Genomic DNA, 127779 nt, shown 5'->3' on the forward strand with positions numbered 1-127779 from the left:
AGACAGACATGGCCCGTAAGCAAATGGTGGTTTATAAAGGTAAAAAACAGGAAGCCCCATTAGGATGAGGTGATCAATTTTAATTGGGCATGTTAATTAGGTGAGCCAAAAAGGGGTCTTTGATTGTTGGAATTCAATACTTGGGTAGCTGGACCTTGGTGGTCAGCCTCAGGAGGAGGAAGTGGCCAAGTAAGGGAATGGACCTTGGGGGCTAGCTTTAGGATGTAATCTAAAGGTTTGTAGCAAGGCAGAGGGAATGGGGGAGAAGGCAAGGCCTGCCAGAGCCCTGTTTGCCATGCTAGCCATGCTCCAGCTGGCCCGAGTCCCTCCACTTTCTTTCATGCAGCTTTCTGGGTCTGGCTTCTTTCACATACCTCAGTGTTTGGGGGTCACCCATGTCACAACACGTGCTATTCTCTTTTATTATTCAAAGGTTCTCTACAACCTGGATCGTCCAGACTGTGTCTCTGTTCACTCATTTCCAGCTTTTGGCTCTTGAAAACAAGACAGTTTCCATTAAGTTTTTAAAGCACTAAGAATTGCTAAGAAAAGTCACAGGAACATTAAGTTGTCTTAGAGAATTGCTTATTAAAATAGAAAAACATGGGGAACACAAAGGAAATTAATTTCCCATCAAGATATAACACACCACTGACGTTCTCTGCTTCTTTTTCAAACATCTATGCCTATAATAAGACCAAACCACGCATACTGTTGGCTAGGTTATTTTAAGTAATGCTGTATGAAAAACCTGTGTATAATAGTAACATTTTATTGATGTACTGTAGCTCACCGTCTCCCAGTTAGCAGACACTCAGCTGTGCCGTTATAAACAACATTGACTATTTCTATGCCGCAAAAGCCATCTCCAAACTGAAATCATGAAGCATTTTACTTCAACTGTCTTTCAATTATTTTATGTGAGTTTTGTTACTATTCCACTGTATAATCTTTTCTATTGTTGTGTGTGTGTGTGTGTGTGTGTGTGTGTGTGTGTGTGTGTGTGTTGCCTGTGTGTATGTCTGTGAACCATGTGCACACTGTGCCTGAGGAGGCCAGAAAAAGATGTTGGATTCTCAGGAACTGGAGTTACATATGGTTGTGAGACACCATGTGGTTGTTGGAAATCAAGCCCAGGTCCTCTGGAAAAGCAGCCAGCGCTCTTGATTTCTGAAGTATCTCACCAGCCTCTTAATGGTCAACTTTCAAGATTTATTTATTTGTATGTGCATGTGTGTGTGTGTGTGCATGTGTGTGTACATGCCTATGCCTCTTCTATCACTCTCTACCTTGCAGGCAGGGCCTCTCCTTGAACCAAGAGCCTGTGTTTTCTGGGCCTGGCTGGCAGTCACCAATCCTCAGAAATCCTTTTGTCTCTACCTACTCAGAGCTGGAGCTACAGGAATGTGCAGGACTGATTCCTGGATTTGTTATGTGTGTGTTGGGATCTGAACTCTGGACCTCATGCTTGTATGGCAAGCAGTGTTAACCACTAAGTCATTTCTCTAGCCCCAATATTAAACTTTTTATTCCATCATGCACAAATTTGGTTTGGTTGGGCTGGGAAGTTCAAACCCAGGGCCTTGCACCTTCTAGTAAGTACCAGGCCAATGCAGGATGTTTTTCATCATGCTCTCTCTCCAAAGCTATTCTACTACACTGGCTTGAAAAACCATTTCTTCTTCACATCACGGATTAATGCTGAACAAGACATTTTTTTGATTTTTTTTTTCTAACATTTTGTTTCATCCATCCGCTATTACAGGCCAACACCACTGTTTCAGTGATTGTAGCTGAGGTGTGAGCTGCTAGTACACATCAGCGATCCTCCTTTGGCATTATCACTTCCGACAGTCCAGTCCCCAAAACACTCCAAGATGTTCAGTTCTAGTTGTATGTATGTTCTGGAAAATGGGGACAGCATCCATGTACCTTAAGAGTAAAATCACATCCTGAGTTTACCCGCAGGACTTGGCGAAAGCAATGCTCTTGTGACCTATTTGTAATACACACAATAAATCTCCTCTCTTCCCTCTTTCCCTTGCCTTCTAATCCCTTATCTGACCACTACAGTCTATTCAAACAAGCCTGCTGAGCTTCTCCATAGTCCGGTGAAAATGAACTATGAGGCAGTATGTTCTAATAGTTAGATGGATCTTAAAACCATAGTGTATCCCAACAGTATCATTAAAACTTATAATAGTAGATATTGCTGTAATATAGATTGTAAAAGTTCCCCCAAAGGCACATATTTGAAAAGCTTGATCCTAAGCTTCTGGGGCTACTGATAGATACTGGGATTTTTGAATGGTGTGGGCCTCGTGGGAGGAAATTTTGTCAGTGGGAGCATTCCCCACCCCCAAATGATTCTAGGACCTTAGTCCCTTCTCTTTGACTCTCAGCCACTCTAAGGCTCACACCACCAGGAACTTCCAAACAAGAGGGCGACGGACTGAGATCCCCAAGAACTCTGCACAGCTGCAGATACCCGTCACCACAGAGTCACAGACTTAAAACAGCACAGATGTGTTCTCCTACGGAGGTCAGAAGTCCGAAATGAGTTTCACTGCACTAAAGCGATGGCATTATCATGGCTGAATTCTTCTAGGGCCTCCAGGAGAGACTCCATGTCATTAACCTTTCTTTCCCTCCTTCCCTTTTTTCCTTCCTCTCTTCCTTCTCCCTCCCTTCCTCTTTTTCGTTCTTTCTTTCACTGTTTTTTTGTTTGAGATAATGTCTTACCATGTTTCCTTGGCTGTCCTGGAACTAGATACGTAGACCAAGCTGGCCTCAAACTCACAGAGATCCACCTGCCTCCAAGTGCTGGGATGAAAGGCATACACCACCTGAGGAGGCCCACAAAGGTTTCCTAGTGAGATCTGAGCTTGCTTTACCCAGCAGAGCTGCATTAGAGGATTGCTTGACCATGTGCATGGTTTCTAGGTGATTGGAAGGGTCTGAACTTGCCTGAGCTAGGGGTAGGTCTTTTGCTCCATCCCTCGGCATCCCTATAAATAGTCCTTTAGAAGAGACAGAAGGGGCCTGTGGATTAGGATCCAGGCCCTCCAGAGGCTATCCTGTGTTTCTATCTGTTTCTCTCCCCTCTATCCTTCTATCTAAATCTCTTATCCCTCTCTTCTCAAGAGTACTCTGGGGTAAAATGTTGGAGCCGGCCTCCCAGTTGGCCTCCCACAACCACCATGCCCAGCTTTCTTGTACTCTTGTTTCTTGATTTGAATCATTCCCACCTCTTGCTTCAGCTACCTTTTCTCCATCTTCCTTTGTCCCTCTTGCCTCCATTACTGATCCTGTTAATTACGTTCTACTGACATTCTAAATGAGTGAACTCTTTCTACCTGGCTCCAGCAACAGTTTTAACATCCACATTCCAGCAAAAGATATTAGGGGAAACTGGGCTTCTTTTTATGATGCATCTCAAAACCCTCCTAGCATCAATTCATCACACAATCTTAGAGCCTACTTCACATGTTCGGGTATTTCCTTTGTACTCTCTGAGCTGTAAGTAACTTGTCAACACAAAGGGATCCAAGGAATGAAAGATATTTTCTCTGTGCATTGAAGATACAGCTATTCCACTGTCATCCATCTATATTAGTAGTTCTCAATCTGTGCATTGAGACCCCTTTGGGGTCAAATGACCCTTTCATAGGATTCAAATTTTAGATACCCTACATATCATATATTTACATTGTGATTTATAACAGTACCAAGATTACAGTTATGAAGTAGCAGCAAAATAATTATGGTTGGGGGTCACCACAACGTAAGGAACTGTATTAAAGGGTCTCAGTGTTAGGGAGACTGAGAACCACTGATCTAAACTATGGCTGGTAAGAATCTGACTTCAGTTCACTTACAAGTATCAGGCATTTCACTGTATGGATTTAAAGTCGAGAAAAAGAGAAAGAGAGAGAGAGAGAGAGAGAGAGAGAGAGAGAGAGAGAGAGAGAGAGCACATGCACACATGTGCTTCTGTGTGTGGAGGCCAGATGTCAACCTCAACCTCAAGTTGCTCAGGAGCCATCCACCTTGTTTTTTGAAACAAGGTCTTTGAGTAGAACTCAGAGCTTGCCGATTAGGCCAGACTGATGGGCCAGCAAGCCCCAAGGGCCATGCTAGCTTTATTGCCCCCCCCCCACTCCCGCCAGCGCTGACTGGGATTACATGCAAACACCTGCATGCTTGGCTTTTTACATGGTGTTGGGAATAGAACTCAGGCCCTCATATATATATGTACGGTATACATTTCCTGACTGAGCTATCTCTCCTGCCCAAGGTTTCTATCTTTATGCTCTGTATTTTTGTAGAACTCTGTCTAGATATAGATTTCTTCTTATGAATCATACTTTTTAAATCAGTGGTTTGTGTCTTTTTCAGTGCCATAGAACACAGCCATTTTCATGCCTAACTTTCCCTCTCCAAGCCCCTAGTCTTTCTTTCTGAAACACTGATTGGAGAGATAAGTGGAGAGATAGTATACACATATGTGTAATCATATAACTTTATTAGATCTTATCCTGTTGTTTTCCTGGACCTGAACATTTTGTGAAGATTAATTTTGATGGCCAATGTGCTTGAATTTAGAATCACCTGAGCGACACATCTTTAGGTATGTTGGTGAGATTCCAGAGAGAGTTCCCTGAAGAGGGAGGATGTAGACAGCGCTGTCTCATGGGCTGGGCACACTCATGGCTTGGGCACACTCATTTTCCCATCTGCCTGCTTCCTAACTGCAGGTTCGGTGTGACAAGCCACCTCAACCACTTGCCACCATGCCTTGCCCTCCATGATGGACTGCATCTAACTCTGAGCTAAAATAAATTCTTCCCCCTTAGGCTGCCTTAGGTCAGGTATTTGATCACCACGACTGGGAAAGCAAGAACATGCCTTCTGATTCTGATTTGTTTGTGATGCTGGCAATCAAACTCAGGGCCTTGCACGTGTATGGCAACCATTCTACCATGGAGGTTCACTCCCAACTCTTAATTTCTTTTTACATTTGTGTGTCGTGGCTGTGTGTGCTAGTGTATATACGTGTTCACGTGTGTATATGTAGGCATACATGTTTGCTGCTGCTTGGGAAAACCAAAAGGTGACCCCTGCCCTCTTCCTCAGTTGCTCGCCACTTTATTTACTGAGGCAGGGCCTGGGTCTATTTATCTATTTTATTTCATGTGTGTATGCTTTGCCAGCATATATGTGTATGCCTGGTACGTACAGGGGTTAGTAGTGGGTGTCGGTCTCCAGGAACTAGAGTTTCTGGTGTTTGTGAGCCACCCTTAGGGTGCTGGGAATTGAACCCAGGTCGTTTGCAAGAGGAACAAGTGCTGTCCACTGACTGCTGAACCATCTCACCAGGCCCGAGGCAGAGGTCTTTTGCTGAACCTGGAATTTGCCAGTTCCAGCTCGTGCTGGTCTACCTAGCAGGTTTGCCCCAGGGATTCCCTGTTCTTCCCCCTGAGTGCAAGGACTGCAATTGGGTTACTCTGCCTGCTTTTGTGTGGGTGCTGGGATCAAAACTCTCTTCATTTTGGGAGATGTCTTGCCAACCCTCCCTAATTTATGACTTAAAAAAAACTTTTAGAACTACATTTTAAGATACTCCCTTGGACCTATCACCTAGTTTTATCTCATTTTTCCAACAGATAAATTTCACATGCTATTTAATCCATTAATTGAGTTTCTACTTATATATTTAAAGTTTTTAGATGTAATGCCTCCTCCCCAACTTCCTAGTTCCTTTTGGTAATCTCTATATCAATATCAGTTCCATAACCTCTCCTAATTCTCTATTATTATTTTAGTGACGTTTACATTGTATGCATGTATGTGTGTGTTCATATGCATGTGTCTGTAGTTAGGCATATGTGTTTACACATGTGGAGAGCAAAGGTCAGCTTTGGATGCCTTTTTCTATTGTTCTCCACATTAGTTTTGAGCCAGGGCCAAGACGAGCAGCTGATCAGTGAGTTACACAGAGCCTTCTCTCTCTGCCACTCCATTGCACCACCACATCCAACTTTCTACATGGGCGCTGGGGATCTGAACTCCGGACCTTTACTGACTGGGCCATCTCCCAAGACTCTTATTTCTTTAGAACTATTGTATATACTTATCTTGGCTCCCACACTAGCCATTGCTAGGCCTGCATCATGCTAGCCAAACATTCTCTGCAGCTTGCTCTTTGTGCTGATTTTTGCTTGTCATGACTTACTTCCTCCTCTGTTTTCTGGTCTGGGGTTATAAAATCTAGTTCTTTGAATTTTATATGTGTGAATTCTTAGAAAGCTGGTGCATTCGTCGACTAGGGCGTCCACTGCAAATTACATCTGGGTAACTTCAGAGTTTGGGAAGGCCAAATGCTGAAGTCATACTGCCAGCAGGGACATGCTTGCCCTGCAAGCCTATGGGGAAAATTCCCCTTACTTCTTCCAGTTTCTGGTTGCCATGGCATCGTTAAAATTGTGACACTGAGGCCGGGCGGTGGTGGCACACGCCTTTAATCCCAGCACTCGGGAGGCACAGGCAGGCGGATCTCTGTGAGTTCCAGGCCAGCCTGGGCTACCAAGTGAGTTCCAGGAAAGGCGCAAAGCTACACAGAGAAACCCTGTCTCGAAAAACCAAAAAAAAAAAAAAAAAAAAAAAAATTGTGACACTGTGAGCCAAATCTTCACATGGCTCTCTTTCCTGCGTGTGTGCTTCTCGGTGCCCTCTCACTTTCTTCTTCCATGTATAGTTTTGTGTTCCTGAGGATGAAACACAGGGTCTTGGACATCTTTAGCACACTAGATAAGAGCCAACCACTGAACTATACTTCCCAGTTCTCCTCTCCCCTTCTTACATGGGGAAGACACCAGCCATTGCCTTTAGGTCTTTCTCTACATCCAGAATGATTTCACCTCAGGATTCCTAATTACCAGTATCTATCTAATTACATTTGAAAAAAAAAAAGCGCTATTTTCAAATCAGGTGAGAGTTGGAGCTTTTAAGTAGACAATGTTTAACTTATGCCTAGAATTAAATTGTGTTTGGTCAATGAAAATGAGTTCTTGCTTTTGGAAACTGGAGGAACTGCCTATTTGAGACTGTTTGGATCTAAAATTTCTACCTGAAGCTTTTTTCCCATGGAAGGTCAACTCGAATGGGGGTTATTGAGAATCCCCAAGTCCCTGCTGTCTTTGCCCTCCTCTGAGGAGCATAGTTGGCAGTTTCTGGGAGGGAGACTCCTCGTTGTGTTCCTACCCAAAGTGCCACTTTTTGAGGGGACTGTGTCTTCATTAAGTGTCCTAACAGTCTAATCTTCACAGCCATGTTAGGCTTCAGTACTGAAGAATCCTTCTGATTGTTAACTTCCTGGGTTTGGAGCATCAGTGACTCTCCTCGGTCCCACCAGCTCAGTCATGCATATCGAAAGGCGTTTATACACCATTGAGAGACACCAAATGCAATTTGAACAAACAAGAGACACATCATTGTCTTGGGTAGCTCATCATAATGAAAATGTTAACTCTTCATAAGTTAATTTATGAGGTAGCCTCAATGCCAATGCATCATTTGGAAATTTACGAGACAAACTAGTTCTAAGTTCATGTGGAAAAATAGAAAACTCCCAACGTGCTCAGATTCACCATTTCGGGTGTGTAAACACACTTTAGATGCTATGAAAATGCCTTTTCACTCATATACAGGAGACATGTGAACAGAATGGGATAGAAACCCTGGCTATATTCTAAAATGCACACAGGAGCATTACAACATGACAAGGTGATATCTTGCACTGATGTGGGAAAGGTGGACTGGATGGTGTTTGTGTGGGGACAACTAAACCATTTGCCACCACTACTGTGAGATGCCTGAGGTAACTACCTATAAAGAGGAAGGGTTGACAGACAAGGTGGCTCAGGCCCAGTACTCAGAAAAGTAGGGAAAAAGAGGGTTGTAAGTTCAAAGCCAGCCTCAGTACATACCAAGATGCTGTCTCAAAAAACAAAGATAACTTTTTTTTTTTCATTTTTCGAGGCAGGGTTTCTCTGTGTAGTTTTGGTGACTGTCCTAGATCTCAACTTGTAGACCAGGCTGGCCTCGAACTCACAGAGATCCACCTGGCTCTGCCTCCTGAGTGCTGGGATCAAAGGCGTGCACCACCACCACCCGGCTCAAAGATAACTTTTAAATGTCTACTAAGTTTCATTTCCAGCTCAAATTGTTGGACCAGCAGCAATTGCAGGACATAAGAAAACTTTAGAATTCAGAGTCCCAGGCTGTGCTTAGACATACAGCCTTATATCTGTGTGTATGTGTGTGTGTGTGTGTGTGTGTGTGTGTGTGTGTGTGTGTGTGAGAGAGAGAGAGAGAGAGAGAGAGAGAGAGAGAGAGAGAGAGAGAGAGAGAGAGAAAACATGTGTGAATGTGTGTGTGTGTTCCTATGGGTATGCATATGTGTGTGCATGCATGTGCAGGCCACAGGTCAACCTAGGGTATCATTCCTCAGGAGTTATCTACCTTCTTTTTTGAGACAGGGTTTCTATTGGTCCAGGCCTCACCAAGTAGACTAGACTGGCTGGAGAGGGAGCCCAGGCTTCGCCTGCCTCTACTTTCTCAAAGCTAGGACTACTCTTTACCATGTCATCGTCACCCACATCCATGATTTCTGTCAGTGTCTACTGTTTCTGCTATACATTCTGTAAGTTTGGACATCAGTATAATGACATGTATCTACTATGACACAGTGGCACCCATCTGCATTATTACTAGTGACATGCAGCCGATCCCAACAGCCTAAGAATCCTCAGCTGACTGCTTAACCACAGCTCTCCATCCTTATGCTGTCTACATGGATTTACCTTTTCTACAGTGTGTCATACAAGATAAAACCTTCCCAGACTTTTTTCACACCCGTGTGGACGTGAGGTTCCCAAACAGGTTTTATTTGTGGATTAATCATTCAGTTATTCTTTGTCAATGATACCACATTGTTTTCACATCTCATTATTTATTTACTAATCCACCTACTGAAGAAAGTATTGGTGACGTCCAGTTTTGGAGAAAATGGATAGCAATTCTGTAAGAGTCCACGTGTACATTTTTGTTACTTACTTGGGTAAATATTTTGGAGTGTTGTCTTAGTTACTGTTCTATATTGTGAAGAGGCACCATGACCAAGGCAACTTATAAAGAGAGGCATTTAATTGGAGGCTTGCTTACCATTTCAGAGCATTAGCCCATGATCATCGTGGCATGGCGGCAGGCAGGCAGGCATGGTGCTGACGCAGTAGCTGAGAGCTGATACCTGATCTGAAAGTTGATCAGGCAGAGAGAGGGTGAGACTAGGCCTGGCATGGGCTTTTGAAACCTCAGAGCCCCACCCCCAGTGACACATCTTCTCCAACAAGGTCAAGCCTCTAATCCTTCCTAAACAGTCCACCAACTGGGAACCAAACATTCAAATGGGAGCCTATGGGGGCCTTTCTTATTCAAACCACCACAGGTGTTGTGTTTAACTGTGTCATAAGCCTACATTTATCTTCCTAAGAAGTTGTCAACCTGCCTTTCAAAGCAGCTGTCAGAACACTCCACAGCCTCAGCATCTGGTGGTGTCAGTGCTGTAGTCCCTAGATGGTCTAACAGGAGCAAGGCACTTTCTCCTCGTAATGTGAATTTTCCAAACAGCACCTGATGCCAAATACCTCTTTAAAAATTTATTTATTTATTTATTTCTGTGTGTGTTTGTGTGTGTGTGTGTGTGTGTGTAAGGTGTAAGATATGTGATTAGATTTGTTTTTTGTGGTGGGAATCCAGCTGTTCCAGCACACTTGTTGAGAAGGAATCTTTACTCCATTGAATTGCCTGGAATTTGCGTGAATTGACATCTAGGCGCTGTATTCTGTTGTACTGATTTGTTTGTATTTTCACCAATACCATACTATATTGATTACTGAGCTTTATAGTAAGTATTAACACTATAACTGTCTTTAACCTCAATACTGAGCTGGTTATTTGAAGGCGTTTGGCTCTCCATTCAAATAGAAAAGCATTTTGTCCATATCCACCAAATAAATATCCTGGTATTTGGGGGACTAAAGAGATGTCTCAGTGGTTAAGAGCACTGGCTACTCTTCCAAAGGACCCAGATTCAGTTCTCAGAACTCACATGGCAGCTCACACATGTCTGTAATTCTAGTTTCAGGGGATCTGACACCCTCACACAGACATACATGCAGGCAGAACACTAATGTACATACACTAAAATAAATAAGTGAATGAATAAATGAATGAATGAATGAATGAATAAATACATAAATAAAAATACTGATATTTGAATGCCAGTTGTGTGACCCTATGGATCAATTGGGAAGGCCTGCCGTATTGAAAATATCGACCCAGCACTTGGCAGGCAGAGGCAGGCGGATCTCTGTGAGTTCGAGGCCAGCCATCTGTTAAGATGTTGGCTACCTTGATCTTGCACATGTCTGCAATTCCAACACTCAGGAGGTGAAGGCAGGAGGGTTCATCCTTGGCTACATGGTAAGCACAAAGCCATCCTGGACATAAGGAAATGAGACCCTTCTGAAAAAAAATCTTCATATATGTTCAGGGGCTTTATTTTTGTCAGTCACCAGCAGCTCTTCTTGGTTCTTAGAATTCCCATCTTTTTCTTTTTATCACGCACCTGTTCTTAGGTGTTGTCCTGCTCTTCTCATTGGAGCTTTTAGGATACTAAGAGCACTTGTCTGAAGTCCCTAACTGGTCATCCCATCGATGGTGTCACATCGGCGGCGAATCTGAAACTCATTTGGTACAGGCACTGTCTCTTCAGTCTGTGCCTTCTGCCTTTTCACATGACTTAGGATGTTTTTGTTGTCGCCAAATGTCAAGGATTCTGCACTGGGCATAAAGAGCTGAGGTCAGGGTGGCTTTGGGGATGTGCTGGCAAGGTGCGGAGGAAAGGAGCGTTGGGGAGCGCTGAGGTTAGTCTTGCCAAGTCTCTGATGTCCGTGGCACTCAGCAGGGGGCATCACGAGTGCTTCTTGGTGCCCTACATCAGTCTTAAGGAGGACAAGCTAACTGGGAGGGGCTGAAGTTGGGTCTTTCCCTTCCCCGATGTTGGTAGGGTTCTGTTACACCCCAATAAACTTAGCCTTCGAGGAAGTTTCTCTTGATGGGAAGCCTTCTTTGGAAGACCTGGTGGGCTTCAAAATGGCTTAATGGACACTTCTTGTCCCCTGCCAGAAGTGGGTGGAGCTTTTTCTCCAATACTTGCTGTGAAAAGCTGCAAGAGTCTCCCAGAGGGAGCCTCACAACACTGAAATCCTAAAACCATCCTCCTTGGGGACTTTCATTCTCAGAACTGTCCCAAAGAGCCCCCAGAGTTTGTTGGCTCAGGGTAGGTTGTTCCTACCTGGTATTGGTTTCTGTGGTGGGTTCGACACAGCTACCAGCTAGGTTTGAGAGGGGGCACCAACAGAAGGAATTGTTTTGCTGAATAGGGGGCGAGGGTAGGAAGGTAGGGCTTCACAGGGGTTCCAGGTGTCTCTTCCTCCTGGCGTTCAGACCCTGTGTAATTCCCTCCCCACGGGTGTGGATTGGATTGGACAAATAGAAAGATGGCAAAGCAATGGGATTAGCCACCTCTGAGATTCGGTAGAAAAAGCCTGGAGCTTTTATCTTGCTAAGAGGGTCTGTCTCTCTTATTTTATGACCTTGTCTTGACAGAAAGAGGAAGCCCCCCCTGGCAAGGACCTGAAGGAGGTATCTGGTCCCCAGCCAGTTAAGAACAGTTGCCCTTAGTCCAGTGACCAAGAGAAGCTGGATTCTTCCATCTGCCATACTTCCCAGCTGAAGCTTCTGATTGGATGGCACACCTTGGCCAACCAACCTCATTCTCAACATGCGGAAACTGTGAAACCAAATATGCATTGTAGCTAGGGATGGTGGCCCATGCCTTTAATGCCAGCACTCAGGAGGCTGAGGTGGGGGAATCTCTGTGAATTTGAGGACAGCCTGGTCTACATGGCAAGTTCCAGGACAGTTGGAGTAACACGGTGAGACCTTGTCTCAAAAACACAAACAAAAACCCAGATATGCGTTGTTTTACCCAACTATATTTTGGATCTGTTATTTTTATTTTATTTTATTTTGGACCTGCTCTTTTCATTTTATTTTATTACCATTTTTTCATTTATTTTACATACTGACCACAGTTTCCCCTCCCTCCTCTCCTCCCATCCCCTACCCCCACCCCACCCCTACTCCCTGGAGCTACTTCTTATGAGGCCATAGATAATTCATCTGGAAAGTGAGGGAAAGAGAATGGGTCTAATTTCTGGCAGGAGCAGCCAGTAGCTAGAGGTGTCAATATTCCAGAGGGAGAAAGAGATTTGGGAGGCTGAGAGAGGAACCAACAAGCATTTACTCTGGCATCGTGGACTCCAATCCCCTGACACTGTAAGCCCAATTACATGCTTTCTCTTATAAGTTGCCTTGGTCATGCTGTTTCAGAGGGCTGGAGTCCACATTTAAAAAAAAAAAAAGAGTAGAGAGCTTTTCCCTCTTCCTTGAAGAGTGTTGGTGCACTCTTATAATCTCAGCATTGGGCATGGAGACAGGGAGGTCCCTGGGGCTTGCTGCCTAGGCAGCCTAGCCTACTCGGTGAGCTCCAGGCCTGTGAGAGACCCTGCTTCCCCCAACAGAGGTGTAGAGTGCCTAAAAAACTACAGCCCAAGTGTCTTCTGCCATCCACAGTCCACACACACACACACACACACACACACACACACACACACACACACACCTGTATACACACGTGCAACGTCATACACATGTGCACCCCCACACACAAACATGTGTGTGCACGTATCCATCAGAAAACTTCTACAAAAGCATGTTCTCTGTTTGATTCAGTCTATTGGTTCCAAGTTCTTTCTTTGTGTTTGACGCCCAAACCCTGGCCACAGTGATGTATTGCTTTGACCTACTTTGCCTGACTGGGTCTTTGCTGCATACAGCATTCTTCTTAAGAAAGTGGGAAGGCACCTAGGCAGATTCAGGGGAGCTTTTTTTCCACTGGGCCATGTTCCAAAATAATGGCATTTCTGAATCTGAAAGCCAAATGCCAGGTCTTGGAGTATCTGTGTTGGCCCTTGGCCCAGGTCAATATTTTACTCTGCCAAGTGTCCCGATCACCGCTGCAATGTCAGCAACATGCCAGAAGAAGCTGCTAATTACTGTGACCACCCAGAGCATCCTTCCCACGAGTCTAGACACTTCACAGTGGGATTTATGACACCTGGGCTCTTCGCAAAGAAGAGCCATTCCAGGCAGGACCACTGCACTGTTTGAGCTGCTTCCTTTCTTTCCAAGTTTGCCACATAGATTGCCAACCGTGCCCCTGCTACCTCTTAGGTGCTTGTATGGTGAGAGCCTCCCATTTATTAGATAGCCTTACTGCTATAACTTTAAGTACAATGGGTCCCCAAGGACTTGTAATCAGATGCTAACATAATGATTTATAATGTAATTAAATTTTAGATGAGTTACAAGACAACTTCTGGAAGCCCGGGGACAATGTGATTCCCTAGTGTTTTTTGTCCAACAGACGTGCCACAGAGAGAGTTTATAGAATGCCTCCTGTCAGTTCATGCAGAGTAGAAGAGAATGTCCTCATGTTTCAGATCCTGACTGGGATGCCATAGGAAAATAGCTGTGCAATTCTGACTCAGATCTGGTGGTCGCCAATGATGACATCTCTGAAGAGTCCATTCTTACACTGGATTGTGAAGTTATTACTCTATCTTAGCTCTGCACCAGAAGGAAAACAGAATTGCACGTGTGTGTGTATGATAAACTATTTTGTTGTATGCATTGCCACAAATTCCACTGGGTCCCTCATTTTGAGCCCCACATTGTGCAGTTCTTTTTGAAAGGATTGTTTAACTTAATGCTTATCATTCCCATTTTGCAAGCTTGGAAAAGTTCTGTGTTTATCTCAGGTTCATCAAGCCAGTGACTGTCAGATTTCAGATTTAAACCTTGTAATCCGTTTTTACAATTGCAGTAGAGTACATGGATCTAGCGGGACTGTATCCAGCAGTTTTTCATTGGTGCAAAAAATTCTGCCCTGCGTCAAGAGGGACTGGGTTGGTGCCCCAGACAGCTGAATAGATGGATGAAACCAAGGAGGAGGACAGGAGCAGGTATGAAATAAACAGACGCGTGAAGGAGCTGGATGGAGTGGTGGATGGAATGGGTGAGTGGGCACAGTGAAGGAGCTGGTGGGACAGCGAGTGAATGGGTGGCAGAGTGAGTCTTCAGTGAGTGGATGCTTGCTTGAGTCGGAGAGAGACAGTCTGAGTATGTCTGGGTGGACTAGTGAGGGGATTCGAGTGCCTGGGTGAGTATGAGTACTCACAAAATGACTGAAGTGAATGAATGAAGGTGTAGCGAGCCTGCGCTACCTGAGGTCTAGGCGCCTGGCGGCTGTGGTGGGCTGCAGGGCCGCTACTCCACACACTACGGTAGGGAGGGCTGCTCCACCCGAGTCCACACGGACCTCCTCCCAGCCCTCCCCCTGCTTCTCATCTCCTCCCCCTCCACCTCCTCCTGGTCCTCCTCCGCAGCCGCCAGCCTCGACCCCAGTCCCGGGCGAGCCAGCCTGGACGCTGCGCCGCCGCGGGCCGCGATGCGCAGAGGGTCCGCGCCGCCCCGGGGCCGCCGCGCCGCACCATGAAGCTCCGCAGTAAGGCGGCAGCGCTGCTTCTGCTGGCGCTGGCCGTGCTGCTGCTGGCGCTGCTGTCCTTGCGCGCCCGCCGCGACCTGGAGCCCCCCGGGTTCCCCGCGCGCCCCGAGGCTGCCCCTCAGCGCCGCCACGCGCCGGTCCCCACGCGCCCTCCGGAGCCCCACGCCTTCCCCGGGGTCGCCGGCCGACGCTCCCCTAGGCGCCGGCCACCGCGTCCGCGCCCCCGAGCCGGCCGCCCGCGCGCCGCCAGCCGCGAGAAGTTGGCGAGGTGAGTCGTGGCAGCCTGGATCCCTCCCATCTGGGGACGTGCGTCTCGCTACCCGCACCGGTGCCAAGTTCAAGGGCGGCTTGGGGCTGGATGGATGGATGGAGAGGCAGATTTCAAGTTTCACCCACTCTCTACCTCTTCCCACCCCGCGAGACACGCAGACCACCCTGGTGACACCCATGCAGCTCCATGAAAAAGTGTCAGAGAAAGTGGCTTGTAGATTACGGGTCGCAAGTGTCAGGGCAAGGCGTCTGGTTGCGTTCTTGCAAACATGTGCTCTTTGTTTAATTTTTCAAAAGCCATCGCCAGGCAACTGGAGCTCATTCTCTTGTTTCACGGGAGAATTCAGATCTTGATGGGAGTTGGAAAAGTTGGATGTTGAGCCAGGACTGGCTTGCGTTCCGTGCAAGCTCCGGTACCCGCGTGCTGCCCGCGAGCCGGCATCTGGCTCAAGTTGATTAGAAAGAAGTTTTGTTCTTGGAGGGAGTGGTGCGTGGCTCGGGGGAGAGGCAGACTTGGGGTTTCCTGGTCTCTGTTGGAGCTGCAGGACCGCCAAAGGCTCCCACTGGGAAACCATCTTAACCTTCGACCCTGCCCTCTCCCTACACGAGGCGGTCCACGCGGCTGCCTTTCATCGCAGCTTTTTATCTTTGGTCCTGGCGTTACCGGATGCCCGCAGGTTAGGGATTCGCGTTCATCTCCTTTGTTGTGGAGACGGTTTTGAACAGTCCCGAGTCTTGTAGTTCGTCTGTTTCCTCTGCTCCTTCAGGGCTGCTGTTTCTAACTGCCTTGCAACGACCACATTTGCTGGCTCCTTAATTACTTGAAACAAGTTGAAGAATTCTTTTTTACCATAATGACGAAGTCTGAGCGCTTAAAAAAAAACAACTGTAGTTAAGAGAAACACGAAACCTTAAGAAGTAGCTGGGTCAGCTTTTCTCTCTCTACTTGCAATATATGCACATGGATATATATGTCCGGGGAGAAAATACCCCAGCAATCTAAGTCTTTTTTTTTATTACTTTGTTTATTTTGTGTATGCATGTTGAGGGAGGCATGTGTGGAGGTCAGAAGTCGGTTTTATCTTTCCACTCGATATGTGCCCGGGAATGAATTCAGGTCTTCTGGCTTGGCAGTAGACACCTTACCCACTGAGGCATCTTGCCACCTCCAATTGGAGACTTTAAAGTTCTTAGAACTCTTTACAAGTTCTGAGTATGCACTTTTAAAAATCAGGCTATTTCTGTTGTATAATTAGCAGGGTTTTTTCCCCCTCCAGTTTGCTGAGGTTTCTTATTTACAGTAGATTATTTCAGAGTTAAGCTACAAGTTCATTATGATGTCTAAGATCACAAAAGCTGGCATCACTTAACACAAACCAACAGTGTCAACAACACCATGTAAAAATAGCTATTAATAATTACACACGCACACACACACACACACACACACACACACACACACACACACACTGCAGTCCTTACAGTAACCCTTTGACAGTGGTCCGTAAACTTCCCGGTATTAGAACTGATGTACAGCATCATGAAAACTTGTTTCAAATGTAGATTCTTCTACCTCAGTCAGCCCTACAGAATCCTAAAACATGGGCAGTAATGAGTGTTTTTAATGTGTGTTTTTGCCTTCCTGCTTTACACTCTGTGTGTACATACGTGTTTGTGCATGTGAAGACTAGAGGTTGACATCCAGCGTCTCTCTATCTTATTTTTTTTCCCCCTTGAGACATGGTCTCTCACTGAACCTGGAGCTTGCAGATTTGGCTGCTAGCAAACCCTAGGGATCCCCCTGTCTCCACCTCCCCAGAGCTGCAATTACAGAAGTCGGGGATCTGAACTTTGAAGTCTTCCTGCTTAGGCCCGCCTGTTCTTCATCAACGAAGCCATCTCCTATCCCTCGGCTTGGCTTTGAGTACATGTCATTGTGGCTGGCCGAGCTGCTCCACGATGCACCCATTAGTATTATCTGAGTTTTACAGACTCTGAATGAGAAGAGCTCTTTGTGCAGGGCTTACAGGTAAGAGCTCGAGGAGGCTGAAGACCCAGGCAGCCTGGGACTGGACAGAACCTGCTGTCAGGCAACCGTCCTGCCTGCAATTCATCACTGCGCTGAGGTTTTTCTAAAGAAGCATCATGGATTCTTGGATGTGCCTCATTCTTCAAGGTGTTAGGGACATTGGGGCAGCATCCTCTTGTCTCCATCTGAACAAATTGGCTCTGACTCACAGGAGATCGTGAATAGAATCCCAATGGACGCCAGAGAGAAGCTGTATTGCCTCAGGCAACAGGATCCTGGAAGCCATTTTTCTTCTGAACATATCTCTTAGATGATCATGGAAATGATGCCCAGCACCGGAGGAATGAAGAACTAATTCACAAACTCTGGAAAGAGTGGGGGAAAAAAAAATACCACCAGGCATCTCAGATTCAGATGCATAAACAGTCAACATTTTCTGGGGGCGTTTTCTTTCTTTTGCTACCCTCCCCGCCACCAAGGGTGACTCAAGGTTTGAGGTGAAAAGGGAGCAGGAGGGCAAGATCCCCTCCTCCCCCCACCTCCCCCCACCCCACCCCACCCGGACTCTTTTATTGCTTTTTAAATTCTGCCTGGGTGAAATTTTTGTGGTTGAGAAGGAATTTCATTTAGGGAGGGAAGAGAAAGCCTTGTGGCTTCATCTTTTTACGTGGCCAGAATCCAGAGGAGATAGAGGCTACGTGATCTCATTTCTCCCTCGTGGTGAGGGTTAGATGTGTGGTTGTAGTTAGCAGAGAGCTCGAGGGTAGATGGGACCCAGCCGGCCACCTGCTGGCCACGCCGCCGAGCCTAGGCTGGCCTCCCGAGGGCCCTGCTGTAAGTGAAGCTCTGCCACGTCAGTCAGTGTGGGGAGCTAAGCCCTTCCTTCTCCTTTCACATCTTGTTTTCATTTTCAGCACGTTTTCCATGGGCTTGCCTGGGGAGCAGGCAGACCCTACAATTTTAGAACTAGCCATTTGTATGCAATCTGTCCTGTGGCGACTTCCTTCAACATCAACACGAGGCTGTGAGGGAAGGTCTGAGCTTTCAGGTCATGAATGCGATCATGGGTGGACACCGTCCTGGAGGTAGCCACCACTGTAGAGCCCAACAAAAAAATGAAATTCTTCTGTTTTGGTTTCTGGATGGTTTAGGCCTGGCTGGCTTCCACAAAGAATTTGAGGTGACCACAGTAAAAGATACGTATGCAAGCGAGTCATTAAAATAGTTGTAGAAGAAGGGCATGGAGGGGAGTAATAAGTACTGTTTGCTAACAATCGAGACCACTATTACTGAAGGATTAGGTGCTAAATTTAGCTGTAAGCTTCCTGGCAGCCAAATAAAAAGGGAACATGGTGAGCTGCCCAATCTTCAGTGAATGATAAGAGAAGTTTGCTAAGAGGTTTGTTTTTTTTTTTAAAAAAAAAAGAAGCTAAATTCTAAAATAAGAGTTTTACTTTGGAATAGATTTCAGACTTTAGAAGACTGCATTTCCATTTTGCTTCAGAAAACTCTTTGAGCTATGTGTGGGAAAAGGAGTTTAATGTAACTGGGGATCCGCATTATAAAAAAGAATAGGGCTGAAGTGATGGTTCGCTGAGTGAAGTGCTTGGTATGCGGGTGTGGGCACCTGAGTTTGGATCTCCAGAACTCAGGTCCAGCTGGACATGGTAACATCTACAGCCCCAGCTCTCCTATGTTGGGGTGGGAGGCTGAGAAAGGAGAATCCCCCAGAAACTTAAGGGCTAGCTAGCCTAGCATATACACCGTTCTCAGACACGGTGGGAGACAAGGACACTCCTAAGGATGTCCTTTAACCCCCACACATGTGATGTAGCACACGGACGGCAGTGCGCACGCACACACACACACACACACACACACACACACACACACACACGCACGCATATGCTCACACACCAATGTTAAAAAGGGAAAAGAAGATGCACATGGCCTGTGGAATTCAGCAGATTGGGTGCTGGTCCCAAGCCGTTTTCATCTTATTTTCTTCATCTACAAAAAAATTAGCAGATCGATCCAAAGTTTCCTGAGGTCTCTTCCAGCTCTAATGTGATGATCCTTTGATGAGCACATGAGGATTGCAACCATGACTGTCACGTGCTGTCACTTCGAGGGTCAGCTCCACATTCCCTGCACTGTCTCACTGATTGCTCAGACTCAGACCCCTCCTGAACTCTGTTCTTCCTCTTCTGGGATAGCCTGTTTTCTCTTACAATATGGCTTCTTTCAGAAAAAAAAAATTTCTACGTATGTTTCTTTTGTGTGTGTATGTGCTTGAGCTTGTCACCCGGTGTACGTGTGGTGGTCAGAGGACAACTTGTAGGAGTTGGCTCTCTCCTTCCTTCTACCATGTCGGTTCTGAGGTTGGACACAAGCCCTCAGGTTTAGCCGCAAGCTCCTTGCCCACTGAATCTTCTCATCAGCCCCTAAAATGTGGTTTCTGAAAAAGACTTCAGGTCTCTCCTGGTCCCATGGTCTGCCTCTGTCAATATACTCCACAGTTGTTCGGCAAATGTGTCTGGCGCATAGACTGCCAGGCATTTGCTGTGTGGTGGAGGATGGAGTCTCCGCCCTCCTGGGATTCGAAGGGAGAGGAGACAATGGAGAAGCTGCTGGCTGCACTTGGCCGCCTCCCCAGCCACCCCAGTGAGAGGAAGCACATCCTTGCTCCTCACCAGTTTCCTGCGGTTTCCTTTGATCTCCGAGATGAGTCTCCTCAGAGGGCTCATGCCTGAACAAAGGTCTCAATAAACAGGGATGATGTCATGTAGCAGAATCTGTCTGTTGCCCTCTCAGAATTAGATGGTGGCCTTAGAGGACAGTCATGATGTCAAGGACTTGAGCAACATCTATGTCGTTGTGTGGCTGTCAGTCTCGATTCCCTTCACAGCTCATTTTTTAATCGTGTGTGTATACACATATGAGTGTGTGTGTGTGTGTGTGTGTGTGTGTGTGTGTGTGTGTGTTTTCACATGCATGTGGTCTAGAGCACATGTGGTAGGCAGTCCAAGGACAGTTTTCCAGACTCTGTTCTTTCCTCCCACCATGTAGGTCCCAGGAATTGAACTCAATTTGTCAGGCTCAGTGGCAAGTGCCTTTACCAGATGTGACATCTTGTGGAGCCTAGAGCTCAGTTTTGTTGTCTGGCACACGCCCACTCCCACTCAAATTAGTTCTCCTAGATCTGCCACAAAACATACTTCCACCGTCTCCACCATCTCCCTGGGTACTGCTGTCGGCCATCCTTGGACCACTCACTGCAGAAGCCTACTCTGGTGTGAGCGGTTCTACTCTAGTGCCCCCTATAGTTCATTTTCCATGCAGCTGTTGAAATAATCTTGAACAAGTTAGACCGAAGCAGGTCACTATGCAGGCTTAAAGCTGTCCAGTGTGTGCGTGTCCCATCACACTAAGAATACAATTCTTGGGTGGGAGAGGAGATTGGTCAGCCTGTAAAAGCATGTTCCTTGTAAGGCTGATGACCTAAGTTAGATCTCCAGGATCTGCATAAAATGGAGTCCCAGCTCTCCCGGGATGAGATGAGAGGTGGAAACAGAATTGCCCAGAAGCTTGAGGGCTAGCTAACCTGGACTGTTGCAGCACACCATCAGAAACAGGAGAGACCCTGCCTCAGCAAGGTGGAAACCCCCAATGTTGTCTCTGACCCCCACACATGTGCATGTCCCCACATAATAATTAAACTTTAAATTTTAATTCTCCATGTGGTCTTTGAGCCCTTACTATCTCACACCAGTTCAGTCCCCTGCCTTCATCTCTCTCTATCTTCCCTTCAGTCACTGGGCCGCCGTTCCTGTCCACATCCTCATGTAGCAAGGGACTTCACTTCTTTTGGGTCTATGTTCCAACGTCTTATTCTCAAAGAAGCCTTCCAAGCTGTGCATATCCGGATACTTCCCACCCTCTAGATCTCCTCGCTCATCCTGGTCAATGGTTTGTTTTTGTTGCAGTCAAAGCTGTGTGAGCACTGTGTTTGATTTACCTCTCCCATCTCAGGTGCACAGCCTGTGCCATTAATCAGTTATCCCTGACAGCTAAGGCAGAGATGACTGCATGGTGGATACTCGGTGAATATTTATGGACTGAACTAGAGAACAGAGACAGGGTCCACCTTGTTCCAGCCAGTACCCAACTTCTGCAACTTGTAAGATCTTCCACTGCTGGGGTTCAACTGTGTTGATGAAGTCACGTTGAGACATTATTATTAATGTTCATTTCGAGTCCCCGTTCTAGGGTCCCATTCAGCAGACCTTGCTATATGTTGTCGCCTTTTCAGGATGGACACTGCAGTAGTCTCTTAGACTGCCTGTTTCTGACAGGTTTTGGAGACTTGCCTTTGGGTTCTGCCATAGGTGTTTAAAGATCTGGCTGGTTAGGGAGAACACTGGTGGGTTATTTGGGAAGGTCTCTTTAGCAGAATATTTGAGATATTTTACTCACCATAGTCCTAGGTTATAGAGCTCTAGAAGGAAAACCCTCTCTACCATAGCACTTCTCATGTGCTCTGTCTATAAGGTTCACAACGGGCTGAGCGTGGTGGTGCACACCTTTATTCCCAGCACTGAGGAGGCAGAGGCAGGCGGAGCTCTAGGAGTTGAAGGGCAACCTTTTCTATGTAAACGGATCTAGGCCAGCCAAGGCTACAACAACAACAAAGAGATTCTCAGCTACTGATTTGGTCCTGGCCACCTGGCTGAGGTGGCACCTGCCGGGTTTCTGCTCTGGGCTGTTGCCCTGCCCTGTCTCCCTTCCTGTTCTGCACACAGGAAGGGAACACGACCCACAGTTGAGGTGTGGGGAGTTTGATCAATGTTGACACAGCTTACTGGAAGCCCTCCTCCTGTGGGGACACTGGTGTCTCTTCAGTCCTCACTCGTCACTTCCTCCCTTGTTTCTGTCAGTCTGGACACAAGAAACTCCATGCTTTGGGTTGCGCCTCCATAGGGCTGTTCTGTTGCTAAAAACTGTTCCCACTTGGGCTGCCAGGGGCTCCTCCTGTCCTTGACCGCATGTCCCCTAATGAATTTTTGGTTTGGCTTTGTGTCGGGTGATCGATCAAGCCTGGGATCTCATGCTGAATGGGCAAGCACTCTCCCACTGAGCCACACACACAAGCCTGGTTTTATCTGTAGTGTTGTTGGGGGTTGGGTCCGTCTTTACTCTCTGGCACTGTGAAATGCTCAGGGCTCATCCTGTACAGTCATGCTATCAACCTTTTCTTCAAGGGACCCTGGTAACGTGTGTGTGTGTGTGTGTGTGTGTGTGTCTGTCTGTCTGTCTGTCTGTCTGTCTCAGGGGAGGGGGAGGGGCAGGAGTAGTACTTGTAACTAAGAGCTGGGCACTGGACATGCTTGCTGCTCCTGGGATGTTATTTCTTATAAGCCTTCAAAGCTGACCGAGCAAAATGTATATGTATGTGCATATACACCCCTGCGTATTTGCACACCTCTTGAATCTTTTTGTATATGATCTCCAGTGTCTACATTTAGCTAAACATGGGTTCCCGCTGATGTCTCCAGCTCTAACTTGGGTGAATCATCCTTGCCTCCTTCCCTCCCATATGCAGGAGAGGGGTGCTTTAATTTCCCAGGAGCTCCAGCAGACTTTCTCTCTCATCCCATTGCCTTTGCTTGATTTAACTGCCTGTAATTTGGAGGAAGGGAGTAGGAAGGAATGGAGGGTCAGATTCAGGTCAGATCAGCCAATGGATGTAAGCTAAGTGAGTCTGATCCCTTGAGACTACTCACACTCCCTGGGGGAGCGGGTATGGTAGATGTTGTGCTTGGCATCTGTCTTAGGGTTTCTATTTCCGTGAAGAGACACCCTGACCATAGCAACTCTTATAAAGGAAAACATTTAATTGGGGCTGGCTTACAGTTTGGAGATTTAGTCCATTATCTTCATGGCAAGAAGCGTGGCGGCATTACAGGCAGACATGGTTCTGGAGAGGTGGCTGAGAGTTCTACATCTGGATCCACAGGCAGCAGGAAGAGAATGAGTTACACTAGGCCTGGCTTGAGTTTCTGAAACCTCAAAGCTCCCTGCTCCCCCCCACCCAACATTTCCTTCAACAATGTCACACCTACTTCAACAAGACCACACATCCCAATAGTGCCCATCCATATGAGCCTATGGGGCCATTTTCATTCAAACTACCACAGCATCTGACTTCCATTTCCTCAGTCACTTCACAATTATTGTGTGAACCACAGCCCCAAGGGACAGATGGTTTAAGCCCAGATGACAGCCTATAGTTGAAGTTTTCCTGTGTCCGCAGGACTGGTGGGTGAGAGAGATTTGTCCTGACCATGGGCCAGGTGGGACACAGGAAAACTTCAACTACAACAGCCCATTTTTTCTGAGTTGTAAGCTTTGTGTATCTAGGACCAAGCACACCGATCCATTCATTTCTCTAGCTGCAGTTAATTTGCCCAAAAGGATCAACTTATAACACGGGACAGAAGACTCTGTCTTCTAGATATAAGCAGTGGAATTGCCCCCTCGGCTCCTGAGGAAACAGGATGAGAGCGTCAAGGGGCTCTATTACAATCACCTTTCTCATTGTTGTGACCAACTGCCTGGCACAAGCAGCCTGAGTGAGGAAGTGAGTGTTCCATGTGGCTCACGGTGTGAGGGTCCAAACCATCAAGGCGGGGAAGGCATTATGGCAGGGGCCGGAGACAGATGATCGCATAGCAGCCATAGTCAGGAAGCAGAGAGCTGAACCCTGGTGCTCGGCTCACTTTCTCCTTTTCGTTCAGTCCAGGACTCCAGACAGTGGAATGGCGCCTCCCACACTTAGGGTAGGTGAGTCTTTGCCCTTCAATTAGCCTAGAAACTCTATGACAGCGATACACGGATGTTTGTTCCGTGGTGATCCTAGCTCCTGTCGTGTTGACGATCAATATTAACCGTCATAGGTTAATATCGAGTACTTTCAGAACATTGTTGAGTCCCAGAATCAGCAGATGGGTCCTTCTAGCCTCGGATCCTCCTGTTACACAGGCTGGAGTTGCAGTTTCTCTTATTTGGATCTGGAGTCATCTAGCTGAACTAGATTTTCTCAATCAAAACCACGGAGCCATCGATGGAGACAAAGGGGAGTGGTTTCCGGGGTACACAGGAAGTAAGCCTCTGCTGCACCACAGCAGCCACTTTGTAGACTTGACTGCATACTAAGCTTAGGCGATTTACAGGTGGGTAACCTCTGACCCGGTGAGAAATCCGGACTGCATTGAGAGAGTATGGAAACCCGCATGGGTGGAAAAGCGAGGCAACACAGCAGCGCAGAGGCACCGGATCGGATCGGGGTGAGGAGGCAGGCCCCAACTTTGGTTCCAAGGTCAGCTCTGTTTTCCACCCGCAGCTTCCAGAACCCAGTAAATCCCCCCTGTTCTCTGAATCTACCTTAGCTTGCCTTGTCTGACACTTACCCCAAAGCAAACAACTTACTCGGATCGCAGCACCTGTCCTTAGCACCATTACTAAATTCACTTAACATTGGGCAAATTAATTCCTCCACACGCGTACACAGGCAAGATTCTTTGCAAGAAAATTTGATAACAGTTTTATTTTTCTAAAGAACACTTCATGTTTTCATCTACCATCTAATAAATGGGACAGAATTTGACAGTACCTGTATTTCATCCCTGTAAAAATTAAAAGAGAATTTTATTGATGATAAAGTTCATTTCATATTTCTCCAGAATATTTCCCAGCATTTACCTAAGTTCAGATTATGAAGTTCTGAAAACTACTCCCTGGAAAATAGGAGTTTTCTTGACTTGATTCCTTATTGGTTACTTTTCTTGTTGCAGGGACAAAATATTTAAAAAGGAGCCTTAAGTAAGTCCGGGCTAATTTTGGCTCACAGTGTGAGGGCACAGTTCATCGGTCGTGAGGCGGCTGGTCACATTGCATCTGCAGTAAGGAAGCAGATAGATGCTGGTGCTCAGCTTGCCTTCTCCTTTTTATTCAGTCCAGGACCTCAGCCCAAGGGACAATGTCCCCTACACTCATAGGTAGGTCGGTCTTTCCACTTCAGTTAAACCTTTCTGGTAATACCCTCATAGACACACCCACATGTATGTATCCAGTCAAGCTGCCAGGGAAGAGCATCTTTATTGAGAGCCCCTGATTTTGTGATGGCAGAGTGGCTTTGGTGTGTTCAAATGTGACGTTTACTTGATACCATGACTGTGAATACATGAAATATTGTAATCTAGCAGAAATGCATACTGTATAATATGGGACCCACCTCTTCCATAAGACATAAAGAATGCATAATCAAAAATACAACTTCTGAATCTGCGAATTTGGAAACTGAGGTCCGGAGAAGTCAAACAAGGATGGATGTAAAGCATCTGGTACAGGGATAACTCACAGCCCTCCTCAGAGTATTTTGTTGTCCTTGGGCACTTTTACTGCCCACCACTTGTTAGCTGGGACCTAATCCATAACTGGACCCAGATGCCTCGTGTGTGATTTTGAATACATCAGTCTTCAGGAATCCTTGGCCTTCTCACAAGCTCACTGGTGGGATGAAATGAGGCAAGTGAAGTGCCGGTGTGAGGCATGGAGCACCGGCATGGGGCATGAAGTGCCAGCATAGGTCATGCAGCAGAACCGTGAGTGCTAGTGAGGGTTCAGGGGCACATCTATCCGAGCAGGCTCTTTTGGAGGGGAGGATCTTTTGAGGACACTGAGATTTGCCTTCCACGCATGTGAGTGGACACAAGGCCCTGTCTCCTGACTAATGGCTGGTAGAGTGGAGGAGACAGAACCCCCTATCCCGACTCCTGGAGGGTTTCAGATCTGGTGTCCTAATGTCTACTAGATGCCAACTAGCACCCTCATGTCTCTTCAGGGACACAGAACCAGTTGTTTTAGTCTTAAGAAGGCAGAGTGTGGGCCACATATTCCCTGAGAATTAAGCAGCATACAGAACTTTGTCCATGGCATATCTCCTCAGGGCCCATGGCTGTGGTGGGACACAAGCCTTTGTGTTCTATTTTCTTCCTCCCATTTTTTTTTCTGAGAATTTCAAGGTCTTAACATTGTCAGACTAGTGACCCCAAAGTCATACACATTCAAGTAATTGACTTTTTATCGACAGAGAGTGGGTTAATGGAAACCCGGGTCATTGTCTGAGAATTTTACGAAATCTGCCCACTCTTTAATTTGATTTGCAACATTTAGAGCTTATATGCTTTTTGCTGAACTGCCTCCCAGCCTGGTTTGGGCACAAATACAACATATTTAGAGAGACACAAGGATATCTGGTAAAGATAATATTTAATTATAACTATGATGATAATGACTACTTCATCCTTACTTTATGCACAGTACTGAGCCAGGTATTCTGGCACATGCCTGTAATCCCAGCACTAGTGTGTATGTGTGTGTGTATGTGTGTGTGTGTGTGTGTGTGTGTGTGAGAGAGAGAGAGAGAGAGAGAGAGAGAGAGAGAGAGAGAGAGAGAGAGAAAGAGAGAAAGAGAGAGAGAGAGAACACCAGTCATGAACGGTACTATTCTAGTTAGCTTTCTCCTGCACGATAAAACACTGGCCAAAGCAAGGGAGGAAAGGGGTTATTTAGTTTACAGGCCATAGTCCACCATCAAGGGAAGCCAAGGCGGGAACCTGGAGGGAGGAACTCATGCAGAGGCCAAGGAGAAATGCTGCTGACTGGCTTACACGGCATAGTTTGCTTGGCCTACCCTCTTGTACAACCCAAGGCCACCGGCCCAGGGGTGGCCCCACCACAGTGGGCAGCGACTGGGCCCTCCTACATCCATCGTTAGTCGAGAAAGTGCCCCCACAGTCATGCCGGTGGGTCAGTCCGAGAGAGCCAATTCCTCAGTCGAGAGTCCCTCTCCCCAGGGTTGACATCTGAAGCTAACTATGGCAGGTGCGAAGCGTGTTGTGAGGTCTCTTTATTTAATCTCCACTGTCACCTGACGGGTCACTCCTATCACTGGGTCGGCCAGAACATCTCCCCTAGCAAGCAGTAGGTGTCCAGCCCACCCACAGTATCGCTTCGTCAGGGACAGAAAATGACTGACCCCAGCCCCGAGACTTCAAAGGAGACAAGGGCCCAGTTACAGGTGTGATCAGGACCATCTTGCCCCTGTCCTCAAGCGTAGTGTGAGTGACATTTTCAGGTGCTTTCTCTCTGTGGAACCTTTGCCAGTGAAAGGACCAGGCAGATGCCATAACAGGCTGCTCAGTCTTCTCTCAGAGATCAGGCCTCAGTTTCAGTTTCCTGAGACTTGAGCAAGCAGTCTTTGCAAGGGCCATGAACAAAAGACATAGTCCTTGCAGTAGCTCCCTTTCTGCACGTACTCTGACTGCTCAGGGTTCAGCCAGTTGTTTACTGTCTGGGACCCCTCGCCAGCTTAGAGCTTTGTGCATGGGTCAATGTAAACGTGCTAGGCCAGCCAGCCACAATGGCAGCTCAAGGACAGAGCCTGGGACTTGTTCAGGCCTGCCCAAAATGATAACTGTAACCCCCAACCAGTGAATTCAAAGGTTACACAGCCTCACCCAATCATATGACACCAAGGCTTGTACCACCCTGTTTACGGTTTCCCCCTTTAAAAACCCCTCACCCTGAGAGCTCAGGGCCATCCTCCTTCACCTGGCTAGCCAGTGTGTTGGACTAGGACCAAGCCTGGGCTTGTAATAAACCCCTATGTGTTTTGCATCAGATATTGGATCTGTGGTGGTCTTGCTTGGGGGTCTCGTGACACGGCCACAACACCAGCAGATCTGGGCTTGTGCCTTTGGGTCACAGGTACCTGCACCCCCTGATGGCCACACCTGTGCCTGCAGCTGTGAGGCTATGAGGCTTTGGTCCAAACCTCAGGGACTGAGAACTGAAGAGCAGCTCCCCTAAAGTATAATTGAGGTACTCTTACCTGAAACTCCTGAGAAAGGCAAAGGCCAGCAGACATCCAGTATCACCAGTGTGTCCATATTACAGATAGGAAGTCCCAGGGTGGAGACGGTGAAAGCTTTTGCTCTAGATAGTACAGCCAAACGATAGACCTAGAAATTGTACCTTGCCTGTGGGCCTCAAAGAGTAAAACCGCAAACCACATGCTGTTCTTGGGAACAAATCCCAAACTCCGAACCCTTTATCACTATTGAGAATCCCTTTGGAAAAGATCTCTTTGATACAGTGTTGTCTTTTTCTTTAAATTGAAATGTATAACTTATATAAAGCCAGTTATAAAACTCTCCCTTTCCAGCTTAAAAGAAAATGTAGGACCAGTGAAACAGATGAGTGGATAAAGGTGCTTTTTCCTCTAACCTCCATGTGTGGGCTGTGGTATACATGTGCCTACACACACACACACACACACACACACACACACACACACACACACACACACACGATAAGTTTAAATTTTGTTATAAATAAAAACGTGAGTATATTCACATCCTCACGTATATTGTATATGGTTCTTTTTAAAAATTTTATTATTTATTTTTATTTTATGTGCATTGGTGTTTTGCCATGAGTGTCAGGTCCCCTGGAATTGGAATTATAGACAGTTGTGAGCTGCCCTGTGGGTGCTGGGAATTGAACCCAGGTCCTCTGGAAAAGCAGTCAGTGTTCTTAACCCTTGAGCCGTCTCTCAAGCCCTGTATATAGTTCTTAAAAACCAAAATACTGACAGTGGTTACAAAGCTGATTACAAGTGCTCCCCCGGTGCTGGTCTGTTTTCAGAGCTTTCTGTAATGAATATGTGTGTTACTGTTATGTGATACTCTTTGGGGGAGATGTGAACAAATGTCTGCTCACCCCAGATAGGGAATGATGACAGAACACAGTAAGGATACTACTGAAGTCCACCTTGGGGCATGGGGGACTCAAAGACAGATGTATTACTAAACGCCCACTTCAGCATCGTGACAACCCTCAAAAGTTAGAACCCTGGAATTCACTGCACAGCTTGCAGGCAGCTTGACAGGTAGGAGAGCCCCTGCTTCTCAGGAGTCCCGACTGCTCAGGTCACCTTGGGGGAGGAGGCGCCTTGTTAATCTGCTAAGTTTCAGGGACTTCCTGAGAGTGAACTGTTTACATACTTAGTGGGGTTTTTTAAATTAAATTTTTTAATGTGTATGGGTGTTTTTTCTGCGTGTATGTCTGTGCATGTGTGCATGCATAGTGCCTGCACAGGCCAGAAGGGGGCGTCATCTCGTGGGGCTGGAGTTACAGTGGTTGTGAGCTGCCATGTGAGTGCTGGGAACCAAACTTTAGTCCTCTACAAAAGCAGCTAGTGCTCTGAACCCCTGAGCCATCTCTTCAGCCCCCACATTTTGGATCTTCACAGCCTCCCTCCAGGATAGAAAGTTTCAGCTTGGAGGAAATCACTACTCAACAGTTACTTACATAATTTGCCAAAAAAAAGGACAAAAGGCACCCCCAAACTAAAAGTTTATAAATGACCATAAATATGAACATCTGGTCATTGACCTGAGGCGTTGGAGGGTGGGAAGTTCCTGGAGAGGCCATTTCTCCTTCACCTCCCTCTCGAGGTGGGAACTCTTACTCTTTTTCAGGGGCTGAGATAAAATTTTCTGATTCTAATGACCTCTGATTCTCCTCCCTCCCACATCAAGGGCCATTTGTTTCAAGCTCACTCTGCTGGTTCATATTTTAAGGATCCCAACAACATCCTACTTTGAAAAGAAGAGAGGGTGGAGAGATCGAATGTCCTGTGTCAGGAACAATCCCAAGGCAAAAGGTGAAGTGAGTGTCAGTCAAGGCACCAGCACAGAATTTTGAAATAGAAAGAAAAAAAGAAAGAAACACAAAACGAAAGACGTTAGGTAATGGTAGAGCATTGGTTAGGTGTGTTGTGGGAATCATGCCCCACACAGGGGCACCCGAGAAGGCCGTGAGTCCCGGACTGGAGTCCAGCCTACCCCAGGAGCCCTGATGGAAGCTTTCTCAGTCACAGAGTACTCCTTCTAACTCACTTATGTAGCAGGATTAGCACAATGATCCGAAGCATGGCCTCCGCCACCTGGACCTGCAGACTGTTAGTTCATCGTTTAGAAAGGTCTTCACACATTCAGCCAGCTAAGGAGCTCAAGAAGACATTAGACTTGGGGGAGGCCTAAGTCTGAGGGTTGGCATCCTTACAAGAAGAAGAAAGGACAAGTGACGTGCATAGGCTGGGTGCACTGCTACATGCCTGTAATCCCAACACCCAGGAAGCTGGGACAGGAGGATTACAGGTTTGGAGACAGCCTGGGCTGCATAGCAAGTCTATCTCAAAAGGCAATAAACAAATTAGTTAAAATAAAATTAAAAGGGAGAAGAAGAATTGAGGGAGGGAAGAGACTTAAGACCGAAGAGCTGTATGGGGCAATGTACCAGGCACAGTGACAGTTGGAGTGTCATGGCTACACGGTCAGGAACTCTGAGCATTGCGGGGACCCGGAAGCTAGAGAGAGCCTGTGGAGGAGTCTTCCCCTTGCCCTTTGGAGGAAGCTTGGCCCTACCCATACCTTGACGAGAGAATGATTTCTGTTGGGTTAAACCACCAAGAAGCGTGAAGGGGAGCCTGGCCTCTTAAGTGTGTTCCCTGGTTCTGGTTCCTTCCTGTGACACTCACTAATCACACAGCATGTGCATGTGTGTGCAGAAATGTCAGAAAGCAAATGGCACACACATCCCCACACGGACATGGCTACACACTTCAGACATCAGACACCTACACTGCATTAGCCCTAGACTTTGTTTAGGAACTCAGCCATGTTTTGGATACCACGGACCAAATTTAAAAATGTACTGTTCATAATTAATGCGTTTATCAAATAATTTTATTAAGCCCCCCCCCCCCCCACGGCAGGTTTTTGGCATGCCTTTGACATTATTCATATTATACCACGACTCCAAGGCAAGCTGTCAGCTTGGCTGTCTTGAGAGATTAATGATACTTGATTTGACTCCAAACCACGGGTCATTAAAAGTGATTTAAGTGTAAGTGAAGTTCTCGGTGTTGTGTCTGCCTTCCAAGTGAAAGATCTGATCACAGCTTCATTGGGTGAGTGTTTTGTGTTCATTCATGTTCCTGAAGCGTGTGGATTAGGGCTGAGGAGACAGCTCCATCAGTAAAGTCCTAGCTGCATAAGGAAGAAAACCCAAGGTCCATCCCCAGCGGCCATGTGAAAAACACACACTTGAAATCCCAGCACTGGGGAGGGAGAGACAGGTAGATCCCTGGGGTTTGTTTGCTGGCCAGCCTGGCTGAATTGGCAAGCTCCATGTTCCAGTGAGAGACCCTATTTCAAAGAACACAGTGGCTCCTAAGGAAGAATGACATTTTGAGGTGGTCCTTTGGCCTCTCCACACACATGCACACGAATGCATGTGCGTTCACACACACATGTACACATACACAACTAAAATTTGTGAGTGACAGTCACTGCCAACACGTGATTTGGATAGAATTCCACATCAGCTGATTGCCTTTCCAGGGGCTGTGTGTGTGTGTCTCCATTTCTTCACCCGCCCTTCTGGCTCCTTCACATCCCTTCTCTCACATTCAGATAGCCAAATGGGTTCAGTGAAGCACGCAGTAGAGAAACACTTCTCAAGCCCTCTTGCCTACGGTGAGCGAGCCGTTGTCTTCTGCAGGGCGCTTCTGCGGTTCCTTCCCCGAGGAAGGCTCCTTGCTGGCAGTCTGGGGCTGTGTGTTAAAGAAGTGTGATCTTGCTTGCTGCCTCCCCGTATCCCAGCATCAGGCTTGCCTGAGTTAATTCTGCTTGTCAGTTAAGGGGAACTCTGGTAAGAGAGGTGACATTAGGGAAGAGGGGCCGAGCAGAACCAATTACCCGCTTTAATAATTCAGTGTGTTTCTTAGTAAGAGGCTGCAGAGTAAATAGCACTACACATAAATGCCGTTTTCCATTATTTATACACTCCAGAAATGGAAGTTTAATTAAGTCACACACTTGAGACTTTGAAGCGATTAAGGAGCCGCTTGTCTCAGACAGCAGGCAGGGGAGGTGTGGGAGCCTCGGCTCCCTCCTGAGCTGCCTCTGGGGTTCTAAGGATCGTTTTTCATGTGAGTGTGGGGAGGCTGGAGCCTGGATAATGGGGGCAGCGATTTCCAGGCTCACTCATGCCACAAATGTTATTGCTGCACCACCATGGCCTGCTTTAAGTTTTTTTCTACAAAAATCTATGTGATAAATTTGAGTGCATCTGTGTATTAATAACAGCAGTGCTATAATTTAATCCCGGTACTTTCAGACGCATGTATATTGTCATGATTTTTAGTGTATTTATTAAATTGTGCAACCGTCACCCCTGTTTAATTAAAGAACATATTCACCACCCCGAAGGAAACTGTATCCACTCGGTTAACCTCGTAGTTGGCTGTTTTCTGTTTCCACACATGTTCTAGCACGTATCAGTACTCTTTCCTTTTTATTGCAAAATAATATTTCGTTGTGTAGCTCACCACATTTTACTGAAGCATTCGTCTCTTGAAGAATATTTAGGGTGGGCTTGGTGACCATGCTTATTGCTGGTGTGGACATTTGTGTCTGGATTTTGTGTAGACAGATGTTTTCGATGTACATAGCTCTGAGTGAAACCGCTGAGTCGGGCGCTGCACTCTGTATTTAGCATTTTCAGGGACTGCCAGTTTTCCAGCGTGTCTATCATAGTTTCTGAAGCCGCCAGCTGTGCTGGAGGGCTCCAGTTCTCTAAGTACCTTTATTTATTTTTGTGATGCTAGGGATCAAATCCAACACTCTGCACAAGTCAGATTAGCAACGTACCACTGAACCATAGCTAGAGACAGGGTTTCTCTGTGTAGTCCAGACTGGCTTGAACTCACTGTACCACCAAGGCTGGTCTCAGACTCATGATGCTCCTGCCTCAGCCTCCTGGATTTGTCTTTCTCTCTCTGTTTCTCTGTCTGTCGTCTGTCTCTCCCCTTTCAAAATACCCCCCACAATGCTGGGCATTGGTGGTGTGGGAGGCAGAGTCAGGGATTGCTGTGAGTTTGAGGCCAGCCTGGTCTACAGAGTGAGTTCCAGGACAGCCAGGGCTACACAGAGAAACCCTGTCTTAAAAAAAAAAAAAATTCCCCCATGCCAGTACGAGGAATGGTTGTAATCACACAGGTAGATGATGGCTGGCGGAGAACAAACTGCTGTTGTTGGTTTTTGACCTGGTCCTCTTCCTTCCCGAGGTTCTGCTGAGGTTCTTCTGTCTACTGAAGGGGGAGTAAGCAATATTAGAATAGCGTTCAAGGCGTATCAGCACGAGACTGAGACTTTGTCATTGACCTTGCTAGAAAAGGGCTGGGAATGGGAAGCCTGTGCCATGGTGACTTGGCACAGCACCATCCTTCACCCCCAGTGAACTGGGAAGCAGTTGTGTAAGCCAACAGCTCCATGATCCCATTTCACAAGTGGCTCAAGGTAGCTCAGTCCTGTTTGTTTTGTTTTCCCAAGAAGGCCTTGGATAGGTTTGAGAAGCTAGCAACACTGAGACTGATAAGATGGTCCGTATAAACCAGCACTTCCATTTCTAAGAAAGCAGTCTAAGGATATAGTGCAGAAGAAGGAAAAGCTACTTACTGGCTGCAGCTGCTTGCTGCAAGCGTTTGAACTAATCGAAGAATTAGAAAGAACCAATGATAAAAATGATTATGGGTAATGGTGTTTCCTTGCGTGGAATAGTAGCTAGCCATTAAAAACAACGGTTATGCAGGCTTAAAAAAAGGACAAGAAAAATGAAAGAATCAAATAAAAAATAGCAATTAAAATTATATGCATGCTGGGTGTGGTACCACATGCTCTACTCCAGGTTCTTAGGTGGCCAGAGGCAGGTGGATCTTTGTGAGTGTGAGGCTAGCCTGATCTACATAGTAATTTCCAGGCCAGACAGGGCTACAAAGTAAGACCCTGTCTTAAATGTGTATGTATAAACACAGACACACACACACACACACACACACACACACCTACACACACACACACACACACACGAATGCTATCAAGCAGCTGTAAAAAAGAAAAAAGTATGTATTCAATTGAATAAATACCTGATTACAACATGAAAAATGCAAGTAAAAAATGCAAGAAGAGGGTTGGGAATTTAGCTCAGTGGTAGAGCGCTTGCCTACCAAGCGCACGGCCCTGGGTTCGATCCTCAGCTCCAAAAAGAAAAAAAAAAAAAAGAAAAAAAAAATGCAAGAAGTTTCATCTGACAACTTTAATATTTTATATAATTTTTAACATTTTAATTACTTATTTGGGAGGCACAGTGCATGTCCGTCATCGTGTATGTGTGAAGGTCAGGAGATAACTTGAAGGAGTCCATTTTTCCTTCTACTGTGTGGGTCTCAGGGATCAAATTTAGGTCATCAGACTTGAACCCTCTTGCCAGCTCAAGTATTTTAATATACTGTGTTTTATGGTTTTCGGCTTCAAAGGTACACTATTTTCATCATTTTCCTAAGGATAAATGTTTGTTTATTTATACTGTCTTCTGTAATATATAATGTTGAATATGTGGTATAAATGAGAATGAAATACGTAATCATCAGCTTTGGTAAACTTGAGAGAAGACACTCAGATCCATGATAGAAAAGAAAAATGCCAACACTCCTGGCCTTTCTCCCATGAAGAAGGGCAGCCAGGCAAAGTGCTAGGAAAGACATTACAGGCTGGAGAACAGAATTATTGTTGAGTGTCTCAGGGAGAAGAAGATAAAGATGAGTATATGGAGGGCACAGAGCTGGAGGGTCAGGAGGCTGGAGGCTCCTACTGAGTCGGGGCTGAGTCCCCAACACTGATGTTGGGCACCTGACTAGGCAGAAACACTGTGATCTGGAACTAAGCTCCACTGGGTGAGGAGTGACCTGGAAGTAGATGAGTGATCCCAAGAGGAGAGGGGAAATGCAGGAGAGCTTCTCAGTGTCCCACCTACTGGATGCAGGCACATGCCTGTGTCTGGTGATGGCCATGAGGAGCCAGGAGCATCCTGCTTCCTCTCCTGGGTGGGACATGCACCATGAGAGAGTGGTGCCCTCCCAAGACATCATTGATTTCATCGAGCAAGAGCTGTGTGGTAGGCAGATGTTCCCAGCATATGGACAAAGGTAAAATGTCATTGAAAGCATCCTGGCCTGGCTGAGGGCTGAACCATGGGGTGGGATGTTTTTGTGTGATGCATGTGTGTTGGTAAGCAGCCTCCATGAGTTCCCCAAGACTGTGGCATTAGAATGTGTGTGTGTGTGTGTGTGTTTACCTGATAACAAACAGCAGATGAGTATGCTTGCCAGTCTCCTACTGTCTGTGGTATAGGCAATTTCTTCCAGTTACACCCAGAGGCATGATGGGAGGTGTGGGTCAGGGTTGGGGAGAGGGTGACCAGGAAAGGTGATTCAGTGGATATTTCAGAGGATGAATGGAGGCAGAGTTCGGTAGCCATGTCCTGCAGTCCCAGCAATTGGGCATCAGATGATCAGGAGTTCAAGACTAGTCTTAGCTACATAATGAGCTCTGGGCCAGCCTGTGCAATGAGATCTTAACTCAAAAAACCAAACAAAAACAACAACAAAGACTGGCTGGAGACATAGCTCAGTTGGTTAAAGTGCTTGCCTTATAAGCAGGAGGACCTGGGTTCAAACCCCAGGACAGGCATGGCGATGCAGTTCACCTGTAACTTCAGCCCAGGGAGGCAGATCCTTGAGCTCTTGGCCAGTCAGCCCAGCCTAATAGGTGAGACCCAGGCTAGTGATCACTCCTGTCTTAGAGGAACAGCATTGAAGATGTCCCCTGGCCTCCACACACACCACTCACACATGTGTGCATGTACCTGCAAACGATGCACCTTTGTGCATGGGCACTTGTGCAAACAACCACCTACATACAACATAAATTCCAAACGGCAAATGTCTACTCCAGTTGCTTTTTATAAAACAAACCAGAGCCTAGTTACCACCCTACATCTGGCCAAGCCCAGAGCCCTGAGGGGTTAAGAAGTTCCAGTTTCCTGGACAGAGCTCCTCAGATCCTTGCAGACTGGGGGGGACATTTGAGAGGTGCTGGGTGTGCTGTAGGTAGGGGCTGGTGAAAGGCACACCATCGCAGCACCCCCATGCTTCGTTATTCATGTGGACAACACACCAGTGCTGCCCAGGATCCAGAGCCTGAGGTTTGTAATGTAATGTGAGAGGGAGAAGTGGGGCCAGCAAAGGTCTCGTTAAATCCCGACCACTGGCGCTGGACCTGGCACCAGAAGTGGCTTTTCATTACCTGTTACCAGATACCATGAATTATGCATGCCTGGTCCTTGTTTTCTGCACTGCACAGGCCAAAAACACTGGAGCCTCCCGAGGAGGGAAGAGGTGGTTTGCTCTGCCTTGGGAAGTGGGAGTTTTGCCTTCCCTTCTTCCCTTCTTTTGGATTTGATGCTGCGGGGGGGGGGGGGGGGGGGGGGGGGGGGGGGGGGGGGGGGGGGGGGGAGCGGGGGTGAGAGCCAGAGCCTCAGCATGCAGCCCAGTACTCTACCACTGAGTACATCCCTGCTCTAACACACTCTTCTTGGTGGAAAAAGTATTTGTCCATCAGTTTGGAAGGCACACACACAAATGCAGATAATAAAATGAATTTCCATATACTCAACACTCAGCTTAAGAATTGTAACTTTCAGGACTGGAGAGATGGCTCCACCTTTGAGAGTGTGGGTATGCTGCTCTTGCAGGGGACCAGAGTTCAGTTCATTGACACCCATACCAGGTGACTCACAACTGCCTGCAACCCCAGCTCCAGAGTCTCAACACTCTGTTCTGGCCTTTGCTGGCATGTACTCACACACACCACACACACACACACACACACACACACACACACACTCACACATTAACATAAATAAAAATAAATTTCATCTGTGGAAGAAAAGAAATATAACTTTTAGTCAGCCTCCAGAAATAACTACCATCCTGTATTAGATTACCTTCATTCTTGTTGGTATAATGTACTTTTATTCCATATATATCTGCAAATAAGATACACTCTTTCTTTCTTTTATTTAAGGGCAATATGGTTTATTTTAAAACAAAAACAGATAAACAAACAAAATGGTACCACACTGATCATGGTGATTAGCCTACACATGATCATGGTTTTTTCTCTTGGGTATTAACATTGCAGTTTTTAGACACTGAAAGGTTTCAATAGGACCAAGAACATGAGAGAATGAAGATCCTGTGTGAAAATGGACATAATCCCCAGAATTCATTTTACGTCCCAGAAATCAGTGGCGTTCTGCAATGACAGCACTCTGTCTTGTGTTGAAATCTAAATGTGGTTACTCTATTGCAGTCCTTACGAACTTCCTCATTTCCTCTTAGACCTGATGTTGGAGCACACCGGTCCGATTTATTCTTTTTCATGGCAATATGGTATTCCACACTCTCACCATGGCAAATATCTTGGTGTTTTTTTCTTTGCATGGTCATTAGTTTATTTTTTTAAACAGAACTGTTCTGCATGCTCTTGCAAGGGATTGTGAAAACATGCAAGAGTTTCTGCAGGTTTTTCATGTAGGAATCCGTGTGGAAGGACAGGGTGTGTGCCCATCTCCATACCTGCTAACTTGTCAATTATCTCTTTAGAGTTTGGGCCAATGTCCACTGTTGGGTACCCAACAGAGCTGTCTGTTCCCTGCTCCCATCCACGGGGGAGCTCATCAGGGACATCCTTTTGTTTATCTTATCATCTTTCCTAGTCAACAAAGATTTAAATCATTCATTTAAATTTGTATATCCCAGCTCAGACTCACTGTCCATGTGTGAAGATGAGCATGATGGACTCCTTCTGTTTAGGAGGGGGGAAGATATTCATATTTTTAGTTCTGAGAATGGAATGGACAGTCTCTTGCACACTAGGCAGGTGTCTTACCAGCGCACTATATTCCTGCCCCACTTACCATTACCTCTGTAACACACCCATGTTCCCAATTGCATGGCATACTTTAGCCAGCTGTTCACATTGGGTCTTATTGCATTTTTGGTAAGTGTGTGTGTGTGTGTGTGTGTGTGTGTGTGTGTGTGTGTGTGTGTGTGTGTACATGAGTGTTCATGAGTGTGTGTGCATATGTGTGCATCATGACACATATGTGGTGATACGAGGGCAGCTTGCAGGAGTTTAGGAGTTGGTTCACTCCTTGCATCATGTGGTTCCAGGGGCACAAACTGGGGTTCTTGGCTGTGGGCTACAAGAAACTTCTGCTGAAAGAAACATCTCAGAGGCCCCAGAGTTATGGGTCCTGTAGCTGATGCCTTCCTTAACCACGTTTAGATCATCATCTTAGTGTTGTTCACGTGGCTTTTCCTTCCATCCACATAAGTTAGCTAATGGGGAATTGGTTTTAATAGTGGGCATGACACCACCATGAAGTATAGCTAGGAAGACCAGCAGGCATGGGGGTCCCGAGGGGCGGGGTCCTTGTCGTTTCCAGGCTCGTCCTGATTTAGTTTTTCCTCTGCCACAGTCCCCTAGAGATGCTCTGATGAATTTCTTGTCGGGGAGGCCTGTCTTATTTGCCAGGTGTCACACTGCAGTCACCCAGCACTGATGGGCTCCCACCCTGTCGGCAACCCTTTCCCATTGTCTGTCACAACCCTTTTCACTTTTTAAAAACGTTATTTTTATTATATGTGCGTTGGTGTTTTGCCTGCATGTATGTCTGTGTGAGGGGGTCAGATCTTGGAGTTGCAGACAGTTGTGAGCTGCCATGGGGGTGCTGGGAGAATTCCATCTCTCCAGCCCCAACTTTTTGACTTTTTCTGCACAATACTTAGGGGTTGTCCCTTCCCCAGTGTGTGTTCATGTGTGCATGTGACATGTGTGTGTGCGTGGAGGCCAGAAGACAATCGTGGGTGTTATTGCTCAGGCTCCATCCAACTTTTTTTTTTTTCCCAAGACTGTCCCTTGCTCATCTGGAGCTCAACAAATGGGCCAGGCTGGCTGCTGTTGAGCCCCAGGGACCACCTGTCTTGCCTCCCCAGTGCTGGGATTACAAGGGGGCATCACTGCCTGGCTTTCGTTTTTTGCACGGGTTCTGGGGATCCAATCAAGGTCCTCATGCTTTCGGAGCAAGCACGTCACAAACTGGGCCCTGCCACCTTTTTAGTGTTATTTCTCTTCTTCCCTTGCCCTCTGCAGGAGGTGACTCCTGCATCTTTGCTTTGTTCACCTCTATTCTAGAATGTTCTCTCACATGTACTAGGCCTTTCAGTAAAGATTCGTCCATAAAGGAATGGGCGGTGGCTAGTAAAGAGAGAAGAATGTTTTGGAGAGGAAGTAAGGAATGAGTGAATTGAATGAGTGCTCAAGTGTCAAGTTCTAGTGTCTTAGTCAGGGCTTTCTATTGCTACAACAAAACACCAGGACCAAAAAGCGAGTTGGGGAGGGAAGGGTTTATTTGGCTCACACTTCAGCATTGCTGTTCATCACTGAAGGAAGTCAGGACAGGGACTCCAACAGGGCAGGAACCTGGAGGCAGGAGCTGATGCAGAGATCATGGAGGGGAGCTGCTTACTGGCTTGCTTCCCATGCCTTGCTCAGCCTGCTTTCTTACAGAACCCGGGACCACCAGGCCAGGGGTGGCACCACCCACCATGGGCTGGGCCCTCCCCCATTGGTCATTAGTTGAGAAAATGCCTTACATCTGGATCTCATGGAGGCATTTCCTCAACTGAAGCTCCTTCCTCTCTGAGGACTCTAGCTTGTGTCAAGTGGACACAACAAAACCAACCAGTACACCTAGAAAAACATTGCATGGACTGATACAGAACCATGAATGGAAACAGAAGTGTGACTGAGTGACCATGCATTCAGGTAAGCGGTATTGGTGGCCGTTGAGATGTAATTAGGATTCCTAATTGGCAGCTTGTGCTTGATCTTGAAGGCAGGCAAGCCTCACACGATTCTGATTGGAAAACTAGCAAGACTGACATCTTGGAACCCCAACCCCAACCCCACCCCTCCCCCCTCCAACCCCCCACCCCTGCACCAATGGGGACTGCGCATTAGGTTGGGGACTAAAGGTAAAGCTGAGATGGACAGACCTCCTAGAGGGCTGTCACGGTGCTAGGGGAGAGAAGTCAGTGGCCACATCTGAAGAGAACAGGGGGAATGAAGAGAAGTGGCCGATCCACAAAGACACCATCTTTCCTCGTGACTCCCGAAGTTAGTGAAATCCAAGAACCGGCTGCATCTAGCCTGGGCTGAGCCACCAGGCCATGCTTCTGCCAAGCTTGCTCTTAAGTAATCAAACTGGGACATGGTCCAGGATGCTCCACCCACAACTTCAACTTCCCTCTTGGTGAAAGCAATCTGGAACGAGCCTGTGAGTTCGCCAGAGGGGTGGGGGGTGGGGTGGGGCAGCCTGCAGAGTGAACTGGAAGGTTTTTGGAAGGAAGGTGGCATTTGACATCCAAGTTCCCCTGCTCTCCAAATCTTTTGTGCGAGTAAATTGCTTTCATTTGTCTCAGGGCACCTTTTTCAGCCTAACCTCTTCCAGCTTGCCTGCAAATGTTTCTCAGTGGAGCTTTTGAGGCTTGGCTTCATCTCCCTGGCTGGGACCAATCTTTATTCCTAGGAAATAGCTGGATGATGATCCTAGACTCTTGGACCCCATTTCTCCTCCCAGCTGTTCATTTAGTATTGGATACCTTGATGTTCGCAGGTTTGCCCGCCTCCCCGCTTCCTGCTTCTTATTAGGAGGAGTCTCGTACCCACCACCTCACCGCTCCTTGGCCAGACAGTCAGGATTAACACCTGTTCCTTCAAGACTGCCCTGGGACACAGTGAGCGTGGGGACAAGTAGGCTGTTCCTTTCCCTCACCGCCTGCGATTGCACGGCCTTCCTCCCATCCAACAGTCACGCATTCCACCGCAACCTAAAAACCTCCAGATGACGGGAGTATCATATTTCGAGGTTCACATGGGAAAGCCACAACTCACCCTTCTCCTGTTCAAGTTGCATCGAATCTAATTTCCATGGCCCTGTGCTAGTGGGAACCCCACAGCCCCCAGTCAGCTGTCGGAGTTTGGAAATGATATTTCCAAACACAGCCCTGTAGGCAGCCAGCAGGCACTAGACAGCTGAGTGCTGGCAGAAAAAGTCCCAGACACCTATAGCCATCCAAACAGTGACTCATCTCATGATGGCCAGGATAAATATGGGAATAAATGGTATTTTTCTACAAGCAGGAATTGTCGAAATGCTTATCACTTTATAAAATATAACAGATTGTGCCTGTTCATGTTTTGAAATGTTCCAACCATTCCGTGGTTTTTTTTTTTTTTTTTTTTTTTTTTAAGTTCAGCTTGTTTTTCTTCTTTCTAGGAGGCCTGGGGAAGTTAGGAGTTTGCACTCGGTGCCGCCCGAGCTCTGGATTCACCTGGCTGTGGTGGCCTGTGGCGATCGGTTGGAGGAGACGCTGGTCATGCTCAAATCAGCCGTGCTCTTCAGCCACAGGAAGATGTGTTTCCACATCTTCACGGAAGACGCTCTGAAGCCCGAGTTTGATAAACAGGTGAAGCAGGGTGAACTGCTGTGGCACAGTGTTTACTACGGGAGGGCCATTAGGGCCACACTGGAGGAGCTGGCAGAGCAGATCACAGCTGGGGCTGGCTGCGTGCTCAGTGGGAGGCCCTTGGATCCTTGGCCGGGAGGAGGGTGCCTTTGCTTTCGTTCCTGTGATTCAGAGATGGGCTGGAGAGATGGCTCAGTTTCTAGACTCTTGCTGAGCAAGCGTGAGAACCTCTGTTTGGGTCTCCATAGCCCACGGTAGCATGTGTCTGTAATCCCAGCACTCCTAAGGTGAGGTGGGAAGTAGAGACAGGAGAATCTACAGACGCGCTCGTGGGCCGGCTAACGTGGCTTGTGCAGCTGCAAACAACAGACCCTGCCTCAAACAGGATGCAAGAGGAGGACCAGCAACCAAGGTTGTCCAACAACCTCCGTAGGTGCTCCCTGGCATGAGTGTGTACCCAAATCCACACACACACACACACACACACACACACACACACACACACACACACACCAACACACACAAGAATTCTTAAAATTGAGCCAGTCATGTCCTCCTCTTAGACATATTGGGAGCATGTGACCATGTGACGTGGCGCTCAGTCTGTGCTGCGTTATTAGAACTGTCCACCTTCCTGGGGCAAATAGCTTATTTTTACGTATTGATGAGAAAAATTTAAATAACAAGTAGCAGGTTCAATGAAAAAACTCCAAATTATGTAGAGGATAAAAGGCAGAGTCCCTACTACTCTCCAGTCTCATATAAAAAATGTCAGAGTTAATGATTTGGTGGAGATGTTTTCGTTTTCACCCAGAGGCAAGTGTATGTTTCTGTATGTAGACACACATGTCTGTTCACACACACACACACACACACACACACACACACACACACACACACACACACGTACATATATAGATCAGGGCTGTGCTCTTCTGGATTCTCTGCTGTGAGGCCATGTCACTCTTGATCTGGGCCAGTGCTCTGCCACCCTCACCTCCTTTGGCAACCGTGGAGATTTTGTGATGCAGCTGGGTCTCCGTTTACTTGGCTCTTCCCTTTCTGAGTTTCGACCCATCCAGAGGAGCTACAGAAAGGCCAGTTCCCTCAGCGGAGGTCCTGCCCGACCTCGGCAGGCCAAGCTTTGTTTGCCTTGGATGTTTTATCTTGTACCGAGGTCTTGGATTCTGGCAGAGAGGGAACCTGCTTTGTTTTGTTTCTGCTGACTGAGTCAACAGTGCTGCGTCCTGTCATCAGGCTAGCGGAGCTTGTGAGGAATGCCAAGAACAATGTATCGGGCAGAGAAAGACTAACAACAGAAGACTAGAGAATGTGTTATGTTTCCGAAGGGAACAGTCGCCTCCAGATGCCACCAAGAGAAGCCAGGAACGTGTAGTTTCAGAGCTTTGGAGTGAGTTGGAACAATGCCTCGTGGAATCCCTCAGGGGACAAGGGAATGGAAAGCCAGGAACACTCCAGTTAGCTGCTCTTAAGCAGCGCTGTAAGGGAAAGGACAGTGACAATATAAAGATCATGGTAGTTATGTCAGCTGATGATTTGTGATCTCTTCTCATTAATCCTCACAACTCTCTGCAGAAAGTAACCCCAATTTAGTTGTTTTTATTACTGTAATAAAATACCTGAGGCTAGGCAACATTCTAAAGAAAAGTTCATTTAACTCACAGCTCTGGAGGTTCAAGGGTATGGTCCCAGTATCATCTTAGTTGTTGTGAGGATCTTGAGACTGATGAGCTGGGGCAGATGGTGCCTTACCACAGCAGAACATGTGTAGAAAAAAGACATCACATTGCCAGACAGGAATCCAGAGAGAAGCCAGGGTGTGGTGAGATTTGATCTTTTATAACAACAGTCTTGTAAGAATGAGCTCAAGAGCCCTCCAAAAACTACCTGAATCCTTTTGGGACATGCTGCAGTGACCTAAGATACTTCCTTTAAATATTGTCACACTGAGGACTGGGCTCCTGACACATGAACTTGTTGAGTGTAAGCTCAAAGTGTAGCAGACTGAGAAAACCAAGACTCAGAGAGTTCTATTGGTTTGCTCACTAAATGTCAGGTTAAACTCAACTGCTTCACATCTCTGTGGCATTTACCACAATTCATACAGCTTCCTGAACCAGTAGACAAAGGATTCACATTCAGAACTTGTTTCGCTATTTACTTGTTCCAGGGTCTTGGGCTAGTCTTTTGGCCTTTGAAGGTATTCCCTTCCCCATCTGAAACTTGGGGCTAACAGACTATTGTTAGAAAAATGATGTTCAGGATAGGTCAAGTTATCTGTAGTGATGGCTCCTGTGGAGCTCAAGACTTTGCATGCCAGCTACTTCTCTGGATCTAGATCAGGAGCTCAGTGACAGTGTTCATTCACATAGCTACACCTGCTGGAGCATTGTTGGCCAGTCAGGGTTCCCGGGATGCTACTTTAGGAAGGAGACGGCTGGAACATCAGGATTACACCTTTTGCTCCTTCTGTGACACTGACAGAGATCTCTTCAACTGTCCAGAAGCAGCCACAGGCCATCCAACTGCAGGGGCCTCAGAACTGTTCATGCACAAGAATGGAGGAAAACTGGCCATGGATCGACATTAGTCGCATCACACAGAGTCCATCTGACATCTGCATGCTGGATGCTGAGCATGGGGCTGCACATTAGGCTAGAAATTTTGTGGGGGGGAAGGGAGATGTGTATGACCATATCTGTATGGCCAACTGTACCTTCCAGAGTGTTCACGTCCTCAGAACATTCCTCCTGTACTGGCCTGGAGCAGATCTGTGTACCAGTAGCATCCGGTGGAGTGGAAGGGACCATCCCTGGGAGGAGACTGTAAAAGGCATTTCACTGTCTCTCTTGGGTTACGGACTCTAGGTGAAGCCTTCTGCTGTGTCTGAGTAGTCCATGGAGATTTTCACATGATAAGGTATGAAGTCTTCTTGCCAGTTGTGGTGGTTTGAAAGAAAACGGCCCCCAAAGGGAGTGGCACTTTTAGGAAGTGTAGCCTTGTTGTTGTAAGTGTGGTCTTGTTGGAGGAAGTGTGTCACTGCAGGGGGCGGCCTTTGAGGTCTCTTTTCTCGAGCTTCACTCAGTGTGACAGTCAGTCGACTTCCTGCTGCCTTCTGGTCAATATGTAGCCAGCACCACCTCTGCCTGCACGCCGCCATGCTCCCTGTCATGACAATAATGGACTGAGCCACTGAAACTGTAAGCCACCACCTCAATTAAATGTTTTCTTTGTAAGAGTTGCCACGGTCATGGTGTCTCTTCACAGCGATAAAAAAAAAATTTCCTAACTAAGACACTCATGCTCATATATGAGCTAGGAGGCAGATCCTCCAGTCTCAGCCTTCAGAGAATCCCCATTAAACCTTCAGATTAGCATATCTCACCCCCAATTTCAGGAGAGGCCCAGAACCAGACCATCTCAGCTCACAGATTTCTGACCTTAAGAACATTTTTGAGTGGACTGGAGAGATGGCTCAGAAGTTAAAAGCACTGGCTGCTCTTCCAGAGGTCCTGAGTTCAATTCCCAGCAACCACCTGGTGGCTCACAACAATCTCTAGTGGGATCTGATGCCATCTTCTGGCATAAAGGTGTACCTGCAGATAGAGTACTGATATACATTAAAAAAAAAAAAAAAATCTTAAAAAACAAAAAGAACACTTGCTTACCAGCCAGGTGGTAGTAGTGCACACCTTTAATCTCAGTACTTGGGAGGCAAAGCCAAACTGATTTCTGTGAGTTCGAGGATAGCCTGGTCTATGGTCTATAGAGAGAGTTCTAGGACAGCCAGGGCTACACAGAGAAACCCTGTCTCGAAAAAAAACAAAGCACTTACTTTTGAAAAAAAAAACAAAAACACTTGCTTCTCTTTCAGAGAACCCAAGTTTGGTTCCTAGCATCCACATGGTGAACCACAACCATATGTAACTCCAATTTTGGGGGATTCAATCCCTTTTTCTGTACTCACAGGTACCAGGCATGTATGTGGTACATATATATATACATGCAAGCAAAAAATAAATAAATAAATAAATAAATAAAATAAAACAAAAGATTTGAGCCTGTTTTCTTGGCACAGGCCTATAATCTCAGCTCCATGGGAGACTGAGGCAGGAGAATCACGAGTCCATGCCCTGCCTGGACTACACAGTGAGTTTAAGGCCAACCTGGGCAACCTAGTGAGACTGACTCAGAACAAAAAGTATGAAGGGGACTGGGGATGCAACTCTGGCAGAGCATTGTCTAGTGTGCATGAGGTCCTGGGTGTGTTCCTCTATGCTCTGCATACAGACACCACACACACACACACACACACACACACACACACACACACACACACACACACACACAGGGAAGGAGAAATATAAGGAGGTTGGCAGGATGGCTTAGCAGGTAAGGGTGTTAGCCACCAAGCTTTACAGCCCGAGTTCAGTCTCTGAGACTCACATGACAGGAGGAGGGAACTGGCTCTGCAAGTTATCCTCTGACCTCCACACACGTGAGGTGGCATGCATGTGCACAGACATATAAGTAAATAAATAAATAAACAGTTGTAATAAAAAGTTTTTAAAAACTATTTGAGATAAACATTTATGGTCTTAAGCTATTACTTTCTGGGTCATTTGTTACAAGGTAATAGTTAATACTACTTCTGTGCACACACACATATATGTAGCTACACATTCAGATGAGGAACAGTGACAGGTGTAATGATGTGACATCTAAGGCTAGGTCATGAAAAGAAGATAGCTTTTGTTTGACTTTTTGGGGTGAACTGTACCTAGAAGTTGCCACCATGCCCAAAGAAGTTCAAGTGGTCTGTGTGAGGAGACCCTCAGTAGAGGCCAGCAGAGAGAGGAGTGAGGCCTCAGCCAACGGACTGCCTTGGGCACCAGGTATGTGGACGAAGTTGCCTCCGGATGGATGTTCGTACCTGGTCTTCAAGGCTTCTTGTCTGAGGCCCCAGGGTGGTGAAACAGCGTCCCTGTTCCTACTGTGCCTTGTCTGAACTCCTGAGCCATGGATTCTGAGTGTGTAAGAGGTGGTTGTTTGACGGGCCACAGTGACTGCCGAGTTGTGAATTGGGAGCTGACTCCTCTAGGAAGTGATGGTCAATGCTTATGATGCTCTTCTGCGTGTTGGTTTCCCTGATGTACTTTCTCTTGAATTGCTTCAAGTCTTTGTGAGACCAGTCAAGGGAGTTGTAGTAGCAATTGTTGTGGTTCGGGTCTGGACTGTCCCCCAAATGCCATGGTTAAGCTCTTGGCCCTCCTTGGTGCTGCTGGGGGTGGTGGACCCTCAGGAAAGTTAAGTCTGTGGTCTTCAGTGCTTGGAAGTGTCTCTTAGGGCCTCAGCTCACTTCTGTTTTTTTTTTTTTTAAAGAAAGATTTATTTAATTTTAAGTGTAGGGTTATTTGCCTGCATGTATGCCTGTGTGCTACATACATGCAATGCCCACAGAGGCCAGAAAAAGGTATCAGCTCCCCTAGAACTGGAGTTACAGATGGTTGCGAGCCACCATGTGGGTGCTGGGAATTGAACCTGGGTCCTTTGGAAACACAGTCAGTACTCTTACCGCTGAGCCATCTCATGTATTTCTTCTGCACACATTGCTGTTGTGATCTGCTTCCTTGTCACGAGCCCCACAGCACCTGGACCAGCCAACCAGGGCCTGGAACTATGGGCCAAACTAATGTTTTCCTTCATTTTGCCTGTTACGGTGTTGGTTTAGTTTGGTTTGGTTGAGACAGAGTCTAACTACATAGCCCCGGCTGGCCTGCAACTCACAGAGGTCTACCTGCCTCTGCCTTTTAAGTGCTAGAATTGAAGGTGTCCACCACCCTGCCAGGAACCTTTCCTCTTTTTAAGTCGATTGCCCCAGGTATTTCATTGCAGTGCAGTAAAGCTGGCAAACATGGGTATTAACAGCCTGGCAGAACACATGGCATCACTTCTTTTCTATGCAGTAATTATGGTGACAGTTTAGATTTAAAACCTGGGACTGTCTGTAGGTTATAGAACGTCTCTCTGTGTCCATTTTTGTCATCCATATCTCAGGACAAACCATTCTTCTGAGTATGTATGTAGAGTGTCATGGTGGGCCAGTCTGATTACAGATTTATTCTTTCACTCTGCGAAGAAGATTCTCCGGAAGGTGTGCTATCCACTGGACATTTTGTTGCAGCAGGTGGCTGAGGCTGGGTTGGGGGGAGGTGGGCAGTGTCACCCTTTCCTCTGCTGTCCCCCCAGCACTGAACATTGTAGGAGTGTTTAGCGTTTTCTGTGATAACTTCCTGGGATATTTAGAACCACATATTTTTACCTCAGGATAAAAATTTAAAAAAAAAGTCAGCCACCATGGCCGTGCCTCGGGCAGCTGTACCATGGGTTAGGTCGTCTATATTTAGAACGTTCCTCTTCTTTTTTTAAAAAAAAGTTGTATTACATGCAGCCTCTCTTTAAGAAAAAAAAGAACAAAAGGCCCCAGACATTGCTTTAAAAAGATATCCTGGGGCTGGGGAGATGGCTTGGCTTGTTAAAGAGCTTGCTGAGCAAGCCTGATGACCCTGGGTTTGATCCCAGGAATGCAAGTAAAAAGCTCCAGGTAACTCACATTTGTTATCCCAGAACTCCTACTGTGAGATGGCAGCACAGACAGAATCACCCAGAAGCTCACAAGTCAGGCAGCCTGGAATATGGGGGTGGGGGGGAGTCAGCAACAACAGAAGAGACTGCCTACACACACACACACACACACACACACACACACACACACACACACACACACACACACTGGGGACAAGAAGGGCTGCATGTTGAGGGGGAAAATGAGCCAAGCAGAAAAGAACCTATGCCTGACGACCTGAGTTCCACCCCTGAAACCCCTGTGGGAAAGGAAGAGCTGACTCTCAGAGGTATGCTCAAGTGTGTAAGCATCTGTTACACCTTCATGAGCAAATGGCTCTAGATCGCCAGTAGTTCTGGGCCCTGGTGAAGGGCTGCCAGAAGGAAGGCCTTGTAAGGAGGAAGTGTGAGCAAGCCAAAGTGTAGCATAGATCAGTAGTCATATTTGGATCATTCCAGAGGGAAGTCCCTAGCAAGGGCTTTGTGGGCACTTTTTGATTGGGTGAGCTTAAGTAGTGGGCAGTTTCTAGAGGTTAGTTGCTGGTTTCTAATTAGCCTGGGATGTAGCTGTTTGAATTAAGTGGGTCTCAGTTGCTTAGGTAGAAACCTGGTATATCGGAGCTAACGAAGCCTCATTACCTCTGTATTCACTACTTTGCCATTGCTGTGATAAAACCCCATGGCCAAGGCAATTTATTGGAAGCAAGGGTTGGTTTGGATTTGTGGTTCTAGAGAGGTAAGAGTTCATCCATCGTGGCGAGAAAGCATGGCAGCACAGGCTAGAGCAGAATGCTGAGGACTTACCTCTTAAACCACAAGCAAAAATGGACCGGCATGTGGCTTTAAAACTTCAAAGCCTAGTAACACACTTCCTCCAGCAAGGCCGCACCTCCTAAACCTTCCCAAACAGTGCCGCTAACTGGGGACCAAGCATTCAAACATCTGAGTCTGTAGGGGACATTCTCATTCAAGCTCCCACAGCTCCCAATTAATTATTCTATGAGAAGCAGTAATTATAACAGTTAACTTCTCAACAGAAATACTAGCTAATACACAATGAGATAATACCTTCAAAATGCAGAGGGTATGTCAGCTTGGGTATTCTTTCCTGGTTAAACTACATACAGAGAGTGAAAGAATTAACAGCCAAAGATCTTCATTAAAGGAGATTTTTATAGGATGTGCTTTAAGATGGAGTCAAGTGATTCCAGAAGAAAGGTGAGATCATGAGGAAAGACCAGATGTAGGCAAAGTGAAAGATGGGTGATTAAGTACTACCTAAGTTGTAGAGTGAATGTTAAAAATCAGACAGAAATATATCATCTGAACCATAGTTAAACATTCCATGAGTTTCCTGTAAGTCAGGAGTATGATGACAGTTAGCATCTGACTTCTTATGGATGCTAACATTTTGAAGAGAAGCACTAAAAAGAGGACGTGGTATACAGAATATGGAGGTGGGAAATCTTCATGAAAAAAAAAAAAAAAAAGACTGGAGATGGGAACGAAACCAAAAATGTTCAAGTGTAGCTTTGAACTTGGTAGAAATAGATTTAAATGTGCACTGTAGCCTCCATGGACTGAGGCTGCTCTCACTGAAGGCATGAATTGGGAAAGAGAAATTAGATACTGATAAAGGGGATCCCCCAACACACACACACATTCTTGGAGGGCTGAGTTAGGGCTCAATGTGTGCCTAGCTTGCTAAGTGGTCGGTACTATTGTACTGTGTGTTTATGGGGGTGGCAGTTCTCCTGAGCCAGTGAACTTGATCGTGGTATTACTGCTGGTGTGGGTTCAGATTGGTCAATGCCCATCATTAATCAAATGTAAGATACTGTCAGCTGTCACTCAGAAATTGTCAAGTACTCCCAATATTTCTAAAAGTTTATGTTTATAAAATGATGTGTACGTTTTAAACAAATAACCAATAGATTTGTGAATCACAAATTAAAAAGACCCAACTCCCACAGTAGTGCTCAGGAGAACAATTTTGGCATATTTTTCTATTCCATGTCTGTGCTTTTTTAGTAGTTTTTTGTCAACTTGACAAAGGCCGAAGTCATCTGAGAAGAGGAAATGTCAGTTGAGGAATCACTTCCATCTGACTGGCCTGTAGGCAAATCTGTGGGGGGTTTTCATGATTAGTAATTGATAATGGAGTTCTGCTTTCTCCAGTCACCAGGCATGTATGTAGTTCACATAAATATGTGCAGGAAAACCACACATACATACACATTGTGGTAGCTTGAAAGAAAATGGCCCCCATAGGGAGTGGCACTATTGGGAGGTGTGGCTTTGTTGGAGTGGGTGTGGCCTTGTCGGAGGAAGTGTCAAGCCATGCCCAGTGTAGCCTCTGCTGTACAGTTGCTTCTGCTGCCTGTGGATCAAGATATAGGACTCTCTGATCCTTTTCCAGCACCATGTCTGCCTGTACACTGCTTGAAGATAATGGACTACACCTCTGACACTGTAAGCCAGCCCCAATTAAATGTTTTCCTTTATAAGAGTTGCTGAGGTCATGGTGTCTCTTCACAGTAATAGAACACTCGCTAAGACATACATAAAATGAATACATCTTAAGAAAATTAACATATGCGAAGAAAGAAACATATTCACTATAAAAGTTCTGAAGAATATAGAAATATCAACAGGAAATGAGACCCATAAGCACCACCTGTAAAGGTGCCCACTTTTAATAATAGGATGCTGTCTGTTAGATTTTTCTCCATGTATAAAAGACATACGCATGGGGGTTAAGAGTTAAGAGCTCTTTCTGCTTTTGCAGAGGACTTGGGTTCAGCTCCCAGCACCCACATTGGGTGGCTCACACTGTCACTCCAGTTCCAGGGGATCCAATGCCCTCATCTGGTCTCTGCAGGCAATAGGCACACACAGGGTACACATACATGTAGTGTGCATACATACTTGCAGGCAAAACATTCACGTAAATCTTGAAATAAAGATGCATGTATTTTTGCTATTAGAGGGATCCAAATTAGAATTTTTTTTGAGACTGGATCTCACATAGCCCAGGCTAGCCTCAAACTTGTGTTCCTCTTACCTCAATCTCTCTAATTCTTGGATTACAGGCATGCACCACTGCACTGGACCACATAATAGTTTTTGCATATATCACATCAAAACATACAGATCTTCTTTATTCTACATCATTCCATTGTATAAGTCTATCATAATTTTTATTTTCCCAGTTCCTTTTAAATCAACATTTAGATTCTCTCCAGGTTTTATTACCACAATCTACATTGTGATGAGAGCCCTTGTACCTCTGTCTTTGGGATCTTGTTAACCAGCTTCTGAACTCTTCTGAATTGCCCTCTTGACATTTTATCCAAATCTGTTTGTGGACCAGTCTCCCAGCTCCCCTGCCAACAGCAAACATTCATTTTCAGTCCTAGCGATGTTGTAGGAAAACGTTTTTTCACTTAGTGACCAGTAGGAGCAGTGGTGAAGCCAGACTGGCTATGTGAATTACCTGGATGATTTCCATTGTGCCAGCCAGAGGCCCCTCAGGTGTTCTCCGTGTATCTCGATGTCTGACCCTAACCCTTCTGTCTCCCCGTGTTTTGCAGTTGCGCCAGTGGCCCGACTCATATACAAAGAAGTTTGAGCACAGAATCTACCCCATCACATTTTCTGTTGGAAACCCTCAGGAATGGAAGAAATTATTCAAACCCTGTGCCGCCCAGAGACTCTTCCTTCCGGTAGGAACCCCGTTGTTAACAAGATGCAGCTTGGGAAAGACTTCCACTTGAAAACAGTGAAATCACCTGAGGTGTGTTAGAGACCCTTACTGCGGGGGGGATAAAAGTGCCCCCCTCAGTTCTAGCGTTGATACTCTCAGCCTGCTGTCTGCAGACAGAGGATCTAGAGGCTTTTCCCTCAAGATTTTGGGTCTGAGAGCAACCAAAGCATGCCTTAGACAAGGGACTTTGGGACTGTGGCTTCACTATTTACTAGCTTGTGAACCTCAGCCTCAGTTTCCTCCTTGTGCATGGCTCGTAGAACTTGGTCAGTGTTAGCTTCTGTTAGCATTTCTCAAACAACAATAACCATTACTAGATGTGCCCAGAAATTCATAAAGGGTCCAGAGTCTGGTTTAGCCTTTCAGTTTTAAATTTTTGTAACTGAATATTTTTGTTTTGTTTTTTAAAAAAATCTTTAATGTGAGAGCATTTGCCTACCATGCACTAGGCCCTGGCAGGGTTCCATTCCTGGTACCACAGAAATGAGGAGGAGGGAGGAGAGATAAAAAGCAATAGAGGAGGGAATATGAAAGGCATTGAATACATCAAAACTGAGGCATTGAACTGGGAGGGAATTGAGCTCTGAGTATCTGAGGGAGCCATGCCTTCCGTAGACATTTGATAGAGTGTCATTTAGGTGACCATGGTCTTGCTCCCTAGACCTTAAGTCTAACTGGGACCAAGGCAGAGAAAAAGCGCCATGGATATATGTCATATACAGTCCCACTGTATCCTGGAAGAGATCTTAGAGACCATTTGTGGCAAGACACAAATGAAGTAAGGTTACTGGATAACAAAGATTTAGGAGTCCTGAGAGAGAGAGAGAGAGAGAGAGAGAGAGAGAGAGAGAGAGAGAGAGACAGAGACAGAGACAGAGACAGAGACACAGAGAGACACAGAGACAGAGAGACAGAGAGACAGAGAGACAGAGACAGGTCCAGGCAAGAGACTAGTGTGTACAGAGGCCCTGATCTGGGAAGAGGCATGTTTCCCAAAATAAAGGTCCATGGAACTAGAACAGAGAGAGAGATGGGGTCGAAGATACCAGCAGGGCTGGAACTGCAGACTCTGAAAGTCCCATGACATAGATGTCTGCTCTCTGTTTAAAGGCAGTGGGAAACCATTACACAATCGAGTATGGAAACTGGATGGCCTGGTTTGTGTTTTGATGAGGACAAACATTTGTGATGGATTTGAGACCCACTTGACAAACGGATTTCCCAGCTCTTATTGGAGTTGAAATGGGGGGGTTGGGGAAGGTAAAAAGGATTTCAGCCAGGTTTGGGGTGATTCAGTTAAAATTGTCAATATCTAATCATTCAGACCACACATTTCTCATATAACTCGATCTAAGAAATGGATGGTGAGATTATGTAGAGATGAGGAAAACTTCAGGACCAACAGCTGGGTAAAAAAGTGGCATGGTGTTTGATTTTGAAGTGTCTAGGACTATCCAAGTTGGGGGGGGGCGGTGCTTCCCCATCTGTTGGTTTGGAAACTCTAAATGGTGAATTTAGCATTTCCAATATAGAAATCAGTGAGAAGGGCATGACTTGGATGGATGGTTGCTACTAGTCTGCTGCCTAGGATTGCCACTTATTTTATTTTTTAAAAATTTATTTTTTGGGGGCTGGAGAGATGGCTCAGGGGTTAAGAGCACTGGCTGTTCTTCCAGAGGACATGAGTTCAATTCCCAGCAACCACATGGTGGCTCACAACCATCTGTAATGAGATCTGGCGCCCTCTTCTGACCTGCAAGCATGCATGTAGGCAGAACACTGTATACATAATAAATAAATAAATAAATCTTTAAAAAAAAAAATTTATTTTTTGGATTAAAGGCGTGCGCCACCACCGCCCGGCAAGACAGAGCCAGGCGGATCTCTGTGAGTTCGAGGCCAGCCTGGTCTCCAAAGCGAGTTCCAGGAAAGGCGCAAAGCTACACAGAGAAACCCTGTCTCGAAAAACCAAAAAAAAAAAAAAAAATTTATTTTTTGGGGCTGGAGAGATGGCTCAGAGGTTAAGAGCACTGACTGCTCTTCCAGAGGTCCTGAGTTCAATTCCCAGCAACCACATGGTGGCTCACAACCATCTACAATGAGATCTGGTGCCCTCTTCTGGTGTGCAGACATACATACAAACAGAACACTGTATACATAATAAATAAAAAAATCTTTTAAAAAAATTTACTCTTTTTATTTGTGTATGTATATACCACATGTTTGCAAGTGCCCATAGAGGCTAGGAGAGGACATTGGATTCCTGGGAGCTGGAGGGACAGGCAGTTATGAGCCACCTGATATGGGTGCTGGGAACTGAGCTCAGGTCCTCCACAGAGCAGTATACACTTTTAAGTACTAAGCTACCTCAACAGCCTCAGGTGCCATTTAATTAAATGACATGTTTCTACCACATGCAGACCTGTCTACATCTCGTGAGATTTGTATGAAAACCTGGGTAAGGAATGACTGCTTGAAAGTGGAGCTAAAATCTCTAGAATGGTGATGTGCACAACAATTACCATTTGAGGTGAGAAATGATGTCTCTATTTAAGGTAAAAGGGTGTATTAGAAAGCCAAAGATACTCTTAGGAAATTGTCTCCCAAACCTATCCAAGATTTGAGCAACTCAATGGAAACACATTTGAATTTTCCCTGCCCTTGAATTGTGATTTTATGACCCTATTAAAACAACAACAAAAACCAAGCTCTCTACAGGATGAGTATGATTCACTCCAGCTAAGTGAGCTGTCTGTTTTGAATGACAAATGGGTGTTAGTGTTGCTTATCTGCTTCTAGTAATGGAAACCAGCCCTTCTTAAAAATAATAAAGAGAGATTGTGGTTGACAGGACATTTAACTTCTCCCAAGTCCTACAGCATAATGGCAGATTATGAGCGTGGCTTTGGGGAGCATTGTTGAGCTATATGGATCTTCAGGGTAGTTTGAAGTAAAGTCAAAATCATATTTCCCATGTAACCCCCCTCTATGAAGCGAATCTATTAAGGCTGCACATGGAAAATGGACCCTGTAATGCAAGCATTCTAGCAGATGTCTGACTAGGGGAGAACTGTAGATCTAGCATGCCTCGATTTGAATGAAATGGCTCCCATAGGCTTACGTGTTTGGACTCTTGGTCTCCAGTTGAACATGCTATTTTAGAAGGTCATGGAGCTAGTGGGTGCTAGAGGCAGTGAGGACAGGGGGTGGACCTGGTGATTTTTTAGCCTGGCTCCACTTTCTGCCTGTTCTCTGCTTCCTGACTGTAGATGCGGTGTGACCCTTTGTTTTGAGCTACTTGCTGCCATGACTTTCTCACCACGGTGGACTGTATCTCCTCAAACTGTGAGCCAAAACAAACCCTTCCTTCCTTCAGTTGCTTTCATTGGATGTTTAGTCACAACCATGAGAAACATAACTAATACAGTTGGCATCTCCCCCAAGACACTCAGTAGAGACCTTTTCTTAAATAATGTATATTTTCTCTCTCTCTCTCTCTCTCTCTCTCTCTCTCTCTCTCTCTCTCTCTCTCTCTCTCTCTCTCTCTCTGTGTGTGTGTGTGTGTGTGTGTGTGTGTGTGTGTGTGTGTGTGTGTGTGTGAAGGTGTACATGCTGGTACCTGCCTGGGTGTGGAAGTCAGAAGACAACATTGTGTGTCCTGCTTTATTACTCAGCCTTATTCCCTGTAACAGGGTCTGCCTCTCAACTTAGAGCTTGGCTGGACACCAGGACCCTCCTGTCTCCAGTGTGTGCATGGCCACACCTAACTTTTTATGTGGGTCCTCAAGTTCTTACTCTTGTACAGCAAGGACTTTTACCCACTGAGCCTTTTTCTAGCCCTCAACTAATATTTTAACATTGGAGCAAAGATTTTTGTATCACATGCCTTTCAGATTCTGATGTACTATTAGAAGAATTCAGATTTCACCAATGCTTGGGTTATTAAGTCCTAAGAGATCAATTTACTTTTCTACTTCTGAGGATAATGGCCCAAGGTGTAGGACTGTTATCAGTGAAACTACACTACAGGTGGCTTGACTAAGTTCTCTAACATGTATCTTTCTTTCAGGCAATTCGGTAACGTAAAGTAGCCCAAATAATATGCCAACTACAAAGAAATCAAATTTAGTAAAAACCAGGAAGCCCTTCATTCTACAAAAACAGTTGTGTGGTGATATTTTATTTGTGCTCTAATAAATAAAACTTGCCTAGAGATCAGAGGAAAAACCAAGCTATTATAAGTAAACACAAAAGTCATGCAATGGTAGCACATGCCTTTAATCCTATCACTTGGCAGGCAGGGATCTATCTGGATCTCTGTGAGTTCAAGGCCACACTGGAAACAGAGCCAGGTGTGGTGGCACACGCCTTAAATTCCAACACTAGTTAACCATGGAGGTCTGTACAGACAGACAGGAAGTGACAGAGCTGTGCAAAAAGAGGAAGTGATGTAGCTGAACAGAGAGAGCAAATCAGATGGCAGAACAGCAAAGCATATAGGTGTGGGAGGACAGGAAGTATCTCCCATTTTGGAAGCTGCAGAGTTGGTGAGGTAAGGTTAGCTGTGGCTTTTCCTATTCCTGTGATCTCTCTCAGGCTTTAACCCCTATATCTGGCTCCATTGCTTTTATTTAATAAGAGCATTTAGAAATTCATCTACACACTTGATTGAACGAATGCACATCATCTTCTCCCCCCAGTTAATGGGAGGCTGTGGCATTCTTTAACAGCTGCACATTTCACTACCCACTGGGCCCATGGGATCACAAAGGCCTCTTTCATCAAGAATAGAGGTGTGTGGGAATCCTAGTAGTATTTAGGATAGAGCAGAGGTAACTGAAGGGCAAGCATTTCAGAAACTGGATTGTCAAGTAGTACCTAGTGTGGTAGGAACATGCTATTCAGATTTTATGCAGGGAGAAAGGATTTCACTGAGTTTTAGTTGATATGGTCCTAGTTATAACAATATCTGATGTCTTTACTGGTGGTGTTGTAGCAAGGCAAAATGCAGCTCTTACTCCAAAGGGAATAAGAGATAGTTTTTCCTGAGCGAACTATTTGTGACAATGCCCCCTGAACTCAGGATGCTCTGAATGGTGTAGAAGCAGTTATTCAAATTTTTATAGTCACATAACAAAATGCAGCCCTAGAGCAAGGCAGGAACATCAAGCAGACAGGTTACAGTACATACAGCAGGGAAGTCTCTGTGATGGGTTTCAGATGCTACCTGATAATATTCTTAGCTTTGGATTGTTGGAAGCTGGTTATAGCGGAGTTAAGCATGCCAAAGGTTTTACCTGATAGTCAAAGGGCTGTTAGGCCAGATGCAGAGGTGGGTGATGATGGTGACCCACGATAATGACTCTGATACAGTGTTCCAGCTCTCCACAACCAGAGGCTCTAATCACTGCCTCCGTCTGCAGAATCTTTAGCACAGATGTGGGTTTTGCAGGGAACTTCAGTTCACACTGCTATTGCTTGCTGCAAGCATCTGCATTCATGGCAGGAGTTAGGATGAAATTGCTCTCGGACCTGTCTGCAATTTATCCTGAGCACAGTCTGTCTCCAAACCACCCAGTAACTTGCCTCATTTTAAAAATATTCCAAATAAACACACGTCTTATATTACCTGTGTTTTCTATATCACATTGGAGGGCACGTCACATTTCCATTTTCCATTTACAGCTTGCTAAAGGGGCCTGTAACTGGTTCCAATATGTAGGAATCTATGTGGTTACAGGCATTCTAATGAGTTAGTTGTAGGCTAATGGGAAAGGGTGTCTTATTAGATTTCTTTGAACTCTTTTAAACTTATGGTCAGACCTCTGTTATTCCTGATGTCACACCTCAGCATTAGCAATTAACATTGAGACACCCTGGGAACCAGTCCTATGGCTATGAACACACATTGACAAATGTGTAAGAATATATTAAATACCCTCACTAAGAGGGGCATTGGAATCACCTTGGGTGATGTTTGCAATCTTACCAAGCAACCAGAGGCCACAGAAGCGCTGACATGAGCCTCGCTAGCAAAATGGTCCTGTTAACTGTGAACAAACCGTGAAGAAACTTTCTATGGTATTATCATTTATTTGCATACTACTAAAATTTGACAGTCAGAATATTAATTCTAACTCTTGGTTACATGTGGGAGATACTTAGCTCTGCTGTAATAGTTTGAGTGAGAAGTGTCCCCATTGGCTCCTGTATTTAAACACTTGGTCTCCAGTTGGTGGCACTGTTTAGGGTGGGTTAAGTGGCAGGGCCTTGCTGGAGGAAGTATGTCACTGGGGGCGGGTTTTGAGTCTTTCTAATCTTTCCCCACTTCCTGTTCATTCTGCTTTCTGCTTTGATCGAGGAAGTAAGCTCTCAGCTTCCTGTTCCTGCTGCCATGGCTGCTTCTTGCTGCAATGTGTCCCTGCCATGGATAGACTCTTATCTCTCTGGAACTATAAGCCAAAATAAACTCTTTCTTCCGTAAGTTGCCTTTGATCATGGTATTTTATCACAGCCATAAAAAAAATAGCTATTACTTTTGCTAAGCAAAGAAAGAAATTACTTGATTGGTTCACCAGAGAAGGCCAGATGAAAGGGCTAATTCTAAGCATAGCTAGATCAAGGGGCTCACACGATGTCATCAGGACTCATCTGTTGTCTCTAGGTCTTTGCAAGCCTCATTTGGTGAGCCTAAAGATTGCTTAAGACCCCTGCATTCCTAATTCTACAAGTTTAATAGAAGCAGCATCTAAAGAACTTGCCATTCAGCACTTGGGAGGCAGAGGCAGGTGGATTTCTGTGAGTCCAAGGCCAGCCTGGTCTACATAGAAAATTCCAGGACAGCCAGGGCTATGTAAAGAGACCCCATGTCTATATATATATATATATATATATATATATCTCCAGGGCAGTGACATCCAAAATGGTGGAATAGGGAACTCTGGGAAATTGCATCCCAGTGAAGCAAGCAGAACTGGTGGACATTGTTTTCTAGATAACTGTCTAAATTATCTGGGGGTAAATAGTTGTTTAATAAAATTAATAAAACTCGATAAGAAGACTACATGACACACTTCCTCGCCTCCCCCTCCAGCCCACTGTGATGGAAACTCAGTTCAAGGTTTCTCAAGAACAAAGGGAGGGGGAAGCCATCAGCATCTCTTACTTCTACAGTTATTGTCTTGAAGAGGCTAAATTCCACAAGCAACAAAAACAGCAGCTTTCTTAAGTAAGGGGAGATGTGTGTAGGTGTCTGCTGACAAAGTTTGGCAACCTGAGTCTGATACTTGGAACCCCACAGATGGAAGGAGAGAACTGACACCTCAGAGAACAGACACCTCTAGAACCTCCATATGCAAACAGAAGTACACCCCCCACCCCCAATAATAACTAAACAGTACCCTGTTAGTGCCAGGATGAACTTAACACTCTTGGCCTCAAAATTTCAGTGAATCAGATTGTGGGGCATTTGTATCCCACTGAACTCTAAAAATATTGGAAAAACTTAACATTCTATATTAGAAAATTCTCAGTTTAACAAATGAAAAGAGGGGGCTAGAGAGATGGCTCAGCAGTTAAGAGCACTGGCTGCTCTTCCAAAGGACCCAGATTCAATTCCCAGCATCCACACAGCAGGCTGTCACTCCAAGATCTGACACCTCACACAGACATACATTCAGGCAAAACATCAATGTACACAAAATAAAAATGGTAAATTATTTTAAAAAGTTAAAAGAGAAACAAAAATGAAAAGCAAAATGGTTTGCATAAATTCCTTATACAAATAATGCTAAATGTAAATGGAGAAAACAATAAAATCAAAAAGCAGAGATGGAGTCAATGAGATGACTTACTTGCTACTAAGCCTCATGACCTGAGTTCAGTTCCTGGAATTCACATGATATATGAAGAGAATCAATTCTTACAAGTTGTCCTTTGACCTCTACTTGTACATTTATGCTCACAAGCACACACACACATGACATAGACAATATATATGTATTTTCTAATAGCAAAGAACATCAGAGTTAATAAATATGGTCTACTCATGTGTCACATGCAGGAGGTTTAAATAGACAGAAAGGATAGATCTTAAAGGATAGAAGATATGTTACAAAAACAACCATAAAGGAGCTGGAATGGCACAAGAGAATTTAAAAATAAAAAGGAAATGGCAAAATGGCCGGGCAAGTATAGATGTTTGTTCTTGAGCCCAAACACCTGAGTTCAACCCCCATGCTAGAAGGGAGAACTAACTCCCAAAAGCTGTTCTCCAATTTCTATATGCTGTCGTGTGTATGCCCACAGACACACATAGTTCAGAGCCTTTCTGTGTGTGTGTGTGTGTGTGTGTGTGTGTGTGTGTGTGTGTGTGTGTGTCCACTCACAGGTGTTCATGCTGATATATGTGTGCAGGTGTGCATGCTGATGCATGTGTGTGGAGAACATACACAGAGGAGGACATTGGATGTCCTGCTCTATAACTTTTATCTTTCACTGACCAGGAGCTAAGCTGATGGCCAATAAGCCCCAGGGATCTTTCTGTCCAAGATGCATACATATCATATCCACCTTTTCACCTGGGTCCTGGGGATTTGAACTCAGGTGATTATGCTTATTATACACACACAAAAAGAAGAAGAGGAAGAAGAGGAGGAGGAGAAGAGAATGGAAGAGGAGAAGGAAGAAGATGATGAGGAAGAGGAAGGAGGAGGAGGAAAGAGGAAGGAGATGGGAGAAGAAGAAAGAGGAGGAAAAGGAGGAAGAAGAAGAATCAATCTTTGGACATACCAGCAAAGAAGATGTATGGTGGTAGGTGACCAAAGAGCCAATGGTTTGCTACACATACCAAGTCTCTCAGGACCTTTAGCTTGATGATATCATTAATTCTTTGTGGCATGAGCCCATTTATATCCTCTTTGCAAATAAGAACATGGCTGTTCTGGCAATTTTAATCATTTCCACTAGAGGTTCTAGATAGGAGCCCAACTTCTCCTATATTATAGTTATTTTCCTCTGTTCCCTGAGGCATTTCCTCCTGCATTTGTAGGAAGCATTCTCAAAGTGTTCCAGGATGGCCTGTAGACAAAATTCTAAATGGTCTTATTAAATAAGAAATACAAAGCCAAATACAGAGTTAAAAGCCCAAGAGATCAGAGCACTAGCAAAGAGCCAAGACTACCTTATCTTACCACCTGGCCGCCGTCACTTCCCCAGAGAGAGCTTCTTCCTGTGTGACTTGTCTTTTTACTGCCTTTCTGTTCTGCCTTCTCATTGGCTCTAAACCCAACCACATGACTTCCTCGTCACTTCCTGTCTATACAGACCTCCAGGTCTCTATGGTTGGTACTGGGATTAAAGGTTCGGGTCACCACTCTTGGCTGTGTCCTTGACCACACAGAGACTCTGCCTGCCATGTGATCAGATTAAGGGCTTGGGCTACCACCACCTGAATTCTGTTCCTGGCTCCCTAATTACCTCTGATCTCCAGGCAACTTTATTTATTAACATACAAATAAAATCACATTTCAGCACAATTAAAATATCACCACAATGGCCCCTTTGGGTGACTCCCCTGAGCTTTACATTGGTTGCAGGAATTCAATGTGAGCCTATGTCCCTGCTCAGCTCACCGGGTGGGCTGCTGTGGCTCTGACTGCCCCTTCCTGCTTTTCTGCATCCTAAGAGCCTCAGAGCCAGGCTGTGTGTAATTCACTTGGTTTTTGTTTTCTTGCTGTTTGGTTGTTGCTTGCCTTGTGGATATATAAGGTCAGTGTTGAGATCTTTGGTTTCCTAGAGTAATATGAACACGTGTTAACAGAAAACAGTTCCTAATACTGTTTGGAGAGATGGAAGGCATAGATGGGTGGGTGGGTAGATGGATGCATGATGGGCAGAAAGACATATGGATGAATAGTCTTATTTAAAAACCTTCAGAGTTGGGTATGGTGGCACACAGGAATTCCAGAATTTTGGGGGAGGAAGTGGGAAGACTCCTAGCTTCTGGCCCACCTGGGCTACACCTTGTTTTAGAAAATGCTTGGGGAAGCTTTTAACAATATCTTCAAATGCTGGCAGAGGATTTAAAGATAAAACACTTACTAAAGTCTCCAATGTTCAACCCAGCATCTACTCAGAAAATGTTGGCTGATTTGGTTCTCAAGTTGACAGAGAGGGAAGCCTTTAAAACTCAGTTTGATTCTAGTACAGACCTTAGTTCTAGTTCCTTGTGACCCAGTACTTAGCTTTTCAGCGACTTGGCCAGAGAGCAGGTGCTCTGGGCAGTCACCATCTGCCTAAGACATTCAGCTTTAAACCGCAGTTGCCATGGCCAGTGGAATACCAGTAAGGAAAGGGTAAGTTGCTGTCTAGAATAGCAACACCTGATAAGGGGCAGAAGCAACTGGGAACGTGGGAACAGATGGAAGATCTGAGAAAGCCATTATCACAGAACATGCCCGAGAAACCTGATCCCTCCAGTTACGAAAGCCTGTGGAAAATGGGCTGCAGACCCAACAGTTGGCCAACACAGCTGAGATGATGAAATCAAAGACCAAACAAAAGTTCGATGAGGCAGGATTTTAGGGAGCCTGTCCCGAACAAAGCTGTCCTAGAATTGCCTGGTCCAGAGGTGGTCTGAATCTTGTCTGCCAAGATGACCACATCAGAAGGTCCCACTTCACTAGTGAACACCCCTGCAAAATACACCCCTGATGGCTGGCAGCCTGTCCCTCAACATGTCTTGGAAATAAATGTGTACGCTATATATAATTCCACAAGGGGCACAGTAGTAGTAACAATAAAAACTTCATTTGTGGTTTAATTTTTACCACCCCATTTTAGGCTAATCATTTAATGAACAACCTTAAAATCTCAAATCAAAACAATTAAATGATGGAACACTATTGAGCCAAGAACAAACGTTTATTGGGGCTTGGCGATGGCTCAAGTGGGTAAGGTGGGCACAAGCATGAAGACGTGACTTTGGATCCCCAACTCCCTCACTGCTGGTGGAGGGCAGAAACTGGCAGATCCAGGGGTTCAATGACCTGCTGGTAAGCTCCGGGCTCAGTGAGAGACTGTCTCCAAAACACAGGATGGAGAGCGGTAGAGGAGGGTGCTCAGTGTTGCCCTCTTAGCCTCTACACACACACACACACACACACACACACACGTAATCCCAGCCCCGGGGAGGCGGAGGCAGGAGGGTCATAAGTTCATCTGGAGCTGTTCTGAGCTACCTAGCAAATTAAAAGCCAGCTTGAGCTACATAATAAAACCCTTTATTGGGGAAAAAAAAAAACAAACCCAAGGGCTGGGTTATATCTGACCACACACATACACACACCACTGCATGTTTTTGTGAAAATTTCCAGTATGTATTTATGTTTTAAGCTAGAACGGATTATATGGGACAAATCTCCCATATTACTCTCTCCACTTAAATTCTTTCAACAACTCTAAAAGGGGTGATTAGGCATACACAGCCTCAAACAGAAAGTTCTTTACTCTCTGCTCAGATAAAATGAAGGGAAAATACCTGAAAGTCAAATCAGAAAAATGGATACTTTGATTTCATTGTTATTTAAAATATCCATAAGTATGTATATATGTAAGTATATATATGTGTGTGTGTGTGTGTGTGTGTGTGTGCGTTTATATAAACAATAAACAGTTGTCATTCATTCAACAATAGTTACTGAATCTCATCTATGTGCCTGACCTTTAATCTAGTACTCAGGAGGTAGACATAAGCACATCGCTTGAGAGGTCAAGGCTGGCCTGGTCTACATAGTGAATTCCAGGATAGTTGAAGCTACGTAATGGACCCTGTCTCAAAATTAACTAATTCATTCACTCATTATAGTGTGAGTTAATTTCAAGTAGTCATTAAAAAAATTGGAGAAAGGCCAGGTGGTGGTGGCACATGCCTTTAATCCCAACACTCGGGAGGCAGAGGCAGGTGGATCTCTGTGAGTTTGAAGCCAGCCTGGTCTACAGAGCGAGATCCAGGACAGGCTCCAAAGCTACACAGAGAGACCCTGTCTCCAAAAACAAAAACCAAAAACAAACAAACAAACAAAAAATGGAGAAAGGAAGAATTTTGAGAGAAATGAAAATGGTAGTCTCTGAAGAGGCCATATTAAGTTGAGGCCTGCCTTCCTGGCTATGCCACCTGGGGACAGATGCGAAGACAATATAGTATCTACGCTGAATGATTATGTTGGTTCATCATGCAGACAGGAGAAGGGGCTGGGGGCTGTGTGGCTGTTGGGCTGTGTGGCTGTGGGCTGTGTGGCTGTGTGGCTGTGGGGCTGTGTGGCTGTGGTCTGTGTGGCTGTGGGCTGTGTGGCTGTGGGCTGTGTGGCTGTGGGCTGTGGGCTGTGGAATGGTTGTGTGGCTGTGGGCTGTGGGGCTGTGGAATGGTTGTGTGGCTGTGGGGCTGTGGACTGTGGAATGGTTGTGTGGCTGTGGGGCTGTGGGCTGTGGAATGGTTGTGGGGCTGTGGGCTGTGGAATGGTTGTGTGGCTGTGGGCTGTGGGCTGTGGGCTGTGGAATGGTTGTGTGGCTGTGGGGCTGTGGGCTGTGGGCTGTGGAATGGTTGTGTGGCTGTGTGGCTGTGGAATGGTTGTGTGGCTGTGTGGCTGTGGAATGGTTGTGTGGCTGTGGGGCTGTGGGCTGTGGGCTGTGGAATGGTTGTGTGGCTGTGGAATGGTTGTGTGGCTGTGGGGCTGTGGGCTGTGGAATGGTTGTGTGGCTGTGGGGCTGTGGGCTGTGGAATGGTTGTGTGGCTGTGGGCTGTGGGCTGTGGGCTGTGGAATGGTTGTGTGGCTGTGGGGCTGTGGGCTGTGGGCTGTGGAATGGTTGTGTGGCTGTGTGGCTGTGTGGCTGTGGAATGGTTGTGTGGCTGTGGGGCTGTGGGCTGTGGGCTGTGGAATGGTTGTGTAGCTGTGGGGCTGTGTGGCTGTGGAATGGTTGTGTGGCTGTGGGGCTGTGGGCTGTGGGCTGTGGAATGGTTGTGTGGCTGTGTGGCTGTGTGGCTGTGGAATGGTTGTGTGGCTGTGGGGCTGTGGACTGTGGAATGGTTGTGTGGCTGTGGGGCTGTGGGCTGTGGGCTGTGGAATGGTTGTGTGGCAGGGTAAGTGCTGGTAGGGAACACATGGCTAGCTGTAGTAGTGTCACTCTCATGGTCATTGGCAGTGCTGGGATCAAGGACTAAACCCAGGACCTGTGTCCTCGGCAAATTCTTTACCTCTGATTGCATCCTCATCCTTTATTCTTTACCAAGGATTGCACCCTTGGGTTTTTGAAACAGGGTCTTGCTGTGTAGCTCAGGCTGGCCTTGAATTTGCTATGTCACTCAGAATGACCCTTAATGAACTTGACATCGTCCCTAAACCCAGGGTTATAAGCACATACAATCATGTTTAGCTCAAAGTCTACTACTTACGCTGTCAACTGCTGAGTTGTTTGTACAGTTTTATAACATAAGGTGTGGAATTGTGTATTAAGAATGTAGGTTATCGTTGGGCAGTGGTGGCGTATGCCTTTAGTCCCAGCACTCGGGAGGCAGAGTCAGGCAGATCTCTGTGAGTTTGAGGCCAGCCTGGTCTACAGAGTGAGATCGAGGACAGGCACCAAATCTACAGAGAAACCCTGTCTCAAAAACCAAAAAAAAAAAAAAAAAAAAAGAATGTAGGTTGTCGAGGGCTGAGGAGATGGCTCAGTAGTTTAGAGCACTTATTGCTCTTCCAAAGGACACGAGTTCAATTCCCAGCACCCAAATTGCAGCTTACAATGTCTGTAACTCCAGTTCCATGGGCTCTGAAGTCCTCTTCTGGTTTCCATGGGTACCAGGCACGCACATGGTGTATAGATGTACATGTAGGAAAACGTCCATACACATAAAATTTAAAAAATAAAACAAAAAAAAGAATTTAGGTTGTTTTCCTTTTCATAATATCTTGTGTATTATTATTGGACCAGCCTTAATAATATACTTCCCAGGGGCTCAGAAGAGAAACTATGAATGGTTAGAACTATTTTTGGGAAAATAATCTCAGCATACCAAGCTCTTTGTCCGTCTACTTTATTCCTCTGGGATAGAATCCTATCTACACAGCTAGGCTTCTGTACTCAAGCCTAGTTCCTTTCTTGCCTGATATGTCTCTACCTTTATCTGCTGTCCTCTCTAAGTTCTATCTTAATTCTCTCATCTTAATTCTGTCTCATCTAGGTCCTTCTCATCTTGTTCTTACCCATCTAGTCCTTTCCCATCTGGCTCTTCCTCATCTTCTATCCTGTCCTCAAGTTCTTCACTCCTGTCTTCCTCTCCGTCTCCTTATACCTCTAAATCCCCTCAGGTCTCTGAGGTGTTCAGTTATAAACCCAAGCCATAGCAATCCTCCCCCTCCAGCCAGGTCACCAGGCTTGAATTCCTACAGGGTCATAAAGGCAGGTAAGAATTTTCCTCAGGCAGTGACCATTAGGCTTTCTTTTATAACCTGAAAATGGAGTGGTTAAAGGAAGAGGTCAATTGAGAGATAATGATCAGTTAGTATATCAAGAAGGGGATCTATGTGCTCAGTCTACATTTCTAGAAGTAGTTAGGTAAGAAGTTAGGAGTCTATAATGTTACTAATACAAAAGGAGGGTCTTAGATTGCAAAAGAAATCTTTATTTCAGATGTTTCCACAAGGGTGTTACCTTAGTTCAGGAGTTCAGTTGGCCTTAGATGCTTGATAGGTATTTTAGATAAATACACTGTTAGGAGTTCTTGGAAGCACACAAGAAAATCATTTTAGGAACCAGCTAATATATATATACAAAGGCTAAAATATCACCAAGACTTCTTAAGCCATGGCTTGACCGTTGGAAAAGTCCTTGACTTTTCCAAGTAGTAGCTTTTGCGATAGTAGCTGGGTTCCATTACATTTTTCCTGCGGCTTGCAGCAATAACACATGCAGATCCTCTGTTCATGTGTGCAAGGACATTCAGATGCACCAGAATCATCCTAAACTTGCAGGCATTTTGAGATCAGTGCTCTGGGTCTAGATATTTCTTGTTTTGTTGTTTGAGACAGCCTCCCTCCATAGCTCTGGCTGTCCTTAGAACTCACTACGTAGAGAAGGCTAGCCTAGAACTCACAGAGGTCCCCCTGCCTCTGCCTCCCAAGAGCTGGGATGACAAGCGTGTGCCACCATGCCTGCTTGGGTCTGGGTATATTTGCATTAACACAAAACATCAATGTGCCAGTGATAACAGGTAAAAGAGTTACTGTACTGGCCTGTTTGCCCATCTCCCTTGCACCCGTACCTGTTCCCTCCTGCATGCCTTTCTCATCTGATGGCTTAGGGTCATCTGTTGCCTTGTGTGAGCAAGTCCTAATACAACCCGAGCAAATTCTCCTGGGAACAGTCAGCATTTTCCAGACAGATAGTTTCCTGCTCCAGCCAAGCTGCTCTGTCCTTGTCCTTCCCTCCATGGGTGTTCATGTCTTGCCTCATACTGTCACTTGGTGGCAATGTGTGGCCACTACTGTCCTACCTCCAATATCATTTACAGAGATCATACCTAGTTTCTCAGAACTCAGCCCAGCACCCTCAAACTGCCTGTAACTCCTATTCCAGGGGATCTGGTGCCCTCTGGCACCTGCACATACATGGTGCACAGAAATTTATATAGGCACATATTATACACATGCACAAACACACATGCACATGTGAAACCAGCCTAGCTGAATATAATCCCAGACTGGGAATATGTGTATGTGTGTGTATTTTATATATATATATATATATATATATATATATATATACACACACACATATATATGTATATGTATATAAGAACTATTTTAGATAGGTATCCCTTGGTTGGTACATGTCCATATAGTTCTGTTGACTGAGAGGTCAGAAGTGGTGGGAATGAGTATACCTCACACTCAGATTTGAGCTTCTGAGTACTGTCTGTCCTCCAATAGGGCTTCTTGGAGAAGCTTATTTATTAACCAGTGGGAGCAACATATATTCACAGCGTACAGAAGGACATCCCACAGCAGACTAATTCCAGGGCTTAGGGTAAGGAAACATAGATGGAGTAGTGGTGGTGGTGCACACCTTTAACCCCAGCACTCAGGAGGCAGAGGCAGGAGGATCTCTATCAGTTCGAGGCCAGCCTGGTCTACAGAGTGAGATCCAGGACAGCCAACTCTACAACAGAGAAACCCTGTCCCAGGGGAAAAGAAAAGAAGGAAAGAAAGAAATAGAGAGAGAAAAAAGGAGAAAACACAAGATGAGTTTGGAGTGTCATGTGGTACCAGAAAATAAAGATTTTTTTTTTAATTTCAAATAGAAAGGGGGCTGGGTAGATGGCTTAGCTTGTGTAAAGCATAAGGACCACATAAGAAATTGGTGTGTTTGGACCAAAGTCAAGAAGATCTCTGGGACTCGCTAGGCAGACAGCCTACCTGAAGGAGCAGTTCCAGGCCAAGTGAGAGACCATGCCTTGGAAAACACAGTGGGTTCCTGGAGAGATGGCCCAGCGGGGCAAAGGGCGTGTTGTGCAAGCCGATTGTCTTAGTCACTGTTCTAGTGTTGTGAAGAGACACGATGACCAAGGTAACTTATAAAGGAAAGCATTTCATCAAGAGCGTGCTTACAGTTTTAGAGGGTGAGCCCATGACCACCATGGCAGGAAGTATGGCAGCAGGCACAGTGCTGGAGCAGTAACTGAGAGCTATGTCCTAATCTGCAAGTTGGAGGCAGAGAGAGGGAAGCCTCAGACCCCACCCCGGTAACACACCTCCACTAACAAGGCCACACCTCCTACTTCTTCCCGAATCGTCCACCAACTGGACAAACATCAAATATATGAGCTTTGGGGACCATTCTCATTCAAACCACCACACTGATGATTGGAGTTTAATCCCTGGAACCCTCATTGGAAAGAGAACAGACTCCTGAAAGTTGAACTCTAACCTCCACATGGCACACACACACATACAAGCATGCATTCACCATCACACACACACACACACACACACACACCAGGTTTAAAAGGGGCTCTTACTGATAGGACACAGGAGCTAATGGAAAAGAGCTCAGCTGACCAGGGTTGGAACACCTGGACACAGAGTGAACGAACGGTGGCCTCCTGCCTTACGTGGGATTCACTTCAGTGAGTTCACTGAAAATATTAGAAGATGTAGGTGTTCTTACCTCACCTGAGACACCTGACACTGTGTTTCCCAGACTGGGGACTGTGCTTGCTGCTGCCACCAAGCACCACCAGAGAGGAAGGCTCTGCGGCTTGAAAGATCCAAAGACAAATATGAAAGTTGGGTTTTTACCCAAGGTGCAATGCTTCAATGCAATCATGAAGTCACACTGTTAAGTCAGGGACCGCCTATACTCTATTACAGCCCCCCCTTCCAGTGGAATAGTCTCCATGCTGATAAAAAGAAATAATGGAACGGGCAAATGAACACAGAAAGTAACAATTCTTTCTTACAGGAGAATTCCAGTGAGTACATGTAGAAAGAACGAGGGGTGAGACATATGAGAGCATAGTAGTGAGTGCTGTGACCTTAGCACTTGGGAAGCAGAGGCAAGAGGGTCACAAGGCTAGCCTGGGCTACAGGGAATGAGAGAGTGGGAGCAGGAGTTGGGAGTGAGAGATCATCTTTTAACACCCTACTTATAATTACTGGAGGAAGGGTCTAACCTGTGAGTGCTAAAATGAGGACTGGGAAATTTAATCGAAGTGGGATACTTCCGTGGTTTTAAAGAATCTTCTCCAAATACTTAGGGGAAAAGAATAAGTATACTGGAAACTATTGACAGTCACTACCTTGTCCAAGTGGCCAAGGCTGGCACATGTCACCATCATGTGGCAGGTCCTCCTCCTGATCTGTATAACTTCATTTAATCAGGAAAACAAACACCAGACTCCCGCACTGGAGGCCTGGCTTCAGATTCATCAACTAGTGCTCCTCAAAGGTGTTGGATCTGCTAGATTTCCATATTAAGCACAAGGCATAAAGCAAATGTGATTTTAGATGACTAAAACTTAATAAAGCTATCTATATTCATTCCCCATTTTTATGGGATAGTTGATTGAATAGCATCTGCCATATAAATGGTTATAATTAGTTCCATTATTTAGTTAGAGGATGTTATTTTATGTGCTGAACTGTGAGGCTCTTGCCTTTTTAAGCATAGCTTGCATCTATGACAGTCCGAGGCTGCCAGTCATCAGTGTGAATAGCCGCATGTACTCTGCTTCCAGACTTTGCTCAGTAACTGTACTCTGTGACTACCCAGGTCATCCTTATATCTCAGCTGCAGCCTGTGATCCTTTTGTGAAATGACACAGGCAGAGGGCTTGGGACACTGTCCCTGGAGTCTTTCACCTGGGAAAAGCCCAGACTGAAAGGAGGCAGGTTAGTTGAGGCTGACTGTGCCTGCTCCTGGGCCTGTCTTGGCGAGGATGCTTTGTGTCAGCTTGGGCAAGGCATTTGACCTAAAGACGTATATGCTCCAGGAATGACTGATGTTCCCAAGCAGGAATAGAACAGAGACCTGCTGTCATTATGGACATCAAGGATGATCTTAGAATAGCTCCTCAGATGACATTTGTGTAAAGAAACTATATTTTAGTTGGGGAAAAAAGTGGGGGTGAGACGTGGAAAGGATATATAGGCAAGAGGAAGGATTGGGAGAGGTGGGGGGCATTGGCTTCCGGGCATGATGTTGCTGTTGTTCCCTTGAATTCACAGCAATGCGATAACCTGCACAGGTTGGGCCTCTCATGGAGTCCCATTCCCTCTCCCCATGAGGCTTTACACCTGTAAATGGTTGATGGGGGAAGGAAAGACATGTTTCCAGAAGTGTAGACAATGTTAAGGCGTCCATGCTCCTGTAAACAAGCCCTCACCCATGCTCCTGTAAAGCACCCTAGTGAGGTTCCTTAGGTCATAAACAAGAAGTCATTAAAGTGGAAGGGAATGTGTTGGAAAGGGGAAGGGCTCAGCAGGAGTGGGAAGGGGTGGACAGAAGAGGTAAAGGGTGAAAAGATCGGAATACGTTATGTTCACATATGAAATGTCATGATGAAACCCAGTATTATGTATAAGTAATCATATATGCTAACAAAACATTCAAAATGGCTGTGCTAGCACACACCTTTAAGCCCAGGTCTTGGGAGGCAGAAGCAGGTAGATCTTTATACGTGTGAGGCCAGCCAGGGCTACATAGTGAGACCCTGCCTCAAAAACAAAACTAAACCCAAATAAAAACAAATGAACAAAAAAGCATTAAAAAGAAACAGAACCATTTAAAATGAAGAGACAAGGGGAGGCAGTGATGTTCCTAGAGACATGGCTGTCTATCAGCAGAGGCTAGTGGGTTGATGCACAGGCCCATGCAGCAAAGGAACAATATTCTGTATGGTAGGCATATTAGCTTTCGTTCGAGACTCTAAGTCTTATACAGTTCCTATTGCTGAGCCCGTCTCTGTTCTATAATCAGTCTTGAAGCGCGTTTGAAATAAAATTGAGGCAAACAAGGTGGTTCAGTGAGTACAGACACTTGCTGCCAGGCCTGGGTGACCCGAGTTTGACCTCTGGGAACCACATGGTGGAAAGAAAGAACCAACTCCTACAAGTTGTCCGCTGACCTTCACGTGTGTGTGCTGTGGTATATGTGTGCACATGCAAACACCAAATTAAATAAATAAATAAATAAAAAGAGATTAAAGCGGGGCTGGAGAGATGGCTCGGCCATTAAGAGCACTGTTTGCTCTTCCAGAGGACTCAGATTTGACCCCCAGCACTGCATGGCAGCTCACAACCGTCTCTAACTTCAGTTCCAGTGGATCCAATGGCCTTGTCTGACCTCCACAGGCACCAGACACACAAGTGGTGTACTTGTGTGTACAGGCAAAATACCCACGTATATAAAACAAGTAAAATAAAATACCCATATATCTATATCTATGCAAAATACCCATACTGTATAAATTCATTTTGTTTTATATAACAAATAAAATGAATTTGTATATAAAACAATTAAAATAAAATGAATTTATAAAAGGCAATGATGAAGTTTTCATTTGCATTTTAAATGATTTCAAGTTGTAGTGACTCTGAGACAGTTTAGCAGGAACATTGCCCCCGAGCCTTGGACTTCAGGCTCGTCTCCATGCTGGCTCCCAGGGGCTGCTGTTCTAATGGAGGGAGGAAGCAATCCAAGAAAAGGCCGCTGTTGAGGGGTAGGAGGAGGAAGGAAGTGTGATGAAGGGTGCATGGAGGGAAAGAAGAGGGAGCCTCTGCAAGGGCTTTCTGAGAAGGGCTGAATCAGAGCTGGAGCTCTGTGTGTGCACAGTTCTGCCCGGCACCAGGAAGTCCATAGTGGTTTGTGTTTGGTTAGTTTTTGTCAACACAAGCTAGTTACCTGGGAAGAGGAACCTGAATTGAGAAAATGCTCCCACCACATTGGCCTGTGGGCAAGCCTGTGGGGTGTTTGCTTGATTGATGATTGATGTGGAAGGGCTCAGCCTCCGGTGGGCCATGCCACCCCTGGGCAGGCGGTCCTGAGTGTATAAGAAAGCAAAGTGAGCCGGGCGGTGGTGGCGCACGCCTTTAATCCCAGCACTCGGGAGGCAGAGCCAGGCGGATCTCTGTGAGTTCGAGGCCAGCCTGGGCTACCAAGTGAGTTCCAGGAAAGGCGCAAAGCTACATAGAGAAACCCTGTCTCAGAAAACCAAAAAAAAAAAAAAAAAAAAAAAAAAAAAGAAAGCAAAGTGAGCGATCCGGAAGGAGCAGGCCAGTGAGCAACGTTCCTCCATGGCCTCGGCTTCAGTTCCTGCCCCAGGTTTTTGCTTGTGGCCCTGACTTCTCTTGATAAAAGACCATTACTTGGAAGTGTAAGCCAAATAAATCCTTTCCTTCCTAGATTGCTTTTGGTCACTATCTTTATCACAACAATAAGAAGTGAATTAAGACAGTGACTACTGTGGGATGTTCTGTATGGCAAATGTGTTGCTCTGATTGGTTAGTAAATAAGACACTGATTGGCCAGTAGTCAGGCAGGAGGAAGTATAGGCGGGACAAGGAGGAGAATAAAGCTGGGAAGTGGAAGGCTGAGTCAGAGACACTGCCAGCCGCCGCCATGACAAACAGCATGTGAAGATGCCAGTAAGCCACGAGCCATGTGGCAAGGTATAGATTTTTAGAAATGGGTTAATTTAATATGTAAGAACTAGATAGCTAGAAGCCTGAGCCATTAAGCCAAACAGTTTAACCAATATAAGTCTCTGTGTTTACTTGGTTGGGTCTGAGCAGCTGTGGGACTGGTGGGTGACAGAGATTTGTCCTGACTGTGGGCCAGGCAGGAGAACTCTAGCTACAAGTGACCGTTAACAAAGATTGCTGCGAAATTGTTCTTCGTTCATTGTTGTTGCTCTTTTTTTGAGGGGCCTGCCATCCTGCTCCCAAATAAATCATATATGGAGGCTTAGTCATAATTATGAATGCCCGGCCTTAGCTTGGCTTAGTTTCTAGCCAGCTTTCCTTATGTCTACTACCTTTTGCCTCTGGGCTCTTCCCGTTCTCTTTCTTCTGCAAATCTTACTCTTACTCCGTGGCTTGCTGTGTAGCTGGGTGGCTGGCCCCTGTAGTCCTCCTCCTTCTTTGGTGGCTGCTGCTCCTTTTCTCTCCAATTTTCTCCTTCTGTATATACTCTCTGCCTGCCAGCCCTGCCTATCTGTTCTCCTGCCTTGCTATTGGCCAGTTCTTTATTAGACCATCAGGTGGTTTATACAAGCACAGTAACACAGCTTCACAGAGTTAAACAAATGCAACATAAACAAAAGTAACACACCTTAAAATAGTATTCTACTACAGTAGTCACAAGTGTCCTGCTGGGGCTTCTGCTCCAACCAAGGGAAGGGACAAAAGTATGCAAAGGAACAGACCTAGTGTCATGGGTGAAATCATAGTCCATCATGCTACTCCCACTTTCTCTGTGTCTGGAGCTGATGCTCCATGGAGCACACATGGTTATCATCAGTGTGGATGAAGAAGACCGTGGCAATACTATCGACCGAGTGACCTCAGGGACAGCTACAGAACTTGCGGAACGCCCCACCCATCAACTGCTGAGCAAACATGTGTTACAAACCTACGGGGCACATTTGCAGAGATAGACCATCTGCTAGGCCATAAAACAAGTCTTGGGAAATTGAAGTCATGCAGAGTGTTCCCTGACTACAGGGGAATTAAATGCGAAGTGGATGGAAAAAGATCTGGTAACTTCCAAATACTTAGTAATTAAATACAACAATTGGAAACCCCCTCCTGGGTCAGCATGAAATCACATGCAAGCTAAAAGTCCCCATGCCTCTCTGTGAGGAGTGGGTTAGATGGAGACAGGCATGGAGAATGTCACAGATTCCTGGGAGACCATCGTAGTGCCTTGGTGTTAGGCAGGAAGTGGAGAGGAAGGGACAGGGACTGATCCAGCTGTTTTGAATTAAACTAGTCAGATTTTTTTTTTTTTTTTTTTTGCTTTCCGAGATAGGGATTCTCTGTGTAGTTTTGGTGCCTGTCCTGGCGCTAGCTCTGTAGTCCAGGCTGGCCTCGAACTCACAGAGATCCGCCTGGCTCTGCCTCCCGAGTGCTGAGATTAAAGGCATGCGCCACCACCGCCCAGCCCGCTAGTCAGATTTTTAACACACACACACTAACATTTGTCCCCACTTGTACTGTGAAAATCAGTCCACAGCTGGAGCAAGATGAACCTGAAAGAGAGCCATTGAGTTCCCAATAGCCAGGCTGTCTGTGACTAGGCTCCACTGTACATTGTACATGTTTCTTTCTCTCACTTTCCCTTTTTTAAAGATTTATTTACATGTGTAGGAGTGTCTGTGTGGGTGATGCCACATGTGCACAGGTGCCCACGGAGGCCAGAAGGGTCATCCGATCCCCTGAAGCTGGAGTTACCACAGGTGGTTGTGAATCACCCCCCCTTGAGTGCTGGGAACTGAACTTGGGTTCTTTGGAAGAGCAAGAAGTGCTTTTGCCTGCTGAGCGATCTCTCCTGCACCCTTAGCACAGTTTTCTGAGCTAGGTCACCGGTAGTAGCTGCCCAAGTTGGGGCAATGGGTGGGCCAAGCAGCATTGGGGACAGATAGCCTTTGTGTGACACCCTCCTTCGCTTAAGAAAAGAAATAATAAACCTCTCATCTAGTATTCATTAATTTCCATAAAACAATCACAATGGCAACCTCTATATACTCTTCCCATTATAACATAACCAGCTGATACTCTTCAAGGTAATGCCAGCAGAATTGCAGGCCTACAGAGATGAGTGTTATTACACTCATTTTGTATTTTGTTTTTATACGTTAACAGGGAGCAGGCTCGGTGCCCGTTTCCAGTCAAGATAACCTGTGCATTGTGATATCAGAAAGGCCCTGAAACTTGTCTCTTCTCTTTTGGCTCTGATGACATAAAATGCTTTCTGTGGTTGGCACCTGTCTGAATGTGCCATGGGCATGGATGTGAACCATAACTCATTGCACTGAGAGGTGCCCTTGTGTGCGTCTTTTGACATCAGAGAGCATACTGAAAATCTCTATGCTCAGCTTAACCTGGGTGCCTCCCATTGAAGTCACATGCTCACCACCTGTGTCCCTTCCCTTGAGAGGGTTCAGGAGGAATGTGAGGGTTACTGCCATCAATTTAACAGAATCTAGAATGACGTAGGAGATAGGTCTCTGGGCATGCCTTTGTAATGTTATCTTGATTGTTAATTGACGTGGAAAAACCAGAGGTATCCTTCCCTGGGGCTGGGATCTTGGCCGGTGGAAGGAGAAAATGAGCCGAGCACTTTATTTCTGTTTGCTTTTTGTGGGTGCAGTGTGACTTGCTGCCTCGAGCTCCCACAACTGTGACTTCCCTGCCAGGATGGACAAACTGTAAGCCCCAAGAAACCGTTTCTCGGTTTAGTTGTTTCGGTCAGGGTATTTTTGTCACTGCAACAGAAATGGTGTCACATGTCACAGGAGGATCTGTGTGAGTTCAAACCCAGCCTAATACAGAGTGAGTTCCAGGCCAGCCACTGCTAGGTAGTGAGAAGGGGAGGGAGAGGAGGATGCAGAAGGATGGAGCTAGACCTTGGCACCTGCAAACCCTGATGCCTCTGAGGAGCCACAGGGTGATGTAGATCACTCTCAGTTAACATGGTTTTCCATTGCTTGAGTGCAAATCCTGGGAGCTATCTGTGACTTTGACTTTTCACATGCAGTTCATCTGTCATCCCCACGGGTTCTGTCTTCAGACGGCATTTAGGGTTGGACCACTGCTCACTCCCTGGGCTGTCACCAGAGTCAGTCCACTCTCAGACCTCATCTCACCAACCTCGCTGCTCCTTCTGTGTTCCCCAACAGTCGGGTCTCAGCAGATGATCCAGCAGAGTGATGCAGCCCCTCAGGGAAAATCCCTCCAGTGGCTACCATCTCACACAGAGTCCAAATAAGAGTGTAGTCAGCCCTGAACAGCCATCCATGCCACCTCTCTCTTCACCTTGGGCTCTTCCCATTATTGCCGTGTACAGCCGTGTGGTGTCTTGTTATTAGTGTGCTAGATATACTGTCCTGTTCTCATGTGCCCAAAGTGAACCTGTTCCTCACCGTGCAGTTTTAGGTCATAAGCTCCTAGCCCAAGTGGAGTGGTACACACGTATTACGCCAGAACTCTGGAGTCAGAGGCTGGAATATTGTGAGTTTTGGACCAACTTAGGCTACATAGTAAAACCCTGTGTGGCGATATATCATGTACCCTAATGAGCATGACTGAGGATCAGAGGACAGAGCCAGCCACTAGATTAGACACAGAGCCAGGCAGTGGTGGCACACACCTTTAATACCAGCACATGACAGCTCATGCCTTTGCTTGGGAAGCACACACACCTTTAATCCCAGGAAGTAATATGGCAGGGCAGAGAAAGGTATATAAGGCGCAAGGAAACAGGAATTGGCTCTCTTTAGGCTGAGGATTTCGTAGAGGTAAGAACAGTGGCTGGCTGTTCTGCTGAACTTTCAGCTTTCACCCTGATATCTGGCTCTGTGTTGTTTTATTAAAAGACAATCTGAGATTCGAACAACAACCCTGTATTAAACAAACAAACAAACACTATCAACTCCCCTGTGCGTTTCCCACCTGTTTTCACACTATATAATCAATGGTTTTATCTTCTTGCTGCCTCCTATAGGCAGCGATATTTGTCCAGCTGGGCCATGCCTTGCACCTAGGGGAACTTCCATAAATGTTTACTCCATTGAACTGACAGAGACACTGCAGGTGTCTGTAACCAAGAACACCGCACGTTGCTCTACAGGAAAGTAGACATCGGATGTTTTCATGAGCTCTTCATTTATAAGAAACTGTGAGCAGTGTTGGCAAGATATCTCAGTGGTAATCAAATGCATCTACCACTAGGCCTGACCATCTGAATTCCATCCTGGGACCCACACAGTGAAAGAATGAACTCCTGAAAACAGTCTTCTGACTTCTACATATGTGCTGTGGCGTGAGAGCACCCACACACATAGCGTGTGTATGCATGTATGTGTACACACACACACACACACACACACACACACACACTACTACTACTACTACTACTGTTGCTACTGCTGCTACCACCACCACCAAATAGCAATAGTAATAATAATAGTAAATAAATAAATAGCTTTAAAATTTTTAAACAATCTGAGACAGGGCCTCACTATGTAGGGCTGGCTGGCCTAGAACTCCCTATGTAGACCAGGCTAGCCTCAAAGTCACAGAGATTAGTCTTTCTCTACCTCACTAGTGCTAGGGTTAAAGTTGTGTGCTACCATGCCTGGCTTAAAATATTTTTTTTAAACTGGGCAAATGGGGCTAGAGAGATAACTCAGTGGTTAAGAGTACTTGATGCTTTTCCAAAGGGCCCAGATTCGATTCCCAGGACATACATGGCGGTTCACAACCATCTGTAGCTACAGTTCCATGGGATCTATTGTTGTCCTCTGGCCTCCACAGGCATCAGGCACACGTGTGGTATAACTACATACATTCAGTCAAAACACTCATATACATAAAATAATGATAAAATTTTTTAAAAACTTGGCAAATAATTCAATTTTTTAAAAGTTCCTTTATGCCAAAATTGTTAAAAATAATAAAGCTTTGGCCTGAGTTTGACCTACATGGCCTTAATTTGCCACTTTTAGATTATGTTAAACTGTTATAGTACATTTTCTGTTGCTATAACAGAATGGCACAGAGTGGGGAACTTAAATAGAACAGAAGTTTGGGACTGGAAATGTAGGTCAGTGTAGCTGAAGTTTTCCTGTGTTCCGGCCTGCCGGCAGTCGGGACAAATCTCTCCCACTAGTGTCCCCCAAGTAAACACACAGAGACTTATATTACTTATAAACTGTATGGCCGTGGCAGGCTACTTGCTATCTGTTCTTATATCTTAAGTTAACCCATTTCTATTAATCTGTAAGTTGCCATGTGGCTTGTGGCTTACTGGTACTTTACATCTTGCTTCTCCTGGTGGCAGTGGCTGGCAGCATCTCCTGACTCAGCCTTCCCCTTCCCAGCATTCTCCTCTCTGCTTATCCTGCCTATACTATACTTCCTGCCTGGCTACTGGCCAATCAGCATTTTATTTATCAATCAGAGCAACACATTCACAGCATACAGAAAGACATCCCCAGCACTTGCCTACTAATATACATGAGGCCCTCAGCACCACAAAAACTAAACTGAACAAAACAGAGGCTTATTTTGGCTTAACAAATCTGGAGGCAAAGAAGGGCAAGAGCCTAGCATTGATGTCTGCTCAGCTTCCAGTGAAAGTGAGGGCTACATCACAGTCCGGCAGAACTGGAAACGTCCAGAGAGCATGAAGAGGGAAAGGGCAAAGGATGGACTTGCTTTGTCATTCATCATCTGCTCTCAGGAAATGCTCAAATCTCCGCTGGTGACCGAATCATCTGTTCAGGTCCCACCACCTCAAAACACTATGATTTAAGGGAAGAGATTTTTTTTTTTTGAGACAGGGTTTCTCTGTGTAGCGCCTTTCCTGGAACTCGCTTTGGAGACCAGGCTGGCCTCAAACTCACAGAGATTCGCCTGCCTCTGCCTCCGGAGTGCTGAGATTAAAGGGAGGAGATCTTAACATGAGTTATTAAGCAGAAAACCAAATCCAAACTGAACACTTTTAACTCCATTCTTAAATTTATTATTTTTCCTCTTTGTCCCTTAGTTCTAACCCTTAAAATATGTCTTCAGAATCAAACCATATTTTTGAACCAAAAAATTAGTCACTGTTAGAAAGGAAAAGAAAGGGCTGGCTATGTGCACTGGTAGGGGCACTCCCTAGTTGCTGCTAAGCCTGATGACCTGGTTCAATCCTCAGAATCCACATGGTTGAAGGAGAGAATTGACTTCAGCAAGCTGTCCTTTGACTGCTCCCTCTCCCACTCCTCAACTAAATAGATAAACAGAAGGTAATTTATGGTGACATTTTATTTGTACTGAAATGTGATTTTATTTGTATGTTAATAAATAAAGTTGCCTGGGGGTCAGAGCTAATAGCAAGCCATAGCAGAAGCTGGGCAGTGGTGGCACACGCCTTTAATCCCAGCACTTGGGAGGCAGAGCTAGGCGGATCTCTGTGTGTTCAAGGATACAGCCAGCATGGAGACACACGCCTTTAATCTCAATACCAACCATAGAAGATCTGGAGGTCTGTACAGACAGGCAGTGACGAGGAGGCCATGTGGTTGGGTTTACAACCAATGAGAAGGCAGAACAGAAAGTCAATGAAAGGACAGACACACAGGAAGTAGGCCTCTTTGCTGAGGGGAAGGACAGCAGCGGCAGTGAAGGGTAAGAAAGGGTTTTTAGCTCTTAGCTATTGCTGTGACTTCTTGGGCTTTTAACTCTGCAATTGGCTCTGTGTTTCTTATTTAATAAGACTGTTCAGCTACAGTAATTTTTTTTAAAGTTTTTTTTAAAAAAAGAGAGAAATGCTATCAACTGTTAGAATTTCCACTAAAACCAAAAGTGAACAAATGAAATGTAGTTTTGTCTATAACAGTAAACAAATGTATGAAATAGTAAGATGTCATATAAATAAAAACATTACCCCGATTTCATTCTGGCTGAGCATGGTGGTACACTTGGGAGGCAGAGGCCAGAGGATCTCAAGTAGGAGGTCGTCGTGGCCTGTCTAGTGAGATCTTGTGTCAGAAACTAAAACCACGATCAAATAGAGAAGAACTCTTCCTATTAATTCTGAGCCAGCGTATCAGCTTTCCCTCCTGACAGACAGTCCTTCACGGTGTCACACCCCTCTCTCTGCTTTAGCCTTTCCTTTCCTGGCCCTCCCTCCATCTTTCTTTCTCCCTCTTTTGTTTTGATGAGGGCTGATAACTGCACTTTATATTACAGAAAGTATTAATAGAGCAATGATTAAAGACTAGGAAAAACAATGGAAGTAGTCTAGTCAGCGAACCACAATTTGCTAGTAGATTTCTACAAGACCCATAGCTAATTAACGCATTGGTAGAGTATACCTTAATCGGGTTTTGCTGTGTAACACCCTCTCTAATTCAAAGGTTTTAAATTAGTTTTTTTTTTTTTAAAAGCACAATTCAGTATCGTGTTCCCTTAAACACTTCTGGCAAACAACTTTATCTTATTCTAGTCGTATTTGTCTCACTCCAACAATCATTATTTGACACATGAACTTAGAATACTTTTTTTGCACTTCAGCTTTCCTTCACTGTGAGGGAAATAAAATGTAATTTTCCTCCTCAATCCTCTTAAGTTTGTAGTTGAGTCAGAGTCCTGAAACGAGAGATTCATAAGAGAAGGACGTTTATCAGCACATGACACATACATCACATGGGAGAACACACAGGTTACCAGGGCAGGAACCTGACTTATTTATTACCTAACTGAGAACCATAAATTCCATGACATTATTTGTCTTACTTATTGTTCTATTGCTGTGAAGAGACACCATGACCAAGGCAACTCTTATAAAAGAAAGCTTTTAATTGGAGGCTTGCTTACAGTTTCAGAGGTTTAGTCCATTATCTTCATGGTTGGGAGCATGGCAGCAGATATGGCAGGCATGGTGCTGGAGAAGTAGCTGAGAGCTACATCCTGATCCTCAGACAGAAAGAGACTAGGCTTGACATGAGCTTTTGAAACCTCAAAGTCCACCCCCAGTGACATGCTTCCTCCAACAAGGCCACACCTTCTAATCCTCCTAATCCTTCTAATCCTTTCAAGTAGTGTCACTCCCTGATGACTAAGTATCAAATATTTGAGTCTATGAGGGCTATTCTTACTCAAACCACCACATTGTGCATTTATTTGATTAGAGTGTGTGTGTGTACAGGTACACGTGTTATGACTCAAATGTGGAGATCAGAGGACAACTTTCAGGCCCTGATCCTCTTCTTCCACTGTATGGGTCTCTAGGATTGAACTCAGGTCATCAGGCTTCCACCAAATACCTCTACCCACTGAGCAATCCTGCCAGCCCTTTGAGAATAATAAATTTCAAAGCAATGACAAGACAGAGAAAAGCAGCTGCAGGCTTCCAGGGACATTCTGGGAAGGGCAGTGTTGGAAAAGGCTCATTGAGAAAAGTCTGCAGATTCTCAGTTTCTGAGCTGATGAGTGTTGGCAAATATTATTTTAAGGTGTGTTACTTTTGTTTATGTTGTATTTGTTTAACTCTGCTAAGCTGTGTTACTGTGCCTGTCTAAAGCACCTGATGGTCTAATAAAGAACTGAATGGTCAATAGCAAGGCAGGAGAAAGAATATACTGAAGGAGAAATCTGGGAGGAGAAAAAGAGATGAAGGCATGATGAAAGAGGTAGCCAGAGAAGGAGGAGGACCCAGGGGCCAGTCACAGAGTAAGAGTTAGATTTACAGAACTGCCAGACAGTGTTGGCGTGTACACTTGGGAGGCAGAGGCAGGTGGATCTCTGTGAGTTCGAGGCCAGCCTGGACTACAGAGTGAGTTCCAGGAAAGGCACAAAGCTACACAGAGAAACCCTGTCTCGAAAAACCAAAAATTTACAGAAGTAAGAGAATGGGAAGAGCCCACAGATGGGATAATTTAAGTTACGGAAAGCTGGCAAGAAATAAGCCAAGCTAAGGTCAGGCATTCATAAGCAAGACTATGTCTCTGTGTGTACTTATTTGGGAGCTGGGTGGTGGGCTCCTCAAAAGAACAAAAACAAACAACAGAGGTGAACTGTGGAAGAGAATGTACCTCCTCTCTTTGGGTAGAAACTGGTGGGGTAAGATTAGAAGGGTCTCTGTCCTGTTTCTAGGCAAAGGGCAGGCAGATAGCCCCCCTGGGTCTTCTCTTCAGCTGAATAGTTCTTCATATTTGGAGCAATTGTGTGCTGGCTTCCTTCCCAAGCAAAACTAGATGAGCAGCCCATGAAGCCCCTGGGAAGGTTTGGGGATGCATAAGATAACATGGTTGTGGTGATATTTTATTTGTGCTGAAATGTGGTGATATTTTATTTGTGCTTTTTGTTTTGTTTTGTTTTTTTGTTTTTTTGTTTTTCGAGACAGGGTTTCTCTGTGTAGCTTTGCGCCTCTCCTGGAACTCACTTGGTAGCCCAGACTGGCCTCGAACTCACAGAGATCCGCCTGGCTCTGCCTCCCGAGTGCTGGGATTAAAGGCGTGCGCCACCACCGCCCGGCTTTATTTGTGCTTTAATAAATAAAACTTGCCTGGAGATCAGAGGAAAAAACCAGCCATTATAAGTAAACACAAAAGTCATGCAATGTTAGCACACACCTTTAATTCTATCATTTGGCAGACAGGGATCTGTCTAGATCTCTGTGAGTTCAAGGCCACACTGGAAACAGAGCCATGTGTGGTGGCACATGCCTGAAATTCCAACACTAGTTAACCATGGAGGTCTGTACAGACAGACAGGGAGTGACAGAGCTTGGCAGGAAGAGGAAGTGATGTAGCTGGACAGAGAGAGCAAATCAGGTGGCAGAACAGCAAGGCATATAAGCATGGGTAGACAGGAAGTATCTCCCATTTGGAAGCTGAGGTATAGGTGAGATGAGGTTAGCTTGTGGCTGTTCCTATTCCTGTGATCTCTCTCAGGCTTTCACCCTTATATCTGGCTCCGTGTTTTTTATTTAATAAGATCATTTAGAAATTCATCAACATATGGTCCTAATTATATATAATGTACAATATGTATCATAACATGTTTACCCCTTCTCCACAGTACACTAGGATTGGAAATTTCTGAATGATGTCTTAAGACTAATGTCAACCTGTGACAGGTTTTACCTTTCTATAGGAAATAGAAAAAATAAGGATGATGTGTGGTAGTTTGTTTGTTTGTTTTGAGACATGGTTTCTCTGTGTAGCCCTGGCTGTCCTGGAACTAGCTCTGTAGACCAGGCTGGCCTCCCATTCAGCTCCTGCTTCTGCCTCCAGAGTACTGGGATTAAAGGTGTTTACCACCATTCCCAGCTGTGTGGTAGGTGTTAAAAAATAGTTTAGGAGCTCAGTTGCAGAATTCATCATAATTCTGAATGAAATCAGGATCTTTGAGTTGTTCAGATGGTCAGCAGGACAGTTATTTTAGTGGTAGATAACTGTTATTTTTAATTCCATATACTGATTTAAAAAGCTGTTCCTCTAATGGATGAGGACAGAAAGGGCCTGAGGCTAACATGGTTGGTGTGGCGATAACACCAGGCTGAAGTCCCGGTGAAGCTGGATTGTATGGTACCTGTGCTCACACTGTTAAGTTCTGGGGATCCAAATGAGTACTGTCTTAGTCTGCTCAGCTCCCCACAAGAAGACACAGCTGACTGGATGCCTCAGAAACATGTGTTCCCACAGTTCTGATTGGAAAAGTGCAAGACGTGGATGCCAGCCGGGCAGGGTTCGGGCCAAGGTCCTCTCCCTGGCATGTGTCACAGCTACCTTCTCACCATGTCCTAATGGGGCAGTGAGAAGAGGGCAGTGTCTGGGCCCTGCTGTCAAAAGGGCACTGGTGCCATTAACAATGGCATCCTCATGACATCAGTTAAACCCAGTGGTCTCCCAAAGCCGTATCTCCAAATGCTGTCCTTCTTGGCGTCAGGGCTTCACTGTGTGGATTTGGACAGACTCACACACATTTAGTTCATAACATGTGCAGTTACAGTGAGGACTCAGAAAGAGTGAAATCTTTCCTTGCCAAATTGTTCCTAAGTTTCGAGAACAAAGACAAAATGAGGCAAATGGCATTATTGCTAACTCAGGCTTTAAAGTCTCACACTCCAGGGCCTAGCCCTGGAGGCTGGGGTAGGGGGTGCAGGGAACACTACTTCACCTGGGAAGGCTAGCTGGAAAGATGTGTAGCAAGCCTGGTGGGAAATAGAAGCTCATGTTTTTTTAGAATTCAAAGCAAGAAATATTCTATGACCTCCAACAATGATACAAAATTCTGCATGATGTTTGGATCACAACCACCCTTGTTCATTTCTAAGTTGTCAGTGTTGCTCAGAGGATATAGACGCAGGGCCAAGTGACTACAAAGGAGCCTGGAGTATGTGCTATCTGGCCCTCTACAGGAGAAGTTTGCCAGGCCCTGATCTGCCAGCCAATGACATGCTTTTTCTATTCCCAAGTCCAAACATCGGATGAAAATACCATCTTAGATATGGAGCCATCTCCTAGGACAGAGCCCTCACCCCAGAGCTTGGGGAAGGCCTGGAGATTGTCCACAACAAACTGTCAATACCTGACTGTACCAACAAAGAACTAAGAGGGCAAGACAAGTGGGTTTCTTGTGGGAGGAAAGAATAAACAAAAAAGAGCTGCAGTGTTCAGTTGACGGTTCCAGTTTGATCTCTTTGAAAGTCTAGCCCATATAAACAAGACCAGGGTTGGGCCAGTCTAGAGCCAGGTCTGTCTGCGGTTAAGTCTTCACCCCTTGGCTGACACTTCCATCAGGTGAAAGGAGAAGAGAGGACTGGAGCTGATAGTGGTACCTAGTGTAGAATGCACCACTGGTCGGCATGTGTCGGGGGTGTTTTGTTCCTGTGGAGGCATTTCCGTTGTTTCTGACCGTTTTGTTTTGTTCCCTTCTTCCCCTGCCCCTTGTAAACAAAGGTGATCCTAAAGGATGTGGACTCGCTCCTCTACGTGGACACCGACGTCCTCTTTCTGAGGCCCGTGGATGATATCTGGAAGCTTCTGAGGCAGTTTAACTCCACCCAGCTTGCCGCCATGGCCCCAGAGCACGAAATCCCCAAGATCGGCTGGTACAGCCGCTTTGCCCGGCACCCTTTCTACGGCTCTACGGGGGTTAATTCAGGGGTCATGCTCATGAACTTGACTCGCATAAGAAGTACCCAGTTCAAGGTAAGGAAGAGCTTGAAAATCTCCTGTAAAGACCGGGAGTTAGAAGCTGGGCTGTGGTGGCGCACACCTTTAATCCCAGCGTTCGGGAGGCAGAGGCAGGCGGATCTCTTGAGTTCAAAGCCAGCCTGGTCTGCAGAGTGAGTTCCAGGACAACCAAGGCTACACACTGCAACCCTGTCTTGAAAAATGAACCAAATAAGCAAAGACCGGGAGTTAGTCTTTCCAGTAGGGATGTGCTGGGGGTGTGGCTGTGCTGATTTGGCCTGTGGGTGGGGAGGAAAATATCTGAAATGTGGAATTTTGCTCAGGAAAAGCCCAAGTGGCTGTGGAGTGTGTGAAGCGTCATAGTCTCAATTCAGAAATACTATGTGATGTTTCTGAATTATATAGTGTCCAAACGTATCCAAGGCTTCAAAGCCCACGCCCAATCTCTTGGAATGGCTCTAAAGGTGTATTTCTGTGAGTACACAGATATCCATGCATGGCTAATCAGGGTCTCCTTTCTACTAATAAAAAAATAAAAGGAACCAAAATGAACATCTTTAGATGACAGTTCCCATCCATCCACCTCATGTTAAGAAGAAGAGGAGGCTGAAAGATAGCTCGGTTGGTAAAATGCTTGCCTTGCAAGCCTGAGGACCTGTGTTCAGTCCACAGAACCCATGTAATAAATAAATAATAAAGCCAGATGTGGCTTATCATCCCAGTACTGTGGGTGGCAGAGGCAGGCAGATTTCTGGGGATCCCTGGCCAGCTATGTGGCAAATCCTAAGCCACGGAGAGAGATTCCCATCTCATGAAACAAGTGGATGTTCTCTGAGAAACAACACGTGAGGTTCTGTTCATTGTAGATGCTTCTGTGAAAAGTGGGAACAGAATCTCAAGAGAGCAGCAGAAGAAATATTTACACATATTTATATTTTTAATTTTTTATCTGAATGAATACTGGTTGAATACTTAGTCTGTGGGTGTGTTACTTTTAGTTTAAAAGTAAATAATTATTTGGAAACAAGGACAGGAGCCAGGTATGGTGGGACACACGTTTAATCACAGCATTTGGAAGGTGAATGCAGGGGCCCCAAGTTGAAGGCCAACCTGGGATATAGTGCAAGACCTTGCCCCCAAATTAATTAATTACGTGAAGGGAAAAGGCAAGGAAAGAAAGCAGTTTTTCCCTGAAATGCCTTGACTCTGTGATCTGTGTTTTGTTTCTTCACAGACAGGAAATGCTTCTAAGATAATTTTTAAAAAGGGAACAAAGCTAAGAAGGAGGGATCATTTCAGCACGGCTTTTTGATTAGAAATCATAGGCGTGAACCAGAGAGAGGGCTCAGTGGGTGAAAATGAGTGTGGTGCACACCTGATGCCTGGTGCATGTGCAAAAGCTGACACACTAGCACCATTGCCTGCAGCCCAGCACACTGAAGGTCCAGACGGGAGCCATGCTGGAAGTTGTGGGCCAGCATAAGCAGCAAAGAGGGCCTGTCTCAAACAAGGTGGAAAAGGCAGGGCCAGATCCCAGAAGGCTGTCATCTCATCCCCATACGTGTGCTATGACACACGTGTGCTTGCATCCACACACACAAACGAGCATTCTTACACATCTCACACACCTCAGAAACAAAAAGAGAAGGCTGATGAAATGGCTCAGCGGGTAAAGGGGACTCCGCCTGGCGGTACAAGCCTGATGCCCTGAGTTCCGTCTCCAGAGCCTGTATAAAGGTAGAAAGAGAAAACCAACTACACAAAGTTGTCCCCTGACCTCTACAAGTACCGCATGGCACATGTTTGCCACACATAACACACACACACACACACACACACACACTTAAATAATAAACAAATAATTTTTAAAAAAAGGAAAAGAAACCCAAAGGGTCCTCTTCACTTGCTGGTCCACTCTGCACGCATAGGTACACCCCCCAGACCTGTACCCACAGCCTTGCTTTGCTTGGTTCTGTGCCCAGGGTAGCGGGACCAGGCCTGCATTTGCTCTGTGTCTAGGAGGAAAGGAAAGCGGTCCCTCTTGTATTGGACAAGGCACACCTGCTTTGCCGTAGCTGCTCTACGGTTTTCTCTCTTCCAGAACAGCCTGATTCCAGCAGGCCTGGCTTGGGAGGACATGCTGCTCCCGCTGTACCAGAAGTATAAGAATGCCATCACGTGGGGAGACCAGGACTTACTAAATATTATTTTCTATTTCAACCCAGGTAAGTGCTCTGTTGAGAATGCCACTGTGTAGGGAGCCCGCCCACCTCACTTCATAGGGAACATTCCAGGCCCGGGCTGCTATTGATGGACCTACTTGGTATACAGAGAGGCTGTGTTCCTCTGTCTGCCCCCTGGGTATCTGCAGAGGCAGCTCCTCAGCCGCTCACACAAAAGGCCGAATGTTGACCCCTCCAACGCTACACTCCGGGTTTAGAGAGTGTCTTTTCAGTCTCACCACACCATTCTTATCTGAGAAGCGCAGTGCAAAATGACACAAGACACAAAATCAGATGACGAGATTTTCAGATGAGCACAAGACCCTCACAGTGTAACAAGTACTAGTTGAAGGGAGGTGGTTCTTGAACTTTAAAATTAAGTCACCTGTCCAGAGTTCAGAGGGCCTAGAATAAGATCTCGGATTTCCCCCAGGGTTTGGTTTTGTTATCTAGAGCAAGAGAAAGTTTTGTACGTTGATGTTGTTAGCTTGGTGGCTTGGCAGAGGGGGGCGAGTGGGGGAGGGTGTCCTGGTTGGGTTTGTTTGTTTGTTTTTGTTAACTTGACACAAACTAGAATCCTCGGGGTTTTCCTTTTGGAACTTCAGTGGAGGAACTGACTCCCTGAGATTGGCCTGTAGGCAACTCTGTGGAGCGTTTTCTTGATTAATGATGGATGTGGGAAGTGTAAGATGAAGTGAACCCTTTCTGCCCTGAGTTGCTTTTTTTTTTTTTATTTGAGACAGGATTTCTCTGTGTACGGTTGCCTGTCCTGGAACTTGAACTCACAGAGATCCTCCTGCCTCTACCTCACTAAGACAGGATCAGTGAATAAACAATAATGGAAACAGCTTTGCGCTTTAACTCTGGTGCCTCGCCTTTAGTTGGGGCTGCACCCAGCTGGGTGTGATGACCCGGCTGCCTCCTTCTGAGGCCCACTGAGCCAAAGGTACCGTGACATACTTATGAGGTTGTCCTACATCCTGGTTCTGACCTGAGCCTCATAAGCAACCAGGAGCTCAGGTTTCAGGTCAGTGTAAGGTGAACTCACTTGCTGTTCATTGTGTGGCTGCTTGATCCCATTTTACACTTCACCCTGGCACTGTATTAAACATTAGCTCTGTCTAATGAACCTCTAAGGATAGCCGCTGCTTATACAATTTTCATTCATTTATTTTGCGTGTGGGCTTTCTACAACCTAGATTCAATGATATATTTTAAAAGATGTGTTACCTTTAGCACTGTAAAGAAGGGGTTGGTGATATTGGCAGCAACCTAGGAGATAAATACGTTTATTGTTGTGGCTTATTGGGTTGCTATGGATGAAGCCACGCACATAAAACAGGCAGCACAGGGCTGCAGTGTTACTGTGAGGAGAGTTTCCTGAAGCCAGTAACCTGCTTACTGAACTGTGTTTAAAAGTCATCAGCTAAAAACTGTTGTAAACTTCTGCCATAATTAGATCGTAAAATGAGTGTGGGTGTGGAATTGCATGGCTAGGTTATAGACCGACTCACGTGGAGGTGAGTGAAGCCCCTGGGGACTGTGCAGGTAGTTGATCCCACAGGACATTTCTTGGGATGTGAAAAAAGGTGGCTTCTTCTAGGATGAAAGGCTGAACTCACAGCGTGCGTGCGTGCGTGCGTGCGTGCGTGCGTGCGTGCAGTGTGTGTGCACACGCGCGCGCGCGCGCATATTCATGTATATGGATACGTGTGTGTGTGGGTGCATGTGTGTGGAAGCCAGAGGTTGATTTTGGGTGTCTTCCTCAACCACACTCCATCTAACTTTTTGGAGACAGGATCTTTTATTGAACCTGTAGCTTGCCATTTTGGCTAGACTGGCTGGCTGTCAAACTTGAAGAATCCTCCCCCGTCTCTGTTTCCCCAGCACTACAATTACAGGTGTATGCTGGCTTTTATGTGGGTGCTGGGAATCGAACTCAGGTCTTCATGCTTTCAAGACAAGCACTCTACCAGCTGAGCCTTCCCCTCAGCCCTGAGCTCATATCTTGACAGGTAAGTTTGAGTTGTGGGCAGAGTTTAGTAGAAAAAGCAAACCTGACCAAACCCTAAGGGATGTGTTTGGGATGGACGAGCTCCCATCTCAGGCTTCAGAATTCCCCTCAGAGCAGCTTCAAAGGGCAGAGCTGGCCACGTGGGTCAGGTGATGCCAGGCTTTCTCAGGGGTGTCTTTAGATGCTAAGGACTGCACTGATTTCTTCAGTCTTCAGAGTCCTCCTAGGCTCTGGCATCTTTTCTGCTTACTTAGGAGATTCCAGTTTCTCTGACAGAATTCTCTGTTTGCCCAGCTCAGCCTGATTGTCAGGCAATTCAGTCATAAGAGACCACAGTAAATAAGGGTACATTTCTTTTCCTTTTTGTTTTTTTTTTTGTTTATTTGGTTTTGTTTTGTTTTGTGTATGTGTGTGTGTGTGTGTGTGTGTGTGTGTGTGTGTGTGTGTGTGTGTGTTTAGGGACAGGGTTTCCTGTGTAGCCCTGGCTATCCTGGAACTCGCTCTGTAGACCAGGCTAGCCTCGAACCCACAGATATCTGCCTGCCTCCGCCCCCCAAGTGCTGGGATTAAAGGCGTGCGCCACCACCTCCCATCACCCCCACCACCCCCACGTCCCCCACCACCCCCGCCACTCCCCCCACCCCTGGCTAAGGATGGCTTTCTAATAGTTCCTAATTGAAGTGGGAGAGAACTAGCCCAGCTGTGGAGACCAACCTTGATCTTGTTGGCAAGAGGTCAGAGGAATGAAGTTTTCTACACTCACCACATAGGTCTGCTGCCACTTTGGGTGATTTTCCAGAAAGTACTGCAAAGAAAGGGAAGCGGGTTGGGGGCGGATGACAAGGCAGAGCATCCCACCAGAGCAGGCAGAGCATCCCACCAGAGCAGAAGTATATAGTTCTCTAAGGGGGAGGAAAGAGCCAGCCTGCTCATGGAATGTCCATAGCCAGGCCAGGCGTTGAGTGTGTGATACTAGGAAGTCAGGAGGCTCTCCAGAGGACACAGTTAGCAGGGCCCATGGTCACACACACTCTTTAATGGCCTTCTTTTAGGTCCTTACTCTCATCCTTCCCAGGACCCCCAGAGCTTGGACCCCTTGGCTATTTGGCTACATTGAATGAAGACCACAACAAAGCACCGAGCCTCAGGAAGTACTGAGTGCTGTGCTGTGAGGGTGATTGGCTCCATTACTTCACATTAGGGACTGTTCTGGACACTGGTGAACCGGGAAGCTCATGAGTCCTGATTTATGTAAAGCACAAGAGACAAGAATGAATATTGTGAGGTCCATGTGAGAAAGGCATAGTTTATGCTTTTGGTTTTGTTGTTTCCATACAAGGCCCCAGAAGTGTGAGTTGGTTGAGTGGGTAGAATCGAGAAAACAGAGTGACGTAAATGAAAGAGAAACAAAATCAGAGCAAGGGACAGAAAGAAGCATACAACAAGAGACATGACAGAGATACTTGTAGGATAGGAGGGCATAAAGTTCACTCATCCATTCATTCACCCATCCATTCATTCACCCATTCATTCATTCACTTATCCATTCATCATTCACTCATCCTTCACTCATCCATTCATTCACTCATCCATTCATTCAGCATGTGTACACACACACACACTTGCTCACACACAGAGAGAAAATACGCATTTCCCTACATAGACTGGCTGTCAGTTCACAGTCCTGTCTCCACCTCCTGAGTGCTGGAATTACATACAGGTGTGCACCACCACAACAACCAAACACAGTTGTCCTGGTGCGAAAGTCTCCATTCTGTGGATAGATGGTAGTAATCGAGTGGCAAGCTCAGCTTTCTGTGAAGTTAAAATGATCAGGCACAAACCACTCTGTAATCTTCAGCACCGTCTGGATATGAATCAACAGAGCTGCAAGGGAGCCCTGGCACTGTGTGGACTCTTGACGGTATCTATCACTAAGGGATATCACCCATGGAGAACCAGTTAATGACCTTTTTCATATAACTTTGAGAGAGAAAAATAGCAAAGACCAAGGGCTTCAAGAAAGGGTATCTTGCATTTTCATTTTTTTTAATTTTTATATTTGTTTTGGACAAGGTCCATTGTGTAGCCTGTCTTCAGCCCTCTCAGTGAGGCTTGCCTAGCCCTTCTCTTCCTCCTCCTTCTCCTCCTCCTCCTGTTCATAAGATGGACAGTTCAAATTTACAAAGTTAACCTGTAAATAAAAAGACACATCTAAGTATTTGGAGGCTGCGTATGGGTGTGGGGGCGTGTACATAGGCACTATACATCTTGGTTTGGGGGACAGGATCACATTGGCCTGGAACTTGCCTTATAAGCTAGGCTGGCTGGCCAGTGAACTGCAAGGATCTGCTTTCTCTGCTTCAAAATGAAAAGATGCTACCTGGCCTGGCTATTTTTACATGAGTTCTGGGGATCAAATCAGGCCCTCAGACTCCTACGGCAAGCACTTTGCCAGCTGAGCTATCCCCCAGACCAGATCTGATCTTTTGACCTTCCTATGTTGATTGCCCTTTCTTTTGGTGCCCCACTGTGCCTCTGTTCTCCTGTGTCTAAGAAAGAGCCCTGCCCTCCAGTGATTCCTGGCTAAACCAGTCAAACCACCCATTCCCTAGTTTCTAAATCCGCAAACCCAAGAGCAGAAGCCATGGCTGGTTCACCCAGGCAGCAGGGACTGCAAGCTGACTTCAATGAGTCCCCACCCCAGAACCTGGGAACTGCCCCACTTCTGGCTCCAATTCAGTCTCGCCTCCAATTTTACGAGTGACTTGGTTCTTTGCGACCCAGCACAGAGTTCTGTCTTGACTATTTCAGACCAGTGTATTTATGACCGCTCCTCCTTTACCGCCCTTCCCTATTGAAGAAATCTTCCCTCCAACAAAACCAAGGTGACTTATCTTCTTCTAAAACACATTCTGATTTCTAAAAAATTAGCATGATCAAACCATTTTCTTCCTGGAGTGTTCTTCCAAGCTTCTGTATCTGTCCAAATTGCATCCTGACTAAAGCCTGCACTTAAATGGAATTGTCAAAACAGGACACCACTGTCCTTCAATGACACGGGGGACAGATCCTTCCTCTGATTACATGTACAATATTTGGCGTTTCTCACCCCAAGAAATTCTCTCGAGATGTAAATTGTATTTCTTCCTGAGTTCCATTTTGTATTTGAGGTTTGGCAGCTGGGGTACGTAGCTGGTGTTTAGGAGACCAAGACCCTGAACTTATAAACAAATGTTCTTTTAGGTCTGTGCTCTCCCCCCAGTTGTAGTTTTCCATTAGATTCTCAAAGAGATCTGTGCCCCACAGAATGGTAAAGAATGATCCTGCATGTCTAAGAACGGTTGTCGTAAACACTGATCACAGGTGTACTGTGTGCTGGTGTTCATCGGTGTTGTGGCTTGAACATAAAATGCTCCCTCTAGGCTCATGTGTTTTGACAGTTAATTCCAGGTAGATTAATGATTGATGTGGGAAGGCCCTGCCCACTGTGGGTGATGCCACCTATATAACGCAAGTGGTCCAGCGTTATAGAGGAAAGAAAACTAGGCAAGTCACTGGGAGCAAGCCAGTAAGCAGCACTCCTCCATGGCTTCTGTGCCTGCCTCCAGGCTCTTGCCTTGAGCTCCTACTCTGACTTCCCTCAGTGACAAACTGTTACCGGGAAGTTGATATGAAGTAAACCCTTTCCTCTCCAAGTTGATTTTGGTCCTGGTGTTTATCACAGCAACAGAGGAGCAAACTGGGACACTAGGCTATTGATGTTTAACTCCTTATTTTAGATATTGTTCTGCCTTCCCATATCATCATTAATGGGTGCCCCTCCTTTCCCATTATTGATCTCAGCATTTCAGCATGTGTGGTATATTTGGCCTGGGACTCATAACCACACTCCTAAACATTGAAATTGTGCACAGTGTGTGGTTTATAAACGTTAAGTTTTTAAGCACCGGACATACAGGTGACAGCTGGCACTGACTGTAGCTGTGTCTCTTCCTCTGCCACTAGAGTGTCTCTACGTGTTCCCCTGCCAGTGGAACTACCGCCCCGATCACTGCATGTATGGAAGCAACTGCAAAGAGGCGGAGCGGGAAGGTGTGTCTGTTCTGCACGGCAACCGCGGCGTCTACCATGACGATAAGCAGCCCACTTTCCGAGCCCTTTACGAAGCAATCCGGGATGTAAGTGTGCTCTTCAAAGCAGACACATGCTTCCCAGCATGCAGTGCTTCAAGTGCTGTGGTGCGTGGGGACTTTGAAGGCTAAAATACTCTCAGAACTCCTGTGCCTTTTGCCGCCCTATGGAGTAAGAGTTCAGGATAAAGAGAAAGTCACAGAAACGAGATTGCTTTATTTAGTTCAAGCTAAGCATGTTGCCTGGTTACCAGCTCCAAGCTCTTAAGCAATCATGTCTCACGCTGGACAATTAGAAGTTGGCACACTGAAAGCAGCAATTGCTCCTTATTTTTTTTCTTTGTGTATGTGTGTGTACATCTGTGTCTGTTGCACATGTATGTGTGGGTGAGTGTGCGTATGGAAACCAGAGGTTGACACTGGATGTTTTCTCGATTACTTCCCACCTTATTTTTTCAATTATTTTTATTTTATGTGTATGGTGTTTTGACTGCAGAGATGCACCCCATGTAGGACTGGTACCCTGGGAGGACAGAAGAGGGTTTTGGATCTCCTGGAACTGGAGTTACAGAAGGTGGTGAGAAACCCTGTGGGTGCTGGGAATTGAGCCCATGTTCCCAGTGCCCTTAACTACTGAGCTGTTTCTCCAGCCCTTCTACTTCATATTTTGAGACATAACCTAGAGCTCACTGGTTTGCCTAGTAACCCCAGAGATCTTCTGTCTGCACGCCCCCAGTCCTGAGATCACAGGTGTACACCAACACACACAGCTTTTACGTGGGTGCTGGCAATCAAACTCACGTCTTTAAGCTTGTATAGCAAGCACTTTGCCCACTGAGTCTTATCCCCAGTCCACCAAGTCTTTATTCACTTAGCAGTACCAGCAAAAAGAGGTGCCTGCCATTTTTACCACCAAAGGGGATATGTGAGGGGTGTGTGGCTATAGCCTAGATGGTAGGAGTCTTCTCATAGCCAAGAGGACCTCAGGAAAACACTCCTGCACCTTATGGACCGTGAGCCAGGAATGGAGAGCTAGGGGAGGTTAGGAACAGAAGGTTCTGAAGCCAAGTCGAGGAAAGTGCCTCAGCCAAGGTACCCAGCAGGGAGGCCTTCAGAAGTGAGCATCCAGGCTAGGCATGCAGATGTGCATGTGAGGATGGCTGCCCAGTGCAGAAGGCCTGAGTCCTTGCCCTTAAAGACTCCTTCTGGGAAGTGGACCCTGAAAGAGCAGCCCCTCCCACAAGGCCTTCCAGGAAAGCCCTATAACTGTCTGTGGTTGGTCTCAAAGATCACATGGTAGATAGAGCCCCTGCCCCATGGTTTTACTTTGCATGGTTTCAGTCACCACATCTGACCATGATCCAAAAATATGACACGGAAAATTCCAGAATTACATGCCTCGTAAGTTGGGAATTGGGGGCTGTTCCCAGGAACATGATGATATTTGATGCCATCCTGCTCTGCCGTGCAGGAATGTGAATCATCTCTTTGTGCCTATATCCACACTGCATGTATTACCCACCTACTAGTAATGCAGTAGCCACAGGGTATCCAGTCTGTAGGGTTCAGTACTCATCATGGTCGCAGGCATCCACCAAGTATGTAGGAATGTATCCCCCATGGATAAAGGATGACAATTTGTACAATGTTGGCATGGAGTGAGTGGAGCCTCACATAGTTTGAGCCCACTCTTTCTTCCCTCAAGAGAGGGATGAACGCGTGCTAAGGAGCGGCTCAGGATTCTGTGAGCTTGGGAAGTTCTGTGTTGCCCATTGTCTTTTACCTTGAGATTGTGAGTAGGAAGCCAAGAGCAGGCACTTGCAAAGAGTGCCCTCCTTAAGCTGTCCCTCCAAGACACAGAGCAGGGACCAGCCAACATTTCCAACATGAAGAATCCATAGGAGATTTGTGTTTCAGCATTCATAAATCAAGCCGTGGGAGAACACAGTGCCCTGTTCATTCATGTGCTGTCACTGGCTGCGTTGGCACCCCAACGGCAGAGGTTATTAGTCATGACTGTGGGGCCACAATGCCGAAAGTATTTGCCATCTCCCCCTCCCCTGACAAGAACTGTTTGCCAATCCCCTGACATGGACTTCCTTAAGTATTATTTTTATTTCTTCTTGGTAATCTGGGAACCTAGTGCTGGCGTGCAGACATGCACATGCCACAGCTATGTGTGGAGGTTGGAGAATAACTTCGGAGGTTGTTCTTCACCTTCTGCCCTCTGCAGGCAGGCTCTCTTTGTGCTTTACTGTGCTGGTCCTGATTCTGGGGATTCCGCCATCTCTATCTCCCATCCCACCATAACAGCACAGGAATTACAGACACACACTACCATGTCAGGCTTTTCGTGGGTTCTGGGGATCCAGATATAGGACATCACACTTTGTGGCAGACACTTTGCCCACTGAGCCATCTCCCTGCTTGTGATGCATCCTTGTGACCCACTGAGCCATCCCCCAGCTGTAAAACATCTCTGTGTGTATGAAGATGAGCATTTTGCTAAAAAAAATTCCAGTTTGGAAATCCCAGCGTTGCCCTCCCCATAGGGGCTCACTTAACATGCATCTGAATGAGCACCTCTTCTCCTGTTTCCTGCTGTTTAGTTTTCAAAGGGCAAGTGATTAAATTACACAATCTGTTGTGCACTCGGTGACATTCTCACACTTGGTTACTCAAACACTGCCTCAAGGGGAAACCCATCCGCAGCACGGCTAGAAGTCAAGAAAGCATGCAGCCGTGTGGGCTCCCTGGAGCCCGCTCCGCTTTCTCGTGTTGTCTGGCCCTGCTTTGGAATTGAGCAATTGTGACTGAGTTATGAGTCATCTGGTGTGTTCTCACCGGGGATCAGAAAGGCAGCCAAATGACTTTGCTTCTTAAACAGTTCTGCACAATCACTCCGTGGAGTTCTGCAGTTTAACCTCCAAAGACGGTTTTCATTCAGGCATTTCCATCAGGACAGTCACTAACTCCAGATCAGCCTGGGAGTAAGACACTCCATTGTAAAGCTGGATTCCCCTATGCCCATCTTTTCCTACTGGGCTGTGGTGGTCTCATCATACGGTAAAGGATGGGAGCTGACTTTCCGCCTGGGCAGACCTGGGCTCACACCCCATTTCTATCCCGGTCTGTTTAAGTCATTAACTGCTCTTACTTTACTGAGCCTCAGTTGAGTTCCTCATCATAAAATGAAGATAATAATCTTACCTTCTGAGGGCTGGAGAAATGGCTCAGCGGTTAAGAGTGTTTGCTCTTTCACAAGACTCAAGTTCTGTTCCTAGCTTCCATGCCAGATGGCTCATGACCACCTGTGACTCCAGCTCCAGGGGGTCCAACAATCTCTTCTGGCCTCTGTGGGCATGCACACACACACACACACACACACACACACACACACACACACAAACACACACACACAAAAAAAAAAAAAACACTTAAAATGTATTCATAAATACTTTTAAATAAATAAAGCGGGGGTTGGGATTTAGCTCAGTGGTAGAGCGCTTGACTAGCAAGCGCAAGGCCCTGGGTTCGGTCCTCAGGCCTGAAAGAAGAAAGAAAGAGAGAGAGAGAGAGAGAGGGAGAGAGAGGGAGAGAGAGAGAGAGAGAGAGAGAGAGAGAGAGAGAGAGAGAGAGAGAGAGAGAGAGAGAAAGAGAAAGAAAGCGTCCTGATGAGACACTTGTGAGGATTAACAAAATGAAGGCCTTTAAACTTTAGCCGCACACCTGGCAGTTGTATTCAGCATGTAAACGTTTTAATGGCAGACATTTCACATCTGTGTCTTTCCCTAGCTTGCTGCCTTTCCCATATGCACACAGCCTAACCCTGTGTCTATGTGTTTGTGTGATGGACTGGGTATAACAGATCCCATCGTGACCCTCCAAAACGTCATCAGGCAGATATTCTTCAGTAATTCTTTCAACAGTCATCTATAAAGCCTAGCTTATATAGGAATAATTCCAGTTGCCCAGAATTTGGAAGCTAGCAATATAGACCAAGCCCTGTGGTCAAGAACCTCTGTTCTAGCAGAGAAAGCCAGATGATATAAAAGTTTCCCATAACGAAGAAAGAAAGAAAGACCCTGTCAGAAGTGAAAGGCATTCTCAGAGGAACAGGGTGGTAGGTAGGTGTAGAGAACTGGCTACAGAGGGCTGTTTCAGCAGCCGGCTTTCTAGGGAAGGCCCATGCCAGCCTGAAACTCAGTCAGAGGGAGGCATTCATGGGGAAGATCCTGCCAACCAGAAGACATAATCAGGAAACTCTCCAAGATGGGAATGAAGTCGGTGTGCCCAGAGCATGTCAAGATAGTCACCTCAACCGTCATGGAGAGATAACGGAAGGGACAAAGATGCAGCAGGGCTCCGGGTCACCTGGAGCTTCTGAAGCAAGAGTTGGACCGCAGTGGGAAGTCTGGGCAGGAAAGTGATAGCAGTGATTTATGGTGGCTTCTGTCAACTAATTGCGGACTTGCAAGAGGGAGGCAACCCGGGCTGTCTGTGAGCCTGAGAGCAGCCATACAGGTGAGAGGTGAGCTAGTGAGAGTTCGTGTGGAAGTGGAAGGGTAGGGAGAAGGGGCTGTGGTGATAGAATCCGTGGGACTTCTGGTTGACTGGCTGAGGGCTGTGAGAGAAAGCAGTGGTGTCTGAGCTGGCTCATTCTCAAGTTACCTCGTCACCTTGCTGATCCACATGCTGAGGCCATGTCTCTGATGACCTTGAAAGACTGGGAGGTGTGTTCTAGGGAAGCAGATAGCCATCCACTCTGCTCTGGGGCTAGAGTGTCCTGCCCTTTAACATTTCTGTTCCTTCCTCTTTTCTCCTCACTGGCCAGGAGTTCAAGTCTGACTTCATCTACCTTTCTCTTTCAACAGGATGGTGATAAAGCTTGGCACACACTAGTTTCTAAGTAGCTCGAAAGGTTTATTTTGGAAAATACTGCTCATTCATATTTCCCATGGGAAAATAAGAGACATTAAACAAGACAAATCTGCAAATGTCCAATACTGAATGAACTTAAAAAACTCAAAATTATCACCGACATTTGGCCTCTTAATTCCTTTCCCCCTAACCTTCCATGCCCACCTCTATGCTCTGGTTCAAACTCAGGACTTTAGAGTGCTAAGCAAGTGCTCTAACAGTGAGCCACATTCCCAGCCTGGTGCCTACAATATCGAAAGAAAGTTCATTGCCAATGTATTTAACTTGTAGTCGCCGAACTGTTGGCCTCCTGTAGCCACCATAGACATGCCATTACGTTTCTTGAATGGCAAAAATATTTAAAAAAAATAAATAAGAGCTGAGAGATGGCTCATAGGTTAACAGCACTTGCTGCTCTTGCAGAGGACCCAGGTTCAAATCCCAGCACCCACATAGTGGCATAATTCTAGTTCCAGGGGATCCAGTACCCTCTTCCGACCTCTGTGGGTATTATGCATGCACATAGTACAATACATATATGCATACACATAAAATAAAATAAATACATCTTTTGAAAACAAATAAATTCAGTGTCTTACTGTAGTAAATTTCAAAATGACTATCGGCTTTAGTCTTGTATTCTACTCGGTGATATATACATATACATATACATATACATATACATATACATATACATATACATATACATATATGTGTTGTCTGCCCCTTAGAAATAGACATTGTTTTCAGACTTGAAGAGCCTTAGGAAACAAGCAAATCATCTTTTTTGGCTTGCTTTCTAAGTGCAAGAAAACTGGGCATTGTGGTATATGCTATAATCCTAATACACCAGAGATGGAGGCAGAAGGATTCCAAGTTCAAGCTCATTCTCAGCTATAGGAGGCCCTACTTCAAAGAAAGAGAGAGAAAACAGAATGAGGGGCCAGAGAGTTAAATGATTCCGTGGGACTGTACCACTGAGTCAGAACTCAGTAACTTTACACTGTCATGGGTTTCAGTAAGAGTGATTTGTGTTTGAACCAGCACTTGAATAACAAGCTTTTTCTTTCTTTCTTTCTTATCATCTTTCAGTTTCCCTTTCAAGACAATCTTTTTCAATCCATGTACTACCCTCTCCAGCTGAAGTTTTTGGAGACAGTGCACACGCTGTGTGGGCGGATCCCCCAGGTGTTTCTGAAGCAGATTGAGAAAACAATGAGAAGGGCTTATGAGAAGCACGTCATCATCCACGTGGGCCCCAACTCCATGAGCTGAGTGTCCACCTTGCTTTGAGTCAGCCTGGTGTCTGTGACTAAGGACATGGATCCTTACGCTGCCTGGATATTTGTGTGTGTGTGAATATTTAATGGTGCTCTGTAAATGTTGAGTTTCAAATGCCTGGTTACATTATGCTGAGTTAGTTATCCCTAAAAGGGAATATGCTTTTCTTTATTTTCTTTTAAAATTGTATTTATCTTGTTTTTAAAGTTCTTATCATGAATTTAACACTGTCTCAGTGGGTGAAGAAAGGGAACTTTCCTAGCCTCCGAATATGAGACCCTGCTGGGTTATGCAGGATCGTAATTATCTGGTATTCTAGAGATTCTTCCTTTGCAACTTGCTCTCTCACCCTATTAAAAAGGAATATGTATTGGGGCTGGCAGGTTTGCTCAGTGGTAAAAGCATCTGTTACCATGCCTGATGACCTGGGTTCAATCCCCTAGATGGGAGTTATCCTCTGACCCTCATGTGTACCCACACTCACACCTGCAAATAAAGAAATGTAATATTAAAAATAACAGTAGGGGGCTGGAGAGTTGGCTCAGCAGTTAAGAGCATGGCTGCTCTCCTGGAGGATCCCAGTTCAATTCCCAGCACCCACACGGCAGCTCACAACTGTAACTCCAGTTCCAGGGGATCCGACACCCTCACTCAGGCATACTTGTAGGCAAAACACCAATGCACATAAAAATAAAAAATAAAATAAAATAACCATAGGGGCTGGAGAGATGGCTCAACAGTTAAGAGCACTGTCTGCTTTTCCAGAGAACCTGCATTTCATTTCCAGCACCCACATAATGGCTCACAACCATCTATAACTCCAGTTCCAGGGCATCCAATGCCCTCTTTTATCCCCCACAAGCTCTAGGCACATAATGTGCACAGATATACATGCAGGCAGAACACCCTCATACATAAAATAAAATGATAACTTTCAAAAATTAAAAGATAATATGTGTTATGAGACAAACCTGGAGAGAATAAAGGTCAACGAAACGCAATCAAGATTAGATTAGACATAATCCTACCAACCGCTTGAAAAGGTTGTCACCGTTTTAATGTATTTCCTTTCAGACTCGTTAAAACTTCCCTGACTTCTGTATTTCCATTGTAACCCGTTTAAAACGCGTGACCTCGGTAAGGAGCAGCCTCTGTGCTAAGATTTCATGGGGGAGACTGAAAAGCCAGACGAGATAATTACAGCACTGCCGTGTCTGGAAGAGGCTTTCAGACCAGCTAATTGGGCAGCATTTCAAGATGAAGCATGCGTCTGGGAGTGCATCTCAGAAGGATTGCTGAGCTCCGAGGAGGGCGCAATCGTGAGAAATGTCTATGCAACAAAAGCTTCTGAGAAAGCCCAGGGGATCTCTTTAGCGAAGAGTAGTATTTTGTGTTTCTCCACGGACGAGAGCACTTGACTGGACTGCTGGGCAGTGGTAGAAAGCCAAGGACCACTTCAGATGTTTGTTTGGCTTCCATTGTTTTCGTTTTCGTTGTATTTTTAACTATGTGTCTGTGTCTCTGTCTGTGTCTGTGCCTCTGTACAGGCATGTAAGTGCAGGTGCCTGTGGGCACCAGAAGAGGAGGGAATTAAATCCCCTTGAGCTTGAATTACAAGTGGTGAGCTTCCTGACCTGGGTGCTGGGCACTGGGCTTGGGTCCTCTGCAAGAGCAGCCAATGCTCTTAAGTCATCTCCCCAGGCCTTGTTTGGTTTGTTCTGTTTTGTATTTTTAAAGACAGGATTTCACAACCTGCCTGCCTCCACTTCCAAGTAAGTACTGGATTTACAGGTGTGTGCCACCACACCCAGCTCCAGTTTCAGATTTAATTTGCTCAAAGTAAATATTTCAGATAATTTCATCGGCAAGAAAATTCAAATTCCTAGCAGCCTCGGGTCTCTGCTTCTTTTCATTTTCACTGTGGTTAGCCAGCCCTTAGCTTAGAAGCCTTGCAATCCTATCTCCTAGCTACAGCAGAGGAAGTTCTTATTCTACCCCCATGAGGGATCCGAATTAATCCCTAGTTGCTCTTAAGGTTGGTATCAGCATAGGGATGTTTTGCATAATGCTTTATTTATCTCAAATGACTTTTGCATAAATGACCTTTTTGATGTCTTCCTGCAGCCCAGGGAACTAGGAGGGGCCTGTATCATCTCCACAAACTAAAAGAGGAAAGTCTAACACAGAGAAAGGAACATACTTGATATAAGTACATTTCTATAAAACACAGGATTGTGTAACATGAATCCTGTTTTCCAGGGAAGAAAAAATTGAAAATAAACATCCTGAGTTCTCTTCACCCTACATAGAAAGCAATCTGAACGTGGAAAATAATAAATGTTATTTTTATTAGTGTCATGTGGTAGCCCATGTATCCGAGTCCTGTAGGTTATCACAGTCCCTGTGCCAGCAGAATTGTGTCTCCCTGAGGAGACAGCAGAATACTTCAGCATGCAGAGGCAGTCGGGGTGTGACACAGGTGTGGAGGTTAGTCACTTAGGAAAAGCTGAAATGCTAAGGTACGGCCATTCTCTCCTCTAGCCTACAGCCTGCTGTTGTTAGGGAAACAACCCAGTGATGTGTTACTCTCATTTTTACTGTTGTTTTGTGTTCTCACCAGCAGACATGACCTCTTATTTCCGGTCTTTCTGGCTGTGGGCACGTGGGATGTGCAGTAAATACCCACAAACTAGGTTTCCGTGACGGAGCCAGAATGTACACAGAAAACACTGACTTCCATTCCGGTCTCCTTTCTGTCTGTTCCGAACATCCAGTGAACCCAGGAGCACTATTTAGATTTTCCATTGGTCACCAGATCCAAAGACCGTCCAGTCTTCAGAGAAGCCTTCAAATACAAAATACAACAACGCCTTCAGTTTTCTGAAAGCCAGGTCTGCTCACGATGCTCATCAGTTTGATGCCAACTGAATCCAGAACATTGTTGCCAGTGAAGGTCAGTGATAGAATTTTAAAACATTCTTGAAGGACCAAGTACGATCACGTGACACTTTGAAACCTAATGTGATTTCCCCCCACCATGGCATTCCCATGCTGTGTTCTAAAAAATTTTAGGTGTTTAGTGGAGAATTTAAAAAAAAAAACCAAAAATTTCTCTTCCAACTCTTTTTACCTCAAAATGGTAATTATTTTCTATACTAAGATATTACTACAAGGTAGGGTTTTCTCTGCCTTTGGTATTTCCTGGCAAACACCTTTGAACTCCCAAGAGCCACACGTGTTTATTCATTGAACTTCGAAAATATGTGGTCTGTGGTAGGAAGTTACAGGCTGCCTTTCAGCTCCCTAGACCACACTGAATCCATACTGGGAACAGCTAAGTCTGCTTCTCTGGTCTCCTCCAGGTCTGCCCTCCTTCCCCCCCGCCTTTCCCTTCTGTCTTTTAGTCACAGATGTATTGCTGTGAAACGACACCTTGACCAAGTCAGCTCTCAGAAACCTTTTCACTGGGGACTTGCTTACATTTAGAGAGTTAGTCCGTTATCATCGTGTCGGGAAGCAGACAGGCATGAGGCTGGAGCAGTAGCTGAGAGCTTCACATCCTGATCCTCCAGCAGCAGGCAGAAAGAGAGATTGGCCCTCGTGTGGGCCCACTCCCAGGGACACACCTGCTCCAACAAGGACACACCTTCCGTCACCTGAGGACTAAGCATGCGAACATAGGAACCTATGGGGGCCATTCTCATTCAAACCACTACCACATCTGCCTTCTCTCTTTTCTCATTTCCTTTTTTTTTTTAAATCTGCTTCACAGATGTAGTAGCTATGAAGTTCTGTGGAGAATGTCAGAGCACTTTCTAATAGCAAGCAGTGGCCATGCTTTTGCACATGTCGCATGGGAGGTTTCAATGGCAGGGTTAGTAGAGAGGCTGACATTATTTCTTGCTGTGTATTTCCAATGTAAATCTGAGAAATTGTGACCTACATGAAGTTTCTAATACTTGAGCAAGTCCTGTCTACAAAATCAGTTGGAGTACCTCCTCAGCTTTGACAGTTGCATTAGCGTTTGGGGCACCGTGCTCTAAGTTTCAGTTTTTTGTGACGTTTGGATCTCATATTCAGCGCTTTCACTGTCTGCTTCCGAAGTGGGCGCTTACACACTCCCAGAGGCTGGCCAATATTTCTACGAATGCATTTGTAGTGTCCCTAAAGCAAAAGGAAACCGACAAACCAAACCGTGCGTAATCAAAACACAATTCACAGCGCTAGCTCTGGGCATGGTGGCTCACATCTGAAACCCTAGTGTTTAGGAAGATGGCTGTGAGTTAGAGGCCAACCAGGGCTACATGGTGAGTACCAGGTCATTCAGGCCTTTTTCACAAAAAAAAAAAAATCGAGGGGAGATAGACAGGGGACTGGAGAGATGGGTCTGTGGTTAAGAGCACTGACATTTCTTCTTTTCAGAGGACCTGGGTTTAATTTCTAGCACCTACGTGGTGGTCTACAACCATTTGTCATTTCAGTTCCAGGGGAATGGAATACCCTCCTGTGGCTTCTTAGGATACCAGGCATGCATGTGATTCACAGACATACATGCAGACAAAATACGCATACATACAATTTTTAAAAATTTAAAAACACTGAAGCATGTCACATGCTTTTAATACAAGCACTCGAGAGACAGAGGCAGGTGAATCTCTGTGAGTTCAAGGCCAGTCTGGTCTTCAAAGTGAGTTCCAGACCAGCTGGGGCCACATAGTGAGACCCTTTCTCAAAAACAAAACCAAATGCACACACACACACACACACACACACACACACACACACACACACACACACAGTGCTCTGTCTCAAACAAAAAGTTACTGTGATTGATCATAAAATAGTGACTCAGGAAGTTAAAAGTCATTACAGCATGCCCTGCAAACAGGACACCTGTGACCAAATGTAGAACTATAGTAAATATTATTTGGCATTTACTCATAAAGGATAAATGCCATGTGTTTGATGAGCCAAAATGGATATCATTTCATGACGAAATTCAGAAATTCACTGTTAGTGGACTAGTGCCATTTAACGGAGAGGAGCAACTCTTCTTATGCCTTTGTTTTTTGTTATTTTTTTCATGCCTTCCCCTCTCTGCCTACAATATAAATATCTGGGTACTACAGGAACTTGGGCTTTAGTTGACCAAGAGAAAGAACTTGGGGACCCCTGTGTAGACAGAAGAGAGTTCTATCAGGACCTTAGATGCAGTCTTCTATGATGGGACCCTTGCAGACACTTTAAAAAGTTAACCCCTGCACACACATCACATGCCTGTTAAAAGCGACGCCAACTTCTGCTGTAGCCGTGAGTTGAAGAATTCTGCATGGTTAACCCTTAGGTCATTTCACAATAGCTTTGCTGCCATTTAACGCTGACAAGATTTCTCGGGCCAAAGAGAGAACTTTGTTCTAGTTTTTGTTTTTCGCAGGTCAAAACTGGAAATATTCTCCTGAGTCTTCAACATAAAACTCATGTGTGTCACTGTGTGTGTGAGCATGTGAGAAGCAGGTGCAGTTTTTTCTCCACTGAGTTGATGTGTTTGTATTGTCATTGAAAAGGCGTGTCCATTGTTCAGAGCTCCTAAGGAGTCCCTGAATGCATTTTTTAAATCAGAAAACATGGATGTTTTTGTTGTTGTACATTTTGTTTGCAAAGAAATGCATTAAAAAAAGAGTAACCCAAAGACAAAGAATTATAATAATGAGTAAATTGGGAGACTAGTACCAAGATGAAATAACTGTCTCATCTTTTTAAATGTCGTCTCTCATTTCACCTCTTCTAAAACTAGAAGCTTTAAATGTGTTATTTGCTATTACTTTTGAATTATGTATGTATGTTTTCTTTATAAGATTTTAAGCCTAAAAGTGTATCTTAAGTATGTATAACTAGTAAAGAGTATTTAATAAGTAGCATAGTTTATTTTTTGAAAATCATTAAAAATTTTACCTTGCTTATAATAGCATCATCATAAGTTATTTGTTTTTTTGGTAGTCCTCTCTGTTCAAGGAAGAATGAACAAAGTTTGACGAATGTGAAAATAAGCTCTCCATAATCCCTTGTTGTGTTTAGCAAAACTGGGCTTGACTTGTTTGGCTACAGCACATACAAAAATAACTGAAATGCTTCAAAGCTGATAGAAACATTTTTCCTATTATCTCTTTTTAGAATCAGCATAAGGTGTTCAGTTCATCTACTGAATTTTTTCCTCATATTTGACTAAATTTTAAGTGTTCCCCACCCCTATCCCAGACAGGGTTTCTCTGTGTAGTCCTGGCTATCCTGTAACTAGCTCTGTAGACCAGGCACCACCTCTGTGGTGGTTCACACCTTTGATTCCAGCACTCGGGAGGCAGAGGCAGGCAGATCTCTGAGTTCAAGGCCAGCCTGGTCTATAGAGTGAGTTCCAGGACAGCCAGGGCTACACAGAGACGCCCTGTCTCAGAACAAAATCAAACCAAACAAGTTTAATTATGTGTGTGTATGTACATTTGTTGGTATGTGCACATGAGTGCAGTGCCTCAGGAGGCCAGAAGATGGCACCAGATTCCCTGAAGCTGGAGCTATAGGCTGTTGTGAGTAGCCCAATGTGGTTATTGGGAACCAAACTTAGTCCTCTGCAAGAGCAGTATGTGCTCTTAACAGAGAGCCGTTTCCACAACCCTCAAAATTAAATTTAAATCCTAGTGCCACCAATGTCTGATAGAACATAACTCTCTACACCTTACCAGCCTCTTTGTGTTAAGGGAATAAGAGGTGCCTCTCTGAAGTGTTATTCTAATTAATCTTATCAATAAAAATTTGGGAGTCAAATGTTGGGGTAAGAACCTGAAAGATCAGAGAACAGGGAGCAGCCAACAGTTGCTTCCTACTTCTTCAATTCCTCAGTACAAAAGGGCAAGATCCTCTCTCAGCCATGCCTTACCACTTCCTGTCTCCTCTGTCTACAGTCCTCCAAACCTCTATGGTCAGCTAGTGGCTAGCACCACCCTCTGACTCCAAGCAAGCTTTATTTGTCAGAACACAATCAAAATATTGCACAACATTTCCCCCTTTTTGTCTAAATAAAAAGCAAAGGTTTTAACTAACATAGTAAAACTATATACAATAAGTACGGTAACTATATACAAATATATACAGGCAAGAATTACATTAACAATGTCTAGTCCATTTGCATTTGACAAACTCAGAGAAAATACTCCATTATCTATCCTATCTTGGTGAGTCCAAAGTGTTGTAGCTAATTCACTTTCTATCCTAACTTGTATTATCAACCCAAAACTATCTTATGTCTCTCAACCTTATACACTTTACACCTGTTTTGTGAGTTTCTTTTCTGAATTTTGTAACAAGGAAACCTATAACTATAACTAGCTAGTCTTCAACTCAATGAGAGACCTAAGAAGGATATAATATTACTTCAGTAAACAGGAAGTGCATAGCAAACAACTTCCAGAACTAAGAAATGACAGAAACAGATGGCTGACTGGATAGTCACCTAAGGTTCCTCTGCAAATTGGGACATCCATCTTTGGACTACAGCTCTAGAATATCTGACAGACTTTTCTGTGAAGCAGGATTTTTGAAGGACTGCTGTGCCTTGTCTTGGCAAAGTCCAGCAGTCACTTTCTTTTGTGTCCTGCTTGTGTCCAATTTGGACAACATACTGTCAGCAGTTGAGGCAAGGGCAGTTTATTGCCCCATGGCTAACTTCTGCCACAAAGAAAGTAAACTCCATATGGAGTTTCTTTGATGCCCATCATCTTCTTGGTGCTGCCAGGAGCAGACATGTCTCATTGTCATAAAAACCTTATGTTATTAAAACATCTTAAATGCCATATTCTATAAATCTCTGAAGTGTTTGAAGACTACCTGTCTATCTAAAATATATCTATTTGACCTTGAAAACATACCTAACATGACCACAAGTTTGATTATAATAAGTGACTAACTGCTGACCTGCATTTCTTTATTAACCTAAATAGTATGTAATAATAACTTTCAAGGACTAAAATTTTACATCACATTGTTAAATAAGCTATATAGGTGCAATATCTTAAACAAGAGTAGAAATGTAGGTACAGGAGGTTCTAACAAAAATATCTTAAGAGTAGAAACATTTATTAGTATAACAAAAATAACCTCAAATTTGTATCAGTATACAAAATCCATACCAATATAAAATATTTAAGATGAGTAGTTGCTTTTTTTGTTTAAAAGTAGATTCAATAACCTACCCTTTTATTCTATCATTCCCATATCCCTCATTTTTCTTTTCTGAACAAGATCCCTGAATCTAATCCCCTTTGTTCAGCTTTTTCCCTGATCATTACCAATAACAACTTGTAACCAACCCCCCTAAACAATGACAAATATCCATAACTCACTGAACAACCAAAAAATTCCCACCCCACTTCTTGGGAATGTGGGTGTCATGTTCTTAAAATTACTTCCTGTTGTCTGTGGGCAGCAGCATCTTTAGGGGACCTTGGAAAAAGAATTGGGATAACTGTCAAGTCCTGGGAGAGCTAGCTGTATCATTTGATGTCCAGTCTCTGTGTAATGGGAAAGTACAGGACTTATCTCAAGTCCTAGCTAGAGTAGTCTGTGAGGCTGAACCATCTCAGCCACCTTGAAATTGTCCTGAGCAGTTTGTAGTCCAAAGGCAATCTTTGGGTGGTGTTTGTCAGTTTAGTGACATTACCACAATCCAGGTGGAATCTTCATTGTGGGGCCCCATCCTCCTTTTGGATACTTCAAAGGTTGCTATTAGGCATGATCATGGTTCACTGCAGAAAACTTAAATATTTTAAATGTCATATGTAGCATATTTTGAAGAGGTTAAAGTATCATAATTTGTTATGTACATCCAGAGTACAAAACCTTAATTCCTAGTTACCTAAAAGAGACTCAAACCTGAAATCATGTACAGGAAGCTAGATGAAGCCTTTTTCTAGAATTAGTTAGTACTCTATATGACCATTAATATCATGACAAAAATTAAAAAATATATATATTAATCTTATAAATTTTGATATAAAATCCATACCTTTAAAAAAGTTTAAAGAATCAAAATAGAACCAAAGAATTGAGATTATTCCCAGTAGAATAGTCCTTTAATTTTTTGGTTTTCTTCTGTCCCATATCAGATGGCTCTTTCTTCTGACATGAGATAGAGATTTTAGATTTTGCTTTAACAGGCATGCCTGGGTTAGAGAAAGAGAGAGTCATGTTCCAACTCCAAAGCTAGCTTTAATTTTTAATTGAACTGGGACTGCAAAAAGGCTATTTGCATTATATGTCTGTAGAGAATAGCAGAAACAAACATTTGGGAAGATCTGTGAAAATTTATCCTGTTGGAAATGTGATATACCAAGAGGCCAATTTACTCTTTTTCTTGGGACATTGTCTCTGGATGATTCATCCTTTTTCTTCAGATGTCTCATTTGTCCAGTGGTCTTCAGATTCCTTAGTTGGATGCCTTCATTCTCCTGGAAAGACAAACACAAAACCCTGCCCCATCCCTAACTTTTAGGAGCTTCCCTTTTGGCAATTCATTATAACAAATGAAAAGCATTTGTTAGTCTTATAAGTTAGTTTAAATTGAATGGTCACATTGTTTGATGAACTATCACCTCTTCTAATAAAGAGGTCTCTCTTGTTTGAATCTAGTTTTTATCAATTTTGATGATATCCATAGCATTTCTTCTGCTGTGGTAACAAAAGTAAAACCTCTTCCCCAATGTAACACATACTCTGGTTTCCATTCTGAGATCAACACATCTTTAAGGTATACAGGCTGATTTAATTCAGTTTTTTTTCTTTTATCCAGTGTCTCTCCATAGCTGTCATTCCTTTCTCATTATCATTTAGAAAATTTAAAGTTAATAGAGCATTGTGCAATCTATCTCTGGGGGGAGGTCTCTATTACCCCAGCATATCTCTTAGAGTTCAGTTAGATCTTTCTATATATAACTGCTTGCCCTGTAGGATTGTGTGGTATACCTGTAATATTCTCTATATTGTAATATAAAAAAAAACTGTTGCATTTTACTAGAAACATATGCTGGAGCATTGTCAGTCTTAATTTGTACAGGTATCCCCATGATGGCCATAACTTCTAACAAATGTGTGATTATAAAATCAGCCTTGTCAGAACTCAAAGCAGTTTCCCACTGAAATCCTGAATATACATCTATGGTATGGTGTACATATTTTGATTTTCCAGACTCTGCAAAATGAAACAAGTCCATTTGCCAAATTTCACTTCTTTGAGTATACTTTGGGTTACTTCCTGCAGGTAGTGGAATTTGGTTATACAAAGAACAAGTAGGACATTTGGTATAAAACTTTAGACTCACCAAGATAAGATAGATAATTATTTTGTCTAATTTTGCCAAATGCAAATGGATTGGATATTGTTACTGTAATTCTTACTTAATAACTTTTTGTTGTATATAGTTTTACTATATTAAGTTTAAAACTTTCCTTTTTAATTAGACAAAAAGGGGGGAATGCTATGGATTATACTCATTGTTAATAAAAAAAAAACTGATTGACCAATAGCAGGGCAAGAAGCAATTGGGTGAGACAGCCTGACACAGAGAGAATAATAGGAGAAAGAAGGGCAGAGTCATGAGAGTCAGAGGAGATGAAAGCCAGCCCCAGGCAAGCAGGATGTGTAAAAAATGAGGTAGCAAGCCATAAGCCACATGGCAAAGCATAAATAGAAATATGGATTAATTTAAGTGTAAGCATTAGCTAGTAACAAGCCTTAGCTATTGGCTGAGCATTTATAATTCATATTCAGCCTCTGAGTTGGTTATTTGGGACCACGCGGTCAGGACAGGAAATGTCTGTTTATATACCTCTCCTCTTATGTAATGTTCTGAGGAATAACTGAAGAAATGTACATTAAATACTTGACACATGGTAAGCACTCAGTTTATATGCAAACACTAGCTAATGCTGCTCCCAGGGACCTGTCTGCTGAAGTAGGAACTTGTGATACAATAACCCCAGTTGAATTGTACCAACCCAAATCCAAACAAAGGCTGATCTGCCAAGGCCTTTGACTTACGTAGCATGGGATGGGATGTTGACTTATGTACATCTCACTTTTTTCCATCTGAGATTTCATGAAAGAGTCTCTAAACTCATTTTAGGTGGTGAATATTTAGGTAATATTTAGTAAAAATATTTAGAGAGTGAAAGCAAAGGTGTGTGGTTCCAGGCAGGTAGGACCACAACAATACCTACATTGTTCTTAATGTATATTGAATAAATGAATGTTTTTAAGCATGTGTGTTTCCTTTATGGCTTTATACAGTTAGGAAGGAGATGGACATCCAGACCGTGGAGCAAGTCTGGCATGTCTTCCCAAGGTCTCATTCTGAGGATTTGAAACTATATTAAAAATAGTGTTACTTGAAGGTGGAGGTGTAACTCAGATTAGGACACTTGCCTAGCATGCACAAGGCCCTGGTTTCAATCCACAGCCCTGACCCCCAAATAAAGAGGGGAAGAGAAGAAAGGAGGGGAAGAAAAAAGGAAAGAAAGAAAGCTGCTATAATAGAAAGCAATAAACAATAATGGTTAAAAGATACATTCTAGGCCAAGCACCACAGAGCATGCCTGTAATCACAGCTCGCAAGAGGCTGAGGTAAGATGATCTTGAGTTTGAAGCTAGTGAGAGCCTGTCAGAAGTGTGTGTGTGTGTGTGTGTGTGTGTGTGTGTGTGTGTGTGAGAGAGAGAGAGAGAGAGAGAGAGAGAGACAGAGACAGAGACAGAGACAGAGACAGACAGAGACAGAAAGAGACAGAGAGAGACAGAGAGAGAGATCCTCAATAACAACTGAGTCAGCCTCCTCTGTTTACCTTTGCTGCTACCTCTGCTGAAAACATTACTCCCTGCATCCAAGTTTTCTGATCCAGGTTTTCACCCTCCTGACTTCACAGCCCCAGCCCTCCCTGTGTAAAGCTCCTCCATCACTCCTTTTTGCTCTTAGAATAATGCCCAAGCTGCTCTTCAGATATGCCAGGAAGTCTCTTCGTGATCCACCCCCGGCCTCCTCCTGACTTCCTTCCCCCACTTCTTCACTAATTTCCATTCTTCTCTCCAAGCTCTACCCATCACAGGGACTTTGAGCCTCTCTAGCATCCCCTCTGCCTTCCTTTTTCTTTCACCTGATGAATGTCTACTACTCTTCAGATCTTAAGGAAGGCGTCATTCCATTTTGAAAGCTTCCTGTGATCCCCCAAGGATGACAAGGCCTTCTTGTATACTCATTTTTGTGCAGTAAACCAGGCACAGTGGCACGTGCCTTTAATCCCAGCAGTCAGGAGGCAGAGACAGGTGGATGTCTGTCAGTTCTAGGATACTTTGGTCTCTGAAGCCTGGTTTCAAAAAAAAAAAAAAAACAGTAGAAAAAGAAATAGTAACAATACAATACTTGTGTCATACTTATGACTGTCTTCCCCAGGAGACACTGTTCCTCTCAAAGGAGCAACCCTTGCTATTTTGTTCTCTGTCCTGGACTTGGATGATGAACACACTGTTCATCACAGTTAATGAAGAAATAAATGATTTGGCTACATGATCATCTGGGATCCAGCCCTAACAGCAAAGCTTCAGAACTCTGATTTTGGTTACCCTTAAAAACTACTTTTCCTGTAAAGGTTGGTGCAGAGGTAGGAAGTTCTATTCGCTGAAAGTTTATTGAGTTGTTTCTCAGGGATTTATTTACCCATAAGAAGATAAGGCTGAGGCAGAGACCATTTTAAGTTGTTTTCTGCTTAAATTCTCAGTCTTTGCACAGTCTGTTCTGTATGGCTGTGGGGAGGGCATTTGTCTGGAAACCACCCTATTCCTGGTACCAATTTATTTCATCATTAACTATTTAAATAGTAAATGATAGCAAATATAGCTCATTTAGTGTGGAGGTGTGAGAGAGAGACAGAGAGACAAAGAGACAAAATATGAACATGGATTGGCTCATGTAAGTAAAAAGGTACCTGCCTCCCGCCCCAAAAAAAATCTGTGTGTACTCAAAGGCTCAAATGATACCAAGGGAAATGTATCTCTTTCACAGTGCTTTTGTCATGAATATTTTATTGAAAACAGTTGGACATCCTTCTAGGATTCCAGCCATAAAATTTTCATGTCATTTCAAGAGCATCTTTTTATCTGCAGAAACACATTGTCTCCATGTCCAGATGAAAAAATGACATTGCCAAGCTGGGCCAACACATCAAGAAAATTATTCTCCTAGTGTTTGTCTTTAAATGATTAAAAAATTCACTTTCCATGAATGGTGAACAACCACGGGCCACCTAAAGCCTTCCCCAGAAATAATTCAGTAATCTAACCAAATAGACAATTGCAGGTATCTAGTCATAAACCCTGTTTGTTGGACAAGAGTAGTTTAGCAGTCCCCTATAATTGTAGGCAAAGTCATGAGTGTAAATGTATTCACTTCTGTAGTGTGTATATCATTTATGACGTGTAAAGTGTGACTGTAAAGGAACTTGGGAGAACACCTGTTGTTAGTGAACACATAGGACTTAACAAAACAATAACATTCCCTTTCTCTGGGATTGCCATGTTGCGTTAAATGACAAGTATATATGTCATATTGGAAAATTGGATTCTTCAAATTAATTTATTTTTATCTGTAACACACACACACACACATACATGCATGTATTACAGTACACATGTGGAGATCAGAGGTCAACTTTTAGGAATCAGTTTTTTCCTTCCACCATGTGGGTCCCAGGGATCAAACTTAGGTAATCAGTGTAGTGGGTAGCCATTCCAGCCTTGATCTGGAAGTTCCAACCCCCACTGAGGCTCCGGTAACTGTCACGCCTACAAGGCGGGGCCAAGAGAGGACCTTGAAGACCCGAGATCCGGATGCACTGTCTCTCTTGGTTCCTGGACCCTGGACGCTGGAGGTAGACCGAGCAGAGTTCTCCAGAAAACACCGCAGGACTGCGCTACGTCTTTTCCAGAGCCTGCAACCTACCTATCCCTTCATTTGTAAGTTACGCCACTAAATAAACCTCCCTTTTAACTACGTGGAGTGGCCTTAATTTCACCAATAAATCAGGGTGGGCAGCAAGTGTTCTTATACAATCAATCATCTCATTGGCTTAGAAACAAGATTTTTCAGTTAAGTTATTATTAGGAATTATTTCAAGGATACAGACAGACTTAAAACAAAAAAATTAAGAAATTATACCATTTTGGGTACACCAAGTGTTTGAACTCTGACCAGTGATTAAAACAGGTCCTCTGACGGTCTGCTATTGCTGGCACATGGGTGGTAATATAGACAATAGTTAACAAAACCAAGATGTGTTCAAATGGGAAAACATTTGATGTCAAATTTTAATTAAGAGGGCTGGAGAGATGGCTCGTTGGTTAAGAACAATGGCTGACTGTTCTTCCAGAGGACCATTGTTTGATTCCCAGCACCCACATGGCAGCTCACATGACAGCTCACAACCATTTGTAACTCCAGGCAGGCCTAAGAGGTCCAACACCTTCTGAAGACATTGACATACATACAGGCATATTACCCATTCACATAAAACAAAAATAGAAGTTAAAAAAAAAAAACAAAAACAAAGAATTGGCCAGGTGGTGGTGGTGGTGGTGGTGGCAACACACCTTTAATCCCAGCACTCTGAGAGGCAGAGGTAGGTGAATCTCTGAGTTCAAGGCCAGCCTGGTCTACAGAGTGAGTTTCAGGACAGCCAGGTCTACACAGACAAACTCTGTCTTGAAAAACTAACTAACCAACCAACCAAGCAACGAACCAACCAACCAGCCAAACAAACAAAAGAATTAAAGTGGTTGGTTTGTTGTACATTAGGACTGAACCCCTCTAAAGCTGCCCTCTGATTCACAGTTTCTGCATGTACAGCTACCTTTGGGCTTTCTGTCTTATTCTCCACACACACATGAATGCCATGCAAAGCACTTCTCATTCCACTTCCCAGCCCTGACTGCCTGCAGCCTGGCCTCTGCCACCACACCTTCTCTGCTTGCTTAATGGCATGAAGAAGGTGCTGGAAAACGAACATTTCCTGGAATAGGCTTCTAAATAGACTGACCAGAGTGGGTGTGTCTATACCCTGGCTAACTCTCATCAGGTGGGTAACGGAATTGTCTGCTCCACAATTTGATCCCAGAACCCCCCAGTAGAAGAAGTTCAAAGAGCCAATAATGGGAATGTCCTTGATAGTGTGTGCTCTATTTATTGGCCTCCTTGCTTTCCTGTCTTACCCCTAATTCTTTGCCCCACAGTTCTGCAGTCTTGGCCCCCAGGGAAAACACTCAAATCTTTGTGTAGCTAAAAGTTTTCCTCAGGTCCTGCCCAGCCCCACAGACCCTGCACCCACTTATAAAATAATCACTCAGAAGCTAATTAAAACTGCTGGGCCATTAGCTCAGGCCCACCACTGACTAGCTCTTACATTTAAACTCAGCCCATTTCTGTTAATCTATATGTTGCCACAAGTTCCCTGGCTTTACCTGTGTGCCATTACATGCTGCTCCCTAGACGGCAGGCTGGCATCTCCTGACTCAGCCTTCCTGTTCCCAGAATTCTCCTTGTCTGTTTACCCCACCTATACTTCCTGCCTGGCTACTGGCCAATCAGCATTTTATTTACCAACCAATCAGAGCAACACATTCACAGCATACAGAACATCCCACAGCATCTTTGTCTTATTATCTGCCATGAGTAACACCTTTGATTTTTTTTATTATTATTATTTTAGACAGACAGTATTTCACTGTGTACCCCTGGAACTCACTATGCAGGTCAGGCTGACCTTGAACTCACAGAGATCCATGTGCCTCTGCCTCCTGAGTGCTGGGATTAAAGGTATGCATTATGTTTCTCCACGTGTGGTCTCAGGGGCCACATTTATTAGTATTCCCCCTTGGACCATGGTTCCTACAGTGTGTTTTTGGACCTGATAGCAATGGCTATCCTTGGATCCTGCCACAGAATTAACTGAATCTAGAACCTGTGAGTGGACCTCCACAGCCTGCTTTGAGTGGTGTGGGTTTCGGCTTTAGTGGTACTGGAGGTCAAGACTACAGCCTCAGGCATGCTGAAGCATTCTGTCTCTGAACTACAACTCCTGCCCACATTCTGTGTTTGAACAAGCCCTTCAGGTAACTCGAGAATGACTGACTTAGACACTTGCTGAAATGGACAATCCTCCCTCCTACTCAAGGCCATTTGACTCTTGGGAGTTAGGATCCAGATGTCCCCTCTCCTCAAGCTTCCTCCAAGCAATTCTAATTCTCTCCACAAATTGAGAATGATCAGTCTAGTAGTGTGTTACCAATGGCAGATTTTAGAATGTTAGAAGAAGTGTCAGGACCTGGATATCTCTAAAAGATGAGCATTCTCTTGAGAGTCCAGAAGATTCGACAAGAACACAGGATTTTGACAAACCTAAATCAGTGTCTGTCATTTGGAGGTGTAAAACATTCCACTGTCACCAGACATGGTGTCCCATGTCTTTTGATCCCAGCACTCAAGAGGCAAAGGTAAGCAGATCTCAATGAGTTCAAGGCCAGCCTGGTTTACAGAGTGAGTTCCAGGTCAGTCATGTTACATGGCAAGATCTTATCTCAACCAACCAACCAACCAACCCCACTAACCCCACCATCAGAACGCCCATTCCACTGCAGGGGCTGGGACCAGCTCAGTGGGTTAGAGCACTGGCTCCACACCTAGAAGGACCCAAGATCAAATTCCCCAGCACTCAGGCCGGAAGCCAGACTTGGTTGCATATGGCTGTAACCCCAGCACTGAGGTGAGGAGGGGCGTATCTCCTGAGCATACTGGCTCACTGAGAAACCCCGTCTCAAGTCAATAGGCAGAAAAAGAAGACACTCCATGCTTTTCTCTGGCCTCTGCATGTGCATGCATGGGTGCAGGCACTCATTCACAACATACACACACACACACACACACACACACACACACACACACACACACACACACACATAAAACAAACAAAAAAAACCCCTAAATAAACCAACATTTCATTTTATGTCCCACGAGGGCTGAAAATTCTTGAGCATGACTTCACAGGCCTAGCTGCACCTTCTCCTCTTTTCTCTCACACCTTACTCACCACTTCCGTTACCACAACGGTTCAGTTTTAGTAACTGACCATATCCCCAGCCCCAAACTAGTGTTCTTTTAAGGCTAAGGGTGGGGCTGGTAAAGGCACTGGCTGCCAGCCCGACGACCTGAGATTGATCTCCAGGGCTCAAATGGTAGAAGGAGAGAACTGATGCCTGCAAGTTGTACTCTGATCACCAAGGTGTTTAGTGGCATTTGTATGCCACCCTTACATGCACACACACACACACACACAAACACACACACATGCATGCACAATTTTCCTTTTAAAGAGTAAAGGTGAAGTTTGCCAAGTCAGGTGGGGAATGCCTGTGAGAAAGGTGCAGATAGGAGGATCAGGAGGTCAGGGTTATCCTGGGCTACATATAAAGTTTGAGGCCAGCTTGGGCTACACAAGACTATCCAAAAGAATCAGAAGAAGATCAGTTGGTGACATGAAACCCTGGGTTCAATCCCCGGCACTCCGTAAACCAGGGAGTGTGGTGTGCTCCCACAGCTTCAGCTCAACACTGTGGAGGTGGAGTCAGAATAATCAGAAGTTCCAGGTCATCCTCTCATACATGAGTTTGAGGCCAGCCTGGACTACATGAGACAAGATGGGAGGTGCAGGGGGTGAGGGGGGTGGGGGGTGGGGGGGGTGGGAAGGGGGCCGGGGGTGGGGAGACAGAGACTGGAAGTGGCCTGAGAGCTTTCAGAGGAGTCAGGTCCAGGGCACCTTGACTTCAGACTCCTCCCACTCCCCAGCCCCCGGGTCTGCAGAAGGCTACAGTTACATCAGTCTAAGCAACTGAGTTAGCACTGAATTGTCACTGGAGTTTACAGAAAACAAATACAATTCCAGGGCATGAGGGAAGGAAGGTACATAGGAGAAATATGATACATTATCTTGATGACACGATTAAAGCGAGTATCACTAATGAGGGGACACACTTGACGTTTCACCATGTAATAGGGTGGAAAGAAAAGTCAACATCTCTTCATGGCATTCCTGCCAGGCTCTTCTGAATGATGCTGAATTAGGTCCATTCTTACAAAGGACTCTGTGTCAGATGGAGGTATCATATCAGTGCTCACTTCTTGATAAAATGAATAGTAACCTGGTTGTCCTTGTGGTAGGAATTTACACGACGGTTTCAGGAGCCTGTGCTACCTCAAGCACCTTGGCCTTAAGCAGCTCAGAGAAAGTGTTCGTATTAGCTCAGTAACTCTTTGCATTTGAAATTATTCAAAAGACAAAGGCAGCAAAATCACAGCAATCACAGAAGTCAGTTAGCCTAAATAAGAGCACCAGGTCATAGTCACTGAGCCAAGCCACTGGCTTAACTGGTTAAGTCACCTCTGTTGGCTTCAGGTCACAGTTGAAGAAACAGGCATTTTAGACATTAATGATTTACCTGAATTCACACAATCAGGAAATGAGAACCTGGGAGTTAAACCCAGATGTCAGATTTTAGACCTTTATCTAAACCACAGCATTCAATTCTATCATATTCAATTACTGATAGAGTATGTGCATCTGTATGTTTACATGTATATGTCTGAGGTTTTTCAAAGAAACAAAAATAGTGTATGTGTGTCTGTGGATATGGGACAGAGAGACACTTTTTTTTTTTTGAGTCACCGTCTTTCACTGAGCCTGAACCCAGTGATTCCGGTGAGCCCCAAAGATCTTCCTGTGTGCCTGGTAGTCTGCTGTATACACGCTCACAACAACAGAGAGGAAAGTGGGGGTGAAAGGGAGAGAGGCTGGGAAGGAGACGGAGGAGAAAGGTTGAGAATTATAAGGACTTTCAGTGCAGTGGCTCATATGATTCCAGACACTGGCAGTCCTAAGATCTCCAGGGTGACTTGACAAGCCAGGTCCCTGGCAGATCAATCAGACAGGAAAGGTTTACTCTCATTTTGGGGAAGAGGAAGGCTGTGTTGTATTGAGGCCCTTGCCTGACTAGAAGAGGCCCACCCACATTGAGGAAGGCCAGCTCTTCTCAGCTGTCCCAGGCAGAAACACACTTGCAGAGGTGCTCAAAGTCCAACCAAATTCTACCTCCCCCCTTCTCTGAGAACTTCTATTACCTGGCCTCTCTGCCTCAATGGCCAGCAACAACCAGACATATACAAGACCTTGGTTCCTGGATATAGAGGTATGGACATGTGGCCTGAGTCAACTAATCAGATACTTTGACTGTAACTGAACCACACCATTCAGTCGTCCTTAGCAAGCCAATTAGAATGAAGGTGTGTACTTTTAAGCTGTGAGGGGTGATGCAAGAGAGAAAAATAAAGAGGCAAAAAGAAGGACAAGAGGGAGAGGGCTGGGGCCAGGTAAAGGGGAAGTCCTGATCTCATAGGACACTGCGCTCTCCCAGCAACCTCCTCTTTTGTTTTGTTCTGTGTGTTTCCCCACCCCCACCCCCAAACTTCTGCAAGTCCACTTCCACAATGGCGGTCAGGCTGAATGAAGACAGGCCTTTATCCAGCCTGCCCGTTGTTTCTCAGTGTGCTTGCAAACTGCATGTCACCAGCAGCAATGACCATGGTGGCCATGACACCGCAGAATACAACCTGGGGTCTTTAAGAACAGACCCTAAGTTACCTGTCTTTTCACTGAAAGCCTGTTCACGTTTGAGAGTGGGGGGGAATGGCAGGAAACCCGGTGGGTTTGTGAAGCAGCCTTCTCATGGTTGAGAACATTATAGCCAGTCTATTTTGTCCACCTCAGTTCTATCTTCACACCCTTTATGATATACAAGTAAAGTCTCAAAGGCATAAATAAATGCTACAGGAATCGCAGAACTGCCAAGGCTTTATACAGTGCATTTTAATTTAAATTTGTTTTTAACAGATATATAAAGATATAAAATTGTATACATTTATGAGTATAATCTATGTATCATGTCTTTTATTTTATTTATTTATTTAAATTTTTTTGAGACAAGGTCTCTTTATTTAGATCTGGCTGTCTAGGAACTCACTATTAGACCAGGCTGGTCTTGAACTCAGAGATTATCAGCCTCTACTTTCCAAATGCTGGGCTAAAGTCCTGTGGCCACCACACCTGGCTTTTGTATAGTTAAATCAAGATAAGCTTATCAATTTTCATGAACATCATTTCTCTCTTTCATCCTTTCTTCCTTCTTTTCTTTCTTCCTTTCTTTCTTTCTTTCTTTCTTTTTCTTTCTTTCTTTCTTTCTTTCTTTCTTTCTTTCTTTCTTTTGTTTTTCAAGACAAAATTTCTCTGTGTATCCCTGGCTGTTCTGGAACTCACTCTATGGACCAGGCTGTCCTTGTACTCAGAGAGCTACCTGCCTCTGCCTCCTGAGTACTGGAATTAAAGGTGTGTGTGCCACTACTGCCTGGCAATGTTTATCATTTCTTTATGGCAAAGATTCTAATTCCTTTTTCTAGCGTTTGTATCCATCTGTCTATCTATCTTTTTTTGTTTTTGTTTTTGTTTTTTTGAGACAGAGTTTCTCTGTGTATCCTTGGCTGTCATGGAACTCATTCTATAGACCAGGCTGGACTCAAACTCAGAGATCCACCTTCCTCTGCCTCTGGAGTGCTGGGAGTGCATGCACCACCACTGATCAGGATCGGCTGCGGAAGAGGATTGGAGTCTGAGGGAGTCAGGCAAGTACGGGAGCCCTCCTGATGAACTCCCTACAGGCCCACCTTTGTCTATCTATCTATCTATCTATCTATCTATCTATCTATCTATAATTGAGACAGGATCTCTCTATGCAGTCCTGGCTGTCCTGGAGCTTTCACTATGTAGACCAGGCTGGCCTTGACCTCACAGAGATCCTCATGCTTCTGCTTCCCAAGTGCTGGGATTACAGGAATGCGCCACCTTTTTCTAGGATTGTAAAATATACACCTGATGTCATTATGTATAAATAACCCATTGTGAAGTGCATACTGACAACTCCTGTTATATAGCAGATAGAATGACACGTCATAAAAGGGGTTTCTTTAGTTTGGCTTACATGATATGAGTTCCAAATGCATGTACATACCTGTTGTGGAATATTAATGATGCAAAGATGTGTTGCATTCTTTGATGTTGCATTTGTTTAACTCTGTGAAGCTGTGTTACTTTGCCTGCCTAAGACACCTGATTGGTCTAATAAAGAGCTGGACAGCCAATAGCTGGGGAGAGAAAGGATAGGCGGGACTGGCATGCAGAGAGAATAAATAGAAGCAAAGAAACAAGGAGTGAGAAAAGGAGGAGAGGAGGATGCCAGGGACCAGCTACCCAGCTACCCAGCCACAGAGTACGAAGAAAAGAAAGAGAGATAGAACAAAGAAAGGTAAAAAGCCCAGAGGCAAAACAGTTAAAGAGAAACAGGATAGCTTAAGTTAGAAAAACTGTCTAGAAACAAGGCAAGCTAAGGCTGGGCATTCATAAGTAAGTATAAGTCTCTGTGTATTTATTTGGGAGCTGGGTGGTGGGCCCCTAAAGAGTAAAAAAAAACAACCAGCAACTATGCATACTTGTGACCCGAACACACATATACACTCATACACAAATATACATATACACTTAAAAATTTACATTTAGGTCTAGTTCTCATTTAAAAATTTTATTTTTATTTATGTGTATGTGTGTATACAGTGGCTTCTATGTACATATCACATGCCTATGGGTGCCCAGCGAGGCCAGAAGGTGTTGAAACCTGGAGTTCCCGACAGTTGTGATCTGCCATGTAGGTTCTGGGAACTGAACCTGGGTCCTTTGTAAGAGGAACAAGTATTTTTACCCACTGAACCATCTCTCCATTCCCTATAATGCTCATTTTTAAACTAGTTTGTTGTTATTGAATTTTGTCAGTTCCTTATATAGTCTGAATATTAACCCCCTTTTGGAGGAATAGTTCACAGATGTGTTCTCCCATTCTGCATTTTTCTTTCTGTTGGTTGCTTTGTTTGCTGAGCAGTGATACAGCGATATTTCAACCCAGGCCTGTCTGCTGGTCTCCATCCTGTGGAGACTGGATGCTGGTTTTTCTATATTTTCCCCCGAGTCTCTTTGTCTTTTTCCACAAACTCAGCTCAGGAGGGTAGCCAGACCCACGTAATTCCCCGTGGGGTTATAAAAAGATCCTCCTACATGTTCTCTCAAGTCCCCCTGGGTGTTTTCTCTCTTCCCTTTCTTTCTGTCTCCATCTTCCGATACCTACTGTCTGTCTTTTCCATGGTCTGGTTCTTCCCTCTGTGTACGCACAGTGCAGCAGGGCTACAGCCCGTCAGTCCATCTTTGCAGTGGTTCAAAAGCCTTCTCTGTTTTGGTTTAAGTCTGAAATGTCCCCTACTGGCTCAGTTCGTAATGCTTGGTCCCCAACAGATGGCAATGCTTAGGGACACTGTGGTACCTTTAGGAAGTGTGTGGTGTGTGTATTAGGAGCTGGAGGAAGGAGTTACAGGGCTTGGACTTTGAAGCATGTTCCTGGTTCATGCCATGTTCTCTCTGCTTCCTTGTCTGCTGTGATGTGAACAATGCTTAACCCACCTCCCACCACCATGCACTGGGTGGCTCTACCATGCCTTCCCCATCATGAGGGACAAAGCCCTCCTAAACAGTGAGTTAAATAAATCCCTGTTTCTGTCAGGCATTTGATCACAGTAAGGAGAAAGCTAAGGCACTAACTAGTACACGCCAGCTGTCAGTCCTGAGTTCCATGTGGCTGCCCCGGCTGATCCTTGCCAGAACTCTGTGAACTTCTCCCCTGGGAGTGTGAAATTGGCATGAAGTTAGCCTTTAATCCCAGCACTCCGGAGATAGAGCAGGTGGATCTCTGTGAATCTGATGCCAGCATGATCTGTAAAGTGAGTTCCACTTCAGTCAGGTCTAGCTGGTTGCCACATAGTGAGATCCTATCAAGAAAAACAAAACAAACAAACAAACACACAAACCTAAAAATGTAGTAATTTTTGTTACTATTTAATTTTTATTTGCATTAGTTTTCTATTACATGTAAGAAATTATCCTGAGTTAGGCATGGTGGCACACTTCTTTAATCCCAGAACTTGGGAGGCAAAGGCAGATGGGTCTCTGAATTCAAGGTCAGCCTCGTCTACAAAGTGAGTTTCAGAACAGTCAGGGTTCCACATAGAAACCTTGTCTCAAAAAAATAAAATAAAAAAATCCTGAAATTTCAGAAGTGGAACCATTATAACCTGTGGTGATATATTGTGTACCCTAATAAATTTACCTGAGGATCAGAGGACAGAGTCAGCCATTAGATTAGACACAGAGGTCAGGCAGTGGTGGCACACACCTTTAATCCTATCACTTAGGAGGCAGAGACCCATCTGGATCTCTGAGTTCAAGGCCACACTGGGCTACATGAGATTGATCTAGTATAGGAGAGAAACAGAGTCAGGTAGTGGTGGCACACACCTTTAATCGCAGTACTTGAGATCTCATGCCTTTGCTTGGGAAGCACACACGCCTTTAATTCCAGCAAGTAATATGACAGGGCAGAGAAAGGTATACAAGGCGTGAGGAAACAGGAACTCACTCTCTTTAGGCTGAGGATTTCGTAGAGGTAAGAATTAGTGGCTGAATCTTCTGCTTCTCTGATCTTCCAGCTTTCACCCTGGTATCTGGCTCTGGGTTTTTTATTAAAAGACCATCTAAGATTTGAACAACAATAACCATTGTTCATTGCTCCTTTTATCAGCAATTGGGAACTTGTCCCTATGGGCTGTTCTAGTTGCTCCAGCCTTTAATGCAAAGCTAGCATCAGCTGGGACTGCATACACAGAGTGCCCAATCTAAACTCTCCTCTGCCTTTCTCCATCAGTTTCTTGCCACCGGGCTATCCAGTGTTCTCGTGAATGGCAGCTGACTTCTGTCATCAAGTCCCCAAGGCAGAAGACCTGGGGTAGTCTATGATCCAGCCATCGCCCTCCACCATGTACTTTGATTCAATGTAGGGAGAGATCTTACATAGGCAGGAACCCCAAGAATCATGGGGAGTTCTGTGGCTGGCAGTCACATCTTGGTCCTGCTTCCCTCCCAGGGAATTATCAGGGTTTAGCAGGAGGCTGGCCAGTCAAGAATTCCAGGAGGAAGTAGAAAATGAACCAAAGAAACAGTCCTCAGGCTCCTCTTTTGCCTCTACTCTCTTTGCAAGCCTGAAAATACCAGATAAAGTACAAGACAGAAAGAAGTGTGAAGCATAAATCTAATTAATCTTATCAATAAAAATCAGGAGTCAAGGCCCTGGGTGGATCTCTGGGAGTCCAATTAGCGAGAATGAGGAGGGTTTATATGAGCGAGAATTGTTGAGACCAAGGTTGGATAAAGCACAGGGACAAATAGCCAAATGAATGGAAACACATGAACTATGAACCAATGGCTGAGGGGTCCCCACTGGATCAGGCCCTCTGAATGGGTGAGACAGTTGATTGGCTTGATCTGTTTGGGAGGCATCCAGGCAGTGGGACCGGGTCCTGTGCTCATTGCATGAGTTGGCTGTTTGAAACCTGGGGCCTATGCAGGATCGCTTGGCTCGGCCTGGGAGGAGGGGACTAGACCTACCTGGACTGAGTCTACCAGGTTGACCTCAGTCTGTGGGGAAGGCTTTGCCCTGGAGGAGATGGGAATGGAGGGGGGGGGCTGGGGGGAAGGTGAGGGGGACGGGAGGGGGGAGAACAAGGGAATCCGTGGCTGATATGTAGAACTGAATGGTATTGCAAAAAAAAAAAAAAAAAAAAAAAAAAAAAATCAGGAGTCAGATATTGCGATAAAACCTGAAAGATAAGTGGACCAGCAGCCACCAGCGACTTTTTCCTACCTCTCCTGATCCTCTGTCCAAAAGGGTTGAGATCCTATCTCTGCCCCACCTTATCACTTCCTGTCTCCTCTCTGTACAGACCTCCACTCCTCTATGGTTAACTAGTAGCTAGCTCTACCCTCTCTGATCTCCAGGCAAGCTTTGTGTCAGAACGCCAACAAAATGTCACACAACAGAAGTGCACAGGGCAATGTAGCCTAAGGGAACGGGGGAAGTGGAGTTTAACCTGAGACCAGGAATACGTGAGGAAGTTCACACAGTGAACTCAAGGGAGGAGCTGTTAAACAGAAAACCCCCAAGGAGAATGCTGGAGAGGTGGCCCGTGGTGGCTGGGCATGGCGGTCAACGCCTATAATCTCAACACTCAGGAAACCAAGCAGGCAGAGGGTGGTGAGGGGGAAATCAGTACGGGCTGCATGGCCAGTTCCAGGCTAGCCTGGCCTACAGAGTGCACTTTTGTGTGTCAAAACTAGAGGTGTTGGGGGGGCAGAGGGAGCAGGGGAGAGAACAGGGCAGGTGAGGGAGGGAAGAAGGGAGAGGAAAAGAGGAGGAGGAGGAGAGAAGTGAGAAGAGGGGGAAAGGGAGAAGGTGGAGAGAGAAAGGAGGAAGAAGGAGAGAAACGGTGGACAAGAGATGGGAAGGGAGAGGAGGGGTAGAAAAGGGAAGAGGAGAGGAAGTGGGGAGAGAGAAAGGAAGAGAAGAGGAGAGAGAAAGAGGAGGTAGAGGAAGACTAGAGAGAGAAGACCGGGACAGGAGAGGAAAAGGAGGAAAAGGAAGAGAGAGAGGCGAGAAGAGGAAGGGGAGAGAGGAGGAGGAAGGAATGGGGGGGGGCAGGTGGGTAAGTAGAGGCGGTGGGGCTCAGCGGTACAGCACTTGCTTAGCGTGTGAGAGGCCTTGGATTCCAACCCCAGCACACATGAAAAAGAAAGAGCTAAATGGATTCTGAAGAGCCATAAAAACTGGTCACTTTGACCCAAGCTGAGAGTGGAGCAAGGGACAGAGCACGTGACAGGAGTGAACTGGCTGGCTCTCCAGGGGAAGGTTCCAGTGTTAGTTTTTCGGCTGCGTTGTGTGCTTACCCTGCAAGGAAATGCCACGAAACACGACAGAATCCGCTAACAGGAGTTTTATTAAAGGTAAAGGGACAGAGAGTGAACAGGCCTGCGGGAAACACGTGTGTAGAGAAGAAGGGACCGGGAACATGGCGCCAGATTTTAAAGGCTGGGCGTGGACAGATCAGCGTCACTACTACACGCAAGCGCGTAGATCACATGGCGCTCCTACGTGGCTAGTGGGACGTCACGGATCTTGGTCACTCGAGATGTCCTGACCCGGAAATGGCTATCCTGATCTGGACCTGGCTAGGCGGAAGTGTCCGCCAGGCATATTCAAACACGCCTGACTGTGGGGGCTTGTTGTAAATCTTTCATCCAGTAGAGCTAACTCCCTGTAACCCTGCAACTGGGACACAAGAGCTACTGGCCACGCTCGGTTCTGAACACTTGAAATGGGGCTGGTTCCTGAGGAACCGGTCTTCACTGAAGAGTCCAGGAACTGATCTTTAAATCTCACTGAGTTTTACTCCTCGGATTAAATATCTGCACCTGGCTAGCGGCAGCTGGATCACGCAGCACAGATTGCTCTGATGTAAGAAACTGGGCCCTATGGTAGATAGGGTAGCAGAAAGGAGAGGTTAAACTTTGTCGTCGTCGTGGAGTTAGTAGGTCCATTCAGAGCTAGAGGGACCCAGCACACGGCAGTGATGGCCGACGGTTTCATGACATCGACCTCCCCCCAAACCTTCCTGTGACTGAACGTGTACTCTGATCAGTGGCAGCCTAAAGACACAACTTGTCAGCAAAATTGACAGAAGTATTTTGGGTATGGGTACTTATGCAAGCAAAAACTTTTGCTTGCACCTACAGCCTAGGGTTAGAGTCAGAGCCCAGCTCATTTAAGGTCAACTTTGTAATGGCTGTGTTCAGATTCTGTCTCAGACAAGTCAAGCAACAGGCTTCTCCCCTTCTTTGTTGATAATGGAGTAAGTGGGCCTTGGGAAAATAAGATGAAATAAGCAATAGCTTTTATTATTTTTAAAATTTACTTTTACTTTGTGTGTGTATGTGTGTGTGCAAGCACTCGCACATGTATATAATGGAAGTCAGAGGACAAGCAGAGGGAGTCAGCCTTTTCTTTCTGCCCCCTGGGTACCATGGATCAAACTCTGGCTCCCAGCACTCTTCACTGAAGAGCCATCCTCCTGGCGTTGCCTTTTAAAAAGTCCGGCAGTAAAAGCGGCTCATGCTGGAAAGAGCCAGATGTGTTAGGTTCTGAGTTCCTGAGTTCCGGGAACTGTCTTGACATACTTTGTCTCCATTTGCCAGGACTGAAGAGCCCCTCCCTCCCGGATTCCTGCCCTCTCCTTCCTTGTAAGAACTGAGGCCCATGATAACGAAGCAGCAGCTGCAGCTGCCTGAACATTTCAGAATTGTAGCCAATGTGTTCATTGCTTCATAGCCGCCATTTTTCATTCTTTGCTTAAACTATATATTTTATATTGTGTGTTTGTGCGAGTGGGCATGTGTAAGGATCAGGGAACAACTTGTGGGAGTTAGTTCTCTCCTTCCATCCTGTGAAGCTAGGCCCTAGAAAGAGCTCAGGCCCCAGCTGGGCAACA

General features: G+C 45.2%; 1 protein-coding gene and 1 non-coding gene across 2 annotated transcripts; both read left to right on the forward strand.

The window, feature by feature from the left end:
• Positions 1-14701: 14701 nt before the first annotated feature.
• Gxylt2 (glucoside xylosyltransferase 2) lies at positions 14702-111427 on the forward strand. The gene is made up of 7 exons (XM_052722043.1): positions 14702-15023; positions 41490-41679; positions 51918-52049; positions 85317-85568; positions 87655-87778; positions 93798-93970; positions 99935-111427. The coding sequence occupies exons 1-7, from the start codon at positions 14743-14745 to the stop codon at positions 100115-100117; spliced, it is 1335 nt and encodes a 444-aa protein (XP_052578003.1). The 5' UTR covers positions 14702-14742; the 3' UTR covers positions 100118-111427.
• Positions 35695-35774, forward strand: Trnai-uau (transfer RNA isoleucine (anticodon UAU)). Its single transcript has one exon. It is a non-coding gene; the product is annotated as a tRNA-Ile (tRNA).
• Positions 111428-127779: the final 16352 nt, after the last annotated feature.

This window comes from Peromyscus californicus, unplaced genomic scaffold, assembly GCF_007827085.1.
Source record: "Peromyscus californicus insignis strain IS unplaced genomic scaffold, ASM782708v3 Scaffold_6__1_contigs__length_162567912, whole genome shotgun sequence".
In the NCBI taxonomy this organism is placed as follows: domain Eukaryota; kingdom Metazoa; phylum Chordata; class Mammalia; order Rodentia; family Cricetidae; genus Peromyscus; species Peromyscus californicus.

Coding starts and splice junctions, on each gene's coding strand:
- Gxylt2 (XM_052722043.1), top strand. CDS start 14,743: ATGAAGCTCCGCAGTAAGGCGGCAGCGCTGCTTCTGCTGGCGCTGGCC. Junction 85,569..87,654: donor TAAGAAGTACCCAGTTCAAG/GTAAGGAAGAGC, acceptor TCTCTCTTCCAG/AACAGCCTGATTCCAGCAGG. Junction 93,971..99,934: donor TTTACGAAGCAATCCGGGAT/GTAAGTGTGCTC, acceptor ATCATCTTTCAG/TTTCCCTTTCAAGACAATCT.